This window comes from Diabrotica virgifera, chromosome 5 (genome assembly GCF_917563875.1).
Source record: "Diabrotica virgifera virgifera chromosome 5, PGI_DIABVI_V3a".
NCBI classification, from domain to species: domain Eukaryota; kingdom Metazoa; phylum Arthropoda; class Insecta; order Coleoptera; family Chrysomelidae; genus Diabrotica; species Diabrotica virgifera.
The window spans coordinates 82,608,343-82,752,521 of NC_065447.1; the positions used below are offsets into that span (position 1 = coordinate 82,608,343).

Genomic DNA, 144,179 nt, shown 5'->3' on the forward strand with positions numbered 1-144,179 from the left:
ATTAATTTGTACTTATTTACATGAAAAAACATTTAGGATAGATATAAACATCTAATATACTGTATATGCGTAGTATATTTTTCAGTCACCCTGTTTTGTAAAAACAATAGTGGGGTGATTATAAAATTTTCAATATGGATATATAACGATTCGTATAAAATATTTTCCATTTGAAACATTTTAACATCACTGGATTCTTTTAGATATTTTAATTTTGGAAGGAATACTCACACTAGTGATGAAATAAATAAGATCGATTGATGGATGGATTGATGAGTACATGAAAGTCTGAATGGTATATTGTTGGGTTAACACGCTGTCAAATTATGTCTTGATTAGTTCAGTTATAACATCTACATACTTTTGCTGAAGTGCAAAGCGTTGGTTTGGTTATAAGGCGCTTTTCTCAAGCGATTATCTATTATCGAGTGTATACGTTTTGTAACGATGTGCTGTCCGCCCGGCGTTCAATAGAAGACCGAACACGTTTCCATACCAGCGCAACTGCCACTACGTGCCACTTCTCTGACGGAACCAAGGAATGATGGTTACCAAGAGTGTACTTAAAAGAGAATTGAGGATCATGAAATCAGTTCCAATCAATGTATTGAATTGAAAGGAACTCAACGGCTGCCAGGAGTCAGCGACCAGCGGCAGTTATGCGATGGAATTCATCGGAACCTGCCGAGGTGAAAATGCTCTGTAGTGAAGAGGTGTTTCGCCGGAACTGTAACCGCAGTGAGCAATAGCTCTATCTCCGACCCGGAGCTGACGGATGGGTAACGTTGTGTCGATGTTTGATTGTGATTACACTGGACTGAAGTGTGATGGACTACGAGTCTGAGTGTGTAATTATGTAGATAGATTGATTTCGTGATAGAATTATATTTGATTTTGTTATTTTTAATTTTGAACTGTATATAAATATCCTGAATACATTTATTTTATTTTAACCTGTGTTTTACTGAGTCTGTTGTCCTGGATCCTCTTCTTTTTCCTTAAAAATTTCACTTTAGGGCAATCTTTGCAATACACAAGGTATTTTTACGAAGTATGTGGCCAATCCAACACCACTTTCTGGGCTTTATTAACTTATGGAATGGTCTTTTGTTTGTCTATTCATTTTTTATTTTGTATTTTTTGTGATCGTTCATAACAATATAATTTCTCCTTCAATTATTTGAAGTCTTAACATTTATATCCATTCTCTTCCTTGCACTAAAAAATTATCTTGATAAATTGAATTAAAAGGTTGTAAATTTTGATCGAAATGCAAATAGTCCCAGTACACCGTCCTTTTTGAAAATGATTACAAAAGTCTTAAAAATGGTTTTAACTGCTTCGTTTGAAAGAGTCTACCACTTTCTGAACATTTTCAGAGTGCAGGTTCGACGCGTTTGGACGTAAAAACAACTAGATAACTGAAAAATGTCAACTTTGTTGACATATACCATAGGCGGACGTTTGAATCTTAATCTTAATTAGTTGAAATTAATTTATGGGACTGGCTATTTGATACCCAATTTTTATCCGACATTGCTATATTTGGATAAAGGACCCTCCAATCTATCACTTGTGATTCGTGTCCGAAATTTTGTAATCGCAAAACATAACCTGTCATAATTAACATATTTACGTTGTCGGACTAAAGAAACGAGGCTGTAACTTTGTCGGACAAGAGATCGACAATCTTTTGTAATTAATTATAATTACTTTCAATTGAAAATTAAGTGTTTTGTAATAACAAAACTGTACTGCACTAGAGTGACATCTTGCGGATGTCAAACTCGACGATCGCTCCCTCTTTTTGTCCGACAAAAATAATTTATTTTATTTAAACGTATAATCTTTTGATTAAAATTAAAAAGCATAGTTTTTCGATAACAAAACATAACCGCGCCAGAGCTACAGGTTTAGGTGTTGTGTGTGCGGAAACGCGTCCAACCTGCACTCTGAAAATTTTCAGAAAGTGTAGGCTCGCTCAACAGTGGCGTAACAAAATCCGTCGGGTCCCCCCGGCAGAATTGAAAATGGGGCCCCCTTTAAAAAATTACTAAATGCGACATGTGTAACAAAAACTTATGTGTTACAGCCCAGTAAATGAACGTGAAATACGGCGATACCGTGTAATTTTCAGTGTCACCACCGAACTGGTCAACTCAAGACTTTTCGAGTTATTTATGAGTAAAAATGCTTATTGTTCAACAAAAAAACCGATTTTTCGCCAATACATAGTTAAAAGAGTATTGATCGAACAGAATATTGTTAGCAAAAATGTATCTAGCTTATAAAAAAAATGAAACAAAAATTAAATCTATCGACGCAGTAAAAGAAAAGTTGTAGCTCATGAAGAGTTTTTCTTATTCGTCAAATTCCAAATCGCATATTTCAACGTGAAATAACCAAAAAATGAAATACTTTTCTGGAACACTCATTAGAACTTTTTTAAAGTGCTTAAAAGAAGCTTTACTTTTTACAAAAGTTTCTACCATCAAAACTAATGCTCAAAAGACAGTTAATCGTATTTTTTGGTAAAAAAATTGTAAAAATCTCCCCCTATTTGGCACCCCAAATGAAACTAATCATTATCGCCTTACAAATTACTTAACTTTTTTATATGACCTGTAAGTTTCACCGGTTCAAAGTGCTTATTTTTAAAAGGGTTCTAGTTGAAAGGGCTTGAACGAGTCACTTATCACGAGTATATGTAAATTTTGTGTTTTTCCCGAAAAGTCCTTCATTTTTTGGTTATTTCAGGTTAAAATATTCGATTTGGAATTGGACGAATAAGAATAATTTTTCATGAGCTTCAACTGTGCTTTTACTGTGTCGATAGCCTTCATGAATAAGTACACCATTTTTTTGTATCTTATAAGCTACATTTTTGAAACAAATATTTTTTCGATATCAATATTTAATTCGACAAATACTTATTTTTGAGTTATTTGCGAAAACCCCGTCTGAAAACGTTGTTTTTTGTTGAAAAATAAACATTTTCACTCGCACATGACTTGAAAAGTATTTAAAAAACTCGTAACATGAAGTAAAACCACTTCTATGTAATTGGTATATTTATTAAAATTTAAAAATCCCAATGGATTGAATAAAATTTGTCCAATTCAGAACCTTTTCGGACCTATCAGTCCATCATCAGTGAATCTACAATAAAATAAGTAATCCCACTATAAAAATTGAAAGATGGTTGAAATTTTGAAAGTTAAAAAAAATGTGGTTATGATTACTTACTTGAATACTTGCTAAATAGCCCCAGAACCAAACAATGGTTGAATTTATAATTCGATTTACATTATGTCAAAGTAATATTGAACAGGCTTTCAATATTACTTTGACATAATGTAGATCGAATTATAAATTCAACCATGGTTTGGTTCTGGGGCATTTAGCAAGTATTCAAGTAAGTAATCATAACCACATTTTTTAACTTTCAACATTTCAACCATCTTTCAATTTTTATAGTGGGATTACTTATTTTATTGTCCACTGATGATGGACTGATAGGTCCGAAAACGTTCTGAATTGGACACATTTTATTCAATCCATTGGGATTTTTAAATTTTAATAAATATACCAACTACATAGAAGTGGTTTTTACTTCATGTTAGAGTTTTTTAACTATATGGTATACAGCCAACCTAGGGAACTTCCCTTTTTAGTGAAAAGTATTTAATAAATCTAAACATAGATAATCTCAACATAGACAAAGAAACTCTATAGAACAAAAGTTGCTTATAATTAGTCAATTTATACATTTCCGGACTTATTTTAAACGTATGTTTTTCACCCCAAGGAGGGGTGTCAACCTTCGAAGTTAAAGCAACCAACGGCATAAGTCCAACTTTGAAGTGGAGTGTAACTAGAACCTAAATCCAAATTGTCAAGCAAATACGTCCATCGTGACGCTGATAATTTCACTCCAAAACTGTCATTTATAGAGCTATACATTTTTTATCTATATTGGTATAGAATAGAATAGAACAAAAATTACTAAATGATTACATTAGTACATAGTATTATTCTATGCGATGAACAACTTTCTTCGTGCACTATCTACTATCAGCGAATATAATCTACAATTTTATTAATTCGGATAGACAACTTCATTTTCAATACTGCACTGTTTAAAAAACGTATGTATGCAAATAACAATACATTTTTACATATGTTAGACGACAAGATGGTGCCCTTGACATATTGGGGCTCTCCGTAAGCTTCATGCTGCGGGGGCCTCTGTTACGCCTCTGCATAATTGTATCGAAATACTAAACGTAGGCAAAGATTAAAGAGAAAACCCATTTCTAGATTTAGAAATATTGTTCTAAAATTCGGCAAATTGCAATTCTCAAATCTTTCAATAGTCACGTACAAAGCATTACAGTTTATTGTTGTCACCATAAAAGTTCGTGAGACCGGAATGGATTAAGTTTTTAGATATGCGATGATTCACTTGCGGAATACGCCTATTTAGAAATTTACGTTTTTAAATTTAAACACACAAAGTAAAATCATATAACAGATTTTTACATAATATCAGACGACAAGATTGGGCCCCCGAAAGTTTCACGCTGCCGGGCCTCTGTTACGCTCCTGTCGCTCAAAGGATGTAATTGAAACCATTTTTAAAACTTTTGTAATCATTTTCAAAAAAGGACGGTGTACCTATTGGGGACTAACAGCATCGTTAAATAATCAAAGTATTTTGGTCAGTGAGTTAACCCAACAAATAAAATGACATATATGATATATTTTTAAATACATTTCGATAAACTTTGAAATTCTTTGAGGTAACTCAAATATATCTACTTAAGTAATACATTAATTTGTATTTCTTGAAACATTCTTCATTAAACACTTATTTGATTTGATCAATGTCGTAAATCTATAACGATTTCCTTGGAAGCTTTCTCAAATGGCGTGCTAACTAATGGTAAAACATAAAAACAAAAAAATAAGATGGAGTATAACGTTTTGATACAGAATAAATTTTAAAAAAGTGCCAGTCCTTGTCGTTTTCTGATTCTATGATAGCTTCTTGTTTTCTGTTTGACACTAGTAAGATTCTTAAAAAGAATACTTCTTAGTTTTGATCTTACTTGATGATATATATTGCTTGTTTCTGTCATAGGCGTAATATATCACCATAGACTGAGCAATCTATAGAGGAAAGTGAAGACATCATCTTTTTTTTTTTCGTTGTTCGTATTCTGTATTATTCTTCTTTCAAGTGTCGTCTCCCAACCGGAGGTTGGATATCATCATCACTACATATCTTTACTCTATCTTATCTGCTGATGTTCTGAAGAGTTCTATGGAACTGCATTTAAACCAGTCCCTTAAATTCTTCAACCATGACACTCTCCCTCTAATACACCTTCATCCTCTTATCTTTCCCTGTATTATCAGTCTTAGCATCTCATATCACTGTCCCCTCATTACGTGTTCCAGATATTGTAACTCTCTTATTTTTATTGTTGAAGTTATACTTCTTTAGGTACCAGGGTGAATTTTTATTTTTCTGGGTGCATGCGCACACCGACAGTATGGTATTAGTCGCTACATCTTTTAAGTTATGTAGCGCAAATAAGGTGTGCGTGAAAAGAATATATTATTAGTGTTTTTAGTAAATATATTTATTATAATTTTTGTATCTGTGGATTTGTCTTCCTCGTAATAAGTATTACTGAAAATATTTATTTTCAATTAATCTATCTGTCACCGTGATTGTAATTATGTCCTAGAAATTATCGTGTGTATACAGAACGGTGGTAGCTCATCGGTAGAGCATTCGCCTACGAATCGAGAGGTCCCTCGTTCAAATCCAGACAAAGTCATATTTTTTTTGTATCCTTTTAGTTCTTTCTAAAATTAGTTTAATATTTAAATACAATACAAAAAAAAGTGTTTAAAGTAGATATATCGATCTCGTTGAAATCATAATATGGAGTTAGATTATATTATAATAGAAGTATAACTTGTTACGTGCGTACAAAGTACACACACATTCTTTTTTTATTATTTCGTATAATTTATTAATTTCTCGCAATATGTACTTCCTTCCGTGTTCGTTTTCTTCTGTGTCCATGCTATTCTAAGCATTCTTCTGTATTTCAAATGACTGTAGCTTATTTATGTCTTTTTGCTTTAATGTCCAGCTTTCAAGTCCATACTTGCAGTATCGAAAACACGTAGCATCTCAGAGCTCTTAGTCTCAGTTCTAATCTACGGTCTTTATTGCAAAGAATTGTTTTCATTTTTACAAACGCATTTCTTGCTGTTTCTATCCTGGCCCAGATTTCTGTTGTTTGATCATTATTTTCTGAAATACTGGTTCCCAGGTATTTGTATTTATCAACCCTTCAGCCTTCAGTCAAACTAGTTTGTCCTGAACGCGTTAGGATATATTAGTTTGGCCTAGGCCGAACTAGTTTGTCCTAATAGTCCAAGAGGTAGCGCTGAAAATCTCTTTGAATTTACTAAAGCTAGATTTTTCACAGTTGATTACTGTGACTGTGTAGAGAAACATACTGCGGTCGGTCAAGCGAAACGTAGAACAGGGGTTACTGAGAGGGTATCAAAGTTGCTTTCCTACGAAGGTAATTAAATCCATTTATTAAGGCTGAAAATCAGTACACACATTCTAAATTAAATATAAATAAAAGTTATTATAGTCGGTCAGCCGTATGACGGGACAGAGCCGGTCGGTCGGCCCCAGTGAATGTACAGTCTTATTCACTATGTTTTGACCCCCTTGTAAACTGCTTTATTTACAGAATTAGAAAAAAATGTAAAATACAAAAGTTATTCGATTCTTAAATTATGATTTTGACATATATATCGTACTAGTGACTATAATCAACTATTTTTTTAAATGGGAATAGGGGTCGAGTGCTAGCTCATTTGAAAGGTTATTCAATTCCCTATTCAGTAATATAAACATTAACATGATTAATTATACAGGGTGTCCAAAAATAATTTTTAATTAAATTAAATGTTTAATTAATAATTCAAAAACATTTTTTGGACACCCTGTATAAATAATGATCTTAATGTTTATAGTACTGTATAGAGAATTGAATAACCTTTTAAATGAGCTAGCACACGATCTCTATTCTCATTTAAAAAATAGTCGATTACGTCATCACGTCCAGATGGATGACGTCACTAGTACGATAATATGTCAAAAATCATAATTAAAAAATCGAATAACTTTTGTATTTTACATTTTTTTCTAATTCTGTAAATAAAGCAGTGTGCAATGGGGTCAAAATATAGTGAATAACCCTGTACATTCATTGGGGCCGACCGACCGGCTCTGTCCCGTCATACAGCTGACTGACTATAATAACTTTTATTTATATTCAATTTAGAATGTGTGTACTGATTTTCAGCTTTAGTAAATGGATTTAATTACCTTCGTAGGAAAGCAACTTTGATACCCTCTCAGTAATCCCTGTTCTACGTTTCGCTTGACCGACCGCAGTATGTTTCTCTACACACTCACAGTAATCAACTGTGAAAAATTTAGCTTTAGTAAATTCGAAGAGATTTTTCAGAGCTGCCTCTCCGTCTATAAACGCACTATGATAAACTAGTTTGGCCTAGGCCAAACTAGTTTATCCCGATATTAATTCGGATACTGCAGGACCCACTAATAGTACGGCCTAGTATAAACATTATAGTATACCTACAAAGCCAAAATAAATAAATAGCTGAATAAAATACTCTGCATCTGGAAAATAATCATTTTTATTAAAACGACGATCGTTAAAACTAATGGACAATTGGTAATACAACAAACAATCATATTATAAAAAATAATAAGTGTTTTTTATAGAAGCAATAAGTATACCGCAGTTATAAAAGTTATTATTTATTTTTCCATTGCGTGTTGTGTTGACAAAGAACCGCGGAGTATAATTGCCTTTTTGCATTTGCATCTGTTTGTGCAATAGTTTTTGTTCCACCTGAATTTGACAAAACTTTGTCCGATCCAACTGAATCTCTCGTAGCTGCAATCCTTAGCGATATTTTAGAGATTATTTATCTAACTTTTTGGGTTATTAATGTCTCTAAAAGATTTTTAATTGTTTTTAGATCAGAATTCGACATTTGCCATCAAACTTTTTTTAGAGGTAGTAGATATAAACTAAGGCACTGAAATATCGTTAAGGGTTGCAGCTACGAGAGGTTCAGTTGGATCAGGACAAGATTTTGTCAAATGTAGCTGCAACAAAAACTGTTCCACAAACAGATGCAACAACAAGAAGGCCATGATAATCCGAAATTCTAAGTGTCACCAAATCACTCCATAGAAAAATAAATGTTTATAATTCAGGTATAATTATTATTGCTTTTATAAAAAACATTGATTTTTTATAATATGCTTCTTTGCCAATAATTGTCCATTAATTTTAACGACAAGTCATTATCTTTACTAAGAATGACTATTTTCCTATTACAGAGTATTTTATTCAGTTTATCTATTTATTTTGCTATCATAGGTATATTATAAAATGCTTACTAGTTTATCCTGCAGTGCCCGTATTAATATCAAGATAAACTAGTTTGGCCTAGGCCAAACTAGTTTGTCCTGAAATCGGGTTTGGCCGGTAACATATACATTTAATAGTAATGGAGAAATGATACATTCCTATCTAACTCCTCTCCCGATTTCAATTTCTGGACTGAATTCGGTGTCTATTACAATTTGTTTTCTTTGATTCCAGTAAAGGATTATTATTTGTAACTCGTTTGCCTATGTTTTGTGTCTTTAGAATTTATTTGTATTTGTGCTACATTAACTAAGTAGAGCAAAGTCTCTTTTTAGTGGGAGACAGAGAGAGTGGGGAGGTTCAATGCGCTAGAGAGAGAGAGAGACAGATCGAACAATAGCAAAAGATGTTGTCGTCACTGCTCGTTGCTTGCATGCTCAGTCTATGTTAATATGATACGATACATCTATGATTAATGCTAGTACGGAATTCTAAATCAGACACTGACAGGTGTCATATATCACACGGAGTGACATAATGACAGCTATTAAATACTACATATTCCTATTTGAAATTGTCACTGCTTGATGTTGTTGCTGGAGTTGGCCAATTAAATTGTCACTGTTTGGATGACAGCAACCACACCTTTTTTCTTTTCTAAAAGCCACAAATATTTATTTTTGTTTTATCTATGACAACCTGCTTTGGGAGTACAGCAGTGGCGATCTTAGCAGAAAATAACATTCATTGACGGCACAGAGTAAAACAAAAATAGAAATTAAAATTATATTCATTATTCACATTAAAAAACGTTAACACGCCAAAGTTCCTTTTGGATAGTAAAAAGAACCGTATTTCCAAGGAAGTAATGGGAGTACCTTGGTTTGCTATATATTCTACAATGACTGTCTTTATACAATTGAACTAAAATATAAAAATAAAAGATTCTAAATAACTAAAAATCAACATATTATACAAGGATCGTGGAAATGTTTTCAGGGAGTGTCAATGTATGTATATGTAATCAAAAATCAAATATGATATTATCATTTTTGCTTTTTTAATAATCGAAGTACTAATAAGAGACATAATCCATCGAAGATTATTGAGCATACAGGAAAATAATAAATATATATGCTGCAAATAATTCCTTTAATAACAAAGAGGAGTCTCACTTATGTTCCAACTATAAAATAAACTAAAAATTGATGTTTGTGACTTACTAAATCTAAGTATTGTATGAGATTCGCCCTTTTTATTACTTTTATATACTTAGAAGACTCCAAAAAGTTTTGTATATATATCTAAATTACTCATACTTGATAATTACTCACATATGCCTTTGATTACATACAAAGATTTATTGACAGACCAGATTGATTATTGAATTAAAAAAACTGGATTAAAACACCTGTCAACTTTTCGTGATGTTAAAAATCTTTTCACAAAGTTTCTCTTGGATAAAAGCATTCTATTTTGAAAATATGTCTATACTGTTCCATAGAATATAGAAAATACAAACTATCGATATATCCCAGTTGGCAAAATGAACAATATTAGTACAAAACAAACTACTCCTAGTACTAACTCGCTGAGTATTCTTAATGTAAATCCTAGATCTGAATTAAAACGACGATAACTTGAGCGTTTATTCAAGTGCATCAGCAAATGACATTTGAATGTTTAAGTATACCACCAAAAATAGATGCACATAATTAGTTTGCAATAAAGGATCTATCAGTGGTACTCAAGCTTGTTTGAGATCATGAAATACATATATTTCTGCAAAACTCCACTATAACGACGCAAAATAAAATATCACAAAACGTCGTTGGTGTTGGAAGTTGAATGAACAAAGTTATTAAGAAAGGTTCAAACTATATCTATATTTCGCTACTAAGCATAGCATTAACTCCAAGGATTCTATCATATCAGGAATTATTTTTCCTTTTCTGTAGTTAGGTTAGTTAGGTACTCATAAAGTATCAAAACAAAATATAATATAAACAACAAACGTAATTCTTTGACCTCTCTAGGACTTTCACAAAGTAATGTTGGTTACCTATCATGTTTTAATAAACAATAGAGGAAAGAAAATATTAAAAGAGCATAACTGACATGTATGTGATATATTATGCCTGCTGTGAGTGCATTATTGAAAGCACTTATAGTCCGGTCAACTTAGACATCAAAATAGTTGGCAAATAACAAAAATTGCCGGAGAGCAAAATTTTGGTGGAGAACTAGAGTTTACCATAACAAATAAAGTTTTAAAAGTCCCCATCGATCCCATGTGTGCAACAAAAGTTATTCGGGGTCAAAGGTCAAAATTTGAGATTTTTTGGATTTTTCTCGAAAACGGTAAGTTTTATCAAAATAAAACATCAAACCAAAGTTGTAGATCTTAACATTCTCTACAAAAATAGTCCTTACAATTTTTTTCCTAAGAGTTACCATTCCTGAGATATCGCGATTTTAAAAGTTACTTTATACATTATATGCACATATAAGCCACGTATATGCATAATGTGGCCTTAAGACAAGTATAAATGCCTATTTGTGTCTCTTTTATATAATATATTATACTATTCTGAAAATATTTCTTCAAAAGATAATCAGTCCCAAACTGAATTTCCTCTATCCACGTGGCCTTAAAAACATCTGGCTATACCATTGTTTAAAAAAGAACAGACTGTCTATTGTAAACAATGGCTACAGTATTGTCCGTAGGTCCTGTTCATATTATCTGTTTCTTTTAGTGCTAAAGGTTCAGTTCAAGTGAATATAAGTGCTTATTACAAGCGTCTACCATTTAGCAGACATTACGGGCTTACAGTGACAGTGGTATTTGACGGCTACAGTGACTCAACAAAGAATATTAAAGCTGCAGAACAACGTCGTCGAACTACAAAAACATCATCGGGTTCCGAGATTATCTTTGATGAAAATATAACAGTTCCAGCGAATCAACAACAATTTTTCGCTAACATTAATAATAAATCTCGTTTCATTTCCATGTTAACTGAAACTTGCTATTTCCATGAAACAAGCTAAAAATGACGTAGATGTCCTTATAATTGAGACAGCAATTGAAAAATTTAAGGCAACAAACACAACAATTGTAGTTGGTGAAGATGTTGATTTGTTAGCACTGCTTACTGCAAGGACTCCAGTAGATAAAGTTATTTATTTTCTGAAACCTGGAAGGGCTCAACAGCGAACAGAGATATATTCTTCGAAAAGTTTATCGGCTTATCCCAAATGCCAAAAGTACATTTTATTTTTACATGCGATAACCGGCTGCGACACTACGTTAGCAATGTACAGAAGGGGCAAAACGTCAGTACTTAAATTATTCGAAAAAAAAAAAAAGATTTGACTGACTGCTGTAACTGTAAAGATTTTACAGAACTTGATTCCACACCGAAACAATAATTACGGAAGGAATTCGCTTTCTTCTTGCGGTTTATGGAGCTCAAAAAAAATTAGTTGTCTTGATAAATACCGATACTTAACTTTTGTAAAAAATACGCGAAACAAGAAACAAGTACAACTATCATGTCTTCCTCCAACATCAGCATCTGCTTTTCAACATTTGTATCGAGTATATTATCAAGTTCAAACATGGCTAGGCAATGAATTGAATCCAGAAGACTGGGGTTGGAAATTAATAGATAATACTCTGGAACCGATTAAAACCTTACTCCCACCTGCTCCAGAAAAACTCCTTAACACTATTTTTTGCAATCGCAAAAAAGGTTGTAGTGCCAAATGTGGATGTAAATAAGTCGGGTTGCTGTGTTCTCTAGCGTGTACCAACTGCCAAGGTCAGTCTTGTTCAAATGTCCAGTTTAGTACAACAGAGGAAGACTCCTGTGATTTTAATGAAGAGACCAATGACTCAGTCACATTTGAACAATTTTTGAACATCCAGCAAGAGGAAGAGGAAGATGAAATCGAAGAAGACTTGACTCTTGAAGTAGACTTTCAAGAATATGAATCTGATTAAAATATCTAAAGAAATCAAAACAATAGTTAACCTAATAATCAATAGCAATATCAATAATCAATATCAATAATAAGGTAATATCTAGAATTTGACCGGTATTGTTTCCTTAAATTATCCTAAAATTGTCAAAATAGTTAGTGGAGTAGGCCTACAGGGAAAACCAAGGTAAAAAAACGCGCCGAGTACATTACCTCACAGGTGCAGGTGGTGTGGAAACGTGTGCGTGCATATCATGTATAATGTGACTCTTAGAATCGCGATATCTCAGGAATGGCAACTCTTAGGAAAAAAATAGTAAACACTATTTTTGTAGAGAATTTTAAGATCTGCAACTTTGGTTTAAGGTTCTTTTTTGATAAAACTTACCGTTTTGACCTTTGACCCCGAATAACTTTTGTTGCACACATGGGATCGATGGGGACTTTTAATACTTTATTTGTTATGGTATACCCTAGCTCTCCACCAAAATTTGGCTCTCCGGCAATTTTTGTTATTTCAAATGTCTATATAGACCGGGGTAAACAATCAATGCTCGGCATAGATCAGTAGCTGCGTAGCCGGTATTGAATGGATTGAATTAAAAAAAAAGGATCCTAGAAATAGTTTGTTCTAGATCCTAGAGTCTGTTCATTTCATAAAATGTAAATTAAGCATATTATTACCCACAGCAAAAATCATAAGAACATTTCTTGACAAAATGTTTATTATTTTAAAATAGAATCATAAAGGAAGAATGTTCCTGATGTATTTAGAACAATAGATAAGTTTTCTTTCTGAACAAAATACTAAAAATGTAGGTTTAAAAACTGTTTAAAGAAATACAATAAATTTCATATAATACTAACAAGCTGTTCAATGAAGACAGTATTACAGACGTGTCTTTTATTCTACGGAACAGCACAATTTTGTGTAAAGCTAGCACATTTATTTATATTATCCATATTTTTTCGACATTTGGAAGCCTCTTAGTAAAAACGGATTTCATTCTAGGCAATCGTTAATTACCAGCATTAAACAAAAACTAAAGAATGTATTTCGATTTACTGAAAAAAAAAGAAGTGCATTAATAATAAAAATATTACAAGGAAAATTCTTGTAACTGGCTGTATACCATAAATCACAAAAAATAAAAACCTTATCTTGTAAAAGGTATATTTAAAATCCCTAAAAAGGGTGATATCACAACAAAACGTTTTCGGAATCAATAGTCCATCATCAGTGTTATCACAGGTTTATATGCTTTAAGCCACCAAAATACATTTTAAAACAACTCAAGACTCAAAACAACTTAAGCCTTGGTGGCTTAAAACATGTAAACCTGTGATAACACTGATGCTGGAATATTGATTCCGAAAACGTTTTGTTGTGATATAACCCCTTTTAGGAATTTTTTACAAGATAAGGTTTTTATTTTTTTTTTCATTAATAAATAAAATCTATACTAAAATCACAATAAAGATTCACTAGAAATAAACAAACCAAGACACGTAGAATGTTACGAGGAGCACTCCAGAATCATGATTTACAATGTATAAACTTTGTAAATCATGATTAGGGATTTACAATGTATATACATTTACAATGTATATACATTGTAAATTATGATTTGGGAGTGCTCCTCATAACATTCAACGTGTCTTGGTTTGTTTATTTCTAGTGCATCTTTATTGTGATTGTACAATAGATGTATAAAGAAAATGGCGACAGAAATTTGATAAACGTGCGCACTGCGTCGAACAAAAAATTTTACATGTGCCTATACAAATCATTCCTAGTGATTGTATTTTCAAGGATTATCTGGTTTGGTTATACAAAAACAAATCAAAGTTCTGGTCTACAAACATGTGGATTTTGGCAAATAGTTGGAAAGTAATAAAAACATGATATCCAATTCACCTAGTCCGAAAATGCTTCCTAAGGGAGCTGTAGCTCTTTGAAGATGGCACTTTGTAATAAGTTTTTTAAATACCTCCAGGACGCTTTTATTTAGAAAAACGAAAACTAGCACGCTTAATTATCTTCCAGAGATGAATCGATTCCATTAATTGCGAATTTCTAGTAACGGTCATAGGCGTCCTTGGTAGGTCAACGGTTATTCGATTATTGTATCGAAAACTTTTTATCTTTTAACTTTTAACCATTTTTTACACTAGATTATTACATTGTAAGGTATTCTAGTACTAAAAGTTACTCTTGCTTTAAGTCGGTAAAACACACCGTTTATTTTTGAATTTTTTTTTCAATTTCAAAAAAACGAAAAATTTTCAAATCGATTTTTCTAGAAAATGGTGTATCATACCGACTTAAAGCAAGAATACCTTTTAGTATCAAAATGTCTTACAGGTTAATATTCTAGTGCCAAAAATTCCAAAAAGTTAAAGACAAAAAAATTATAACGATAAAATAACCGTTGACCTACCCAAAACGGACGCCTATGACTGGTACTAGAAATTCGCAATTGATGGAAACGATTTATCTCTGGAAGATAAATAAGCGTACCAGTTTTCGTTTTCTAAATACAATCGTTCTGGAGGTATTAAAAAAACTAATTACAAGACGCCATCTTTAAGGAGCTCTAGCTGCCATAGGAAGCATTTTTGGACTAGGTGAATTGGGTTAAATTGTCTTAAAATTATCTGAGGAATCTCCGGATTCGTTTGTCAGGAAAGTTTCTGGACAACCTGTATATTAAAAAAAATTATTTTATTTTAAATTTTATTTAAAAAAAAAATAAAAATTTAAAATTATTTTTTCAGTAAACTTTTTACTAAGAATTCCAAATGTTCGAGGTAGTACTTTTTTACATAGATAATATCATTTAATTTTCCTTAGTAGTGACAGATGAATATGGGAACATTTACAGGATGATGGGGACGAACAATATGACAGAAAACAATAAAATTATTACAATCCTAAAATATAAAACAATATACAACTATTTATAATTACACAGAAACATACCCGGATGATCGCTTTAGACAAAAATACTCAGTGCCATTCATCGTATAGTTCCGCAAGCAAACTAAGAGAGCCATTAATATTCAGCTCAGCGCAGCGGAGTACTATTGATGGAAATGTGTTCTTAAAGAAACAAGGGATTATTCCATAAAACAGGTAGTTCCCTTGATGATAGAAATTCACGCTTTGAAGGATAGCACCCCGCTGAGCTGAATATTAAATTAATCACTCTCTTAGTCTGCTTGCAGAACTTTAACTAATAATGTATTAAAAAATATCTATCATTTTTATCTATCAAAAAAAGGGTTTTTTGAGCAAGTAAAGTTAAAAAAACTATGTTGATATTATATTTATTTATTGCTGACATATATAGTACAAGGGGAATAATTCATTAATAAATATATTTTAAATAATAACAAAAGTTTTATGTGCCAAAATAATGATCAGTATTCCAAGATTATGGAGGCAATATCAAAAACAACACGAGATTTTTAGATTTTTATGAAGGCTTTGATATTTTTATGCCCTTAAGGCCTAAAAAACGGAGTCGTTGACAATACTGTAGCACTTTGGATTGAAGATAAGGAAGGATACAGGAGATCGACTCTGGATAGAGGAGATCGAGTTCTGTCAAGAAATAGACAGTGTGATAATGAACACTTTTTTGCAGTTGCCACCTCGAAAACTGAGAATCTCCAGCTGATTGTCCCTAAAAATATCTCAGAAACCAGATTGACTAGGTATATCATCATAAACAAAAAATACTTCAAAATTCCGAAAAATCTGCAAAAACATCCAAGAGCTGATGTTTCCCTCAGACCATAATCTTATGTTGGGTTGGTTTAAGCTACACCTGAAAAAAGTCTGCAAAAGAAATATTAGAATCATGGAAGATCGAAGAAAATACATATAAACAAAGATGAAAGACGGTACAAAGAAATAAATAGAATTATTTACAAGAGATCAAAGAAGCAAAATAGTTCGGAATCATTGCATTGAAATAGAGTCCCTGGAAAAGAAATATGACATTTTTAATCTACATAAGAAAATCAAAACCGTAATATGAGGAAACAAGTCGCGAAGAAATATTTCAATATTCGACAAACACAATAAGCTGCTTTGCGAAAATGGGAGAATACTTGAGACATGAAGGGACATGGAATACATGGAAGAATTATTCTAAGAATATCAATAGCCAGAAATCTATGTTCTTGGCTAATAAAACGATTAAATAACAATAAAGCACCGTAGCCAGATAACATACAATAAAGAGAAAACTCTTTGAAGATGATCAACTTAAACTTAATAAGATTTAATAAAACCAGTGAATTGCCTAGAGTCCTAGAGACTGGCTAGTTTCCATCTGCATTATTTTTCCTATAAAAAACTTGCCACCAAATGCTCCGAACACAGGATATAAGCCTAATGAACCATGCAATTAAAATTCTTCCTGTTGTGATTCATTCTCGCATACACAGAAAACTTGAGGAAAACATTAGTAATGTTCAGTTTAGCTTTTGAAACGGAGTTGGAGCACAAAAAGCAGTATTTTTACAAGTTTTTAGCAATGAGCTCGAGATGTAAATTGCGGTGTTTACGCATGCTTTATTGATTTCGAGAAAGCATTTGACAAACTCAAGAAAAATACAAAAACTGATTCAAATATTAAAGGCATCTGGTATAGACGACAGCTATTTCCGCCTAATCAGTAACTTGTGCCTACAACAAATGGCTTTTGTACGAGTAGAAAATGAAACCTCTTAAGAATTTCCAATAAAGCGAGGAGTTCGTCAAGGCTGCATTTTACATGCACCGTCAAAGCTGCGCCGACATTATTCGATGAGTCATCAAAATTATTGTAAAAATAAATAAAAACCCTGTTGATTTTGTTATATATTATTCAAATACGAATTTTTGGTTTCTCCATTACTGTCCTTCAGTGTTACAAAAGTTATCAATAAGAAATATAATTGGATCTGATTTGAATTAAAAGTATATTGTGATGGGTACCTACTACTTGCAGGAAAATCTGCAGTAAAAGTTTTGATAAAAACCGGTAGAACTTAGAAGTAGTATATATGGTGACAAATATTAAATGAAAATTAAGGTGAAGAAGTGTAGAAAGACATAAACGTAGTGAGGGATGTGATAATTCTGTGACGCACATTGGAATTTATATAGGTAATCCAAGACATAAACATGTAAAGAAACTAACTAGGAAAAATCTGGATAAACTTAAAGATAATGATATTAATGAGGATAAACTAATCTGTTGTTACTTTCTGACATGTTAATAATGTACACAGAAAAATTTAAAAGCAACATTAGTGGCGGATTTTTTTATTGCAGAGGTATGATCCAACACTACGTTTTGCATTTCCACATAATGACACTGGGCAGTCTTGTTTTAAAATTATCATCCTGTACGAAATATACTATTGCAGTGTTCGTTTTGATCACACACTTATAGTCTGGCACATTGAGTATCGATTTTTTATATTTTATACACGTATATCACAACTTTACTTAATTTTTTTTAGGCTAAGTCCTCTTAACCGCATCTGGAGTTAAAAATTTCACTCTAATTCTTACTTAGTTTCATATGGTTACCGCTTCTTTTTTTGTATCTAGTCTCTTCTGGGATAAAATTTTGTTCGGTGTTCGTACTACGGTTTACAAGATGCAGCAAGATGTTGAACAGCAACTACTGTTACCACCTTTGCTCTTTTGTCGTTGATCTAAAAACAAAACAAAAATTAAGTTATTACAACTACAACAACAACTACCTACACAATACACGTCGTAAGACCCGCCATACAAGGGCAGCTTGAAGCAGTCATTGTCGACTGCTTAAAGATGCAAAGTTGCGGTCACCTTCAACTTTGCAGCTTCAAGCTGTCAGCACCGATTGCTTCAAGCTTCCCCTGTATGGCGGGTCTCAACTGCAACAAGATGCCATTGACGAACGGTACGACAGTGCGACATAAACAACCAAAATAAGAATGAGGTGCCGTCTGCAGTCGAGAGAGGTACACGAAGAGAGAAAGCGCAGGCAACCGCTTGATGCTGTCCCTGTATGGTGGGTTCGTCAGCTTCAAGCTGCCGACAGCTCGCCAAAACTCGACCGCACATCGACTGCATTTTTTTTGTCGAATAGCTCGAATGCTACGTGTATGGAAAACATACAATTTTGTTTAAAAACTCGCCCAGTGGCGACCGCTTCAAGCGGTCGATACCGACTACTTCAAGCTGCCATTGTATGGAGGCACTAAAGCACAGCAAAATGCTAAAGAATCAGTAGGGCCACTCCGCGAAAATCCTTTGTTCTCTATGTTCCACTTTGGTGACGGCGCACAGTGGTTCCAAATGATGAAAACGTGCTCATGAGGCGAAAAAAAGTCCCTATCTAGGGATTTTGATGTTTACAGTTGTTTTCTCATACTATCGTAGAGTCGTAATACGCAGATATAAGGATCAGACTGGATGTATTCTGGTTTGTAGCTCAGGAACAAGCCATGTCCGAGGTTATTTTGGCCGACAGAGAAAGTGAAAAAGAACGCGTATATTGAAAACGCTGTAAAAGGTTTTGTAGTTTATCCAGTGGCGGATCTAGAAATTTTTTTTGGGGGGTCATGTGTCTTGAGGGTGATTTAATTACTTTTCTCTGATGCAAGGTCACTTAGTCTTACCAACCCTAGAATAAGTGGGTTTACAATTATGGAGGGGGTCATGACCCCCATGACACCCCCCCCTGGATCCGCCAGTGAGTTTATCAATTTTATCGCTGTAAAGCAGATTCTTCTTTTCTAAGAATGTAGTAATGTAAGATGTAAATTAACTTAAGATTTAGTAACAATAAATGCCTTAAATTTGTTAATGCATAAATAGTGAAAATATACTTGAAATAATCAAAATTTTGTAAAGATACATTCAAAAAAAGTACGAAATTCTGCATAATTCTGCGACTAATACTTATTAATCTTAGAATATATAGTAAGAAGATACACAATCACTTTGGTTTAGCTACCTATAACTGCCTATGCATTGCTGGCAGTGTGGTGTGTATTATTCTCAAGAAAAGCTTTATAGTCCAGGGTGCATCTGTTTTGAGATGGACGTTGAGAGGTAACTTAAATTTTTTTGCAGAAATTGCTTGAAAATAACTCAAATAATAATATTTGAGTTATCCTCCCACTCAAAATGGTCCGGAACATTGTTTAAATAATCCAAATGTCAAAATATGAAGGAAAAATTCCATTTTTTTATTGGTTTTCTGATTATAACTTTAAAACTATTCATTTATGAGAAAAGTTGTACTGACATAAAAGTTGCGTAATTAAATTTTCTACAATATAGAATTTGTTAAAAATTTAAAAAATAGTCACCCTTGTTGCAAAATAGCAATAATTGCGAAAAAAAACATACAAAAACAAGTATTCGCATTTTACGTTTTTCAACCATTTATGCTACACTTAAGACCTTCATATTGTACCCAGAAAAACTTTATGATATAGTAGTAAATTTCATTAAGATCGGTTTAATAGATTTTGCAAAATAAATTTTGAAATCCCGCTATCGCAAAAAAAATTCATTTTTTTTAAATGTTGCAGGACTGAAAATAAAGCAGATAGCAAGTTGAATTTTTTTTTGCTTATAGAAGTGTACTGTACCTTTCATTTGCAATTTTCAAAATTAAAATCGATTAATTACCACGGCGTCAGGAAATTTTTTAAATAAACATTAATTTTTGGTGCTACGCGCAGGGCAGCGATGTTCGATTCACACAAGTTGATTTCCACCAAAATTTATTCCAATCTTTATCTAATATATTATTTTCTTACTCTATATTTTGTTGTATTTTAATATTTTAATTCCACAAAAATCAAACTAATTTTATTATTGTTTGTGAAATATTGTTTAAACAATTGCATATGTTTAAAAATAATAAACTTTTATTCTCTGAGTTAAAATATATTAACAAAGAAAGTTTATGCTAAAAAAGTGTTATTTCAAAGGATAGAGAAGGTGTTTTTATTTTGGAATGAACAAATTTATTTATTTATATCGAAATGTAATAAAAATTAAAATGTATCAATCATTATCAAAGGTCATTGGAATGCCCAATCAAAGCAAACTATCCGCTGTCCTGAGCGTAGCACCAATAATTAATGTTTATTTAAAAAAATTCCTGACGCCGTGATAGTTAATCGATTTTAATTTTGCAAGTTTCAAATGAAAGGTACAGTACACTTCTATACGCAATAAAAATGTAAACTTGCTATCTGCTTTATTTTCAGTCCTGTAACATTTTGAAAAAATAAATTCTTTTTGCGAAAGCTGGATTGCAAAATTTATTTTGCAAAATCTATTAAACCGATCTTAATGAAATTTACAGCATTGTATTACTGTATCATAAAGTTTTTCTGGGTGAAATATGAAGGTCCTAAGTGTAGCATAAATGGTTGAAAAACGTAAAATGCAAAAAATACTGTTGCTTGTTTTTTATGTTTTTTTCGCAATTATTGCTATTTTGCAACAAGGGTGACAATTTTTAAAATTTGTAACCAATCCTATATTGTAGGAAATTTAATTACGCAACTTTTATGTTAATACAACTTTTCTCGGAAATGAATACTTTTAAAGTTATAATCAAAAAACGAAGAAAAAATCGAATTTTTCCTTCATTTTTTGACATTTTGATTATTTAAACAATGTTCCGGACCTTTTTGAGAGGGAGGATAACTCAAATATTATTATTTGAGATATTTTCAAGCAATTTCTGCAAAAAAAATTTGAGTCACCTATCAACGTGAAAATGTACTAATATTTTTACAGTTGCGCCCTGGTCTATTAAAATATTGCTTGCTATTAATAAACTTTTTTGGGTACGCGGGATCCAGGACTATAATCGGTTAGAAATAATAAATAAAAATGAATTATTAAAACATATCTAATGGTAGGGAAGGTCAAGGGGGGATTTTTGCAGTTACTCGAGCGCGCTAGAAAATCACATGGGGAGAAACCTTGTACCCTGTAAATATACCCCTACCATATACAGTCGGAAAAATAAAAGAATACCCATGAACGAACATATAATACACGCTGTATTTTCCTGTCACCGTGTCACACAAAAAATTTGCCAGCCAAAGTACATGTAATAATTATTGTTACATGTACTTGCACTGGACAATTTCCTTTGTGATACGGTGACAGGAAAATACAGCGTGTTTTATATGTTCGTTCATGGGTATTGTTTCATTTTTCCGACTGTACATTGGATCTTAATACAGCGGATTTCGTTAAGGAGGGTCCAAAAAAAATATATCCTTAGAAAAACTCGAAATCGTCAAATTAAGATAATGTACATATAGTCCTGTCGCCAGGGGGGGTACAACGGCCTCGTTAATTCAGATGGACTTACCCAAGTTTTTTTTATGTATTTTGACCCGTAGAACACGAATTTTTTGGGTAACAGTTGATCCGGATGTCGATAAGATTGTTATAGACCAAGAACTTGAGGAATCAAATAACAGCGATTTTTGGCAAAACAAAACAATATTTTGTATTTTTTGGGTCATTTTAAGCAAAAAATATTTCTACAAGTTTTTTAGTAGGATGCACAGTTTTCGAGATAAACGCGGTTGAACTTTCAAAAAATCGAAAAACTGCAATTTTTAAACCCGAATAACTTTTGATTAAAAAATAAAATAGCAATTCTGCTTAGCGCCTTTGAAAGTTCAAGTCAAATTATGTCGGTTTTGATTATTTGCATTGCTAAAAATTTATTGTGTTATTGTTAAACAAAGCTACAAACAACTAGTGCGTGAGTGATGTTTCTATGATTTCTCATTTAAAATCGAACGAGTAGGTAGAATAGGTACTAGTGCAATCAAGACTATTTCTACGTTACATGCGTTAAAACGCATGTAAAAGCACGGGAAACCCTACGTGTTTATAGCTTTGTTAAACAATAAAAAAATAAATTTTTACCAATGCAAATAATCAAAGCCGATATAATTTGACTTAAACTTTCAAATGCGGTAAGCAGACTTGCTATTTTATTTTTTAATCAAAAGTTATTCGGGTTCAAAAATTGCAATTTTTCGATTTTTTTAAAGTTCAACCGCGTTTATCTCGAAAACTGTGCATCCTACGAAAAAACTTGTAGAAATATTTTTTACTTAAAATGGCCCAAAAAATACAAAATATTGTTTTGTTTTGCCAAAAATCGCTGTTATTTGATTCCTCAAGTTCTTGGTCTATAACAATCTTATCGACATCCGGATCAACTGTTACCCAAAAAATTCGTGTTCTACGGGTCAAAATACATAAAAAAAACTTGAGTAAGTCCATCTGAATTAACGAGGCCGTTGTACCCCCCCTGGCGACAGGACTAATATGTTAAGTACATACTACATACAGAACAGTGTAAATTTCAAAAATCTGACGGTTTGAGCAGGGCGTAAGGAAATGCGTGAGTCACAAAGTTTCACAAGAAAAAAGCTAATATTTCGAGAAATAAACGTCATATCGAAAAACTAAAAAATACATGTTCAATATTTTTCAAAATCTATCGAATGATACCAAACACGACACCCACGGAGAGAGGTGGGGGTAAATTTAAAATTTTAAATAGAAACCCCGCAATGTTTCGCGAAATGAACATCATATCGAAAATCTGCAAAATAATACACGTATTCAATATTTTTGAAAAATCCAATATTTTGGGGGGGGGGGGAGGGGGGTTATTTTACAACCTTAAATAGGAACCCCCATTTTTATTGCAAATTTAGATTCCTTACGTAAAAATAAGTAACTTTTATTCGAGACATTTTTTCGCATTATGGATAGATGGCGCTATAATCGGAAAAAACGATTGTTGGAAATGGAAAATTAAATTAAAAATGGAAAGTCCCCATTCCCCATAACGCTTGAGTAACTGCAATTTCCTCCCCTACTATAATAACTAAAAAAAAATGATATTTTTAAAGTTGTGACACATACCTTGCGAATTAGGCTCTGGAAGTGTTTCCCTCGGAACCAAATGCATCACTGTAGTCTTTCCGAATGGTAATCCTAGTGCACCTAAAGTTACGTTACTATGAAGAAAGCGACCTTGATAGATAAGTCTGAGTATTTCAGCCTTTGAGACAGCTTCTTGGCACCAATCTGAAACGAAAAACATATTGTGAGAACAACGCGAGGTAATATATTTGGCATCAACACCTAAGAGAACATAAAGTTTTGATTAATGGTAGTATTAAATGCAGAGAAAACGTATATAATGTATTGTCATCGATAAATATACAATTAGGGAAGTCAATAGAGATTTTGACTTCGGAAAAAATCAAACAAGATAGAACTTTTTGTAATTTGATTAGGAAATGTTAAATATACAACAGAAATAAAGTAGAAATAAACAACATATCAAATAGTTCTATTCCAGAAGTGGGTGCAAAAATATAAATCTTAGAAAAAACTGACTTGACCATTGAAAAATTCAGAAAATTTTACAAAAAGAACCTTATACAGTATGTCCCTGTAAGTTGTATCCATATGGAAAACTTTTTTATTATTCATTTTACGAAAAAAAGTTATTCTTTATAAAAAGCTCTGCATGGTCCAGAACCTAAGATTTAACCATCAAATAACAAATTTTTTGAATATTATACGAGGTATGTCAAAAAGTTTGAATTTCACTGAAGAGTAAAGTAGCTTTATTTTTCTTAATATTGCAAATTGCTATTATAAAAAGTTGTTTGGAATTAAAAACTATATTCTAATATGCAATTACATCCTTCTAATTGAAAATTTTTTTTTTGAAAAATTATGGATAACTATCATTATTTTTTCAGTTATTTCAATTCTAATAACTCTTTTATTATTAATTTTACGAAAAAAAGTGATACTTAATAAAAAGTTCTGGATGGTCTAAAACTTAAAATACAACCATCTTAAATCAAATTTTATCAGTTTTATACGAGGTATGTCAAAAAAGATACATTTAGATCAAAAGTAAAGTACATACCTTTATAGTTCAGAATATTTCAATTAGAAGGATGTATATACATACTGAAACATAGTTTTTAATTCTAAATAACTTTTCATAATAACAATTTTCGATATTGTGAAAAATAAACGTATTTTACTGTTGAGCGAAATTCATATTTTTTGACATACCTCGTATAAAATTGATAAAATTTGACAAAAGATAGAGGTATTTTAGATTTTAGACCATGCAGAACTTTTTATTAAGAATCACTTTTTTTCGTAAAATTAATAATAAAAGAGTTACCTGAATAAAAATAACTAAAAATAATGTTAGTTATCCATAATTTTGCAAAAAAAAATGTTTCAATTAGAAGCATGTAATTGCATACTAGAATACAGTTTTTAATTCCAAACAACTTTTCATAATAGCAATTTTCAATATTGTGAAAAATAAAGCTACTTTACTCTTGAGTGAAATTCAAACTTTTTGACATACCTCATATACTATTCAAAAAATTTGATATTTGATGGTTAAATCTTAGGTTTTAGACCATGCAGAGCTTTTTATAAAGAATAACTTTTTTCGTAAAATTAATAATAAAAAAGTTTTCCATATGGATACAACTTACAGGGACATACTGTATAAAGATTTTTCTAACATTAAATCTACAGCTTCTATAAATTTTATTTATAACGCTAAAGTCACCCTTCTCACAAACATTGGCGCACTGTAAACAAGCGTTCGGCGAAGTGTACGTTTGAGTTAGTTTAATGTAATTCTTTAACTAATTGATCAAATGAAATTTTACAAATTGGACATGAAAGAAAAACAACTAAGCTATCTTATGGTTATAATAAAAAGAAATAAAATGTATAGACGTAAGTACGGTCTGGGTGGAAAGTGAGACTTACATGAATTTTGTTTAAAATTGATTTAAAAATGTGCAACGAATACAATTTTACCTATAAAACTGTCTTTGCACAACTTACCTTTCAAACATCTTAATAAACGATGTATTCAAAAAAAATCTCAAAATTTATAATTTACTTCAAATGATACAAAGCCGACGTCTCAAAAAATGCAATTTTTGAAAACTTCGTAGTTTTATAGATTTACTACCACTTTAAGACGGTATACTCAGGTTTGAAGATTTATTACAATTTTATAGGTGTTTTTTATTAGTTTAGGATGTAATCTTTAAAATTCACTTAATTATTTTACTTTAGAAATAAAATAAATAATTTCTTTTTGGGAAAATTAAGAAAGATAAAAAAATTTAATACAAAAACCGAAAATTACCAGCAATTATTATATTTCACAATATGGAAAATTGTTATTAAGAAAAGTTGTTTGGAATTAGAAACTATGTTTCAATGTTCAATTACATCCTTCTAATTGAAATATTGTAAACTAGGCACTTAAATGTTCATATTTTTTATATACCTCGTATAAAATTGAAAAACTTTGATATCTGATGGTTGTTTCTTAGACTTTATACCAGGAAGAGCATTTTATGAAGAATAACATTTTTTCGTAAAATTGATAATAAAATAGTTATCATTGTAATAAAATGGTGATAGGTATTCGTAATTTGAGAAAAAATTGAATTTTTTTTTCAATTAGGAGATAATTGTATATTAAAAAAGAGTTTTTATTCCAAACAACTTTTCATAATAACAATTTTTGATATTCTGGAATATAAAGGTACTTTACTCTTTATCGAAATTCATATTTTTGACACACCTCGTATAAAATTGATCAAATTTGATATCTGATGATTGAGTTTTAGATTTTAGACTATTCAGAACATTTTATGAAGAATAACTTTTTTTGTAAAATTGATAATAAACAAGCTGAAAATGCGAGCATTATCGTAACGAAAACTTTGTTTATTTACGTATTTTAATTCATAATATGGAAAATTGCTACTATGAAAAGTAGTTTAGAATTAATAATTATGTTTTAATGTGCAATTATATCATTATAATTTAAATGTTATGAACTATAAAGGCAGTTTACTCTTGATCGAAATTCATATTTTTTATATACCTCGTTTTACATGATGGTTGCATCATAAATCTTGGAACATGAAGAGCTTTTTATGAAAAATAACTTTTCTTCGTCAAATTAAAAATAAAAGAGTTATAAATGAAAATGTTGCTGGTATCCATAATTTGAGAACAATCTTCAAATATTTTTTCCATTATTAGTAAGATGTAATTGCACATATCAGACCATAATTGTTTATACCAAACAATATTCTTTCATATACTGTCGGTTCGCTAAACTCAGACACAACTGGTTAGTGATTTTAGTCAATAATTTTGCCAATTTGGCAAAAAAAAATAATTACTAATTAGTTAATAATTACTAAATAATTAGTAATTTTGTCAATTTTTTCAAAATTCGCAAAAACAAAAAAAATACCTACTAAAATCACTAGCCAGTTGTGTCCAGTTTAGCGAACCGACTATATTTTAATTTCATTCATAGCAAATGGAACAGTCCATTTATCATAAAGGGGACGCCGAATACTCGTATAAACCTTTTTGAAGCTGTTAATAAATTATTGCTTTTAAAATATACTTAAATTGTATTTTTAAACATCTTATTTATTAATGTTGTTCTGAAGCTATTTTCTTGTGGCATTTTTACAATTTTAACTATTTATAATGGGAAATAAGCCACAATATTATTAAAAAATGATTTTTATTAACGTTTCGACGCCCAAATCGGGTGCCGTTGTCAAAATAAAAAATACTACTAACATAAACAAAAATGTTGTTGCTTAGTAAAAAAATTCTTCTAATAATTTATTTAATTTGACTCATTTATATCGGCAATTCAGATACATATGATACATTTTAAAGTAGAAGACTTTAAAATGATATTGCCAATATTTATGAGTTGCGTTAAAATAAAAATCATTTTTTAATAATATTGTGGCTTATTTCCCATTATAAATAGTTAAAATCTTATTTATTTTATATAATAATTAAATTCACTATCAAATGTCATTGATGTTTTATTAATACTTAATTTAAAATTTAGTTTGACATTCACGAAGTGTCAAACTCAAATGTGAATAACCTATTATGCTTTGCTTAACAAATCGAGATTAAAAAACTAGCCTACTTAATAGCAACGATTTCAGCTGGACGTGTATAAAATAACCCGATTGTGACGTCACATTTTAGACTTTGGGGTCGATTATCTCGAAGACAGTTAGAAGTATCAAAATGCCGTTTTCAGATTTGGATTCAGAAGAAAAAACTACATGAGAATCCATCGATAAATCTGATCTGAGCATTGCAGGAGCGGCAACGCAATAACACACAGACTTTTGCGAATTTATAAACGAAATGTTTTCGTTGAAAAAGTTTCCCATATTATGATTCCTAGCTACGCAGACATACTGTATAAGAGCTTCTGTATCTATAAGAATTTTCAAATTGTATGCCATATTCTGATTCAGTATAATCAAAAACAAAATAAAAACATATTGATTAAAGTAAAATGATGAATTCAACGATATTTTTAAAATTATTTATACAAAACAATTGTTACTGTTTAAACAATTAATAAACAATTAGCAGCAAAATATGTGAGTAGAACTTTTTACTTTAACATGTATATAAACTAACAAAAAAAGTTTTAGAAAAATATAATCTTGTTTGAATTTTTCCGAAACAATGCATGTTTTCGATCTATATTGACTCCCCTAAGCCTAAGGCTACGGCTCCACGGGCGAGAAATTGACGCTAGTAGTAGCAGTAAAATGAACTTAAGGTTCCGCGGAACGGAATAGGAGTAGCCGAACTGTACCGACTACAGGACTTGTGCGTAGTCGGTTCAGTTCGGCTATTCCCATTCCGTTCCGCGGAACCTTAAGTTCATTTTACTGCTACTGCTAGCGTCAATTTCTCGCCCGTGGAGCCGTAGCCTAAGGCCAGGCACGCGATAATTTACGGCGCCGTAAGAGCCGTAAAATGAAGCGCGAAAATGGGTCCCACAGTGAGAGTAGTAGATGGCCAGACTGAGCTGCAAAATATCGCGCAGCAACATCTTTGGCGTCGTCTCGAAAACGAATGGACATGGGTCCAAATTTGTAGTTCATCTAGCCACAACAACGTCGAAAACATTATATTTACATCTCGCGACACGCGCCGTATTTTACATCCCCGTCTGGCCATGCTCCTACAGCGCTTACTGCCGCTTCATTTTACAGCGCCGTAAATTATCGCGTGTCTATGCTCTTACGGGCGATAATTTTCGGCGCGTAAGAGCATTAAACCCATTGGTTGACTAACTCCTCCAGCAATTATTGTAGATGAAATAGGAGTTAGTCAATATAGTCAACCAATGCCTCGTCAGGTTTACTGCTCTTACGACGCCGTAAATTATCGCACATGTGGCCTTAGGCTAGGGCTCCACGGGCTGGAAATTGACGCTAGCAGTAGCCGCAAAACGAACTTAAGGTTCCGCAGAACGGAATAGGAATAGCCGAACTGTACCGACTACAGGACTTGTGCGTAGTCGGTTCAGTTCGGCTACTCCTATTCCGTTCCGTGGAACCTTAAGTTCGTTTTGCGGCTACTGCTAGCGTCAATTTCCAGCCCGTGGAGCCGTAGCCTTAGCACTATGAAAAACGGCCCAAAAAATTGTCGCTGAATATTAAAAGTAAATGTTTCAGTAATCAATTCTGATGAAAATCAAAATGGTTCTTGGCAACTTTCGAGAAAATCGAGATTTTATATAATTTATACAGGGTGTAACAAAAATACAGGTCACAAATTAAATCACATGTTCTGGAACTAAAAATAGTTCGATTGAACCTAACTTACCTTAGTACAAATATGCACACAAAAAAAGTTACAGCCCTTTGAAGTTACACGATAAAAATCGATTTTTTCCGGTATATCGAAAACTATTAAAGATTTTTTAATGAAAATGGACACGTGGTATTCTTATGGCGAGTACATTTTAAAAATAAATTATAGTTAAATTTGTGCGCCCCATAAAAATTTTATGGGGGTTTTGTTCCCTTAAACCCCCCAAACTTTTTTGTACGTTCCAATTAAATTATTATTGTGGCACCCTTAGTTAAACACAATGTTTTTAAAACTTTTTTGCCTCTTAATATTTTTTCGATAAACCAGTTTTAATCGAGATACGGCTTCTTTTTTAATATGTTTACATAAAAATTTTATGGGGGTTCTGTGCCTTTAAACCCCCCAAATGTTTGTGTACGTTCCAATTAAACTATTATTGCGGTACCATTAGTTAAACAGGATGTTTTTAAAACTTTTTTGCCTTTTAGTATTTTTCCGATGAGGCACCTTTTATCGGGATAAAATAGTCTTTTCTAATATGGTTCAAAATATACCTCAAACTGTAATTTATAAAAAAAATTCATATTATTACCACGTCTCTACAATCGTACGTAACAGTATACAAAATATGTGGTGGATTTAACAAATGTTCAAAATATCTCGATAAAAACTAGCTTTTACAAAAAGTACTAAGAGGCAAAAAAGTTTTAAAAACATTGTGTTTAACTAATGGTACCACAATAGTAATTTAATTGGAACGTACAAAAAAGTTTGGGGGGGGGGGGGGGTTTAAGAGAACAAAACCCCATAAAATTTTTATGGGGTGCACAAATTTAACTATAATTTATTTTTATAATGTTCCTGCCATAAGAATGCCACGTGTCCATTTTCATTAAAAAATCTCTAATAGTTTTCGATATATCGGAAAAAATCGATTTTTATCTTGTAACTTCAAAGGGCTGTAACTTTTTTTGTATGCTCATTTGGACTAAGGTAAGTTAGGTTCAATCGAACTATTTTTAATCCCAGAAAATGTGATTTAATTTATGACCTGTATTTTTGTTACACCCTGTATATACGTATTTATTAAGAATTCTTCTTTATAGTATCGGTGTGATTCCATGTCAAAGCGCTCAATTTTGGATCCAAAAAATTCTTGGGTCTTCGATTTGTCTGAAACTTGGTGTATAGCTTCTGCATAACATAAAAATCAGACAAGATTTACACCGAAACAGTCGTTTTCTTTTTTTCCTTGAGTGTTTTACATCTGACTGAAATGTGCATCGGGTCTTAGGTTCGATGCACACTTGCGTGTTTTCAAGCCAAGTTTCCCGTCAACACACATTTGAGCGGTTTCTCGGGGTCCATACATGCCAGAAATAAACAGCTCTGTATCTACGATGAAATCTATCGCGCGGTCAACGTGTACTCACTGATTGTTCATCACAGACTGCCAAACCGCATGACATGTTTTCAAGCGGCGTGCACGTGGCGGCGTAGCAGAAACTGGCGTGCTCTCGGTCTACGCGGCTCGCAAGTCAAATGCAAGCGGTGGCTCACCGCGGCTCGGCTCGAGTGTGCAGTGAATAAATTCAACTCACGTATATACTACTAAACAGCCAGAGATCGAACGCAGCTTGCTCTTAGCGTGCTCGCAGCTTGAAAATACGCAAATGTGCATCGAGCCTTAATGTTTTCCAGACCTTAGAAACTTGTGGTACTTTTACGAATATGAAAAATAAGTAAAAATAATTTACTTTCACGCACGCCGTGCGGGAAAGTGCAACTTTCGGAAACGAAATGCGTGCGTAAAAGTGACTCTTTTAGCACGGCCATAGAAAAAATAATTTTCACCCAGGCAAAAAGACTTCTTTGTCAGGAATTTTATTAGATTACCCTGTATTTAACAAATTCGCTTCACGCATGCAATAATGCTTACTAATTCGAATGTAGGTAGCGGATATTTAGGTGTAAAGGGTCGTTTAAACACAGCGATAAATCAAACAACTTATCAAGGTGAATCGAGTTGTTGCAACTTATCATTGTGTGTAAACGGTGCATCGCACAACTTATCAAAGTTGGAGTTGGGTTGAAGGTGGTATCGCATTGAATCGCAGCGTCTAAACAGCGTTTCAACTTGTCATCACAACTAGTTGCTGTGACTTATCGTTGTGTTTAAACGACGCTTAACATTTACATGCACATGCAGGTAGGTAGAAACGAGGTATCGTCGCAATGCTGAATAACTCATATCGAGTGAATCATCTCCGACACGCGGAAAACATTTATTTATACCTTCTCGGGTGTAAAATTCAATGCAATTCTCTTTTATACATATATTATTAAAAATCAGATAGGTACACATAGTTTATGAGCTTTAAAAATGAGAACGTATAGAAAGTTGACGACATTTGAATAGGAAGTATGTGGAAGACTACAAAGTCATGTATTTACACAAAGGAATCAACTGAATACACTGACATTGAAAATCAATACTTAACAGCCACAAGTATCACTGGTCAACTTATTTTGCAAAACTTGAGAGCAATAGAACAAAAATTAATGCAAAAATTAATTGTTAAAAATTTAATGTAAAAAATACTAGGGATGAAGTATATACCAAATATAAGTAATACCAAAATGTTAAGAATTTTAGAAAAGATTCAATATAAATAAAAGTTTATCATTTTTATAGTTATCAGAGTACGATTCCTAGGATCTTCTTCTTTATTTTTGTGTAAACAAGACTCTGTCTGTGCAGTAAGTTGTCATTCCATCAGCTTCGTGGTCTTCGCACTGATCGTCTTTATATTGGGGAACCGTCTCTCGCCGTCCTTACTACTCTAATTATTGTTGTTATTCGGCTTATGTGGTCGTTACATTCTACTCTTCTGTTTTATACCCAGTCATTAATGTTGTCCATCTTACATTTTTTCGAAGAGTTTCCTTCTCTGCTGTTTCTAGCATTATTATTGTCCTCTCTGTATCACGTCGTGTTTCTGATGCGAATGTCATTATTGGTCTGATGGCTGTTTTGTAAATTCTGCGTTTCATTTCTTTTCCGATATTTTTATTTCTCCACATTATTTCATTTAGGCAACCTACGGCTCCGTTGGCTTTATTCACCTGATCTTCCACTTCTGTTTCGAGCTTTCCGTAGCTAGATAGTGTGAAGCCTAAATATTTAAACTTCCTGACTTGTTCTATTATCTGACCCTCTAATTTACATCTTAGTAGACTTGCTGTTATAACCACGCATTTGGTCTTTTTGGGGAAATTAAGATGTTAAATTTTCTAGCGGTTATATTAAATTGGTGCAGCATACGTTCTAAATCATTTTTATTTTGAGAGATTAGTACATATTGCGTCGTCTGCATAGCAAATTATTGATTCTTATAAGTTGTTTTTCTCCCTTTAGTATCCATTTTTAGTCCTTACTTTTTTAATTATTTCACCCATGATCAGGTTGAACACTAGAGGACTCAGGGAATCTTATCTTAATAGACGCTGTCTTATCCCATTACCAGCTTCAAAATTGTGTCAGTTAGTGTTTCTTCTACTTTTATTTTTATTTTGTTGTTCTGGTAGATATTTTCCATCGTTTTAATTATTACTAGAGGTACCTCTCTTGCGTACATTAAATGGATAACGTCGTTTAACTTTGCCCTATCAAATACATTCTTAAGGTCCACGAAACATAAATATGCCGGTTCGTTTTATTCTAATAACTTCTCTTGAACCTTTCTTGATTCCTAGGAGCTAATTTAACTAATTAAACACTATGGACAATTGTGCTTTCTAACAGTTGATGCGGTCCTATCTAGTTCTTTCGTTAAATAAAAGTCAAGTTGTCAAAATTCTGCTATAACCTCTAAAGAAGGTCATTTTTAACATTATTTGTTGTAGCTCTGCACCTAGTTAAAATCTTATTAGTAATATTTTCTGTTATTGTTCCAGTTTAGTATTATTATATTGGATATTTCTTGATGTATTAAAAATATGAAAAATACGCGTCAAGATGTTTTATTTTTCTGCATAAAAACGGTGCACCATATGAAAAAAGGCAAGAAAGGTTTTTTATCATAAATTAGACGTGGAATTTAAAAATAATTTTTAATTCGAAATATCTCAGTGGCGTACATTTTTTTCTTTAAAAAAATTCAGACCATTACACGTAGGCGTGCCAATGATGAATACCAAATTCTTAATTGTATGTCAAAAAATGCATAATAACTACCTGTTAAAACTCACCAAATTTCATTTTCGTAGCTCAACTGGTCTTAGAGCAATAAATAAATTGGCAGTTTGAAATAAAAATTTCAACACCCCGTATCTCGGAAACTAAGCATTTGCGGACATATGTTTATCGAGCAAAATGTTTCATACTTATTTACTAACACCCTGTATAAAAACTTTCACTTGCGGCAAAATACAAAAATTGCACAAGAAAGCTGCTATACCTTTAAATCGCATTTTGATTTTAGTCATTAGGGCACGCTGATGAAAAGATATAGAATTTTTATCGTTGATTTAATATAGATTTTATTTAAAAAAAATGATTTTGAGCCCATAACTGACATTCAAAATCGCCGGTCGGTTCAAGCGTTGTTTCTGAGAGAAGGGTTTATTCTGAGAGAGAAGTTTGTGCAAAGGTATAAAATAAAATACCAAAAAAAGGTACAGCTTACTACCAATTATCAGATATAATGAATACAATTAAAACTTACCATCCGGCCAATTGTCAAAAACATGTTGTGCAATGTCCCCAGCGGAATCACTAGGGCTGAATAAAAACTCTTTTGTTTTGCCGCTGACGAGAATCAGGCGCAGATTTATCTGAAACAATAAATATTTGTTAAAATATTGTTTTTAGTGTACCGAATCTGAATTAAACAACATTTGGACTCATATAACAAAAAGTGTTTCTAAAGAGCCGCATAATTGTACATTGAGCTCAGTAAATAGCTGGAAAGCAGTCTTTCCCCTCGTTATTGCGTTAGTATTCGACACATAAGTAAATGTACCGTACTAGGAAATATAGAGATACGGAAAAAATGTATACATAATTGCTATTATAAAAATAGCGAGATACTAACAGAGATACTAAAATTAATAATGTAATCTTTCATTCTGCGTTTAAATTTTTCAAAAATATTTCTTAAATTGGTTTTTACTCAAGAAGACCCGTACAAAGAACACCAAGTTCAACAAACACCGTGGAAGATCGGTTTCTTAAACGTCAAGTGCTTTGAAAGCTGACAGTTACTGTTACAGCTTTGATTAGGAGACTGGCAAATGTTCGTGGTACCATAGTTTCACCTGATACATTAAGAGAATAAAATTTATCATCTTAGTACCTGTTATGGCGCGTCCGCATTGGTAAATTTTTCGTGCGTATTGAACTAATGGTTCGTCGCAAGAATTTGCGTCGCAAATTTTTACCAGTGAGGACGCGGTGCTCAGATCATTTGATCTTTGCTCGAAAACGATAACCGATGGAGCATGTGTGTTGTGTGCGTCCAAAATTCTTGCGTCCGATTATACGACGAACATGTCCACACTAGCACAATTTACTTCGAGCACGCAAATATTTGCGACAAACAGTTGATACGCACGAAAAATTTACTAATGCGGTCGCGCCATTACAGGTCATTTATTGAACGCAGCTCATCGGAGACAACGCTAAGGCCGATGCCACATTATGCGTTTTGACCGGATGCGTTTCCACCGCATCCGGTGAAAACGCATAGTGTGACAGATGGGTCCGGTTGCGTTGGAAACGGATGAGTTTTGAGTCATCGGTAAGCGCTTACAAACTGCACAAGACTAAACGCATAGTGTGACAGGTCGGTCCGGTTGCGTTGGAAACGGATGCGTTTTCACCGCATCCGTTCAAAACGCATAAGGCCGATGTCAGATTATGCGTTTTGACCGGATGCGTTTCCGCCGCATCCGGTGAAAACGCATAGTGTGACCGATCGGTCCGGTTGCGTTGGAAACGGATGCGTTTTGAGTCATCGGTACGCGCTTACAAACTGCACCAGACTAAACGCATAGTGTGACAGGTCGGTCCGGTTGCGTTGGAAACGGATGCGTTTTCACCGCATCCGGTCAAAACGCATAATGTGGCATCGGCCTAATGTGGCATCGGCCTAAGGGATGCGGTGGAAACGCTCCGGTTCGATGGGATGATGACAACTCACGTCTTTAAATGAGGCTTGTTACACTATGCGTTCTTGCCGCATCTACCGGACATCGCCGCAACTACCTGAGGCGACACCCAAAGACAAGAAGACCGAAATGCATCGACACGACAACACAAGCATTCTTATGAAAGCAGTCAGACAGTGCGGTACAAAGGCAGCGCAGCGGTAGTAATAATATAGTGAAAATGTTCGACACCGATAAATTTATTACTTTCATTCAGGAGAAGCCAGCACTTTGGGATAAAAGTGCAAAATAATGCAAAGCGTGGATAGAAGTTGGCTTAACCTATTAACGGCCGAGACAACAAACAGAGGGAAATTTGACAATTTATTTATTAGATTGGATTAAAAACACATAAATTAAGACTAATTTACCACCAAAAAGTATTCTTTTCTCATGAAAGGAAAAAACAATTATCTTAAAACTTGTGTATTAATAATACCGAGAGGTCAAAAATATATATTCTCAGAAAACTTTCTATGAAAACAGGTATAATAAGTATTGAACTTTCAATGAAAACTAAATCACAAATTGTATTAAATCTTTACATAACCATCCGGGGCCATTGTCTTATCATATTGTCCCTCATAATTCCCAGCTATTACTAAGATAGTGAATTCCAAAATTCCAACCCTTTTATGAATCACGGTATTCAAGGTAGCCTGATTTGGATATTTTGATTATAGTCCTTTTGTTTTGAAAAATCCTTTATGAAATGAAATACCTACAGAAATTTACCAATCAAGATTATTAACAGAACTACATACATAGACACATTAGTAGAATTATTCACCAAAATTTACTATAGATACTGGGAAAATTCCGAAAGAATTGCTAATACTTTGGATCTGAGCTATGGAATGGCTTTGAACACAAAAAAATCATGATTGTCAGTAAGAACAAAATTGAAGACGAAACAATCTAATTTAATTAAAAAACCATAGGAGAAAGTACCCACAATTATTTAGGATGTGAGCTAAATGAACAACGGCACCGCAGCCTTGAAATACAACGATGCATTGAGATGACCAGAAGCCAAAAGCGCTTTCAATAAAATTAATTCAGTGCATATGATGCAATGGAAAACTGTGTGTCGAAATTAGAACTAGAATATTGAGAGGTTACGATGTGGTGTTATCAAAGAATTTGGAAAATATCATGGACACAACACGTAACAAACAGGGAAACACTAACAAAAATGAAAAAAGAAAAAGAAATATTCAACACTATGAAGGAAATAAAAATGAGTTACTTTGGTCACATACTAAGACATGAAATTTCAAACAACTTTTCATAATATGTAATAGTTTTCAATTTTTTCAAACTTTTTTTCGTAAAATTAATAATGTCTAACTTAAGTAGACACGATGTATATCGACTGATTTCTACGTACGTGAAGTGTGACTGTCAATCTTTCCTCTGCACTTATGGAGTTTCTAAATTTAGTACACATTTTCTTTCGATATGTAAGGTTGTAAGATTTCCACCAACTCCCTAATTCCCTCCGTAAGATTTCCTCCGCTTCCAATACAGAAATTGTTACAATTTACTTTTCAAAATGTTTCGAGACATCGTTATGCGCTTACAAACTGCAAGAGACTAAACTCATAGTGTGACAGGTCAGTCCGGTTGCGTTGGATACGGATGCGGTTCCACCGCATCCGGTCAAAACGCATAATGTGACAGATCGGTCCGGTTGCGTTGGAAACGCATGCGTTTCCACCGCATCCGGTCAAAACGCATAATGTGACATCGGCCTAAGGAAGATTCATATCCGTTCGGGCACGTAGCGTTTCGTTTCCGAAAAATATAAAAACCTGATTTTACAAAGAGTTGTCTGATACTATACGCTCCGGACAGTATGAATTGTTCATATTTAAAACCATAAAATCAATATTTTTCGGAAACGAAACGCTACGTGCCCGAACGGATAAATATGAATCTCCCTTTAGAAATCTGTCGTTACATGCTGATTGGGATATGGAAGATTGGAGAAACGTGCTGTTTACAGACAAATCTCGTTTTACGAGATATTTACCTGATAGTCACCAAAGAGTGTGGAGAAGACGTCGAGAATGCTATACCCAATGTTGCTAACTCCTAGCTTGAGTACAGTTTAATGGTGGAAATATAATGGTATGGAGCAGCATTTCTTTAGAGGCACATACAGATCTGGTTATGCTAGGGGCAGGTGGTCCTAATGCTGATACGTACATTAAGAAATGTCTGGAAGAACATGTGTTATCGTATATGTATTTTGTGGGTGAAAATCTCCTAATGCAGGATAATGCTCCATCGCACATAGTTAGGATAATAATGCAATACTATCCGTTGCAAGACAATTCGGATGGAATTCCGACAAAATATGTACAAAAAGTTAGTACAAAAGTACTAACGGATAATATGTACTTTACAGATGTTGATATTCTGTTACTAGCCTGGCCTCCTGCCATTCCAGACCTTAACCATGTAGAGCATTTCTTAGACGACTTGGGAAGAGTGGTTTTACAAAATTATGGTGAGTTTGAAGCCGTTGTGGCGTTAGAACAGGCGTTAATAAACGAGTCGGAATAAATACCGCAAAACGAGATTGCTGCCTTGATTCATAATTCCAGAAAGGATGGGAGCTGTTATTCGAGCTCGAGGAAATAATTGATTTTATTATCCACATTTTAGAAATATTTTATGATTTTAATTTGAAAAATGTCTTGGTCCGGATTAAAAAAAATTGTAAATTTTTATTTTTTGTTACATTAGTCAATATTTTGGAATTTGTTTCCCATTTTATGGTTTGTTGTTGAACATACAATAAAAATAATTTATTGTAATTAAAGCTTTTCTACTACTTTTTATTTTACTTAAAATAAACTCAGTGTCCGGTTACTTTTGCGGGTCAGCGTAGGGAAAGCGACTATTACTACGGTTTGATTCGGTACTGTAGTTTAATGATTTTCTTAAAAAGTGTTTCTGTTGCATAATATATTCGATTTAACCCGAATTTAGTTTATTTGTTTGGGTAAAAACACAGAAAGGGCTGTTTTCATAAAGATAATACCTTGAAATCGAATTATTAAAACATATCTATGAATATCGAACCCATCTTTATACCATATCACAGAAGATAATACAAAAAAATACATGGATTTAGCAAGAAACCTTGAAAAAAACGACAAGTTTTCGTAAAACAATGTCAAACCTTGAACCAATTTTTGTTAATAGATTCGGCATTGCGAATTCATTGCTGTATAATCGATAAGATTAACGGAAATAGCTTTATTTATATATTTAATTTTAACTGTAATTATCTCCAGATGCAAATAGGTGCTCGAAGGTTTAATAATACCGGATTGTTCTAAAAATAAACAATTTTGTGTTTTGCTAAAATCAAAACAAACAGATCGAAATATCTACTGAGAGAAAAAATGTAGAAACGCGTGTCTTTTGAAAAAAATATTTTTAAAACTAAGAATAATTTACGTACCGGGTGTCCCAATAAGAATGGCTCTCGGCCATATCTCAGGAACCGTTTATAGTAGAGCTTTGAAATAAAAAATTTTATAACAAAAGTTGCCTCAGGAAAAGCCTGGAAATTATTTTCATAATTGTGGAACCACCGCTAGAGGGCGTAATTGAATATCAAAAATTAAAAAATCTAAATTTTTAAATTTTACAAAATTTTCCTAATGAAGGGGCACTGGAAATCCGATCGTCGTATTCTTCATAAAATTCTACGCATATTTGATTTGACAAGTTTAGGTCTACCTTTGGAAATAAGAGGTGGGGGTGAGTGGGAACCTTGTTATGAAAAACTGGCTGTGAGTCCGGTTCTGCTTAATCAAATTTTGCAAACTTGGTCTTGTTGAAGACAGATCTTTTTCGTCAATGTAAAAGTTATGATTTCGAACCAACTTACTGAGTAATATGCCAGCTAGAAGGCGTTATTTAATTTTTTTCAGAAATCTAGTGTTCCTTGGAAAATATTAAATACAAACATGCATTTTTAATACCATATTACAAAATTAGACAAAATTAGCAACATAATAGCGAAAACCGCATGTTAATACCTTTTTTCTATCTCGAGATATCTTACAAAACGTGTAAATTTAAAAACATAACTGTTACTGTCACCGGTAAACGAAATAATTCATTAAAAGTAGTGTGCTATGGAAACAACAAAGAAACATTTTCCAGCTGTCAACGTATATTAGGTCTTTTCAACGCTTCTCATTTGTTTCGAGCCTCGTTCATATCTCGTATATTAATATTATACACGGATTATACGGCATATGACAGAGGCTCGAAACAAATGAGAAGCGTTGAAAAGCCCTATTACAAAGAAATAAAAACAACTATTTAGTGATGACATAAACGTTCAAATTTTTGCCCATCATTTTCGTTGCAAACCTTTACTCTTTCAAGAGTAGATTGAACAGCAGTCTCAATTTCTGCTCTCGATATGCTTTGAATGGCGTTTAGTATTCTCTGGATAATGTATTCTAGAGTAGTGTATGATGGGCAACAATTTGAATATTTAGGTCGTCACTAAGTAGTTCTTTTTGTTCTGTGTTATATTTAATTTTAATAGTATTTTTTCTCTTTATATTGTTGTTTTAATTAATTATATTTTTATACGTTGACATCTGGAAAATGTTATTTTGTTTTTTCCACAGCACACTACTTTTCATTAACTTAGTTTACCGGTGATAGTAACAGTTATGTATAAAATTTACACGTTTCTCGAGATATCTTAAGATAGACAAAAGGTATCGACATGCGGTTTTCGCTATTCTATTGCTAATTTAATCTAATTTTATAAAGCATGATTAAAAATGCATACTTGTATTTAATATTTTCCAAATAAAACTAGATTTCGGAAAAAAAATTAAATAACGCCTCCCAGCTGGCTTATTACTTATTAGGATGGTTCAAAATTATCACGCTTACATTGAAGAAAAAGATCTGTCTTCAACAAGACCCAGTTTTCAAAATTTGATTTAGCAAAACCGGACTCACAGCCAGTTTTTCATAACAAGGTTCCCACTCACCCCCACATCTTATTTCCAAAGGTAGACCTAAACTTGTCAAATCAAATATGCGTAGAATTTTATGAAGAATACGACGATCGGATTTCCAGTGCCCCTTCATTAGGAAAATTTTGTAAAATTTAAATTTTTTTATTTTTGATATTCAATTACGCCCTCTAGCGGTGGACCCACAATTATGAAAAACATTTCCAGGCTTTTCCTGAGGCAACTTTTGTTATAAAATTTTTTATTTCAAAGCTCTACTATAAACCGTTCCTGAGATATGGCCGAGAGCCATTCTTATTGGGACACCCGGTACAACTTTCCACCTACATATACAATTAACACATTTCTAACAAAAGCTTCTTTTTAAATAAATCATTGTAAAATATCGTTTTTTTTTTAAGTTTACCAAGTTTTCAAGTTTTTTTAATGGGACTCTTACTTTTTAACTTGGAAAAAACATTGGAATACAAATCCTAAAGAAAAAACTATTATATTTATGGTTAGATAAAATTTTTTTCTTCTTCTTCTTCTTCCTCTTTATAAGCAATTCTGCTTGTTCATTGGCGGATTGATACCTCTATGGAAGGTTGTCGCTCCATCTTTTGCGCGGTCGGCCGATACTTCTTCTGCCGATTGGTGATTTATCTCGTGCTATTTTGACCACACGTGTCTCCCCCATTCTGGTTATATGGTTGTTCCATTCTTTTTTTCTATTTAGTGTCCATTCGTTTATACACTGTACGTTACATTGTCTTCTAATATCTTCGTTCCTCTTTCGATCTCTCAGTGTATTTCCTGTAATTCTTCTCAGTACTCTCATCTCTGCCGTTTCCAGTAGTCTTTGTGTTGTGGCTGTATCGGGTCTTGTTTCTGATGCATATGTCATTATTGGTCTTACACTGGCTTTATAAATTCTTGACTTCATCTCAGTGTTAATATGTCGGTTTCGCCATATAGTGTTATTAAGGCATCCTGCCAATCTATTTGCTTTTTGTACTTGATTTCTCACTTCTTTGTCTAGGTCTCCGTAACTTGACAATGTAATTCCAAGGTATTTTACTTCCATTACTTGTTCAATACTGATACCATCAATTTCTATTTTGCATCTGATTGGTTCTTTACTGATTACTAAAGTTTTAGTTTTTTGAGATGAAATTGTCATATTGAATTCTTTTGCTCTTATGTTAAATCTGTGGACTAATCTTTGCAGACTATCTTCATCTTGGGCTATCAATATTGCGTCGTCTGCGTAGCAGAGTATTTTTACTTCTTTGTTTCCCATTCTATATCCTCTTCCTTTGTTGACGTTTTTGATGATTTCATCCATGATTAAATTGAAAAGCAGAGGACTCAATGAGTCTCCCTGTCTTATTCCGCTGCCTATATCTACAGGTTCTGTAAGTTGTCCATCTATTCTGACTTCCATCTTGTTATTTTGGTAGATGTTCTCAATAGTTTTTATGATATCTAGAGGGATTTCTCTATTATACAGAAGGTGGATTACATCCCTGAGTCTTACTCTGTCAAATGCTTTCTTTAAGTCAATCAGACATAGAAATGCTGGTCTATTATACTCTAGTGATTTCTCAGTAATTTGCTTTATGACGAATATTGCATCTGTACACGATCTTCCAGTACGAAAACCATGTTGTTCATCTGCTAAACTTATCCTCTGATTCATTACGTCTTGTAAGATTTTAGTTGTAAGTTTTAGGGTAGTATTTAACAAGTTGATACCTCTGTAGTTCTCTGGCTGCTTTTTATCTCCTTTTTTGAATAGTAGGATTAGTTCGCTCGTTCTCCATTCTTCCGGTATTTTACCGTGTTTTATGATTTTGTTAATTAATGTTGTTAATTGTTCTGTCATTGCTGCTCCACAATATTTCAGTAGTTCGTTTGGTATTCCATCCTTACCTGCAGCTTTTCTGTTCTTCAGCTTTTCGAGTGTTTTTCGTACTTCCTGTGCACTTATATTAACATCTTCATCTGTGGTAATTTCTGGTGTTTCCGGTTCTAGCATTATTTGTTCTTCCTCTGCATAAAGCTTTTTTAGATAGTCAATCCATGTATCCTTTTCTATGTGTTTTGGTTCTATTAGTTCCTTTACCTCCATTCTTTGACCTCTTATAAAGCGCCATATTTTTTTATATAATGTTAAGAAGGTTTCGAGGTGTTAAAATTTTTTTTCTACGGCCGTGCTAAAACAACCACTTTCACGCACGCATTTCGTTTCCGAAAGTTGCACTTTTCCGCACGGCGTGCGGGAACGTAAAATACCTTGTAATATGGCATTATAATATATTATAATACGTGCAATGAACTAATAGTTAAGATATTATTTACTAATTTATTTCAAATTTATCTTATTTTGTTCATGTTTTAATGAAATTAACGCGATAATTCGTTGAAATAGAATTATTTTGACATAATATTAAAAAGTCAATATTACAATAATACAAATCAGTAGACAATAACGATGGTTTTGAATCATCGTCATTGGAACCAATCAAAGTCAAAGAATTAATTTGTTTATTTCACTCCTAAATAAAAATTGATATAACTCTATTTGTTGTAGTTTTTTTCCAAACGTACGGCCCTAGAAAAAATATTGTTCCTAACTCATGCGGAAAGTGTCTTCCCCGCACTCGACTACTTGCCCGAACTCCGCTATCGCGTCGTTCGGGTCAACGGCAGTCTCGTGCGTGAAAGTATCACTTTCCGAACTAGTTAGGAAAGTAACTATTTTGGCACTTCTAGTTTTGGCACTTTATTTTCAAAAAAATTAGGTCTGGATCTCGCGTATGAAAAAAAGTTGATTAATAGCAAGCTGAAAATGTGTTAATAGTTTAAGAGTGTCTAGTCGGACAAACTTTGATGTATGGGAACATGGAACAGGGGAAGTTTTAATTGTGGAACAGGTTAAAAATTTGGAACGTCAGACCACTAAAACGTCTTATGTATTTTGTAGGACAGAACTTTCAATTGATTTGTTACCCTTTCATTAAACTCTCATGCAAAAATCAGACTGCTATTTGTCACCTGTCTTAATTCCCGTCATTTGACATGTTCTACGTATTCCACTCATTAAAATGCCCAGTTGGTGATAAATAGCAGTCTGATTTTTGCAGGACAGTTTAATGAAAGGGTAACGAATTAATTGGAAGTTCTGTCCGACAAAATACATGGGACGTTTTCGTAATCTGACGTTCCAAATGTTTAACCTGTTGCACCATTAAAATTTCTCCTGTTCCAGTGTTCCCATACATCAAAGTTTGTCCGACTAGACACCCTTAAGCTACTAAAAAAATTTCAGCTGGCTATTAATCAACTTTTTTTTCATACGCGGGATCCAGACCTAAATATATTGGTTTTTAACCGTAACTTATTTATTTTTTATCTTAGAAATTAGGTAAAAAAGAGCTTTGTAGACTGTTACAGGATCTATAAAGCTATGAATACCAAATCCTTTTAAAACCTGAGTCGCAAAAAGAGGCGACTTTGAAAGAGTTGGTAAATGTGGTTTTTGCATGTTAGTACAAGTTTTAATTGCCAATAGCTCACTCAATTTTTGCCATAGAGAAAATTTTTGCATGGGAATTATAACCTACAATTTCACATGTAAACATTTTTTCGTATCTCTGATAATAATCGTTCTATTCTAAAGAAAAGGGCATTTTTTACCAAACTATAAAAATTCGTTATTTGCTTTTAACTTCAGTTTTTTTTTTAAAACTAATCATTCTAAGCCAGCAAAACTTCTAGAATCTATTAGTAATACATAAATAAAGAAGACTAAATAGGCCCAATGACTTAAAGCACCGCTAACGTACATTATTACGCTTCCAATTGGATTTCTCCATTTTTCTTTTCAAAAAAAATATTGGTTTTTGACCCATAACTTTTTTATTTTTTTATAGAAAGTTTGGTAAAAAAGTTTTTTTTTGGTTTTTATAAGATCTATAAGACTATTAATATTAAATCCTTTTAAAATCCTCGGTCGCAAAATGAGGTGACTTTGAAAGGGGTTGGTAAAGGTGGTGTTTGCATATTATTACAAGTTTTAATTGTCAATAGCCATTCAATAGCTCACTCAATTTTTGCCATAGAAAAAATTATCGCATACCATGTTCTTGAGAATTAAATAGGCTCCAATTTAATATTGAAACATTTTTTTCGTATCTCTGATGCTAATCTTTCTATTCTGAAGAAAAATGCATTTTTTACCAAACTACAAAATTTCGTTATTTGCTTTTAACTTCAGTTTTTTTAAAACTAATCGTTCTATGCGGATCAAACTTCTGGAATCTATTATTAATACATAAATAAAGAAGACCGAATAAGGTCAATGACTAATTTTAATTATTGTGGTAATTAGGTGGTTGTTTCCTATCACTTTTTCGCTGAAAAAATAGGGACTGACATTCTTTTTATTATAAGTTACTTAATTTTTGAGCTAGAGACTTTTTTTATTTTTGAAGATAGACTTTTTAAGTACTTTAAATTAGTTTCTATAAGTTATCCTCGAAAAATGCATAGTTTTCCCGTATTTTGACTTTGAATTTTTAGCATTTGACGAAGAAGAGCTAACATAAATAAAGTATAGCCCGATTACTATTGGTCTTAAAGAATATTAAAAAAAACCTTTTTGATTATTTTTTCAAAAGGTACATTTTTGTTAAGTAAAGCTGTTTTGATCAAACGAAAACTTTGAGGTATTAGCAGAAAACTGATTAAAAACCTTGATATTTTCGATATAAAACTAACACATTCGATAGCGAATAAATCGATAAATATTAATTGTATCAAAAAAATGTAGCTTAGAAATTTGCTTAGAATTAACGTTTTTGCCAACTTTTGCGGTCAAAATATAATAAAAAATTTCCACCCTATAGATGGGGTGACGGTGACAACCACCCCCCATGGTAAAGGCGCCTTTCGGCATCATATAGATTTTTATCCTTGGACTATCCACTACTTATTCTCAAATTTTCAAGCAAATCGATCGAAGCAAATCTGTAAAAATTGCGAGGTGAAAAGCTTCGGTTCCTAGACTATATCCAGCTCTTAGTCTTATAGTAGAAGCTGAAGCTATTCACATACAACACAAATGACCTATTAACAACATTAACTTAATGTTTAATTAACACTATTACCATTTTTTAGAATAATAAGACCATTCAACTGCTTCAATGACGCGACGTGTGCGCCTTTCAAATAACTATTTAACATGTCTAATTTACCCTCTACACAATAGGGATGTGGCACCAATTACTCTGCCGACTGAAGCACACAATCTCAAAATTTCGAACATCCCTCAAGTAATTCAATCAACGACACGTGATACGCAAACACATTATAGTCTATTTCGCACAGTTGACAGTACACGAAAACATCAAGCTAAAAACATGTTTGCTGAACAATAAACAACAAAAAGGCACGAAAGGTATTGGTAAAACAAACAATATTGTTACAAAATAATTGAATTCATACTGTGAAATCCTACATAGTATATAGGGTGTACGGAAAAACTGAAAAATACGTGTTCAATAATCTTCAAAAATCTATCGAATGACAAAAAACACGACCTCCCACTCCACCCCCTAGAAGTGGGGCGGGGGGTAACTTTGAAATCTTAAATAGCAACCCCCATTTTTTATTGCAGATTTGGATTCGTCATGAAAAATTAAGCAACATTTGTTCGAAACAATTTTTAAAATTGTTGATAGATGGCGCTAATAAATAGTCTTTTCCAATTATAGCTCCATCTATCAACAATTCTAAAAAATTTTTTAAATAAATGTTGCTCAGTTTTCGTGATTCATCCAAATCTGCAATAAAAATATAGGTTGCCATTTAACATTTTAAAGTTAACCCCCACCCCACCTGTAGGGGGTGGGGTAGAGGGTAATGTTTAGTGTTATTCGATAGGTTTTTGAAAAATATTAAAAACATATTTTTTGGTTTTTCATTTGAAAGTCTATTTCACGAGATATTAGAGCGTTTTTATATTTTACGTATGGTATTACAATAAATTGTTTTTTCCGATTATAGCGCCATCTATCCACAAGTCGAAAAAATGTCTCAAATAAATGTTGCTTACTTTTACATAAGGAATCAAAATCTGCAATAAAAACTGGCGGTTTCTATTTAAGATTTTAAAGTTCCCCCCCACCTCACCTACGGGGGGTGGAGTGGGGGATTGCGTTTGATGTCATTGGATAGATTTTTAAAAATTATTGAAAACGTGTTTTTCAGTTTTTCGCTCCGATGTTTAGTTCGCGAAATATTCGACCGTTCCGCTCCTTTTGGGACACGCTGAATATTGAGTTATTAAAAGCTGTGTACAAATAATCTAAAGAATTATATTTTTTAAATAAAAAATATTTTGAAATTGTGTTGATATTCTGAAATTGTCTTAATGGTAGGGGAGCGCAAGCGGGTATTTTTGCAGTTACTCGAGCGCGTCAGATTATTACATGGGGAGAAACCTTGTACCCTGAAAATGTACCTCTATCACATATTGGCTCTTAATGCAGGGGAGTTCGTTAAGGGGGGGGGGCCAAAAAAAATATATCCCTAGAAAAACTTGAAATCGTCAGATTAAGATAAGGTAAGTTAAGTACATGTAAAACAGCGTATATTTCAAAAATCTGACGATTTTAGCGGGGCGTAAGGAAATGGGTGAGTCCCAAAGTTTCACAAGAAAAAAGAGAATATTTCGCGAAATGAATGACAGATCGAAAAACTAAAAAATATGTGCTCAATATGTTTCAAAAATCTATCGAATGGTACCAAACACGACTTCCGACGGAGAGGGGTGGGGGTAAATTTAAAATTTTAAATACGAATCCCGCGATATTTTGCGAAATCGATCAGATCGAAAAACTGAAAAATACATTTAATCAATATTTTTGAAAAATCTATCGAATGGCAACGCACACGAGTACCCACGGAGGTGGGGTGGGGGGTTACTTTAAAATCTTAAATGGGATCCTGCATTTTTTATTGCAGATTTGGATTCCTTACGTAAAAATAAGTAACTTTTATTCGAGACATGTTTTCGACTATGGATAGATGGCGCTGTAATCTAAAAAAACGGTTGTTGGAAATGGAAAATTAAATTAAAAATGGAAAGTCCTCACTAAAATGGAAAACTTTACTAACTTTTTTTGGTTTTAGGAACTACTCTTCACAACCCAATAGGTCCCCATAACGCTCGAGTGACTGCACATCTAGCATACTTTACTCCCCTACCATAATTATTTCTAATATTTTTTCACCACACTATCACAATAAGTGCTTATTGTGATTAATTATTTGAGGGGTAATTATTTGAGTAATTATTTTGTAATTGTGTGTAAGCGGTTTTGGGTGCTCATAAGGTAGACAGATGGATGACGTCACTAGTATGATATATTATAAGCCATAAAATAAATAATAATTTAAAAATAAAAATCTACCTGTTTCGGGACTTATTTCCAGAATCGCACATTCGCGAAAAATTTAATTTATTCCAACCTTTACGTGCTTACTGTATATTGTAAGGTATTTTAATGGTAGATTGGTCGTATGTAAAAAATAACTATTTAAATGTTCTCACTATTAAAGTGATATAGCAACTTTATTAGATAGGTACTCTCTTGTACTACGTCAACCGTTATTCTAGCGCGGACGGATACACAATTTGTTCCAACATTGATACACAAAACAGTAAATTTCTTTAACGACAATGTGTTTTCTTTGTTCTCATTTTGTTGCATAAAATTCCGTATTGACGGTTTTTTTTATTCTTTAATTCTTTAAGCTTCGAAACGATTAAACCGTAGTATCACATTAAATAACTTTCTGAGTCATTTCCCGTCATTTTTAAAACAGCAATGTAATTGGTTTTTGTTTTACAGATTTACTTGATTGACGTTTCCTTGTCATAAGACATGGCGTAATTGAAGGACTCTCTTAGTACAAAAATTAATAGATAAAATCCACTATAGTATAGGGACCAAAATATAGACCAGGAGCCGGTATAGGTGAAATTTGCTAATCATTTTAGGCACGATAAGAGTCTATAACTTAAACAGTAGAACCTAAAATAAAACGTATGAACACTGTGCCGTCACTTTTTAGTGGGACATGCGTCGACAGTGGCGCATCAAACTTTCCATTTATGGACGCGATAAATAAATTAAAAGCTACCCTCCCTCACTCCCAGAATTCAATTTTTTCATTTTTTTTTTAAGTTTTATGTGATTAAAAAATCAGAATCGACGTAATTTTAACCCACCACTCCCTTCCCCCACCATCAAAAATTTTATTTTTCGTTTTTATTTTTTATGTAGGATGCAATAAATTTTAATATTTAAAAAAATTCCCAAGGATAGTTGAGGCTTTTACAAAACATGTCTATTTTTTTATATATCCGTAGGTTAAGTGTACATAACCTCAAAAACAATTTTTTTTTGTAAAAAAGCGTGTAACTTTTTTTTGGAGATGGCTGAAGGTTTTGGTTTTTTTTAGTACATATTGTGTATTTTATCAAACACTATACTTTAAATTTTTTTTCAGATTTTTCCTTAAAATTTGCCACCTTCAAAAATCCAAAAAAATGTTTTTTTGGGGGGTTTTGGGGGGTTTGAACATGTTTCTCCCATTTTAAATGTTCTAAAGGACTCGAGTTACTTCAACTTACATATGATCTATTAAAAACCATTGATTTGATCTATTTTGAAGTCTATAAACTAGGAAAAATCCCCAAAACCCCCTAAAAACATAGTTTTTTGAAACACATACAATTACATAGCGTAAAATTATGCCGAGTCTTATTTTTTAATCACATAGAGCTTAAAAAATGAAAAATATTGAATTTTGGGAGTGAGGGAAGGTAGCTTTTAATTTATTTATGCCGTCCATAAGTGGAAAGCATGATGCGCCACTGTCGACGCATGCCCCACTAAAAAGTGATGGCACAGTGTTCATACGTTTTCTTTTAGGTTCTAATATTTAAGTTATAGGCTCTTATCGTACCTAAAATGATTAGCAAAGGACCCCGCAACACTCTTTATGGAAAAGTGGTCCCGGTCAAATTTAACGAAAGTTTGGTCAATGATACTTCTCGATGTGTAGATTAAAAAAGTCCATGGGACCTGGGTCTGAATAACTACTATTCTCGAGCTACAGCCTTCTGAAGTTATTGGATTCGAATGCTCGGTTTGCGAAGTCCACTAATTCACCGGTCAAGTGAACGAAAATATTTATTATTGGAAGCAGAAAGACTTATTTCCTTCATGCAGACTTGCGTGTTGTATATAAATTCTGGTCAAAAATATATGTATCGTATTTTAGTCTTCAGAAAACCTCCGAAAAGTCCTCAGAAAACTAAAGAAGTGCGATTTAAAATGTGCTACTAGAGCGATATAAGAATTATCATGTTTTCATGAATGCTTCATAGTTATGCAATACCAACAAAGCTGCAGTTACGCCTTATCTTTAGAATACTACTGAACAGTGGCGGATCTAGGGGGAATGGGGTAATTCTCCCGTAATATGCTCCAGAATTAAAGAAAAAATTGTTCTTCGTTTAAGGAGAATGAACAAGATGGAGCCGTTAGTTAACACGACATAGGATCCATCTAACCGAAATCAGCAAAATCTTAACGTACAGATAGTCGAAGATGACTTAAACCCGATTTTTCCATAGACAATTTTAATTAATATTTAGCGTTTACTGACTATCAGGATCAGGTACTTTGTTTTTTTCGTATTAAGATCAAGTCCATGTTCTCTACTTGTCTTATATTTGATATGCGGGACAAGTTTCATGTCAGCTAATGTATTTTTTATGTTTCGGCCACTTTTTCTTTAGTTCTGGACCGTGTTACGGGCAGAATTCCCCTGTTCCCCCCTAGATCAGCCACTGTTCAGTAGTATTCTAAAGATAAGGCGGAACAGCAGCTTTGCTGGTATTGCATAACTGTGAAGCATTCATGAAAACATGATAATTCTAATATCGCTCTAGTAGCACATTTTATATCGCACTTCTTTAGTTTTCTGAGAACTTTTCGGAAATTTCCTGTAGACTAAAATACGATATATCTATTTTTGACCACGAATTCATATACAAGACGCAAGTATGCATGAAGAAAATGAGTCTCTCTTCTTCCAATAATATTTTCGTTCACTTGAGCGTGAATTAGTGCACTTAACGTAAACCTAGCACTCGAATCCAACAACTTCAGAAGGCTGTAGCTCGAGAATAGTAGTTATTCAGACCCAGGTCCCATGGACTTTTTTAATCTACACATCTAGAAGTATCATTGACCAAACTTTCGTTAAATTTTACCGGGACCACTTTTCCATAAGTAGTGTTGCGGGGTCCTCTTACCTATACCGGCCCTAGTCTAACATAGCAAAAAAAATTATAAAATCTTTGGATAAATATAAAGTTACAAAAATATTAATTTCCAAACTATATCGTATTTTCACTGTAATCTGGATCTATACTTACTCCATAATGTTAATTAAATTATCTATTGACAAGTTTTTTTTCTTAACGTTCCTTGTCCACTATTTAAGTATTATACGTGTTATATAAACATAGTTTCAAAAGTTATGCATCACCTAAAATGATGCTCATTTTCATAGTTGATTTTTTCATGAACAGATTAACGGATTCCGTTTATTTTTTTTTTATTATTTTATAGGTTCCTTTGGTATTTACACAGTTGGCAAAGGTTTACTCAAACTTATTTTTTGTACTTATACCGGGTAGAAGAAAAGAAATGTTTTTCTTATGTTAAGTTTGAGACACCCTGTAGGGAGGACTAGGTACAAGTGTGAGTTAACATCGAAATCGTAATGTAGTCTTATGTTTTGTGAACATTTTGTTTTTGAAATGACCCTGATATCTTTAGAAACAAAGAAAATATACGGTTTAATTCTGGAACATGTGTTTTAACTGAAACAAAAGTTTGAGACACCCTGTAGAGAGTAAAAGGTAGAATGGTGGGTATACATTGAAACTATGTTATAGTCTCATATTTTGTTAGTCCAGAAAGCCACTGCGCATCCGCTAGGAAAAATATTCTGATTCGGATTTTTAGCATAATCTTACTCAAAAAGGACTCCTTTTAACAAATTTGCATGTTGCCAGGACCAAAGGTGGTCAAAAATTTTTTAAACGTTTTTTTTTGTTTTTTTTTCTAAAATTATTTTTTTTGCATGGAAAAAAGTTTTTTTAGGTTTTTTGGATAATTCCAAACAGAAAAGGTCTTTAGTGACTTTTCTCTAAAAATGATAGTTTTTGACATATAAGCGATTAAAAATTGAAAAATTGCGAAATCGGCCATTTTTAACCCTCAAAAACTATGTGAAAGACTGAAAATTTGAATGTTGCCAAGGTAGGTAGATATTCTTTAAACATCGATTGATGAAATCCCGAAGAGTTTTTTGCAATACAATATTCAAAACTCCTTTGTTTTTTAATTGCTAATCAAGCGTGCGCGACACTATTTTCCACCGACGACAGTATGGTGCAAATGAAAGGAATAAATTCCTTTAAATATTAGAGATTTGACTTAATCTATTGGTAAAATTGTTAATTTTATAAAATAACAGCTTTCGAACTCTGAACCTGACAAATGAGACTTCTCCTTGGTTTGTTTTCATCTAACTTCTTCCACACTTGGTCAAACCCTAACGGTTTGTTTTTTAAAAGAATTTTGATAACTTATATACACGTTAACATTTCACTTCAATATTAATAATTGTAATTTTGAAAATTTAACTTTAAAATTTAGTATCTTCACTTAGAATGCATTTAACCAACACATGGCTTTTTAGCCATTTTCAATTTAATTAATTTTTAATTATTATTTACGTATGTATGTACGTATTATTTACATAAGATAGTGGTTCCTTCTTTATCATTTTAATGAATGACAGTGCTCAGCTGTTCACGTGAACTCACAATGGTTTGACGCAGCCATGTTGTAATTTTAAAACTAAAAGAGAATTTAGATGTGAAAAACTTTTAATTTTAAGGGTTTTATACCCGATATCTGTGGCTTTTGCCCAGTATCCATGATTTTTCATGTGATTTTTAACAATTGCTCTTCTATGAAGGATTTATAAGAGAACGTAAGTTTTTTCAATCTTTTGTGTATAAAAAATCTCTCATCTTAAATGTCCTTTTAGGAAGCTCTGATGATGGCACGTTATGTGTTAAAGTACTTAGCTGATTATTAAAAATTTTTTACACACTTTCAATTTCTTTGAGAACATACACCTGTTTGCCGGTTTGACCCAATTATGTAAATGTTTATATTACTGAATAGAGAAATGAAGAACCTTTCAAATGAGGTAGCACACGACCCCTATTCTCATTTAAAAAAATCATCGATAAAAAATTTTTTACCACCTTTTGGTCCTGGCAACATGCAAATTTGTTAAAAGGAGTCCTTTTTGAGTAAGATTGTGCAAAAAATCCGAATTAGAATATTTTTCCTAGCGGATGCGCAGTGGCTTTCTGGACTATGTGAACATTTTATTTTTTTAGTTTCTCTGATATCTTTAAGAACAAAGAAACTAGACGGTTTTAATCTTTAATATGTGTTTTAAGTGACGATATGCGATAAGTAATATTAAATTACCTACCACTAAAACAATACCAAAAATAAAAAAAATATGAATCGTCCGGATTCGAACCCGGGACCTCTCGATCTGTGGTCGAATGCTCTACCAACGAAGCTATCATCGCTCTGTTTACGTGACATCTCGGACATATTACAAATCAAAGTGACAAATAGATCAAGTGAAGTATAAAGATGTCAAGATCTCGAAGGTAACATCACCTGAATTGGCTGAGCATAGAAGGAAAAGTAGGTACTCACAATAAGTTCGACAAGCAGCCTATTTTTGATTCAGGGTACTTCGATTTTGATATAAATTTCCAAAATTCAGTAATTGGGGTCGATTTATATTTTAATTAGAAAGCTTTATCTATATTCTTGCTTCTACTCTAGTAAGTCTAATTCAGATATTTTTTGCGTATTAGAAATGAGAAATTCACCTTGAATTATGTTAATTTCAAATGAATTCAGAAAAAAATCAAGAGACGATTTAAAATATTTCAAGGCTTGAAATCTATTTTGGAATTGGATCAATATTCCTTCTGGCTTTTTTATATACTCGTTGAGTTTTTCTTCTTTAATATTATATTAATTTTTTTAATGTGAGAAAAACGACAAACTGTTTTATTTTTAACCACTTAATGCGAGGGTTTTTATGAAATGTGGTCACAAAAAAGCAGGTTTTTTTGTGTTTATTTATAATATTGATAGCGTAGAAATAATAATACAAACTTAAAAAAATAATAAAAAATTCAAAAACGTTAATTAAAAAAAATTAAAAATTTATGTGATAAATCTTATATATTTTTTATATTTTTATCTGGAGCGATACCTTCTCGCCCGTTTGTATTTAATAGAGCAACGAAGATACGATATAGTGCTCTTTTGGCAATGTTGGCATGTTTGTTTTTTTCCCTGTGATACCCTCGGTGGACCAATTGGACCAATAGCAAGGAAGATACGATATATTGCACTTTTGGTAATGTCGATGTATTTGTTTTTTATCACAATATATTCGCTACCCCCTCTTTCATTTAACGTCTCGAACGTTAAAATCGTATCAATAACAACGAAGATATGATATAGTGCTCTTTTGACAATACCATTGTGTTTGGATTTTTCTCTGTTAGCCTCGATATCCCCTCCTCTCTCATGTAACGCCTCAAACGTAACAATTGGAGCAATAACAGCGAAGGTATGATTTAATGCCGTTTTGAAAATGCCGCCATGTTTAATTTTTCTATGTCTTTGTATTCAGCATCCGCTTCTCTTTGCAACGACCCCTCTTACGTCACGATCCGACGAGCCTACACCACAAAAAGCGTCAAAAATGAACAGAATGGACCTTAGATTTTGGTGGAGGCGCCCATGTTATATCTTATGGGCGCATTCATCAAATCGTAGTTTTTAGTGTATATTTGTTGTACGCTCGTTCGAATTTAGAGCGTGCGCCAGTGGCATGCGCCCGCATGCGTATATAACACAACAAACATAAACAAACACGATCAGACGTGCTTTTTCTTTGCATTCATGGTTTTATGCAGTGTTTTTCAGTTGCATATTTTAAGTGTATTATTTTGCTAATATTTTTTATCTACTGTATCTCATATTATGTATAAGTTTTTAGTTTGTGAAAATTGTCATTATAGACAGCAGTACATGAAGGGTTTAAAGTGTGCGTGAAGTAACAATGTATTTTAAATGGGATTTACTTTTTCGCATTGTTTTTTGACACACTTTCATATAATCAAATATCCTTAATTTTCGCGTTGTCATGGTGATATTGTGAGCAATGAATTACAACAAAAGTTTTGACGGTTTTGTGGTTTGAAAGAAGTTTGAATTTTTAAATATCAAACTTCAAAAATTTGTAGAATAGAAATGAATTCCAGTGACGAAGAGTTGCAGTTTTTTTATTTGTTTAACCTAGATGAAATATTATGGCAGGGGAGCAAAGTATGCTAAATTTGCAGTCACTCGAGCGTTATGGAAACGTTATGGGTTGTGATTATTAGGTCATAAAACCAAAAAAAAGTTAGTAAAATTTTCCATTTTAGTGGGAACTTTCCACTTTTTAATTAAATTTTCCATTTCCAACAATCGTTTTTTCCGATTATAGCGGCATCTATCCATAATTCGAAAACATGTCTCGAATAAAAGTTGCTTATTTTTACGTAAAGAATCCAAATCTGCAATAAGAATTTGGAGGTCCCATTTAAGATTTTAAAGTAACCCCCCACCCTACCTCCGTGGAGTGTCTTGTTTGGTAGCATTCGATAGATTGATAGATCGATAGATCTGATGTTATTTTGCGAAATATCGCGGGGTTTGTATTTAAAATTTTAAATTTACCCCCCACCCCTCTCCGCAGGGGGTCATGTTTAGTACCATTCAATAGATTTTTGAAAAATATTGAAGACGTATTTTTTAGTTTTTCGATCTGACGTTCATTTCGCGAAATATTCGCTTTTCTTTGGGAAACTTTTTGACTCATCCATCTCCTTACGCCTCGCTCAAATCGTCAGATTTTTTAAATATACACTCTTTTGCATGTACTTAACTTACCTTATCTTAATCTGACAATTTCGAGTACTTTTAACGATAGATTTTTTTTCGGTCCTCCCTTAACGAACTTGGCCACCTGTGTTAAGAGCCAATATATGGTAGAGCTACATCTGCAGGGCACCAGACCAGGTTTCTCCCCATATGATAATCTGACGCGCTCGAGTAACTGCAAAAATCCCCGCTTGGGCTCCCCTACTATTATATGAAACTGTGCGTGAAGTACTTTTTGCGCACTAACGCGATGTATAGCACTGGCCCCGCTCGTGCTCTAAACATCGCGTACGTGTGAAAAACGCATACTTCACGAACTGTTTCATAAATAACTATTATTTTTTATTGTTTTTGATCGTAAAGTAAGTAATTTTTACTTTATATATATTTATACATCAATTTCTATATTCAACAATTTTCATTTATTTTATCTGACTTTTTTTTTCAATTCTTTTGCATAATGGAAAGCGATAGCGGTAGCGGAAAGGAGTTCAATATTGAACATTTTGAAACCGATTCAACATGTTCAACTCTGAGTTCTAGTTCCGACTAGAAGTACTAGCACTATATAGTATCTTTGTTGCTCTATGAAATAAAAACGGGCGAGAAGGTATCAGATAAAAATAAATAAACTTAATATAGTTCGTATCTTGAACGGACGATGGCAACTGTGACCGTTCAAGATATGAGGTAGCTGAACCTCTGAACGTGTTCAACTCAAGTGAGGGTCAAATGGTGCCCGGGACCTAATCATGTAATATATAACAATTTTAGTCAATGTTTCCATGACTGTATAATTTTAAATGGTTTTTACACAAATATTTTCAATTTTGGTGGCTTAGCATGTGAGCATCCTGTTCAGCACTGATGATGATCTGTAATCAGATCGAAAACGTTCTGCATATGAGATGTAGCCCTTTTTAGGGAATTTAAATAAATTATACACCTTTTATTAAGGCTTTTACTTAATGTTTTTTAATATTTACAGTGTCACCACGCCCTGACAACAGCTTAGGCTTAGAGGAATGAGGAGGAGATGAATTACCAAAAGAGCGTGATGTTACGTTGTTGTAATTGCAATTGCTTAACCCGATTGAACTAGTCTGAGCTCAAATGAAGGGAGAAACAATATCACATTTACACTTAAAGCTTTTAGTCAACTACTAAATGACTCAATATTAAAAATTATATCTGGCATTTGCCAAAAAGCTGCGACATATCATAAGTAGAGGAATAAAAATTCTAGGGAATTTTAGGGAATTCTAGGGAATTCTAGGGAATTTTAGGGAATTCTAGGGAATTTTAGGGAATTTAAATAAATTATAATCCCTTTATAAAGGATTTTACTTAATTTTTTTTAATGTTTAGGCTTAGAGGAATGAGAAGGAGATGAAGTACCAAAAGAACGTGAAGTTACGGTGTTGCGATTACTTAACCCAATTGAACTACTCTGAGCTCAAATGAAGGAAGAAACGATATCACATTTACACTTAAAGCTTTTAGTCAACTACTAAATGACTCGATATTAAAAATTATATCTGGCATTTGCCAAAAATCTACGACATATCATAGGGAATGTTAGGGAATTCTAGGGAATTTTAGGGAATTCTAGTAAATTTTAGGGAATTTAAATAAATTATAATCATAAAAATAAAAATGTATACCATTTTTATTCAGTGGCAATGCGAAGACAAAACAATCTTATTTTTCACTTAGAATACGGAGCGCAGTCCAGCACGCTGAATCGACGATTTTCGACTCTTATTGGAGTCTCATCGGAGAGACGTAGGCCTGTTGCTCCATACTCTAAGTGACCAACATCGAGAGTTCATCCCCCACACCGCAACTGACGTGAATGGATTAGGTGACTAGCGTCATCTGGCAATTGAAAGGCAAAGTTTTTCAATCCTAATAGCGACATTAATAATATTGAAAAATATTAAAAATGTTGCTAAAAGATTTTTAAATTGAAAACTTATTGGTCCATCTCCCTGGTGACACGTCCAAGGCTTCTACAATATGCAAGACAGATGGATGCTGCAGTGAAGACAAAAGGGAAGGAATTCTACACCATGCAATTCACAACCCCCGTCTGCAGCTTGGTAAAGTTCCAACGGAAAATGGACCTAGTTACTCTATAGGAGTAATACTATTATAAAAATATAAAAATGTATACCCTTTTTATTCAGTTGCAATGCGAAGGCAAAACAATCTTATTTTTCACTTAGAATACGGAGCGCAGTCCAGCACTCTGAATCGACGATTTTCGACTCTTATTGGAGTCTCATCGGAGAGACGTCGGCCTGTTGCTCCATACTCTAAGTCAGCGGTTCTCAATCTTTTTTGGTGACGGAACCCTTCTGGAAAGCAAAATACTTAACGGAACCCTACAATAAAACAATAATAGCAATAAGCATAATCAAATTCCAATGTAACAGTTACTTATTACTTACTTACATAACAAGTATGATAATAGAATATAATATTAAAATAAAAAGAATCTAACTAATGGGAGGTATGAAACTGTTTTTTTATTTTTCATCAATTGGTTGATATCAGGTTTGAGAGATGACATTAATTTGAAGTCTCATATCAGGTTCGGCGTCCAGTCTATAGTCTATTGCGGTATTTTGTTTTTGTGGCTGCATATGTTGAGAATCCTGTTTCGCATAAATATGTTGTTGGGAACGGGAGAAGAATATTCAGCCATTTTGGCAATCATTGGATATTCATCACGGATTCTGCACCAAAAATCTTTGAGAGGCGTCGTTTTAAACAATGACTCCATAAATGTGTCTGCTGACATTCGTATGAATGAAAAGAGATTCGTATATATCGTTTGACATATTTTCGGGCTTTTGTAAGTTGGGTTTATGAATCCATAAATTCAGTCTCATTTTTGTCTTCTGTTCTTCGGGAAAATACATTAAAAGATGCACGCATGGAAGTGAGATATTTGACTAATTCTTCAAATACATCATCTTGGAACATTTCTGAGTCCGTATCGCTAACAAACTGAGTAAAGCTTTCTATTTTTCTCTTTCTGACGCAAATAATTAAAAAATCTTATTTTCTTTTGAACGCAGTTATTTTGTTACAGGCCTGGAACACTGTTGTCTGTTTACCTTGCAATGATAAATTTAAATCGTTCAGTTTTTGAAAGATATCCGCCATAAAAGACAGTCGGAACAACCAAGTTTTATCATAAAAACGGTCTTTCAAATTTAAATAAGTATCTGAAAGAAACATTTGTAACTCAGCTCTAAGTTCAAATAGCCCTGTTAAAGTTTTACCCCGAGATAGCCATCGCACTTTTGTATGGAGCAGCAGTGCTTTACATTTGATGCCATGATCTTCACACAATAATGAGAACAATCGAGAATATGGTCGTGATTTGATAAAATTAATTCTTTTTACTGCTTCATCCATAACTAATTTTAGATTTGACGGCATTTGCTTCATCGCAAGTGCTTGTATATGCAGGATATAATGGCTGAAGCTCTAATTGGGAGCTTTATTTTTTATTCGTGACACTAATCCTGCTGTTTTACCTGTCATCGCATTGGCCCCATCTGTACAAATGTCAATGCAATCGTTCCAACTGAGATTATTTTCCTCAAAAAACATAATTATTTTATTAAAAATTTCCTCTCCGGTTGTGTTTGTGGGCAGCGGTGAACACATAAGCTTGTCTTCATCAAAAGAACTTTCATATGGATATCTCACGATAACCATCAAGATAGCCAGACCAGCGACATCAGTAGACTCATCTATTTGCAAGGCGAATGGTGTCTTTTGTAGACGTGTAACTAGGTAGTTCTTGTTTGACGTAGCTGGCCAGATCATGAATACGCCGTGAAACAGTATCGTTCGATAGCGGTACAGTAGAAAGATGCATTGCAGATTTTTTCATCGAGCATTCATTTTGTTATGTCTAACACACATGGTTTTATTAAATTTTCAGCCATATTGTGCACTTCACCTGTTTGTGCAATGCGATAGCTAACTAAATATGATGCCTCTGTAGCCTTTTCATTGAAAGTTTTGGTTACATGCATTATAGTTTTTTGACTTTCCAATAACTGTTCTTTTTTACGTATAAAAAATTCTTTATTCTTGTTTTTAGACTCGGGGTGTACAGTTTCTAAATGTCGGCGCAACTTAGCAGGTGCCATTGAAACTATTAGGAAACAGTTTACTACATAAAATGCAGATAGGTGAGCCGTTGGAATCAACAAAAACGAAACTGTGACGTCGTTGCATAATCGTCTTGACCGGTAATTGCTGTATATTCCGCGCGTACTGCTTTCGAACATTCGGCTTCGGTAGAAGATGTTGTTGCATCACGTTTAACGCCTTTAAGCCAACGTTCCATTCTTCTTTATTAAAAACCAGAAAATAACGTACGATCACAAACAACAAAAGTACAAAACTGATACAATCAGAATACACCAGTAGAAAAATAAACACTTTTTTCTAGCGGGACTACTGACAGTACTGACTAAGGACTAAGTCACCAAAGAATACCCCAAACCACTAAGTTGGTTGGGGTATTCTTTGGTCACACTTAGTCGTGTATCGGCTGTGACAGGCTAGTAAAATTGTATGAGGCAACAGGAGGCAACTAAGTTCGACCAGTGGTTCGACCACGCCTCGTGAATCGTGCTATACCGCGTCAGAAAAGTCGAACAGAGAGAGGTGTTTTGAATTTTTTTCTAAATTCTCGCGGAACCCTTACAGGGGTATCGCGGAACCCTAGGGTTCCGCGGAACACACTTTGAGTATCGCTGCTCTAAGTGAACAAACATCGAGCGTTCGTCCCCCACACTGCAACTGACGTGAATGGATTACGTGACTAATTGAAAGGCAAAGTTTTTTAATCCTAATAGCGACATTAATAATATTAAAAAATATTAAAAATGTTACTAAAAGATTTTTAAATTGAAAACTTATTGGTCCATTTCCCTGGTGACACCTCCAAGGCTTCTACAATATGCAAGCCAGATGGATGCTGCAATGAAGACAAAAGGGAAGGAATTCTACACCATGCAATTCAGAACCCCCGTCTGCAGCTTGGTAAAGTTCAAACGGAAAATGGACCTAGTTACTCTATAGGAGTAATACTAATATAAAATTAAAAATGTATACACTTTTTATTCAGTTGCAATGCGAAGGCAAAACAATCGTATTTTTCACTAGAATGGACCAATGGAATTTTTCACTTAGAAATGGACCAATAAGTTTTCAATTTAAAAATCTTTTAGTAACATTTTGAACATTTTTCAATATTATTAATGTCGCTATTAGGATTGAAAAACTTTGCCTTTCAATTGCCAGATGACGCTAGTCACCTAATCCATTCACGTCAGTTGCGGTGCGGGGGATGAACTCTCGATGTTGGTCACTTAGAGTATGGAGCAACAGGCCTACGTCTCTCCGATGAGACTCCAATCTTCTTCTTAAAGTGCCTATCCGTTCCGGATGTTGGCGATCATCATGGATATCTTGACTTTGTTTACCGCAGCGCGGAACAGTTCAGTGGTAGTCGTGTTATACCACTTACGTAAATTTTGAAGCCAGGAAATGCGTCTTCTTCCCGGTCCTCTTTTACCATTTACCTTCCCTTGGAGAATCAGTTGGAGAAGGCTGTAATGTTCTTGATTTCTCATTACATGTCCTAGATATTCTAATTTTTTTGTTTTTTATGGTTATGAGAATTTCACACTCTTTCCCCATTCTACGCAGCACTTCCACATTGGTAATTCGGTCAACCCAGGATATACGTAAGATGCGCCAATAACACCACATTTCGAAAGTCTCGAGCCGATTTATAGATGCAACAGTTAGTGTCCATGCTTCCATTCCGTAGAGCAGAACTGAGAATATGTAGCGTTTCAACAGACGGTATTTTGTTTTTAATGCTATGTCTCGACTGTTGAAAATGGGTCTCATTCTAATGTATGCTGCTTTCGCCCTTATTATTCGCTGTTTAATTTCTGTTGAGTGGTCTCATTGGCTATTTAAATTCGTACCCAGATATGTATATTGCTCAACTCTTTCGATATTCTGTTGGTTGATTGTAAGTTGAGCGTTTAGTATTGGTTTCTTACTAATTGTCATAAATTTGGTCTTCTTTATGTTAAGAGCTAGTCCGTATCTGTTGCTGACTTCTGTTATACGATTTGTTAATATCTGTAAATCATTGAGATTATCGGCAAAAACTATGGTGTCATCTGCACATCTAATGTTATTCAACCATTCGCCATTTATTAATACTCCTTTGGCACAACCGTCTAAAGCTTCCTTAAATACCCATTCAGAGTAAATATTGAATAGTAGTGGAGATAAAATACAGCCCTGTCGTACTCCTCGTTATATTGCAATTTTATCAGTTAACTGGTCTTCTATGTTGATTTTGGCCGTTTGATTGTAATAAATGTTTCTGATAATTCTTAGATCTTTGTTGTCAATTCCAATTTCTTGCATTAGAGTTATTAATTTGTCATGTTTTACTCTGTCAAATGCTTTCTGGTAATCTACATATAAAGCATACGTATCGAGACTCCAATAAGAGTCGAAAATCGTCGATTCATAGTGCTGGACTGCGCTCCGTCTAAGTGAAAAATAAGATTGTTTTGTCTTCGCATTGCAACTGAATAAAAATTGTATACATTTTTATTTTTATATTAGTATTATTCCTATAGAGTAACTAGGTCCATTTTCTGTTGGAACCTTACCAAGCTGCAGACGGGGGTTGTGAATTGCATAGTGTGGAATTCCTTCCCTTTTGTCTTCACTGAAGCATCCATCTGGCTTGCATATTGTAGAAGCCTTGGAGGTGTCACCAGGGAAATGGACCAATAAGTTTTCAATTTAAAAAACTTTTAGTAACATTTTTAATATTTTTCAATATTACTACTGTCGCTATTAGGATTGAAAAACTTTGCCTTTTAAATTATAATCCTTTTATAATCCTGTTATAAAGGATTTTACTTAAATTTTTTTATGTTTACAGTGTCACCACGTTCTGACAACAGCTTAGGCTTAGAGGAATGAGGAGGAGATGAAGTACCAAAAGAACGTGAAGTTAAAAATTATATCTGGCATTTGCCAAAAAGCTACGACATATCATAGAGGAATAAAAATTCTGGAAGTTTGAATAATAATACAAGAAACAATAGCCAATTATATTTTCTCGGGGAATGTACTCCGCCACTGTGGCGTGCAATTTAAAAAGGTATCGATATGTATATTTTGTATTATGAACAATTCTGTAGATAGACTGTTGTAAACTTTGCTATGACACATTTTCAAATCGAGTATACCTAGTTAATTTGTGAAAAACACTAAAATAAATAATAAATAAAATTTATGTATAGATTTAGATTACTTTGCTTATTATGTATAAGTTTTGTTATTGAATTAATTTGTTTTACTCACACTAATATTAATTGTAGATTTCCTTTACTCACATGTGTATTGGGGTTTTCTAGTTCGAATAAATTTGCTTACTTGGCATCTAAAACCGATAAAGTTAATTGTATGCCTCTTACTCCTGATTATTTTAATTCGATTCACGTTCGAGTGAACGTATAATCGCTTATCCGCCCGCGGATCTGTCATCCACCATCCCTGTGTAATATACCAATAGAATGGTCCATTAAAGGGAAGACGCGATCGATAAAACGAGCAGCGCCTGCCATACTTGTTCCGACTTTTCAGATGAACGAGACGCCGCTGGCAGTTGTAACAATTTTATTGTCCTCTCATGACTCACCGCTTGGTCTAGTTGATATAATTAAATTGAAACTGTTTAAGGTCTTCTTAACGATAATAGGAATGACAATTTCTCGAGAGGAAGAAGTTTTTAGGGACTGTTTTTAAAGAGACCCAAGTGACATAAGCAGACCTAAAAGTTGAATTTTTAAAACGCATCTTTTTGAATCCATTCAAATACTTAACTCATAGATCTTGTACAATAAAGCATGTACACTGTACACTATCACTAGGTAAACTTATTAGTATAACTTCGGAGTAAGTATGTGGACTGTATGAGATTATGTTGTTGGTTTAAGTGGGAATTTATAGTGCGATTATAATAAACTGACAATATTAAAAGCTTATAGAAAGTCTTACCAAAAATCCTGTGTCGATGATCACTGATCGGGTTTTGATTCTCGCGAACATATATCTGCCGTCTCACTTTACTGTTTCGTGCAAAAATTTTAATGTTCTTAACGGTTATTTTATATCGCATTATTGTCTTATTTTGCGGAAATATGCTGTTAAATGAAAGCTAACACATGAGAGAGTTATTTGCAATTTTTGATGCCTTTGCGAGTCAGCAGAGAAGAGTTTGAACCCAAAAGAAAGGTTCAAATATTTAGATTGATATGTCTTCAGCGAAGAGTGGCACTTAATTGAGTCTATAAGCACTTCCGTTCCCTTTCCGAGTCAATAGAGATTGCTGTATTGTACCCTCGGAGATCCGTGGAAAAAATTTACACACAAAATAACAAAATTCAGTATGGCAACACTGTGTGAATGTTGATAGTAACAAGATAAACAGAACTGTAATTCAGTCCAGACAAATTAATATATTTTTGTGCTAACAAAAATGAGATTTTTCAAACAAATAATGTTCTTCTGCTAATGAGCTTGCTTTTTTTGTCATTAAAGTAGAAAAAACTTTAAAATTTATTCTTTATAATCATTATCGTCCTGTTCTCGTCTTATTATTTTCACTGTACTAATATCCGTCGAGTAATTTACAATGATTAATGCGATGTTAAAACATTTTATCGTTAGCGGCTTGAGTGTCTGAGACATATCTTATTTCATTGATAAAATGCACAGTCCCACCGATTTCCACTTGAACCATACCCTTAGCCCGCGGTGAGTGGTACTCGATAGAAGAAGTTCACCATGTAACGGTCAGTACTAGAACAGGATGTGACCTCTCTCGCAATGTCCAAGCTGGGTAGGGATGAAATTAAGAAGTGATAACTCGGTACTATTCGGCAGGGTTGACTTTTAAGAATTATTTAAAAATAAGGATGTAATTATGGATTTAACGCAGTAAAAAATATAAGATTATTTTTACATATGAAAAATTGAACAGATCTCATTGATTACTAAACGTAGTAAACTGGGAAACTAGATCACAATGAATTTGTTCTGTAGGATTTGTTCGATTATTTAAATAGTGGTAGGGGAGCCCAAGCGGGAATTTTTGCAGTTACTCGAGCGCGTCAGATTATCATATGGGGCGAAACGTGGTACCCTGCAGATGTACCTCTACCATATATTGGCTCTTAACACAGGGGAGCTCGTTCAGGGGGGCCCGAAAAAAAAATCTATCCTTAAAAATACTCTAAATTGTCAGATTAACATAAAGTAAGTTAAGTACATGCAAAAGAGTGTATATTTCAAAATTCCGACGATTATTGACGATTGGAGCGGAAATTTGTACGGAAATGGGTGAGTCAAAAAGTTACACAAAAAAACGAATATTTCGCGAAAGGAACGTTAGATCGAAAAACCAAAAACTACGTGTTCAATATGTTTCAAAAATCTATCGAAAGATACCAAACATGACCCCCCACGGAGAGGGGTGGGGGGTAAATTAAAAATTTTAAATAAAAAATCCGGGATATTTCGCAAAAATAAACATCAGATCGAAAAACTGCAAAATACACTTATCCAATATTTCTGAAAAATCTATCGAATGGTACCAAACACGACCTCCCACCGAGGTGGGGTGGGGGGTTACTTTAAAACCTTAAATGGGAGCTCCCACTTTTTATTGCAGATTTGGATTCTTTACATAAAAATAAGCAACTTTTATTCGAAACATATTTTCGAATTATGGATAGATGGCGATATAATCGGAAAAAACGATTGTTAGAAATGGAAAATTAAATTAAAAAATGGGTAGTCCGGTAGTCCCCACTAAAATGGAAAATTTTACTTAATTACTTAATTTTACTTTTTTTGGTTTTAGGATCTAATAATCACAACCCAATTGGTCCCCAAAGCGCTCGAGTGACTGCACATTTAGCATACCTTGCTCCCCTACCGTAGATAACATCACAGAAATCTAAAAATTTTACAAATAAAAGTTAATCGATATAGACCGAGAAATATTAGAAGAACTTTAGCCACGATTGTTTGAGTCCTGCCCTTTGCAATACTGGAATGTTAGAGGAGGTACTAACAATTTGTGGAAAAATCCACGGTTTTCCTGTGACATTTTACTGTGAAAATTAAATTTTCCATGAAAAAAAGGGGTGTTCCAATTAATTTCAGAGTCCTGTCATATCCATACAATGACAGGAAACTATCGATTTTATTAAGAAAATTTTTTAAATTACATGAAAATTTTATTATTTTCATTACGTGTTTGTATTATACACTGCGCGTCATAGAAAACGGGCACCCTAAAAAATGGGTAATTTTTGATGTCGCGTATCTCCTTAATCTGTTGTCCGATTTAAGTGATTTTTTGAATATGTTATAGCCTTATTCTTTGTCAATATCACTGTAATAATATTTTTGCTAAGCAGGTAAATTTTCATTGTATACCGGGTGTACGAATCAAACTGTGTTTTTTCTCAAAGGTCGCAACACCCTGTGGAATATTCTAGCCTTTATAAAATACTGAAATTAAATCCCGACTATAGCCTCAGGTTTTCTGAACATTCTGTTTTTTGATTCATTCTCTTATGTTGGATAATACAAAAGTTATGTACTTTAACAACTAGTCATGTTCTTCATCAGTATAGGTTGTTTGTAAATAAGTGCGACACACTTTAAGGGGCAATTCTGCATAAAAAAATAATGACCGTTTGCTTTATAAACTTATGTCCGCAAATGCTTCGTTTACGAGATACGGGATGTTGAATTTTTTTTACAAACTGACGATTTATTTTAGTGCCCTAAAACCGGTTGAGTTATGCAAATGAAATTTGGTAGGTTCTAAGAGGTAGTTATTACGAATTTTTTGACTTGCAATCAAGAATTTTATAAAAATTTTATTTATAAAATTCTTAATTGTATATTAAAAAATGTGCAATAACTACGTCTTAAAACCCACCAAATTTCATTTGCATATCTCAACCGGTTTTAAAGCAATAAATAAATCGTCAGTTTGTAAGAAAAAAATTCAACATCCCGTATCTCGCATACGATTATAAAGCAAACTGTCATTATTTTTTAATGCAGAATTACCCCTTAAAGTTTGTCGCACTAGTTTAGAAACACCCTGTACTGAAAAAGAACGTGGCTAATTGTTAAAAAACCTAACTTTTGTATTATCCAACATAAGCGAATGAATCAAAAAACAAAATGTTGAGAAAACCTGAGGCTATAGTTGGGTTTTAATTTCAGTATTTTATAAATGCTAGGATATTCCACAGGGTGTTGTGAACTTTGAGAAAAAAACACAGTTTGATTCGTAAACCCGGTATACAATGAAAATTTACCTGTTTAGCAAAAATATTATTACAGAAATATTGACAAAGAATAAGGCTATAAGATAAAATCACTTAAATCGGACAACAAGTTTAGGAGATCCGCAATCTCAAAAATTACCCATTTTTTAGGGTGCCCGTTTTCTATGACGCGCAGTTTAGGTATATATGTTATAGTCAAAGCCCGAATTTCAGGCACTCCTAGGTTTGACTAGGCAATCCTCAGGTATGACTGACGGTCTTAGTCAAAGCCCGAAATAAATTACAGTTTCGGCCTTTGACTAGTCAAACCTAGGAGAGACTAAGTTTGTCAGGCAAAGGTCGAAATTTAATTTTATGAAATCGGGGTTTGACTAGTCAAACCCCGATCTGCTATTAAAATGTTGTAATTAGTTAGATTAGGTTTAATAAAACGCAATTTTTTAATTTTAATGTTTATTATTTTTATATTGTAATTAAAATAAAAAATTAGTGCTGATTCTCACATGTTGTGGCATTATGACATTTAGTTTTTCTTAAGTACCTCCAGAACACTTCTATTTAGAAAAACGAAAACTGGTACGCTTATTCTCCCAGAGATAAATCGATTCCATTAATTACGAATTTCTAGTACCGGTCATAGGCGTCTGTTTTGGGTAGGGCAACGGATATTTTATCGCATAACTTTTTTGTCATTGACTTCTAAGCACTTTTGACACTGGATTATTAAATTATGAACCATTCTAATACTAAAAGGTACTCTTATTTTAAGTCTATAAATGCACCGTTTTCTAGAAAAATCGATTTGAAAATTTTTCATTTTTTTTTTAATTTGAAAAAACATTAAAAAAACTATTTAGAAAAACGAAAACTGGTACGTTTTTTGCGAAATTCTAGTACAGGTCATATGCGTCAGTTTTGGGTAGGTCGACGTTATTTTATCGCATAACTTTTTGTCTCTAATTTTTAAGCATTTTTGATACCTGATGATTAAATTATGAGGTATTCTAGCACTAATAACTACTTTTGCTCTAAGTCGGTAAAATACACCGTGTTTTTCTGATTATTTCATTCATAGGAGATTCTGACCAATAGAAAGCTACTGAAATAAAAATTACAGTGATAATTTTTGATAATATCCCGTCGTCAAGCATTACGTCAGATGCCCTTCGTTACTATGCAAAAATGAACATTCAGTGACATTAATGACAATTAATGTTTTACAACTTGTCACAGAGAACACCAAGAAACACGTTTAGCAAATATTCGGGTGAAGATGTCAATAAAATATTAGTTAAAGTTATTTAAAATGACAGTTTTATTCATGAAATAATCTCAGCTAATTCCCCTCGATCTCTAAAATTAATATAGAATTTTTGCCCTCGTGACACTGACATAATTTCACTCCCCTTCGGGTCGTGAAATTAAAACTGTCAAAGTGTCACTCGGGAAACAAATTGATATTTTAGAGCTCTCGTGCAATTACTACTGAAATTTTTTTTCACATTCAAAAAACTAAAAATTTTCAAATCGATTTTACTAGAAAACGGTGCATTTATAGACTTAAAATAAGAGTACCTTTTAGTATTAGAATGGTTCATAATTTAATAATCCAGTGTCAAACATGCTTAGAAGTTAAAGACAAAAAAGTTATGCCATAAAATAAACGTTGCCCTACTCAAAACGGACGCCTATGAACGGTACTAGAAATTCGTAATTATTGATGGAATCGATTTATCTGTGGAAGATAAATAAGCGTACCAGTTTTCGTTTTTCTAAATAGAAGTGTTTTGGGGATATTTAAGAAAAACTAAATGCCATAATGCCTCAACATGTGAGAATAAACACTAGTTTAATTATTTTAATTACGACAATATAAAAGTAATAAGCAATAAAATTAAAAAATGACGTTTTATAAACCTAATCTAACAAATTACGACATTTTAATAGCTGATCGGGGTTTGACTAGTCAAACCCCGATTTCATAAAATTAAATTTCGACCTTTGCCTGAACAACTTAGTCTCTCCTAGGTTTGACTAGTCAAAGGCCAAAACTGTAATTTATTTCGGGCTTTGACTAAGACCGTCAGTCAGACCTGAGGATTGCCTAGTCAAACCTAGGAGTGCCTGAAATTCGGGCTTTGACTATAACATATATACCATACCTACTTCCTTACACCTTCTGCAATCCTCCTGCCCAAACAATTTTCTTCATAGAATCGATAGTATCCTGTCATTCTATGGATATGGCAGGACTCAGAAATTCATTGCACCCCATTTTTTTCATGAAAAATCTAATTTTCTCAGGAAAATGTCACAGAAGACCTGTGAATTTTTCCTCAAATTGTAAGTACCTCCTCTAACCTTTCAGTATTGCAAAGGGCAAGACTCAGAAAATCATGGCTAAAATTCTATCTAATGTCTCCCGGTCTAATAACTAATTTCTGAATTGAAACCGAGTGATTTTGATTGAAGTTGATACTAAAGAAAGATGTACTGATATTGAAACGGCAGTGTTGTGAGTGTTAACTTTTCAAAAGGTTGTTAGTTCACTTTTTGATCATCATCTGCTTCTTAATATTTTTTTAAATTTCCACAAAAACCTCACAATATCCAGTAGTCTAAATTCAGCTTATCTCGTTCATTCGGACAATAACCCACATTGCGGCTTTCCGCTCATCTACCCGATAATTGCAAGCTCGGCGTGGCATGATTCACGATTTTCAGTTTGATGCACATGCACTGAAATGTAGCCGATCTACGTAGGCCTGGATCCCGCGTACCAAAAAAAAGTTTATTAATAGCAAGCTGAAAATTGGTTAATAGCTTAACGGTGTCTAGTCGGACAAACTTTAATGTACGTTAACACTGGAACAGGGTAAGTTTTAATTGTGGAACAGGTTACCGGTTTCGAACGTCAGACTACGAAAACGTCCCATGTATTTTGTCGGACAGAACTTCCAATTGATTTGTTACCTTTTCATTAAACTCTCATGCAAAAATCAGATTGCTACTTACCACCAAGATAATGCCTGTCATTTGACATGTTCTACGTGTCAGACTTATTAAAATGCCCAACATATTTGTCGGACAAACAGTTTTCATATACAGGGTGAGTCATGAGGAACTGTACATACTCCTACCTCGTATAGAGGCCCCTATGAGGAATAACAAATGACCATTAAAACGTGTCTGCTCCCATTGTTTAATAATATACAGGGCGAGTTTCGCATTTTGACAGAAAGGACATCGCACACATCTTATGGAAAATATAATGTCACTCAAATTCAATAAAATTTATACGAATAGATTCGTTTTATATTAACGGTCAATTCTTATCATTGCTCCAACTCTTAATTATGATTAATTACAGCGCAAATTGCAATTAAAGTTTATCGAAATCACATTTTTGGAGTTCATAAACGTGTCAGTTATAATCACTATTGCTCTGGATGCTATTCAAAACAGCTTAAACCCCGCTGAGCCTAAGCGGATTAGTGAAACTATTATAATAAGATGCTTAATAGCCCGAGAAGATTTATGAAGTTACCGATAATCTGGGTATTTTAAAATATTTTTTCTCTCTCTGACTTATGTACCTACCCATTTGATTTCAGATTGATTTATATCAATTTCTGCTCTTATTATTGAAAATTAAGAGTTGGCGCAATGATAAGAATTGACCGTTAATTTGAAACGAATATATTCATATAATTTTATTGAATTTGAGTGACATTATATTTTCCATAAGATGTGTGCGATGTCCTTTATATTCGTCATAATTTTTGAACGGTCAGATCGATGTGTCTCTTATTTTGGTCAATCGTCACACTATTACCACCTAATCAACTGATTTATTCAAACTAGAAAAAAATCAGGTCCGGCTTTAAAAAATTAGTTCGTTTGGGTCTTAGAAAAAATTTCACCTGTATACGCTTTTTGAAAACTCCAATATTAATTTTACAAATTAGACAAATAGGCAATTAAAATGACATATTTATTTTTTCCCCACACGATTACTTAATTTTTTATAAAAAAATCAAATCTGACTATGACTTAAAAATTTGGTAAAGTGAACCATAGATTAAAAAAATTAACTTTTATTACAAAAATTAATTTTTTTAAACAAATATTTTATTTATGTTACCGCCCAATCAACTGATTTATTCAAACTAGAAAAAAATCAGGTCCGGCTTTAAAAAATTAGTTCGTTTGGGTCTTAGAAAAAATTTCACCCTGTATACGCTTTTTGAAAACTCTAATATTATGAATTTTACAAATTGGACAAATATACAATTAAAATGGCATATTTATTTTGTGTGGCACACGATTACTTAATTTTTCATTAAAAAAATCAAATTTGTCAATATCGCAATTTTACCATAAAAATAAAAAACATTAAACAACGTTTTTCTTAAAATTAAATGTTTCACCATTTTTTTTTTCTATAACACGTCTAGATCTAAAACTCCCCATAACATTTCTCTTTGGACTCTATAGTTTAACGTAGACGTGATCAAATAGATAAATTTTAAATTTTTTCACTTAATTTTTGCGATTTAACTTTGCAATTCACGAATCTGCACCTTTTATTTTTTAAAATTCATAACTTTTACGAGAAGAAGACTGAAAGTCTACAACAAGTGTCATAGTCTTCACAATGGTAAGAGAAATGTGCTGTAAAAATTTCAGAAAAAAAATGTTAAATGGAACGTTGTAGCGAGTTAAACCGTGATTTCATCTTTTTTTTTTTCATTTTTAGGTTAAAATTCCGATTTTGACAAATTTGATTTTTTAATAAAAAATTAAGTAATCGTGTGGGGAAAAAATAAATATGCCATTTTAATTGCCTATTTGTCTAATTTGTAAAATTCATATTAGAGTTTTCAAAAAACGTATACAAGGTGAAATTTTTTCTAAGACCCAAACGAACTAATTTTTTAAAGCCGGACCTGATTTTTTTCTAGTTTGAATAAATCAGTTGATTAGGTGGTAATAGTGTAACGATTGACCAAAATAAGAGACACATCGATCTGACCGTTCAAAAATTATGACGAATATAAATTTCTGTCAAAATACGAAACTCGCCCTGTATATTATTAAACAAGCGGAGCAGACACTTTTTAATGGCCATTTGTTATTCCCCGTAGGAGCCTCTATACGAGGTAGGAGTATGTACAGTTCCTCATGACTCACCCTGTATTACATAAAGTTTGCTATTGAATAAACTTAAAAACAACCTGCTAGTTTTCACAATCATAAACTTGTCCGAATGGCACGTTCCACAATTAAAACTTGCCCTTTTCCAGTGTTCCCATACATCAAAGTCAAAGTTTGTCTGGCTAGACACCGTTAACCCGGGAGTAGTCGCGCTCACTTCTGTAACGTGAATAGTCGTGTGTTAGATTTCATCTCACAATACGAATTTAAATAAGAATTTACAACAAATTTTTATTTTATAGTATTTTTATTTACTTGCTATGTTAGAAATATCATTTCTAACAATTATTAAAGCTAATGGGCTCTCCCCAAAGCCATAAATTCCACAAAAAGAAGAAGAAGAATAAGAAAAATACCTACGCATTACTACACCCTTCCTCGAGGCACTTACGAAATTTTTTCAAAATTGCAAAATTTTTCATCAAGTTATGGCGAAAAAGGATAAAATGTGAGATTCTATCAACGGCGCGACTACTCGCGGGTTAAGCTATTAACAAATTTTCACCTTGCTATTAATAAACTTTTTTTGGTACGCGGGATCCAGGCCTAACACCAACCAGCGACAATGTTACCATCCGAATTGCTCGATTCCTTGTTTTGACGGTATTCTGGGAACTACTAACACGAGCAGAAATTGTCTCTCAAACATGATTTTCGAATAAATCGATTTTTATTATCTAATATATATCGGAATTCTCTAGTAACAACACATTTTCGTGTCGCCACCATTCAAAATGAAGGGTACAGGTAGAGACCGACCGATTAATCGGCTTCGGCTTCGGCCACCTTCGGCCAATATTTAAACCTTCGGCCAAAATCCGGCTTCGGCCAAAACGAAGCCGAAGGTTTCGCCGAAGGTGGAATAATAAAATGCTCTGAGAACACTATACCAAAGAATACATATCTCCCAAGAACCGACACAAACGGATTATCTATGAACTAAATTTTTATGCGCATGTGCCAGATCGGCCATTTCTCAATTTGTATGAATGGCAAATAATTTTGGTGACATTTGTCTTATACAGGATCGGCGTTTGTTGTCACAGTTGTTTGTTTGGCTTGGCTTGGCTTGGTGTTAGTATTTTGTTTTTATATCAGTTTGTAGCTCATAATATTTTGTATAGACTTATTTTCTAGGTTTTAAGTTTAGTTTTTACTTTATCTGTTTTATTTAATAAAAAAATCAGGAGGATACTGTAATGCTACATGAATCATTTTTGTGGGGTTGTAAGTTTTATATATTAACAAAGAATTCATATCTAAAGATTCACACTGTGTCCGGTAATTTTGACAACTGTCACAGTTACTATTTACTATGCCCATTAAGTGATTTTTAAGATATCCACAAACATAAGTAAAAGCATTTTCTGTGGGAATATTTTCTCTCCTGTAGCTGGTGTCTGAAATGGGTTTTGGTTGATTTTGTCTATCAAATATTGTTATTTAACATCCAGTAAAACTTGATTTAAGTCATTCATGCAATTCATACTTCCTGAATGTAAATATGTTTACCAGTACAAAGCCCTTGAAAATTTAATGGTGTTGGGTTACACAATCACCAACCTGTTGCCTGATACTGCCAAAAAGTTTTCTAAACAGTATTTATTTATGCATCTAGTTTTTAAATAAATAAAGACCAGTTTTGCCAACATGTCCCACAACTATTAATTGTTAATAGCCTACAACTATTAATTGTTAATAGCCTACAACTATTAATTGTTATTTTCCAACATTTATGCAATTTAATTCTTTTTGAGATATCTTGATTATGTGCAAACCTAAATTAAATTTAATAAACTATGTTTCATTAAATTGTTTCTGTAGTTTGTATAAAACAATAACTAGGTCAAATATATAAAACAATTTATGACTGACTACTTGAAATTCAGGATTTTCAGGAGTAACATTATATTATAATTTAGCTAATTCAAAAAGTTTGATCCAATATCACTTGAAATTGTTTCAACATTCAAGTTAATGCTTGATAATTGACAATACACTCTTCATAATAGGTTTACATTCTCTTGATTATACTTGCGTTCCAACAAAAAAAAAGCTAAAGACTGCTTTCATATGGAATATAAGCTTCTGACCATAATGATCAAAACGTTTCCATATATTCATAAAATACGTTAAGACCGCGTCCCACCATCAAATAATTTGATCAAACTGGTTTGAGCAAACTGAAAGTGACAGTTAGTGACGTCACATCCTGAGTGTTCATTGTGGATAATAATGAAAAATTTTAATTTTAAATAAAGTACAAACAAGTTAGACAACTCAATACAAAAAATTTGATCAAACTAGACTGATAGTGAGAGCACAGATTTTTAGAATTTCAAAAAAACTGCAATTGTGACGTCACTTTGACGTACTTCCTCAAGTACGTCAAGTTTGCTCAAACTGTTTGATCAAATTATTTGATGGTGAGACGCGGCCTTTAGACTTTAGGGACATTTCATCGATACATAAAATGCAGGCTTGTCTTGTTCTAACATTGTCCGTGATGATATTTTCCAAATCGTACGTTCGCTATCTTTGTCATACAACGCACTCTGTCGAACAGAATGTAGTGACAAGAAGTGACAAACAACGCTATGAAATATTTGACACGGCTTCAGGAATATTTGCTTTGAATGGGGTTTGTATGTTGATTGTCTAGTCACAGATTGAGTTGTTTATTAAATAATATTGATTGTGTATTTGATACATAATTGATTTAAGGCGTGAAATTAATAAAAAGTTATTTATTGTTTATTATTTATGGAAGATCCAAGCAGAGAACGAATATAATGAATTAGGAAATACCTCGACAAACAAGTAATTGGTCCTAGGTTTTCACCCAAAGTAATCGAAAGTAGAACTGGAAGCGATATTGGAACTCTTCGTGTAACTTTGCGTCGATTGATCTACGATTTTACTAATTTTGTCATCTTGTTTTACATTTATATCATATTTTGAGTGACTTTAAAGCAGTACCCACGGTTGTAACTCTAAAACCGAAGTCCGATGTCAAATTTCTCATCTTTAATACCATCCATGGGTTATAAGCTTTCATTCGACACCTCATTTGTCATTCTATCTGTATAGTAACTGAGAAGTTGTATTCGCGGTCGGACGGATATCACTTGTGCTATTGCGGTGACTTTAAAAGAGTACTTCCGGTCGCATTTCTAAAACCGGAAGTCCTAGGTCAAATTTCCCACCTTTAGTACCATCCATGGATTATGAGCTTTCATTCGACACCTCATTTGTGATTCTACCTGGTATAGTGACGGAGGAGTTACATTTCCGGTCGGACGGACAGATAGTCTAGGTCAAATGTCTCACCTTGAGTACCATCCATGGATTATAAGCTTTCATTTGACACGTCATTTGTCATTCTACCTGGTATAGTGACTGAAGGAGTTATATTCGCGGTCGGACGGACAGACAGCCTATTAGGTCACACCAAGTCGTTCAAATTATCACCAACTTGTTCACACTTTTTCAAAATTGGTGAAAACAACAAATTATATTTTGTATCGTTGTATAAGCCAAAAAGAATAATTAGTGAATGTCACGCCACTATAATATATTTTATTATTGGTCTTTCAATGCTAAAATCAGGATAAAAAAGGTATTTTATCCATGGTTTTAATCAATATTATTCTCACCATTACTTTGTGTTGTATTTGCAACCTTTTGTAAATCAAAAATAATTCCACCTTATTAAGAATGTCAACAAAAGCCGGCCCTGCATGCAACCTTTTTCTCAGTGCAACTAAAATTTTATTGATACACGCCAGAAATGTGCGAGACTTTTCTCAGTGTACTCGCGTGTACACTTGCCAACTCGATACTAAAATTAAGTACATGCTAACAACAAAAGAATCGCCGTCCGTGTCGGTTCTTGTGAGAGATATGTATTCTTTGACTATACTATATAAATATTTACACCCTATTTTATACCCTAATAAACTAAAACGTTTTACAAACTTTCAGGTAGTAGGTAGGATACAAATTTTAACAATAGGCCAAGATGTCTCAAAGATCTTGATTTGAAGATTTCTCACGTAGTAAAATTCTGAAAAACTATAATAATTTTATTGTATTTGTTAAAACTCAAGTTTACTGATGTTTTGACTACCTAAATATTAATGGCAAAACATCGACCATCCACTATCCCTACTATGAATGCAAATATTTAGTCACCTTCGTCTTCGGCTTCGGCTTCGGCCGAAGGTATCCTACAGGCCGAACTTCGGCATCGGCTTCGGCTTCGGCCAAAAAAATCACATTCGGTCGGTCTCTAGGTACAGGCAAAGAAGGTGCTATGTCAAAATAATAAGTTTCGAGAAAAATGGCTTTAAAGATTAAGACTCTCTGGTGTTTGTTTATTATTTATGCACTGACGAAAACTCGTTCATTTACTAAATTTGCTGGAATTACAGCGATGGCATCAGCCTATGTGTACAATAGGACATAGCACTTTTTTCGCCGGGACCGCTTGCTTCCTTAGCCTGACTAGAGAAATTAAAATATATTGTTATTCCTGACTCAATACGTTCATAGCCGGTGATTGATTTATAGAATGGTAGTCGAGATCTCTGGCCAACAGAGGGGACCAGAAACTCATTTTCTGCAAAAATTGACATAGCACTTTCTTGGCCTTTACCCTTCAGTGTGTTAAAAAAACTTATTAAAAAAGCAAGCAAAAGATGAGGATTGATCAAGACCAATATACGGACCAATTTAAAATCCGGAAGGGTGTCTGCCAAGGCTGCAAGGATGCTTTTTAATTTATATGTGGAAAATATATTCGCTGAAGCATTAGAAGGCACGGAATTTTAGGCATAAGGTGAACGGCCTACCAATTAGCAACTTACGCTATGCGGACGACACAGTGATTATAACCGACAATTTGGAAGATCAGCAGTTACTATTAGTAGGTGAATAACATAGGTAGAAACTATGGCCTCAAGATCAACATTTTAAAAACGAAATATATTAGCAGAAATCCTCCAAAAGACTCGATAATATGCATAGGTGACGACCGTATAAAATGCGTGAAAACTTTTAAATACCTTGCTTGGCACTACAATCAATGACCAATGGGATCCACAACATGAAATAAAAACCCCAATACAAACGGCATGACAAGCTTTTATGAAATTCAGACCGCTCCTATGTAAACAAAATCTAAATTTCGAAATACGCTACAGAATGGTCAAGTCCTACATATGGTTCATCTTGCTTTATGGAAACGTGGAGTTTAAAAATAACATCAACCAACAAACTTGAAGCATTTGAAATGTGGTCATTTCAAATGGAAAGAGAACTTTTTGGATTAATTAAGAAACGCAAGGTTAGTTACCTTGGGCACATATTAATAGGAGCAAAATATGAAATACCACAGTTAATCCTACAAGGTAAGATCGAAGGTAGTAGAGGAGTCGGCCGCAAACAACTATCCTGGTTAAGGAATATTAAGGAATGGGCAGGAATACACAACGCAGGAGAGCTGTATCACGCAGCCTAGAACAGAGCCTAGAACCTTAGTAATGAGGTAGTCGCCTACGTACTTTGGTGTACGGCATCTTAAGAAGGATAAGTTAATTGTGCTTGTGAGTGTGTCGCCACAGCTGGCGACCGGGGCCGGTCGACCGTAGAAGATCAAAGGAGTATCCGTGTTAGCGCATCCCCTCTTCATACCCCACTAGACGAAACCGAAGGAGAAGTGTGACGGAGAGCGTATTTAACACGAAGAGGAGAACCATAGGATCAGTTATCGTATAGGGCTTTTCATTCACAGTCATTTGTTTCGAGCTTCTGTCGTATGTCGTATACTCCGTGTATATTAATATTATACACAGATTAAAACGGTTCAAAAGAACGCAATTATTTTGCCTTATGCAGAAACCAAAAATTGTAAATGTATCGTAACATATTATTGTCCCATCCTGTAGACATAAAAATATCGCTTCATATGCCAATCGAATGTAAGGAATTTATTTCTGTCCAAAAAAACTTGAGAATTTGAAGTTTATCCGTCTTGTTAAAAAAAGACGTTATTACATTTTACGGTCATAGGTATCTATATTCGATTTCCTGTGTTCAGTTTGTGATGTAAAAAAGAGATACAATGTAGCTAATGATCATTTTGGCTCCACGAATCCTGGGAGTTACATAGATACACATACGTGCTAATATCAATATCAGAAAGCGCGGGTGTTAATTGTGGACTCAGCAATACCTTTCTTCGAAATGTTAGAGCTAAGTAAGGTTTACTGACATGCCTAAATGACCCTATTGGTTAAAGAGTATAATTCCCTACCAAAGAGGTTGGATTTAGAATGTGTTTTAATTTTCCCTATTGGTTAATAAATAAGTGTAGGAAGCTTAGAAATTCTTTTATCCCAGTGAAGTCCAGTTTTTGAAGTTATACTTGTTTACGATCGAGGGTGAAATTTTATAATTCCCTGGCGCATGCGCAGACAGACAGTATGTAGTTCGTTGCTAATCTTTCAAATTATGTATGTATCAGCGCAAATAAGTCATTAAAAGAATATATTAGTATTCTTAGTAAATGTATTATTTATTATAATTTTTGTGTCTTTGGATTTGTCTTCCTCGGGCGTAAGATAATAAAATATCTATTTTTATACTGCACTTAGATCTATTTGTCACCGTGGTGTGTAATTATATCCGACACGTCAATAGCACGGGGCTTGATAGCTCGGTTGGTATAGCATTGGATCAGAGATCGAGAGATCGCGGGTTCAAATCCCGGACGATTCATATTCATTTATTTTTTTTTATTTTTGGTATTGTTAAGTTTTGGTTAATTTTTGGTAAGTATTGTTAATTTTTGGTATTGTAACTGTTAATTATATTTATTTCGTTGAAATTATATAATAAAAGTATAACTTCTTGCGTGCGTACAAAGTACACACAAATTCTTTTTTTTTTGTCTGTGCCGAAGTTAGGCTCAGATGGAATCTTGAGTAGATTCTGTAGTGAAAGTAGCAAGAGCGATGTGTTTGTCGTAAATACGATACCGGTATATTCTTGTGTTGTTGTCCCGGTAATATAAATGGAACAGTGTCTCTAGTAATGGCGTAGAGTATGCCTTTTTCAAGAATAACTTAATTCAAGCTTCACGGGACATGTTTCCCGACCTTTTAACTAAAGATCAATTGTTTAATTTTTTAATCATTAAAATGATGAAATGCTTCATTGATAATCAAATTAAGCAGTTATTTTTTTAAAAATAAAAGAAGACTATGGAATTTTATCTTTCGTATAAAAACAATTTGTGTAATAGTATTTTCGATCAGAAACTGTAAAGTGTTAGTGAAGTGTCGCTCTACCAGAGTTCCAGCCGAGCTACACAAAGCTCCAGCCAACAGTACAACCACAGATCATCAGGTATTTGTAACGAACTGTTTAATTCCTTTTCTTCGAACTTTTGAAAACGTGAAGGACTTAATATGTTTATTCACTTCTTGCCAATTCAGTTTTGCTTTTTAACTACTTTTTTTTTTCTATAAATAAACAATGAATATGTTTTAAACTTATATGTCTTTTTATTTTGCACAATCTATCTCTGATCCTTATTGTCATAAAACATACAGCCTATCTCAGACATCAATGGTAAGTACCGATTTCTATTCAATGGAATGCTGTTGCAAGTAGTTTTTTCGTAATTTTTGTATAGGCATATGGCAGTATATTTTGAATTGTTGATGGTGCCCAATAATTAATACTTTTTTCTTAGTATTAAATATTATTTCAAAAACTCACTCCCTTAATTCTCTGAGACTGTAGCTTACCGGGATATTACGAAAAGTTATGTAGCACAAAGTTTATCATGCCTATGACATAACAATACTATCAGTATATTTTTATATTTGTCTAATTTGTCAAACAACACAAGAGAAATAACTCACATAATTCAAGAAAACAAAGGTTTAAAAGTTTTGAGGCGTAATACGAATAACATCGGTAACAAAAATATGTACAAAATCAGAAACAAAGATAGCAACATTGCCACGGATAAAGCCGAAATCCTTAAGGTTGTCGAATCGTTTTATCGCGAAATGTATGAGAGCACCAACGAGAGTCAAGATCAGCCCCTGCCCAAAATCACAAACCAGGGATCAGAATTAATGCCAGAAGTAACACCACATGAAGTTAAAAAGGCACTTTCAGAAATGAAAAATAATAAATCCCCTGGCGATGACGGAATAGTAATCGAGGCAATCAAACAAGGTGGAAATAAAATTATCCAGGCTTTGGCCAAACTTTTCACCCAATGCATTTACCAAGGAAAAACTCCTTCTCAATGGAACAATGCAGTCATTGTTTTATTACACAAAAAGGGTGACATAACAGATCTGAAAAACTACCGTCCTATCAGTTTGCTATCACACATATATAAACTTTTCACAAAAATTATCAAAAAAAGACTGGATATAGCACTAACGACCACTTAATGGTAATAAAAAACCTAATAGAGAAGTCTGCGGAATACAACAAACCATTGGCACTGATATTCGTGGACTACGAGAAAGCATTCGATACCATAAGCCAGCAGAAAATGTTAAAAGCATTGACAGAATGCCGAATAGACCATCGCTACATTAACATGATCAAATATATCTACCAAACGGCAACGGCTAGCGTAAGACTGTCTGAACAACAAACAAATACATTCTGTATACAGCGAGGAGTACGGCAGGGAGACACCATCTCACCAAAGCTGTTCACAACCCTTTTAGAACACACATTTAAGAAGGCAGATCTAAACGAATATGGTATCAATATAAATGGAGAGAAGCTCAGTCGTTTGAAATTCGCAGATGACATCGTCCTTATAGCCGATCGTATGGATGATGCAATAATAATGTTGAACAAATTATATTACGCTTCCTTAGAGGTCGGACTAAAGATTAACATCAACAAGACGCAAATAATGACTAATCTGGTGCTAAATCGTAATATTGTTGTTGATGGAATGAATATTGAGCAGACTGCATCTTATAAGTACTTGGGACATGAAATTCGGTTGGGACGAGATAACCAGACGTGCGAACTCCCACGTCGCATAGGATTAGCCTGGGCAGCGTTTGGTAAACTTAACTATGTATTTAAATCGGACTTGTCCATATGCCTCAAAAGGAAAATCTTTGACCAATGTGTGTTGCCTGTACTCACTTATGGAGCCGAAACATTAACACTAACAAAAAAGGTAGTGAACAAAATTCAGAGGGCTATGGAGCGCCAGATGTTGGGTGTCTCCCTGAGAGACCGAATCCCAAACGAAGAAATACGGCGTAGAACAAAAACAACAGACGCTGTCGAAAAAATTGCGTCGCTTAAGTGGAATTGGGCAGGACACGTCGCCAGATTGCCAGATAACCGATGGACAAAACGTATTGTCGAGTGGAGGCCGCGAGAAGAAGCACTACGGAGCAGAGGACGCCCACTAACCAGATGGGCCGATGATTTGAAACATGTTATCGGTAACTGGATGCAAGCCGCACAAAATAGAGATAAACGGAAAGAGCTGAGGGAGACCTATGTCCAGCAGTGGACGCGTACGGGTTGATGATGATGATGATGATGAATTTGTCATGCTACAAGATTATACAACATATGACAGAAGCTCGAAACAAATAACAATCGACGAAAAGCCCTATTGATAACGATCAGTTAACGTATTAAATTAGGAATAGCTCAATGGCAGAGATGCACCGTATTGAAGTGGTACTTTGCCTAGGTAGGCGTCGCAGTTTTAACGTGGCGTTCCACCGGAACCGTTACCGCAGTGAGCGGTAGTAAGGATGGACGGGTGACTGTGTGTCGCTGTTGAAATGCGATGTCTCCGAGTCTGAGATAGGTTGATACCATGTAGCGAGATTGTTGTTGTATTATATTGTGTTGTGTATTGTGTATCGTTTTAATATTACTACCCGTTACAAGTGTAGGTTTTGAACTGATGATTTTCATATAATTTAATTTTTAATTATCCGAATATTTCAGTTTGAATCCCCTTTTATTAGCCGTGTAAATCGAATTCGAATTACACACCAACTTTACATTTAATAGTACATCATCTCGTTTAATAATAACTACAGCTCTCGGTAATTGGACTAATTGGATTATTTTTAACCCGCTTAGCGAACAACGCGAACTACCACGTGCATGCGTTTGGGTAATTAGAGATATGTACGTTAGTGCGGTAATCATAATCATAATAATATCATTATTTCTCTTGTTAAAGAGATACAGAATTAAACAGGAATGTTATTTGATTAAGAGAAACAAACTAATAATCTTGCGAATTTATATATTAATACCATCAAGTGGTGAATGTTTGTGAGGTACAGTTGGAAGGTAATTTGGTTAGAATGTGGAATGTGTATTGTGTATTGCTATAAGCGTATACGTGTATACATATTATTTAGGTATTTATATACTATAATAATTCATTAAATAAGTGTGTAAATACTATAAAATATGTATCATCTTAATTTCTATTAGTTCTTAATAGTACATTATCTCGTTTGGCAATGAACGGGCTGACGCCCTGGCAAGACGGCGCTCATCCACTCTGCCTGTGGGACCGAAACCTGCTATTGGGGTGCCCTTAAGTTAGGGTGACCAAATCATAAACCTGAAAAAACGGGACACATACAAGGAACAGTAGCGCACCTAGAATTTTTCTCTGGGGGATGGTTGGCTTGGTCATCGAAATTTTTCGTATTTTTTGTGAAAGACACGTTACATTTTCCTACTGTTCTTTATATATGTTTCAAATGCCCTGGAGGAAAGGGGGTTTAAACCGCAAACCCTTCCTAAGTGAGCCTCTGCCAAGGAAGGTTTGAGGCGATACTCAAACAGGGAGGGGCAATTGAAACATGGTCTTTTAGCTAATTTGGGACCTATAAATCTTTTTCAAATTTACCTTTGAATATGTAATTTACGTACGATTAAGAATGCAAAACAGACAGATCACAAAAAAACTCTGCCAGAATGACATGGATCAACAACCCGTCAGAACAAAACACGGAAGAATACAAAATAGTGAGAAAAAAGCCAACTCAACAAATAAAAAGAAGCAAAATGACTGGTTTCGATGGAGGATATTTTACAAAAAAGTCAAAGCAGCAAAAAATACCTCCAGCATTAAAACAAAAAGACTAAAAAACCAAAAGGGAAAAACCGTATTTGAAGACAAACAGATCAGCAGAATATGGTAAGAATATTACGAAAAAATGCCATTCACTACTATGAAGAAAACACACTGCAATGAAGAAGTAAGACCGTACAAGATAACGACGAAGTAGAAAGAAGAAGTACAAAAACAAATATTAAAAACCTTGGAAACGGGAAAGCAGCAGGAAAAGATGAAATAGCAGTAGAATTAATAAAATACGAACGAAGAGAATTACATAAAGAAATAAACCAGCTAATACAACAAATATGGACAAAACAGACTACCAGACAATTGGAACTCAGGTATTATACTCGTAGTACTTATGTATAAAAAAGGAGATCGGGAGAAGTGAATGCATATTACCAGGGAGGTCGACGTCGAAGATTAATTGCATACATACGGTGGAGCAAATAATTCAAAAATCGAGAGAGTACAACAGAGAAATGCACTTAGCTAATTATTGTATTCGTAGATTTTAAAAGCGCTTTTGATACAATCAATGGGACCAAAATGATGCGAGGAGCTAGAACTAGAGAATGTTGGAATCCCAGAGAAATTAAGACATATGCTAACAGTGAGCCTAAAGAACACCAGAGCAAGGATCAGTTTCAACGGAACAACTTCTAAGAAGATCAATGTAAACAAAGGCGTAAAACAAGGTGATTATATCTCCCCAACACTATTTTATCTGATGGTAATCATAAGGAGGACAAACTTTGCAAACAAAAACATTATTACACATCAACTTCAACTAAAAAATGACACTTATGAAAGCAGTTGGAAAATTAGATAAGGAAACGAAGAGAATAGGACTAGAGATAAACCAGCAGAAAACAAAATACATGACGACAGAGAAGGATAACACAACAACTCAGAAATATCTTATAACACAGAACCATAAATTTGAAACTGTATCCACCTCTAAAAACCAGAAAAGAAAGAACAGAGAAAAGAATTCTGAAAGGCATAAAAACATTCAAATTATTAGAAATCTGCTGAGAAGCAAGACTCAGAATAATATGTCTATATAAAGGGTGTAACAAAAATACAGATCATAAATTTAATCACATATTCCGGGACCAAAAATAGTTTGATAGAAGAACCTAACTTACCTTAGTACAAATGTGCACATAAAAAAAGTTACAGCCCTTTGAAGTTACAAAATGAAAATCGATTTTTTCCAATATATCGAAAACTATTAGAGATTTTTTATTGAAAATGGACATGTGGCATTCTTATGGCAGTAGTATCTTAAGAAAAAATTATAGTGAAAGTTGGACACCCCTTAAAAAATTTATGGGGGTTTTGTTCCTTTAAACCCCCTAACTTTTGTATACGTTCCAATTTAATTATTATTGTAGTGCCATTAGTTAAGCACAATGTTTTAAAAACTTATTTGCCTCTTAGTTCTTTTTCGAAAAGTCAGTTTTTATCGAGATATGTTGAATATTTGTCAAATCCACCACATATTATATATGGTTAAGTACGATTATGGATTGATTATGGAGACTTTTTAATAATATGAAAATTTATCTATGATTTACATTTTTAGGTATATTTTGAACCATATTAAAAAAGAAGTCACATCTCGATAAAAGGTGCTTTATCGGAAAAATACAAACAGGCCAAAAGTTTTAAAAACACTGTGTGTAACTAATGGTACCGCAGTAATAGTTTAATTGGAACGTACACAAACATTTGGGGGGTTTAAAGGCACAAAACCCCCATAAATTTTGTATGTAAACATATTAAAAAAGAAGCCGCATCTCGATAAAAACTGCCTTATCGAAAAAATACTAAGAGGCAAAAAAGTTTTGAAAATAGATAGTGTAACTAATGGTAGCACAATAATAATTTAATTAGCACGTACACAAAAGTTTGGGAGGGTTTAAGGGAACAAAACCCAATAAAATTTTTAGGGGATGCACAAATTTCACTATAATTTTTCTTTAAGATGTCCCTGCCATAAGAATGCCACATGTCTATTTTCAATAAAAAATCTCTAATAGTTTTCGATATATTCGAGAAAATCGATTTTCATTTTGTAACTTCAAAGGGCTGTAACTTTTTTTATGCGCATATTTGTACTAAGGTAAGTTAGGTTCATTCGAACTATTTTTGGTCCCAGAATATGTACTTTAATTTATGACCTGTATTTTTGTTACACCCTGTATAAGACCTTAATAAGACCTATTGATATAGGATGGAAATAATGATGATGAACAAGAAAGAGGAAGATAGCTTTCTGAAATTTGAAAGGGCCAATTTGATGAAAAATAATGAGAACAATATTGGGCCACAATGTAACAAGATAGGGAGAAACAAAAATGAAAACAAATTCCGAAATTGAAGAACAATTAGAGAGAAAATAGTCAGATACATAAAATCAACCAAACGCAAATACGGGACATTTAGGCGTCCCGAGAGACTTTGTCGGGACCACGGGACAAATCGTTAAAAAACGGGACAATCCCGTTTTTACGGGACGTTTGGTCACCCTACCTTAAGTACTAGTCGGGGTAATCTCAAGGAGCTTCTTCTACGGAGGTTCCAGGATTCCTGGTCTAGTTGTGGAGGTATGAGACATGCTAAGCTCCACATACCGGGGCCCTAAAAAATTTTTACAGCCCGACTTTTTCTTTTAGACGTTAGAAGATGCTCCCTGTTGGTCATTATGTCAGCGGTCACTGTAGACTCCGGCGACACCTTCATCTGCTTGGATTGGCGGATGGCCCACGGTGCCGTCTATGTGATGAGAAGGAGGAAACCTCCTCACCTGTTCTCTAGAAGTATCCGGCATTGGACTATCAAAGGTGGCCTATCTGGGTTCGGCCTTTATGCAGCTGAGGGAGTAGCCCTTGAAGAGACTGTAGCTTTCTGTGAGGCCATAAGGTTGCTGAACGATTGGACGTTTAGGGCGACAGGAGGAGCTCATATTTGCAGCCCCTGCTGATTACAGTCGAAGACCAGGTTCCCATGGACCTAGTGCGTATGGTAGGGTCGATACAATGGACCCACCGTACGAGGTCTAAGTGCCTGAAGGACTCACAAGTGGGCCCTGCACTTAACTTCGAAATAAGTTGAGATATCAAAAACCAGCAAAAAAAACCCAATATCCTAAGTTCGCCTGGTTCTGGAAGATATCGACTGCACCAGAGACTGTTGATTAATCCAGTTCTGATAATTATTGAACCTTTATTCTGAACCTAACACTGAACGAATGAACCATTAATCAGTTTTAAAAAATAAATTTATTTACATTAATCCACGAGGAAAATAAACTTCTGTAGCTAACTCGATACCATAACCAAAAAAATAGTTAAATTCCTTTGTAAAAGGTATATTTATAAAAAAAATCCTAAAAAGACTACATCACAGAACGTTTCCGGATTAATAAATCCATCATCAGTGCTTATTACAGGTTAATTTAGATGCATGAGTCACCAAGATATTTGGGTGAAAACCATTTATATGTTTTTAAATCGTTTACTTATATTATGTTAGTAAAAAGACGTGATGTTTAAAATATTCCTGGACTTAATTTCAGGCGTCCCAAGACTCCTTTTACCTTTTACAACCTTTAAAAACCTGTATAAGATTTTTTCAGCTGTTTTTTTCTTTACTGGCCTATTATTAGTATATTAGTAAATACGCGGTACAAGATTTTCACAATTTTATTCCACAAGTCACAATGGCTACATTGTGATAATTTTAATAGATATTTTAAAAATACTAACTGTATTTTAAAACTAGAAACTTGTCCGAGTAATTTTTAGGACTTTCAAGGTTTTTACTACATTTTTTCGGAATATATCCGCTACGTTTAGATTCCACTATCCATTATATCTAGGCCATTGTCCTTTACGTCAACAATAGTCATGTAGCGTAAAATTGTCATAAACCTATCGGTAAAATTGAACGATAACTTCCGGATTAATAAGCCACATTTTACAGTGACTTGTTAAATGATAATAATTATTGTTTCTAACAATGCGGATATTACGTCAACGTGAGATATAACTGACCAACATTAACAACATTCCTAATAAAAAATATTATTCTCATAATGAGACAAATATGCTTGAGAACTATGAAGAGTCAGACACTACGTTTACTATGGGCGAAAAATAAATAAAAACAAATCCAGTTTTTATTGCAAGCAGCCAACTAACTTTAAAGCCGGCCGCTCACGATACTGACTGCGGCGTCGTTCAATTTTGTCGAATTCGAATAACTGACAAAAATTTTGATCGTGTGTGACCGTGCATCCAACAAAATCGTCAAGGTACGTATCCATACGTGGGTGCTCCGTGCTCGATGTAGCTGGTCTGTGTTCACTGAACTGGCAAGAACCACAAGTTCTTATCGAGCAGGGAACCATGTTGCCCTTTGAGCCCTCCTAACACATTCAATCTTTTAACATCGACTTGTCCTTTGATTCTTGAAAATCGAACTTAAATATTATCATGCACGTAGAGTTTTTAGCACGTAGCGTAGTGTCCGAAAAACCTGATTTTACTGAAAGGTGTCTAATACGATACGTTCCAGACACTGTGAATTGTTCATATTTAAAACCATTAAAATGAATATTTTTCGGAAACCAAACGCTACGTTTCTGGATTCTGGTAGGGGAGCAAAGTATGCTAAATGTGCAGTCACTCGAGCGCTTTGGGGACCTATTGGGTTGTGAAGAGTATGTCCTAAAATCAAAAAAAAAGTTAAGTAAAGTTTTTCATTTTAGTGGGGACTTTCCATTTTTAATTTCATTTTCCATTTCCAACAATCTTTTTTTTTTAGATTATAGCGCCATCTTTTCATAATTCGAAAAAATGTCTCGAATAAAAGTTACTTATTTCTACGTAAGGAATCCAAATCTGCAATAAAAAAATGGGGGCTCCCATTTAAGATTTTAAAGTAACCCCTTTCAGTTTTTCGATCTGATGTTCATTTCGAGAAATATCGCGGGATTAGTATTTACTCCATGTAATAATCTGACGCGCTCGATTAACTGCAAAAATCCCCGCTCATTCGCTACCTGCATGATAATATGCTGCGACCTTTAATCATTTTTAAAACTTTCTCGGCATTTTTCTTTTGGGTTTTTGTTTGAAAAGCTAATGATATTAAGTAAACGTATGTATTTATTATTCGTTTTGCATTTCACTAATTCTAAAAATACTTACATTTTTACGTTTTTACTATTTCACCTTTTTATTCAACTAACCTGGAACAGAAAGATAAATAATTAGTCTTCCAGTTGAAAGTAAAGTGCTAGTTTACAAAGTCATAACATAAAATATCTAAAAACGCCCATTATGTAAAAACAGACGCCATCTAGCGCCAACAAAAGGGAGAGAGAATGTCATTATATTAGGTATTAGGTTTGCTTCTATTTCATTTTTCATTCACAGTGCCACTGTGGCACTGTGCACTGGTGCACTAGTCTGTTACGGACTGTAGATAAAGCCAGCCAATCATGATTCTGCGGCGTCGTTCAATTTTGTCGAATTCGACTAATTGACAAAAATTTTGACCGTGTGTGACTTTGCATCCCACAAAATCGTTACAATTTTACTACAGCACAGAAAATATGGTTTCGATGCTGCAGTACTGCGTATCATCTACGATTTTGTCGAACGACGCCGCAATATCGTGAGTGGCCGGTAAAACATAATATGGTACAATAAAGTAGTACAATTCAGTAAAAAATATCGCTCCGAAGCTTTTTTGAAAAAAATTTCATAGCTGGAATTTTGTAAACTTAAATAAAGTATATCCGATGTTGGATATACAGTGCGCTGGAACACGTGTTACCCCCCCCCCCCTTATTAACTTATTTATTTTTAGCACATAAGCAAAACGCTCGGACAGGTCGATTTTTAAAATAATCATAGTATATTATAGCAACAATGTTTCGAACTTTACGCGATCCGTCTTCAGGTGACAGGCATAACTTTGATTTTTTTAAATGGGAAAGTACATCATGTGACACCTCATTTAAAAGCTTTTGAAATAATGATTACAAAAATGTATAATACTTTAATCCTATTTGAGAGCGTAGGCGCAAAATTTCAGTCGAATTATTTTTAAATGCATTCATTTTTTCGAATCCTGAGAAAACTAATAAGTATTTTTAAAAAATTTAAACGCAGAATGAAATATTACAGTATTATCGAGGGTCCAGAGTCCATAAGAACTTCTATAATGTTTATTGAAGTTATACTTCTTTAGGCGCATTGGGAGTAAATTTACATGTGAGCGAATTCATCAAAAGTCTTTGTCCTGGGCGCGGCTGAAACGTTATATGTGCTCTGATTGGGTAATTACAATGACCTGTCAACAATTGTTCAATATGTCGGTTATTTTATTAATACGTCAATGGTTATGGGTAAACAAATGTTGTGTAGGTAAGTGTTTCAGTATTATAATAAGTAAAAAATTACTTAGGTACTTACCTATTAGGAAAATGTACCTACCTAGCAGGTAATGCTTTGATTTGCATAATTTGATTACCAACAAAATTTCTACTAATCTTCATCTAATATATTGTTTTCTTACTCTACGTTTTGTTGTATTTTAATATTTTAATTCAACAAAAATCAAACTAATTTGATTAAATTCAGAACTGTCAAACAGTAAAACATTCAGTTGCCCTATCTTCCCACATGACAGCTAGCCCCAATGCATTTTTATTATTTTTTTTATACATTTTATGATTGTAAGTATATTTGTTATATAATTTGTTTTTTTCAGAAAATGCGTATTTAGTTAAAATTTTTGCCAACAATTATTATTGTTCAGAAAGTTTTACACTATATTTTGTAATTATTGTGAAATGAGTTCGCCTCTAAATAAATAAATAAATAATGCAACTAGGTTTTAAAAAGAACTGGAAAAGTTTTTAAAACATGTGTACGAAAATAGTTGAAATAATAGGCAAAGTGAACCAACGCTCCAGCACAAATAATTAGTAAACAAGTTCTATCAATTAAAAATGTCCTTTCTCCCCTAGAGCACAAAAGCGGAGTAAAAAAGCAAACAGTTTATTCAACCGAGAAAATATACATGTTAAAGCTTTAACAATACCCGTATTATGAGTCAAACAACCCTTTAGCTTTATGTCACATTCCTTTTATATGTATTTTTAAAACAAAAATTAATTTTTTTTTCTGTCTAGCACAAAGAAAACCGTGAATTGCTGCTTCTCACCTACATCCTTTACTGTGAAATATGAAAATTACGCCGTCGAATTGCGACATCTCGACTAGTAATTAAAGAAGATTGCCTCAAGTAATGTTTAGGAAGCCAATTTGATTCTTTATTTACCAAGCTCAACAGACCTTGAAGGCCTAGGGCTAAAAATATAATAATTAATTTAATGCAATAATATAATACCTATATATTACAAAACCTGTTTCAAGTGGGGTAGCTTCTTAGTCCAATCGTGCTCCTTGCCTACTAAAGTGACTTACCATTCGTTCTCCATTCATCCCTGTTTGTTGCTCTTTCAAACGCAGTACGCAGTCAAACCATCTCTTTCTCGGTCTTCCTTTTCTTCTTCTCGTGATCGGATCCCGTTTTAGTGATCCCGTGATCTTTGGCATCCGCTTTCTATTCTTATCACATGTCCCATCCATCTCACTCTCTGTGCCTTTATGAATCGACCGGTGCTTGGTTCGTTATACAATTCCCCTAGCTTCCTTTTTGATCATCACACCCAAACTTTTACCGTGTTTTTGCCTCCATACATAGCCCTGAGCGTTTTTCTTTCTCATCTTTCCAATTTCTCCGTATTTGATTTTTTCATTGTCCATACTTAGCTTGTAACGTTTAAGTTTTCTGAGTGTAGATTTTAATCCAGTCCCCATCACTTCACGGTTTTTGACTTAACTGTCTGTAGATTTCAGAGTCTCTATCGGCGTGTTTTTTTTTAAACACATGTGCCCTATCGATATAAGCGTTCTCATGCAAAATGCGAGGATTTAATAGCTTTTAGGTAGAATAAGTCGTTAATACTTAAGCCACTAATAGCCATAACTCATTTGAGAATTGGGGATCTGAGACATTTGACGTCTGTGCCGCGATGTTAATAAGGCCCTTTTTTGCATATTTATCAGGACCGTTGATGAAGTCGCCTACCCAAGCTAGCGTCTCTATTTAAGCAGAAATCCGTGCGATTTTGTCATCTTGTGAGTTGAGTTTTGATAGAGAGCAGTCATGTGATTCCTAGTGGACATAGGTTTGGTAGACCCGGCTTGTGTCGGTAAGTTCTAAAAAAACAATATTTTATAAATGCATTCAATACAATTGCCTTTTTCTATTTTTAAAGGGTCCACCTAAGTTCGCATTATACTCCATCTCGATCTACCACCTCCTCCTCTTATTCTATTACGCTGATCTACACCCCGTTTTGCTTCGGTGGGGCCCTATTGTCACGCTACCTTTGGTTACCTGTACCGGCTAAGCAGGTGCCGATTTATGTTTTGCAGTCACTTTTCTGCCATGTGTGGACATGGCCTAATGTTTCTGAGAGGCCAGCGACCTTGCCAGATGGTCGAACATTACCTGTTTCTGAAAGTGAGGGAGGTTAGTAAATATTTTAGTGTATATTTTGTGACAAGAGTTAATTCTTATCGGGACATTCAGTTTCATTTGATTACGTGAATATTGATTGACTATCCTTTTATTTCAAAGTAGATAAACATGTAAATAAAAGACATTTTGAGTTTGAGTTTAATATGCGTAACCTTTTCGGATTTTTTTTATATAAATTTATATTAGGAGTACTATTAAGTATTAGATTTATGATTTAAGCAAAGAGCTCTTTCCTTTTTATGTTGTAAGTGAACGTTAAGATTTTTAGATTTTAATTAGAGTATCGATTTTTTATTTTTTTGAGTAACTTCAGTTCATTTTTTGAGTTAATAAGAGTTATATTCGTTCACTTACATTTCGCATTTTTTTGGTTTTACTGTGTTAGTGAATACACCAATTTATATGCAGTGATAACAATTACATTCGGCAGTTATTGTTTCGTCAACCTTTTGTTTTACAGATTAACTGTTTAGGTATTTTTTTGGTTTCTTAATTTTGTTGTTGGCGATCTTACACTGCATATGTACGTATTGTGTAAATATTGAGATTTCGTTGAGAATTTTAATAAATGTTTTATTAAAGTGTACGATGTTGCATTTTATTTAATTATTATTTACAGCTCAAGACTAGAACATTGTTGTTTTGTCGTAGTAGTGTTGCTAATTTTTCTATTGCTGTGTTATGTTTCGTTAATTATTCCTTTGAGGATTTAGAGGTAAAAATCCCAGGCGCCCAATATTTTCGTTTGTGTATTCAGTAGGTATTTTCGTTTTCTTAGAGTCCATGAGTCAAACCATCAGTTAATGTTATCTATTTATCTTTTGTCTACCGTCGTTTCATTAGCTCTATTCGCATATCATTATTTATTCATTTAACATCTTTTATTGCAACAGAAGCCCAACCCAAAGAACCACGCATACATCTCTTCCGACTGAGCAACGTGGCCTTTGTGTCGTTAATGTAGGCGATTGGACCTTTCCATCTTCGGTTATTCCTTATTCCATCTAAGGATAATATCGTCCTGATCCTTCTGGTTCAGCTCCCATGACCTCTTGTCCATCCGATCGTTATAAGCTACCATACTTCACTGTGGTCCTCATTACCGTTACTACCGTTTTATATATCCTGATAGCTTTGTTTTTCTCGATACATATTTTAGTCCAAGTAATGAAGCTTAAAATAGGACAAAACCTCGCAATTTTTACAGAATGGATCGATTTGCTTGAAAATTTGCGAATAAGTAGTAGATAGTCCAAGGATAAAAATCTATATGATGCTCAAAGGCGCTTTTACCATGGGGGTGGTTGTCACCCCATCTCGGGGGTGGAAATTTTTTATTATATTTTGACCACAAAAGTTAGTAAAAACATTCATTCTAAGCAAAAAACGTTCCATTTATTTTTTTGATAAAATTAATAGTTTTCGATTTATTCGCTATCGAAAGTGTTAGTTTTATATCGAAAAAATCAATGTAGTTAGTAAGTTTTCGGCTAATAACTCCAAAAGTTTTCGTTTTATCAAAACAACTTTACTTAACAAAAATGTACCTTTTGAAACAATAAACAAAACCGTTGCTTTTAATTTTTTTAATACCAATAGTAATCGAGCTATACATCATTAAATGTTAGCTCTTCTTCGTCAAATGCTACATACTGTAGTTTCAAAGTCAATAGACGGGAAAACTATGCATTTTTCGAGGATAACTGGTTCGAACTAATTTAAAGCATTTTAAAATATCTATCTCTAGAAATAAAAACAAAGTCTTTAGCTCAAAAATTAAGTGACGTATGTTGAAAAAAATGTTAGTCCCCACTTTTTTCAGCGAAAAAGTGATCCGAAGCAACCTCCTAATCACCACCATAATTAAAATTAGTCATTAACCTTATTTGGGCTTCTTTATTTTTATATTATTAATAGGTTCTAGAAGTTTGACCGGCTTAGAATAATTAGTTTAAAAAAAAATGGAGTTAGAAGCGAATAACGAATTTTTGTAGTTTGGAAAAAATGGCTTTTTCTTCAGAATAGAAAGATTAGCATTAGAGATACGAAAAAATGTTTAAATATGAAATTGTAGACTATTTAATTCTCAGGAAACTGATTTGCAAAACTTTTTACTACAGCAAAAATTAAGTGAGTTATTGATAATTAAAACTTGTAATAACATGCAAAAACCACCTTTACCAACCCTTTCAAAGTCACCTCTTTTTGCGACTGAGGATTTTAAAACGAATTAATATTATTAGGCTTATAGACCTTATAAAAACCTACAAAATTCTTTTTTGTCAAACTTTCTAAGATAAAAAATAGAAAAGTTACGGTTAAATAATCAATATATTTTTTTGAAAAAAAAATGAGAAATCTAATTGGAAGCATAATAATGTAAGTCAGCGGTGTTTTTAGTCATTGACCTTATTCATTCTTCTTTATTTATGTATTATTAATAGATTTTAGAAGTTTGACTGGCTTAGAAAGATTAGTTATTAAAAAACTGGAGTTAAAAGCGAATAACGAATTTTTGTAGTTTGGTAAAAATGTCGATTTCTTCAGAATAGAAAGATTACCATCAGAGATACGAAAAAATGTTTAAATATGAAATTGTAGGTTATTTAATTCCCAAGAAATTGGTTTGAGAAAATTTTGTCTACGCCAAAATTTGAGTGAACCGTAAATTAGTATATTATTGAAAAACACTTATTTTTTCGATATAAAACTAACACTTTCGATAACCAATAAATCGAAAACTATTCATTTTATCAAAAAAATGTATAGAACATTTTTTGCTTAGAATGAATATTTTTATCAACTTTTGCGGTCAAAATATAATAAAAAATTTCCACCCCCGGGATGTGGTGGCAACCACTCCCATGGTAAAAGCGCCTTTCGGCATCATATAGATTTTAATCCTTGGACTATCCACTACTTGTTCTCAAATTTTCAAGCAAATCGATCCATTCTGTAAAAATTGCGAGGTGAAAAGCTTCAGTTCCTGGACTATTTGGATTTCATCAGTGGTCTTAGGCTGTCCATCTTTTTTTCCCTTTGCCAATCAGGATTTCAGTTCCCATTCTTCATGACCTTTTTCTTCGGTAATAACCCCCCAGATACGTAAAATGGACCACTCTCTCAAAATTATATTCCCTTGCATCATTAGATATTAACGTAAACTGTTCCTCTTCTTTTTGTTTTGCATTTCCGAGTATCATGAACTTTACCTTTTCCTGGTTTCTGTTCTTGTTTTCGTTAGAACAGTAAGATGATTAGTGAAGGCCAGAAATTGATTGTTGAAGATGGATCCGATCGTTTTAACTCAGCTATTTCTGATTATTGTTTCCAATACTAAGTTAAAAAAAAAACACCGTGGATACCGGATCTCCTTGTCTAAGACCTCTCTTCAAATTCATCCGATGAGAATCCTCTCCATACTGCATGATTTCGTATTATTATTGTGTTATTCAAAATCATTCTTACTAGCCTAAACAGTTTTGCGAGTATGCTCAAGGAGCTCAGTGCTTCATACATTTTATTCCCCCTTATCCTATCTTACGCTTGTTTAAAAACTACAAGCATATAAGGAACAAACAAACTTGTAGGAACAACGCATTAAGGGGCTATCCTAGTGTAAAAGTACGAAATTCATATACTTTTTTAGGAATTTCTAAAATAAAAAGTATTGTATTAATTGTTTTGAAAGTTTGCATGAGCATTTATTATAAAAAGAAGTAAATAGGGTAAGGAAAGGTATATTTTGTAAGGTAAGGTTTTGACCGTTGTGTTGTGCGACAGTCGACAGTGGAGCCATTTCTTATTGAATGTGAAAGACGGTTACATATTTATTGGAATAATTGCTGTTCTCTTTATAAAATTTTATAAAACCATTCAATAAACTAATTATCAATAAAAAAAAGCCACATTGAATTCGTGATTTAGCCAAGGTAAGTTAAATTCCTTAAATTGCGGTTGTTTCACCAAATTTTATAACTACTATCACCAATATACCTTACCGTGTCACCAAATTACCTAACATAAGTTTGTATGTCAATTTAACATTTACTATCATTATTATTCATTTTTTGTTAAATTAACTCTTCTAAACATTTACTTCAAATAACAAGTAACATAATAAAGCAAAACTTATTTCTTGCTTAGTTGTCAAAGTCCTATATGATTAGCATTTTTCATTTTTATCACCAATATACCTTTCCTTACCCTACATGTAAAACCATTTTCATAAAAAAATATTGAAAATTAAACGATTTATGCGCCATCTACTGGCACTGTGAAAACAAAAACATAGCTTCACTGCTGCAGTGATTGGGACTAATAGAGATCCTGGAACATAAAATTTCAAAGTTATTATTGAAATATAAGTTATTTTCTATACCATCAACTAGGAGTTTTTTGATCGGATAAAAAATGTCAATTTGGCGGTTTTTGAAACTGAAAATGTTTTAGCTAATTTAAAAGAAATTTTTCAACACTTCGTCATTTTTCCAAATTTTAATATTTTTCAAAAATCCTAGTTGATGGTATAGGAAATAACTTATATATCAATAATCACTTTAAACTTTTATGTTTCAAGATCTATTAGTCCCAATCACTGCAGAAGTGGAGGGAGGTTTTTATTTTCACGGTGCCAGTAGATGGCGAATAAATCGTTTAATTTTCAATATTTGTTTATGAAAATTGTTTTACATGTATGTACTTCTTTTTATAATAAATGCTCATGCAAATTTTCAAAACAATTGGTACAGTACTTTTTATTTTAGAAATTCCCAAAAATAGTAGGTATATGAATATCGTACTTTTACACTAGGATAGCCCCTTAAGAGATATTTTATGTTCATAGCAGATAGTTTGGATTTCTTTTCAGGGTTGAAAAAAACATATTTTTTTTAATTTTATACAAAACACATGTTTTTTTGTTTTAAACGTTTTTTTTTGTTTTAAACATGTTTTATTTTGTTTTTAAATTTTATGTTTTAAACAAATAAAACATGTTTAAAACACATGTTTGTTTTATTTTTAACATTTTTATTTGTTTTAAACATGCGTTTTTCATTTTAAATTGTATGTTTTGAACAAATAAAACTTTGAAAAAAACATTGTTTAAATCATATTTTCTTACAACATAATACACACACCGGCAAAATTAGCCGAACACGTTAAAAATGGGACATATTTGATGTCTCGTATTTCATAAACCAGTGGTCCGATTTGAGTGATTCTTTTAGTATGTTATAGCCTTATTATTTAAGAATATCGGTGTAATAATATTGTTGCTAGACAGGTAAATGTCATTTTATACCGGGTGTAACAAGCATACTGTGTTTTTTTCTTAAAGTTCGGAACACCCTGTGGAATATTCCAGCATATATAAAATATTAAAATTAAAACTCGATTGTAGAATTATGCTTTCTTAACATTTTCTTTTTTGATTCATTTGCTTATGTTGGAAAATAAAAAAGTTATGTGCTTTAACAACTAGCCATGTTTTTTATCAATAAATCCTCATAGTAGGGGAGAAAAGTATGCTAAATTTGCAATTACTCGAGCGTTCTTGTGACCTGGAGTGGATTGTGAAGAGTGGGTGCTACAACCAAAAAAAGTTAAGTTAGTTTTCCATAAAGTGTGGGACTCTCCATTTTGCAATTTAATTTTCCATTTCCACCAATCGTTTTTTCCGATTATAGCGCTATTTATCCATAATAGGAAAAATGTTGCAAATAAAAGTTGCTTATTTTTACGTCAAGGATCCAAATAAAAATTGGGGGCTCCTATTTAATATTTTAATGTAACCCCCACCCCACCTCCGTGGGGAAAATTGAATAGGTGTATTTTGCAGTTTTACGATCTGATGTTCATTTCGCAAAATATCGCAGGGTTCGTATTTATAATTTTTAATTTATCCCCACCCCTCTCCGTGGGGTGTCACGAGCCCCCCACAGAGGTGGGGTGGGGGATTTAATTTAAAATCTTAAACAGGAGCCCCCAATTTTTATTGCAGATTTGGATTCTTTACGTAAAAATAAGCAACTTTTATTCGACATATTTTTTCGAATTATGGATAGATCGGAGAAAAATGATTGTTTCAAATGGAAAATTAAATTAAAAAATGAAAAGTCCCCCACTTTATGGAAAACTTAACTTAACCTTTTTCTGATTTTGGCACATGCTCTTCACAATCCAATAGGTCCCCATAACGCTCGAGTAACTACAAATTTAGTATACTTTCCTCCCCTACTATGAGGATTTATTGATGAAAAACATGGATAGTTCTTAACGCACATAACTTTTTTATTATCTCACATAAGTAAATGAATCGAAAAGAAAAATGTTAAGCAAGCCTAAGTCTACAATCGAGTATTAATTCTAATATTTTACATATGCTAGAATATTCCACAGGGTGTTCCAAACTTTAAGAAAAAAACACAGTATGATTGGTACACCCAATATAAAATGGTATTTACCTGTCTAGCAACAATATTATTACACCGATATTCTTAAATAATAAGGCTATAGCTATAACATACTAAAACAGTGGTTCCCAACCTTTTATGTCTGGCGACCCACCTTCTGATATTTTTTCATATTCGCGACCCATCCCGCACCCATGATGATAGTTACACATATACGTTATTCAGCTGCTGTAAGAGCCTCGCCGCGACCCACCTGAAATTCGCCCGCGACCCACCGGTTGGGAAACGCTGTACTAAAAGAATTACTCAAATCGGACCACTGGTTTATGAAATACGAGACATTAAACATGTCCCATTTTTAACGTGTTCGGCTAATTTTGCCGGTGTGTGTATTAATAATTTTGATTTTACCTTTTCTTTAGCATAATAGATAAGAAAACCAATTGCAATTAGGAGCTATTTTATCGCCTGTGGGAACCCCAGACTTACTATTTATAAATTCGCATTGCAAGTTAGCTATTATTGCAAGAACGCCTACTGTAAGTTATTTTGTGGTGTTTAGTATTTTTTTGAAACATGCAAAGGCGAATTTTTATACATGATACGAAGGAGGCTTTAACCTCAGCTTATTTTTTGGCAAATTTGCTTTATAAGCGCTTTAGTGGAAATAAACTTACCATCCATCCATTATAAATTATCATCCAGGAGCATTGTCAATGATTATTAATTATCCAGGCAAAGTGTGTACCCTTTAAATCATATACGTTTTCTAAACATTTAATTGAGAATGTAATATGTACCAGAGACTTGGTGGCGTTCTACGAAAAATATAAATACTAAAGCATTGGAACTTGCTCAACAGACACAGCTAATGCATTGTCGGCCAACATAGAAAGACTCTTCTCCTCAACATACGGTTTGTCATTCCAAACTACGTAATCGGCTAGGCAATGTCAAAGCTGCTAAGTTGGTTTCAATTTTTAAAGAGCTTAATTATTGCATCAATGATGACGTGAGTGATCAGATATCAGATTGACAATTTTAGATTACAAGATTACTGTGAGACTGGAACAGTTTTGAGAAATTTATTAACTCTTGTATGCTTTAAGTTTTAATGTTTTAAGTTTTCCAATTTTTGTTAAGTTCCGGTTATTAATAAATAAATAATATGTATGTTGAAAAGTTTTTATAACGTATTTGATATTTTTTTTTCCTATTTATTTATTATTTTAATCAAGACAATGAAAAAAAAACGCTTGTTTAATTTAAGTGTTTTAAACATGTTTAAAACAGTTGTTTAAAACAAAATGTTTAAAACGAAACAACCCTGTTTCTTTTAGTGTAAAAATCTGACTTTTCACTGATCTATTAACTCTAAAACCGGCCTGATGTTCACCTAGTTTATCTTCATGAGATCTGTTGAGTCTCTCTTACAGCTTGTCCACATAAGGACGGTTTGTCAACGTCGACGTCGCGGTTTACCTGAAAAACCCAACTGCCGCGGTTCAAGTTGCCAAGGAACAAATGAAATCGTACATATGCAACCGCTCCGTCGGCGTCGTCAAACCGCGTCGGTTGCAAGTTTATTAGGGGAGGAATGGGACCGCCAGTCAACCGCTGTCACAGCATAATAAACGAAACCAGCAAGGACACTCCCTGATGCCGCCTTTGAAGTTGAAAAGTACAGGGTCGCCATTTTTCGCGTAGTACATCTCAGTGGTGATGTGATGTGTTGGTTCATCAGTGTTGCCGATGTCACCAACTTTATTACCCGTAAGAGATTATTTTTGAATAATTTCTGGAATTTATGCAAAAGATTAACAATACAATCGCCATTCATCGTCAATATTTTGTGTTATGTCCCAATTATTGACATAATTCCCACAGGCATACGTATAAAATTATGTTAAAAAATATGAATGTCATAAAAGTTGAGTAAATCTGATAATTATGTACAAATCGGCAACACTGTCGATTTTCTACATTGTCTGGTACTACGCACAAAATGGCCGACGATCTGCGCAATAATAGTGCGCGAACTTTTCCCGCCTACTAGTGTGTCACTGCTGTTGCGTTTTCTATGCTGTGCCGCTGTCATGTGTACGATACAAACGTCGGCTAACCGCGGCGTCAACAGCTGGCAAACCGCCCTCATATGGACAAGCGCTTAGCATCTTGGCTAATATCTTGTAACAAGTATCACAGAGCAACACTGTAATTTTCACATCTCTCGTTTTGTATATACCCGTATTATAACCCAACGTTATCGTATTGTTACAACAAAAATTAAAAAAACCTTTTCTGTCTAGCACAAAGAAAACCAACCGTGAATTACTGCTTCTCGCCTACATCCTTTACGGTGAAATATGAAAATTACGCCCGTCGAATTGCGACATCTCGACTAGTAATTAAAGAAGATTGCCTCAAGTAATGTTTTAGGAAACCAATTTGGTATAAAAGAGAAAGCGTTGTCGATGATTTTCACGTTTCCATAGTCGCAGACGCATAAAAACAACAAAACTGTCAAGCAGCGAAAGGCGTACAATTCAATTTCATATATTTTCCAACAAGTCATGAATTGAGAAAATTCGCAGACACGAGTTGAGAAAATTCGAGGTAAATTTTTATCATCAGTGTCTATACTATTTCCTTTTTCTTATATTATCAAATTTATGCATCCAATCGCAAATTTCTATTCATTTACAGCGTTATAGAGTGAAATTGTCGCAATTGTTTATATCCCTATTCTGTTTATACAGGGTGTTTCATTGGGAAACGGAAAGTGGACTCTCTCTATAACGAACACGGATATTATGAGGTTTCGCTTATAACGAAGTACGCCAGATGTTCCATGAAATTCCTATTGAACTATAACACCTCTATAACGAGGCATAATTGATTATAACGAGGAAAAATGAAATCAAGAATATGTTTTTTACCTGTTTTTAGCGAAGTAATGGCTATAAATAAATACCCCAACTGCTTGTATATAGAAATTCCCAACGTCTGTGTTTCGAGTCCAGTAGTGTAATAAACACCGCCTGCACTAAACTTCTTTCTGTTTATCTATCGACCGATATTGAATACATATTCTAGGAAAGTTACAATTTACGATGATACGAAGTTTCATTGTTCAGTTCGACCATCGACACCTAATAAACTACGTAAGAGGCATCAAAACAGTACAATATTATTGTTGTCTGGTATAACGGGATCCGCTTATAACGAGGTAATTAGTCCGAGGTAATTTCAGTTCTCGTTATAGAGGGAGTCTACTGTACTTGAATGATGAATAGAGGTCACTGGTTATAGGTTATAGGGTGTTTTATCGATTCTGCCCATTTTTTTTCTTTACCCATAACTTTAGAACCATCATACATGTATGTCTCATTTAAAACCCAAATCACCCGACTATTAATCACATGAAAAATCCAGGTCCGGACTAAAAAAATTATAAATTCATTCTAACCTTGAAACAACACCCTATATTAAAGTTTTCAAAATCAGTTTGCATATTTGAAAAGAGTACAAAAATCTAAGTTTAATGGTTTGGTTCAATTTTTTGTCCAGACAATTTAATGACCTTAATTTTGAAATAATATTTAAATTTTTAAGAACTCTGAGATTAAAAAGCAGGTATTATTAACTTTTAACAATAAATTATTAAAGTTAATGAACAAATACTCATTTTAAAAATAATCATTACCTATTTACTACATTGGAACGACCCATTTATTAATCACAAGGAAAATCAAGGTCCGGATTAACAAAAAAAAAAACAAAAAGTAATTGTGATTTTGAAATAACACCCTGTCAATTGAAATTTTCAAAATCCGTTTGCACGTTTAAAAAAGCACAAAAAACCAAGTTTAATAATGAATTGAATTTTCAGCGCAAATCATTTAATGACCCGTGTTGAGCTGGCCCCCCCACTTGCAAAAATTAAAAAACAAATAGCCCTGATTTATGAGCTATTTATGAGCTCTCATATTCCGCAAACTAAAAATTTTGAGCTCGTTCCACTGAGCAGGAATTTAATACCCTAGTGGGGGGGGGGGCTGAGTCAGCCCCCCCCCACTACTTAAAAATAGGAATATTGAATCGGTTTTTGCGGCAGAATTACGAGCTATTTATGAGCTCTTGAAATTATATACTTTCGATTTTTGAGCTCATCCCCTTCACCCCCCAAACAACCCTTTAATTGATTTAACTTAAGAGAAAGATGCTGAGAAAACTTAAAATATATCGTATTGCGGATATAATTCATATAGCTTATATACTCTAAGAATAAGCTATTAAATCAAGAGCATTTCGATTATTGAGCTACAACCCCTTCGCAAGAAAACCACCCTATCTTCCCGGCTTAAGAGAAAGTTGTACTTAAAATGCATTAAACTAATTATTTGGCGACTACATATCATTTAATAATTTATAGCCTTCCAAATTACGCGCATTTAGATCAGGAAATTGCAATTTATTTTGTATAGTGCAGTCACTGAAGGTAAAAATCAACGATTACCTTCAATTTCGGTGAACCTTCATCGATTTTCACGAAAATTGGTCAGTAGTTAGAGGATACGTCAAGAAACAAAGGTGACATGGTACCACCTTGCACCTTTACCCTGAAGGTGGATACCGCCCCTTCTCGGGGGTGAAAATTATTTTATAAAAAATAAATGCACAAATCAATAAAAGAACAAATTAAAAGCAAAATTTATTATATAAAGTTAATAAAATAAGTCAATACTTTTTAAGTTATTAAAGATAAAAAATTTTAATTATTTGTGAAAAAAAATGCATGTTTTGAAGAGGTTTTTTGTAAATCACTGAAAAACTTTAAGTTTTTACAAAAAAGTTAATAGTAGTTTAATTCGTATAGCTTATATTCTAAGAATAAACTCTTAAATCACGCGTCTTTCGATTATAGAGCTACAACCCCTTCGCAAGAAAACGACCCCATATTCCCGGCTTAAGAGAGAGTTGTTCTTAAAATAATTTAAATTAATTATTTGGCGACTACATATCGACTTTACATATCGACTAAATATACGCATCTCAATTATTGAATTGCCATTTTCTTTCTATAGTGCAGTCACTGAAGGTAAAAATTAACTATTACCTTCGATTTCGGTAAATCGCCATTTATTTTCACGAATTGACAATAACAACTTGGGGTTTTAGCCTGGGGTATATGTCACCCCTTCTCGGGAGTGAAAATTACTTTATTAAAAATAACCCCACAAATCGAGAGAGGGACAAATTGTAAGCAAAATTTGTTATATAATGTGATTAAAATAAATCAATACTTTTTGAGTTATTAAAGATCAAATATTTTAATTTTTGAAAATAAAATGCATGCTTTAGAGCGATTTTGCATAAATGACTCAAAAACTGTAAGTTTTTACAAAAAAGTTTGCATCACTAAAATTGAAGCTAATAAAAAATATAATAAATTGCTTACTTGAAAAACCCTTTAATGTTAATTTAAAGTAAGTTATTGGTAAATAAATGTATATTTTTTTCCGCGACTGTTCAAATCTAAGGGTTCAAGCTTAAATAACGGGAAAGAGATGCATTTTATAACACTTAGGTACTAAATACTTGTCAAAGTACTTAGAAATACCTATGAAAAATAAGATCCAGAGAAAGTTGATAGTATCAAAATCCGCTCACCAATTTTCGTGAAAATGAATGGAGATTTACCGAAATTGAAGGTCATAGTTGATTTTTACCTTCAGTGACTGCACTATAGAAAGAAAATGGCAATTCAATAATTGAGATGCGTATATTTTGCGAGCTCATAAATTATTAAACAATATATAGTCGACAAATAATTAATTTAAATTATTTTAAGTACAACCCTCTCTTAAGCCGGGAATATGGGATGGTTTTCTTGCGAAGGGGTTGTAGTTCAATAATCGAAAGGCGCGTGATTTTAGAGTTTATTCTTAGAATATAAGCTATACGAATTAAACTACTATTAACTTTTTTGTAAAAACTTACAGTTTTTCAGTGATTTACAAAAAACTTCTTCAAAACATGCATTTTTTTCACAAATAATTAAAATCTTTGATCTTTAATAACTTAAAAAGTATTTACTTATTTTATTAACTTTATATAATAAATTTTGCTTTTAATTTGTTCTTTTATTGATTTGTGCAGTTATTTTTTATAAAATAATTTTCACCCCCGAGAAGGGGCGGTATCCACCCTCAGGGTAAAGGCGCAAAGTGGTACCATGTCACCTTTGTTTCTTGACGTATCCTCTAACCACTGACCAATTTTCGTGAAAATCGATGAAGGTTCACCGAAATTGAAGGTAATCGTTTATTTTTACCTTCAGTGACTGCACTATACAAAATAAATTGCAATTTACTGATCTAAATGCGCGTAATTTGGAAGCTTATAAATTATTAAATGATATGTAGTCGCCAAATAATTAGTTTAACGCATTTTAAGTACAACTTTCTCTTAAGCCGGGAAGATAGGGTGGTTTTCTGGCGAAGGGGTTGTAGCTCAATAATCGAAATGCTCTTGATTTAATAGTTTATTCTTAGAGTATATAAGCTATATGAATTATATTCGCAATACGATATATTTTAAGTTTTCTCAGCATCTTTCTCTTAAGTTAAATCAATTAAAGGGTTGTTTGGGGGTGAAGGGGATGAGCTCAAAAATCGAAACTATATAATTTCAAGAGCTCATAAATAGCTCGTAATTCTGCCGCAAAAACCGATTCAATATTCCTATTTTTAAGTAGTGGGGGGGGGGGGCTGACTCAGCCCCCCCCCCACTACTTAATTGCACGAAAATAGTAATTCCACCAGTGGCGTAGAATGTGGGAAGGGTCAACCATTCACTTTCCCTGTCGTACGCCTCTGGTAGTAGCCAGAAACGTCTATTTAACATAAATTAGTAGGGTGTACATTATCTACATTTTCTATCAAGTACGATAACGATATGTCAAATACTTTTAAAGTAATGGATAAAAATAGTTAATATTAATGTAATATGGATGTTTGATTTAAAAATTTAAAAATTATTTGTATCCAGTACTTTAGCAGTATTTGCCTTAATATACTGCTAAAGTATGCTATATAAGTGCTATATAAGTATAGCAAATATCCTTAATATACTTGCCAAAAAGTGCAGGTACTACATACCCTACCAATTTATGTTAAACGTTTCTGGCCACTACCAGAGGCGTCCAGAGGAAAGTGAATCGTTGACCCTTCCCAAATTATATATCCATTGATGGAATTGCTATTTTAGCATAATTTTTAGATTCTCAAATACTTTCTATGTAAATAATATACTCTTCATTCGTAACGATAAAGTCATTAGTTTTCGAGATATTTGAAGTTAAAAATGAAAGAGAAAAATACAATAATAAAAATGGCTGTGCCGTTTCATTTTCAACTTCTAATAGCTCGAAAACTAATGACTTTATTGTTACGAATAAAGAATGTATTATTTACCTAGAAAGTATTGGAGAATCGAAATATTGTTCTAAAATAGCAATTCCGCCTGGTAGTAGCCAGACACGTTTATTTATCATAATGTAGTACTGTGTACGGTATCTACACTCTCTGCAAAGTATGACAAGGATATGTCAAATAGTTTTAAAGTACTGGGTAAAAATAGCTATTAAATTTTTAAATAAAACACCCTGTAACTCAGTAACAAGGCACATTTTACTTAAGTGATTTGGATTAAATCTTAATATTTTGAGGTCTGGAATCTACAACTCAGAGATTGGATATTCTTAATGAATCACCCTGTATACTAAATGGGTCGTTCCAATGTAGTAAATAAGTATTGATTATTTTTAAAATGAGTACATATTTGTTTATTAACTTTAATACTTCTTATTAAAAGTTAATAATACCTGCTTTTTAATCTGAGAGTTTTTAAAAATTTCAGGATAATTTCAAAATTAAAGTCATTAAATTGTCTGGCCAAAAAATTGAAATACCATTTAACATACATACTTAAGGGCGAATCAGTTACGGAAGGTAATCAAATTAGAGACCTCGGAAGTACATTTGATGAGAGACTAATGTTTGATAGGCATATTAATAATATTACGTCGCGGGCTTATAATAGAATGTTCGGCTTTGTTCACCCAGGAATTTTCAGTATTTACTTTCAAAATTTTGTATTGTTCCCTAGTTCGGTCCATTTTGGAATATTGGAATATTATTTGGTATCCTTATTTTATAACATGTACAATGATCAGTTAGAACGAGTTCAGAATAAATTCTTAAGAATTTGCAGGTATAAAATGGGTTTTAATAGAACTAACCTCATTCTTCATTATGACTATATTCTTTGTCAACTTAGTATGAAAACTTTAGAAAATAGAGAAACGGAGTGTGAATTGCGTTTTTTGCATAAAATTCTTAATTTTATGCAAAATGATTGTCCGGAACTGTTAGAATTAATTGTATTTAATGTAAATTGCTCTTCTGACCTGTTTAGACTAAAGTTTCATCACACTAATTACGGTAAAAATGAGACAATCACAAGGATGATGAGAATTGCCAATCATTTGCAAGATAGTGTTGAACCGCGTAATTTATCTGTGTCCTTATTCAATAATAGTTTTAAGAAATTGAGAAACCAATGTTATTAATACCTACTTTTAAAATGTAATGTATGCCTACATTTTATAATATATTGTTATGATCTGCTTTCTATTACTTTTATATTAATTATTATTTATTTGATCAATTATTTAATTAACGCAAATCATACATAAAAATATTATGAAAAAATCTCAGGGTGCCTTTTGTCAAAAAAAATTTAATTAAATTCTCTTAGGTTATACTTATCCTTTCTCGTGGTTTCAGTATCTCTTAGTTGATCCTTATCGGGATAAAATAGGAAAAGGAAATAAATAGAAAAATCATAAATAAACACATACAAATACCTTTATTATCAAAAGCAATGCTCATATTAATTAAATCCTGTGGACATAACTGTCCAAAAGACACTTTTACCATATAAATTAATCTAATTCAAACAAATATTTATCGCTTTGTTCTTGATACTATTAATAAAACAAGTTAAACAAAAAAATTTGGTATTCGCAAATTACTTATACTTCCTATTAAATTTGAAATGTTGGAATCTTAAATGCATATGCTTTTACGTAAAAAAAATTTAACTTCTGATTATAAAACAAAATCTATCACATAGGTTATTGACTGACCTTTTTGATTCACACACGATGATGTCTCCTCTTGACCCAAACAGTTCCTCCTTGTTGATTATGTTAGGCTACCAATCAAAGCCCTCTCCGTTCTCAGCAAACAATCCAGCAGGATACCAGCAACTATTTCTCCAAAACACAAGCCAGGCCTCTTTTTTGCCAGTACTCGTTCAATAAACTCCAAAACTCTTTCCTCTCTTTCTCTCAACAATAATCTCCTGAGACCCAAGTATCTTTTTTACTTGGTGTCACAAATAATTTTATAATGATAATTCTTGTAACTTACTCTCTTGGACTGTACATAATCAAAGAGATATTTCTTCTCGATTTGATTTGTCTCTCGTACCACTTTTCGGCTACTCCCACTATCAAAACAAAACACTAGTACTTTCTGCTGAACTACTCACGAAAACTTTTGACTGCCCCTTTTGGATGCCGGTAACACAATGAATTCCTCTTTCCAAAATTATCTCAACATTCAAACAAAACTTTCCCCATTCCAAATTGCCAAGCCAATCAGAAACATTTCTCTCTCCACCTCCCTCTGTTTCAATCGAAAAACCCAGTCATTCCTTCAAACAATACTTCTACTCAAAACTAATGACTTTTCGGAAATTATATAAATATTCCTGTCATTAAACAAACATATTTAAAATTTCAATTCTCTTTACCTCTATTTTTCTAAAAACTAATAATTACATCTACCTGTGGATTTCCCTTTTCCGTAATAAACAATCGGTTTAAAATTATAATCCTAAATAACTTTCACTCCACTTTTATTTACAAAAATGTTTTTAATTATTCATGGAAAATTTCATTAAGGAGAAACCACCTTGCGTGACAGCTAACTTCTAATAAATATTTACAAATCAATATACAGGGTGTATCAAATTTATGTGCCCGCGTTATATTAAAAAAATAAAAATTTTATTCTATCTTTGATTGATAAATTGATACACAATAATATGTTAAATATACTATTATAGGTATATATATTAAAGTAAATGTATTAAAGGTATATATTATAGGTAACCCGAAATGTTGCTTATAGAAATCATTATCTAGAAAAAACGGGAGGTTCAAACATGATGGAAAATTCGAAATATGGACTACTACATGTAAGTATTTAGGGAAAAATAGAGAAGAGAAACGTGGTCCTGGACGACGAAAAACATCCTGGCTCAAGAACTTTCGCCAGTGTTTTGGAGTCAGCACCAGCTGGAGGGCTTCTTGGAGGGTGAGTTACTTAAAGAAGCAGTCGCCTTTTTTCAGATCTATCCTCTATTAAGTCCATTAATTTTTCATGCTTTTCCAAAAAAAAATTTATAATGTGTTTTATCAGGCTAGCCTTTGCAGTGTCTACTGTCTGAATTCCATATTTTAATGATTTTGCTCCCTTTGTTCTTGTTTCTTTCTATATTTCTATATTGCTGGTAATTATGTTTTGTAGTTATCAATTATTTATCCATATGATAACTCAGATATTTTACTTCATTTTCTTAAAGAACCTAATTGCATTTCATCATGCAATTAATCATATTTTTATACGTACATATATATTTTTACTTTGTATACACAATGTATAACGTCCTTCAGCTGAATGCTCCTATTTCCTATAAAAGTAAATATAAACATTTTTCATTTTCTGTTTTATCCCATCTGCAGATTAATCTAAACAAACAACTCAGATAGAATAGACAGTCATCGAAACACATTCTGTGCGATATAAAAGCGGCTCCAAAAAATAAAAAAAATCCAATCTTCCTTTTCTGTTACATCAATATATAAACCTTTTTTGATTGTTTATTCTCCCTTTTTTGCTCCCTCTTACCCGAACCTACTTCAGCTTATTTTATATTTGATCTCCGGCAAGTATTCCGAACTCTAATCCGGTCTGAATTCAACACTTTTGTGTTCTCATCGGGAGCCTAGCGATAAAAATAATGCGGATCAACTCAATCTTGTTCTGAAATTGCCCAAATTGTTCTGACATGTGTATGTTCCTTGTCTAGACATCCATGAAAACGAGAAATAAGTTTTTTGCTGTAATAAACGAGGAGATAACAGATAACATCGTCCAGGACTTTATGTTCCTCTTTGACTTGTAAATGTTTGTGAAAAACTGGAAAATTCCACATTCAACTAGATTAAAAAACATCAAGGAATTTGCTAATACCTACTTAAATATCTTTATTGTAGTTTAATATGCATATCTCCCGTAATTTGAAATTACGTTAGAATATTTTTGGTTTTAATAGTTTACATGTGTAAACAGTTTTTTTACTGATTGCTTGAAAAAATATGTTATTTTGATATACTTGTAACAAAAGAAGATCCCTCAACCCAAATTCCTTATCCAATTACCAATTATCCAAAATCATTATCACCATAGTTTTTTTCTGTAATTATGTATCTGTCAAATACAAATTGTTTGTGTAGTGTTGTCATTGTTATACTAGAGGATCCACTATAAGGTCGAACTGCACCGATCTGTTTTTAATGGATAAAATTGATTTAATATAACAAGTAATTTAGTATGTTAACAAATATAAAAAACAAGGGGTGCCCGATACAGTGCGTCCACGGATGGGGTGCCCAAGAGGATAACCTTTTTTATTTTCAATTTTAGCGAAAAATGTCATTATTGATAAAAAGTTTTGCTTGTTCTAAAACCCCATAAAACGAAATAAAATTCAAGTTTTTCAAAACCTGTTTAATTTTGTAGCCAATTGTATGTAAATCACTATAAATCTTTGCACTAACTTTGAAATCGTAACAATAACCTAGTGTTGCTAAGCTACAATGTAGCTTATACTAAATCAATCAAGATGCAGTAGAAATAATCAAACCAAGACAAGTTACATCCTACTAGGAGCACTCCCAAATCATAATTTACAATGTATATACATTGTAAATCCCAAATCATGATTTCCAAAGTTTATTCATTATAAATTATGATTCGGGAGTGCTCATAGTAGCATTTACCGTGTCTTGGTTTGTTTATTTCTACTGCATCTTCATTTTAAATTTAGTTTTAGTAACTGTCTACTTCAATAAATAATATAATTTGCGAATTTTCATTCTTTTTCTACAAGACAATGTTTCCAACAAAGAATTTATCTTGTAAAGTGTTATTGAATTGGAGCTGTTTCGTACCGACATGTGATTGAAATGTTCAATGAAAAATATCCAGATGTACTCGTTACGCAGAATTGATTGAAGAAACTGATAAAGAAATTCAATGAGATAGGATCTGTTGAAAACAGAAAATGATCGAAAATGACGAATAACGAGGATGATCATGCAGTTACTGCCCCAGCTGTGCAGTCAGTAAGGGAAAATCCAAAGTTAAGTTTACGAAAAACAGCAGCGGAAGTTGGCTTTAGCAAAAGTCACTTACAGAAAATATTCAAGCAAAATACCATTCATCTCTTCAAACCAAAATTTATTCACACCTTACAATACTGTGATTATGACAAGAGGCTTGATTTTTGTGCAAACATTGGTGCAAACAACTTATGAATGGCCGCTTATTTCACTACAATATTGTATTTTCTAATGAGTCCACGTTCACAACAAGTGGAATCGTTTCATTCCAAAACTGTCGGTATTGGGAGAGTGAAAGTCCTTATTACAAGATTCAACGTAATAGTATAATAGTCAATTTGATAAGAAGGTAAATGTTTGGTGTGCTGTTTTACCAGATCAAATAATCGGACCGTATTTTCTGGAGGAGACGTTAACTCAGGAAGTATATTTGGATTTGTTAGACAACTTTTTAATACCGGAATTATATGACCTTCCCTTGGAGCAAATACGTAGAATGCATTTTCAATATGATGGCTGTTGGTCACATTCGACTTTGCTGATAATAGGAGGCTAATGAGCATTTTCCTAAAAGATGGATTGGATGGTATGGACCGATATTTTTTCTATTTTGTAAAATTTTATTAGACTTTTCAAAAACCGTTTAGTGAAATTTTTTCTATGAAAAAATAACAAATTATTTTTTTAAAATGGGATCTGATTTTTTTTTTCAGTTTGCATAGATCAGTTGATTAGGTGGTAGTAGTGTACCGTTTGACTAAAATATGAGACACATCGAACTTACCGTTCAAAAGTCATGACGAATAAAAATTTCAACAAAATGCAACCAAAACAACGGGAGCAGACACTCTTCAATGGTTATTTGTTATTATCCATAGGGCATCCTCATATGGCAACCACGTGGGGTGTGAGTATTTACAATTCCTTATGACTCGCCCTGTATACAGCAGCACATATAGACAACTGATTTCTACAAATAATCCACAAGGAAGAAATTCCTGTAGCTGGCTGTATACCATTAATTACAAGTAAATTTAATGAAAAAATTCCCCATAGTAAAAACTATATTTATTTAAAAACCCCTAAAAGGGACACAAATATCACAAAACGTTTTCGCTCTCTAAAAAGAGCATAATCAGTTATTAAGAGCATCATCAGCGTGTCAAGCCTGTAACAATGATGATGCTATTTTTAGAGAGCGAAAACGTTCTGTGATATTTGTGACCCTTTTAAGGGTTTTTAAATAAATATACCTTTTACTAAGAGGAATTTTCTCATTAAATTTACTTGATTTCTACACTCAGCGGTGACAGTAGTGATTTCTGAATAATAACAACTTTATTAGGTTATCAGACTTTAATTCAAATAACTCTAGAACGTATAAAACTTTTAATAAAGTAGAACGTTGGTTGTCTTTGTGTACTCTTTATCGTTGATCTATATCAGATATAAAAAAAATTTATGTGGAAAGACTTTTCGAGAAATATTAAATTAGCAACGTAATTGAAAAGTCGACCAATTTCGTAGAGAAGAATCTCAAAATACCGAAACATTTCTGGAACAAATCCATTAAAGTTAAGAAACTTCCAAGACCATGAAACTTAATATCCACTAGACTAAATTCAATCATTTACAATATCGATACCGGGAGATAAGGGAACCCTGCCTCGTGGAGTTAAAAATGTCGGGAATTTACGACTTATATTAGAAATATCTGCCATATTTTCCAAACGAGAATTTCCGCGAAATTTTAATATAGGTTTTTAATCCCAATACTTTGAGAAAAACGGTTTGTTGGAAGACTCAAAAACAATGCGCTCCAGTTTATACATTCAATATACAATGCGCTCCAAAATTTACAAATTTAGTTTATACATTCGTTTGAGAAAGATGTGAGTAAATGCAACTTTATTTTTAATTATTGTTTTGTATGGGATTAAACCACAATAGGGAACTTGCATAAAATTTTAAATTCGAAAAAAAGTCATAAATCACAACAGAACATAATTTAAAACATGTATCAACGATAAACAAGTTTTTTTGTCTTTCGTTTGACCCCTAAAGACGATTAAAAATTCAAATTATACCAACCACCCCAAAACGCGTCGTGACGTCATCCGGTTATATTTTTACATTCTGCACCAACAAAGTAAACAAAATTGTATATAATTTTAAATTAGACATTATAAACGTCAGTAGAAAATACAGTTTTGTGACGTCACAAATGTTTTTGATCATTTGAACTATTCATAGAAAACTTGTACTTTTACAAAATGGTTTTATTTTCCATAGTAAACCTTCTTTCCTTTCCTTCAAAAACTGTATCAAACCCCAATCTCAACAAACTGATATATATTATTACAATGACATAAGATAAATGTCATTAGAATATAAATATTTTTCCCTTATTCCGCGACGATGAGCTGGCCAAATACCCAAGTAGGTAGAGGCAATAAACTAAAGAAGGAGAAGAAGAATATACCTTAATATAACCATAATCATAACTATATAATAAAACTATGTGACGTCACGGGTCGTTTGTGTACCAGTTGGCAGTGTAGGGAACATGAAAAAAAAACATGCAGTGTAGGGAACACCTAAAACAGTTAAAAGAAGAAGGGGAGGTAAACGGAGGAAAATGGTAGTACAGAACAGCAAGCAACTCAAAATATAATGAAAACAATTTTAAAAATTAAAAGCGAAGCAATGAGGAAATATTTAAGAACGCTGTTATATTATGATAAAGATAAATCAAGAAAAAAGACATACATATTTTATGTATGTCTCAAATCATGTACAGTAGACTCTCTCTATAACGAACACGGATATTACGAGGTTTCCCTTATAACGAGGTTCACTAGATGTCCCATGAAATTCCTCTTGAACTATAACACCTCTATAACGAGGCATATTTGGTTATAACGAGGAAAAATGAGATCAAAGAACATGTTTCTTTACCTGTTCTTGGCTCGGTGAAATGCCTTTTTTTGCTTATTAAAATGCCTTTATTTTTCTTTATTATTTGTTTGCTTTCTTCTTATTTGCAGTTCCTTATGGTTTTCCCTATTGTCTTAACGATTGTCTTATTTATTTCTTCCTTGCTTTCTTGCTCTTGATTGATATTGATGTCCTTTTTCATTTTCATCTGCCGTCTTTCTTTAATAAGGGATTTTAAGAAAGAGTTCCGAATCAACAGTTTTCTTACTGGACATGCGCTAGCCAAAAAACACAATGAGGTTGTTTCATGGAGTCCTAAGCTCGAGGCTCTGTGGTCAGACCTTGAAACAGTCAACGTTATTTTGTACTGTGAGGCACTATAATGGCACTATAATATAGAGAACGGGATGGAAATGCCATGGGCACTCAATATTTGAAGAATTTGGGAGATACTATGAGAAACCAAAGACAACCAGCAGAAAAAATAGAAGATTTTACGAATGGATCATATTTGATGTATTATGTAAATTGATATTTGCATGTTTTACATAATGACTTTGGACATTTTTTCAATACAAATTATTTCCATTAAAATTATCTAATTAAAATAATAAGTGTCTCTAAGCAATTACTGAATTGCAAAACAAGTCAAGCGATGGCATGATTTTCTTCGATAGACGTTACATTCTCATAAAAAGGGATCTTCCAAATTCATTACTCTTTTCAACTAATTTGAATATATTCATCTAATAAATAGGTTGAATACCCTCTGAGTTAAATCTAGCCACGCCTGTTACCATTGTTTGGAGAACATAATACATATGTGAAAGGCTCGCATAATGACGTCTATGATCATCCGACATCAATCATACAAACGCGAGCGAGAAAATATTTCTAAGAGCATCGACCAAGCAAGCCAGCAAGCAGAACCAGCTTGCTTGACCGTCTAGCTATATGTATAATTAACACAAATTAACCATTTATCAAGACCGTAGCGGCTGTTACAATATGGAATAATTTTAGAAAATAAAAGATACCATATAATCTTCTCGCGTGAGTTTAAATGCGTGGGAGACTGCCTTCGTCAATGAATAATACTTTTCCACGTGGAACGGGAGCATGGATTAAAAATCAAATTGGTGTACATATTGTAATAATTAACATGCACAAAAGCAAAGTGGTAAACGCAGTTTTAACACTTTGAAAATAGAGCTATTTTAAAGTAAAATAAAAAATGTTGCGTTAAGTGTCCGTAATTAGAAAGAAAATTAATATCGAAAATAAAATACGAGGGTCATTCGTAAAGAAAGGCTCCCTTTCCCATGATACTACGACAACCCTGGTTGTCGTAGTATCATGCCCTTTCCCACGCGTCGGCAGACGCGTCTGCGGATGCATCTGCCGATGTATCATCACGAGCTGACCACACATCTGTAGGTACACATCTGTAAATCTTTCAGTCTGTGTTAATTCTCGGGTGACGCAATATCTACTTTGAATTCTATGCGAAAACTAATGCGTCGTAGAGGTCAGAGGTCAGATGTGTGGAGAGGGATCGGGCGTTCGCAGTTCGCACCGAAACCCTTTGATCTGTGCTAGGAAAACCGACAACAATCGGATATTTCACAGACTGTAACAAAAAAGAAGAACTTCTGTTGGAGTGAAAGTAAAGACAAAGATATACTCCAACAGAAGTAAGGAAAAGAAAAGAAATTAATGTGTCTAATGGGACATAAATAAATGGCTTCAACGTTGAGAAACCGAAGTAATAAAAAATATTGAGAAAAAGCTGAAGTAATAAAAATACTACTTGTGCAGTAGTATTGTGTAGGGGGAAATAATGATAATGACGATGAAGTTGAGTAAAGGGGAATTAAAAGGGATAGAAGTAGAAGTATGAAGAGACAGAGGCAAACTAAATGGAGTTGGCTAGCAAGAGATGCAAGAGAACAACTTGACACTCAAGGATGGATACGGCTCGTTTGCATGCCTGTCGAAGAACAGTAGCTCAAAGTAGATAATAATGACTAGAAAAGGTATATACTAAGATCAGAATAATGTTCTGAAAATAAATAAAGGAGAATAATTGATAAGAAGAACAAATTAAATAACACTAACAAATCATGGGCGCCAAGAAAATGATCTTCGATCATTCTCCCAGTTATCTTACACTGCTGTCAAATATTAAATATATTAAATATATAAATAAATGTAAATATAAAGGAATAAGAAGAAATGATATGCAAAATAAATAAACATTTATTAAAGATAACTACTAGATTTTTGACAATATCTGAGTTAAACAAAGCATATAATGTGACTCTTAACATGACAAAAGTTATCGTTAAACATGATATATCATATAATAACAGTCCTGTTATATGTATGTACAAAAAGATATACCTCTTACTTATACATAGGGTAAATACAACTCACATGAGTCCTTTTACCAAATGGTTATAGTACGATCGCTACGTACAACTAAATTAAAAACCGACGAATATGAAAACTATAAATAAGCAGGCACAAGCCTGACATGAAAATACTATAATGAATTAAGTAAACTTAAGGAATGAAATTGAAGCGAAAAAGCTAACGAACACAAAGTATTTGGGAAACAAGCAACTAATACAACTTAAATTTATATAATGACATGAAATCTACCTAAATAAACAATAAAATATAAAAAGTAATACCTTTTGGGCAAATACGCAGAGCTCAACGTACAATACCGCAAAATCCTACATGTTTGGGAACTTAATAAACTTATGTGTACCTTTATTAAAAACCAAATAAATGCAAGCTAGATCTTAAACAAAGTAATTAATAAACATAGTGCATTAAACCAAAACGTCTGAGATATAATATAAATCATAATAGTTACTTATTGCACAACACTACATGTTCCCAAACCAAACTCGGAAATGAGCACCAGGATGGTGCAAAACCATGACTCCTGTAGATCCAGGGGCGAAGACGAAAAGGAGCTGGAATGCCCCAAAAAAAACTTGTTCCCCCAAGTGACTAATGGTTGGCTCTCGGTGTTGTGAGATGTTTAAAGATTTCACGTGAGTGGCTACAAAAAAACATAATTCCCGTTTATTTCAATTTCCCACTGTACGACAAATTAAATAAAGAAAAGAAGAAAAACTCAGAAAGTATTTTTAGGATAGAGAGTAATGTAAAAAAGCCATTAGTTAAACACAAAAAATTTACTGAATACATGACAAAATATGACCTTGACAAAAATTTATGTGTTTTTTCTAATTACAGACGGGGATTTGGGATTTAAATACAGAATAACTGTGATTTCTTTAAACTAATTATAAGATTACTATTAATAGGTTGGAATACAATGATAAAATTAAGATAAAGATACAGATAAATAGCTAAAAATTAAGGTTATAATTTTCTCTGAAGGAATATTACTTAAAGATTTTGAAATAATTAAAAGATATCTACTAAATTCACGGAATGAATTTACACATAACATTTAATTGGAAAAATTATATATGTCACCATGAAACAGAGTGACAACAGGTTGTTATAAAAAATTAATATAAAAATTGTAGTTACCATGACACTTAATGATTTTAAGCAGAAATCCCCATTGGAAGAATTACTTATTTCTCCCAAATAATCCTCAATAGGTTTGGTGATCCATATTTAGAAATTCACATTTTTAACTGACACGAGGTATCGTTAACCTCCAAACTGGACTTAAATTTGCCCCATGCCACTCACTCAGAAGTTCCAACCGAAAGTGAAAGCCGAGGTTCTTTTCGTCTGTCACAAGGACGACCTCAGAACACGAAAGAATATTTCTCGATAGGTGGCGTATATAGTACGTTCCATCGCCGAAGTATGACGTCACGTAAGTAGTCCTTTACGAGAAAATTAGAGAATTTGAAAGAAATCAACAGAAAATAAATTATACAATAATTAAAGAGTTCAAAAATGATTCCGTAACGTCGAACTGTTACAAGACGCGTCCGCCGACGTGATATATAAGCAACAAACGATCAAATTACCCCATCTACACATCTGCGGATGCATACGCAGATGCCGTCCGCGGACGCGTCTGCCGATGTGTAGAGGAGGCATTAGAAAGAATGCGACGTGTTGGGAGAAATCTGGTAACACTCTTTTATGCATCAACTCTCCCCCTCTCTCTTAACTCAGGCTCAGAACTGACTGCATTGCTCAGTGCCACAGTGTCGGCTTAGCAGCCTTCGAAGATATGGCTCCCGATCGATTTTACCGCCAGATGCAAAATTCAGGGCTGTGGTACATTCTTTTAAAGTGCAACACTGTCAACACAACAAGGAATCGACTTTTTGCCTTGTCCCAAAAGAAGACTGCCGTGACTTTCCCAGCAGACTGCGTTTGTTTACTTCATCAGCTTCGACGAGGTTGAGTGAGGTCATTCACTTGATTACTTTTGGTTTCGGGGGTAAAATGAAACACCCATGTGTCGTCGCCTATAACAATGGATTCCAAAAATTTTTTTGTTGTCTTCACATTGTTGCATTTAAAAAACGTACCACAGCACGAATTTGGCATCTGGCGGTAACATCGAAAGGGAGCTTAAAAATAATATATTTTACAGTCCACAAAGTTGCGTAGGCAGCCCAACAGTGAGGGTATTTTGCCTATCTTAGGCATACTGCTTAGACTATACAAGGGGGTACCCTTTAATTTAATTAGTACCCTTTAATTAATTTATATATCCATAAGTGGAAACTTTTATGCGCCACTGTCGATGTATGCGCCACTGAAAATTGACGGCATAGTCAGAGAAGCATAGTGCCCATACGTTTTCTTTTAGATTCTACTATTTAAGTTATAAACTCGTACGCTCCTTTTATATACTAAGAAATTGAAACGTGCGAGGTTTAGAACGCATGATGACATTCCAATAGTGTCTCTAGCAATTATATGAAACCTTTCTCATTACACGGCTGTTGGAACGTTCGGTGTAATGTGAAAGTTACCATGAGATTGCTTGAGCCACCATTGGAATGTCGTCGTGCGTTCTAGTGATCGCACGTTCAAATTCTTAGTGTGTGAAAGGAGCGTTAGTGTGTGAAAGGAGCGTTGCGGTGCCTAAAATGTTTAGCAACTTTTCTTTTTAATAGTGTAGTTTATTTAATGCGTGCCATAATAGATATGATTCGTGAAGGACTTGTCAGTTCGAAATTATTATTGACTTTAGAATTTAATTACAATCTTTACTGAGGATATTTTATGTAGTTTCCTTGTATCAATTAGGTAGATAATTACAAACTATGTATATGTAGATAATTACAAACAATTAAATTGGGTAACGCAACCACTTTAATATTGTAAATATAGTGTATGTTAATTTTAAAAATATCTATCGTTACCAGCACAATGTAATGAAATAAAATACAAGGTTCATTTTCCAACTACAGATCTACCAGATATCTGAAAAATGATGAATGATACTGATCCATTCTGTTCTCTAAATTACCATGCCAAAATTTTCACATTCTTGCTTAATCAGTCCAAAATATTCTGTAAACCGATATATAGGGTGTCAATTTAAAAAGTTGCCATCCCCATAATTTGGTCCCTATAGAAAATCTAAAAATATACAAAAACACATCAAATTCATTTGTGAGGGGGACATTTTATAGACCAGTTTCAACTAAATTACACTAACCCTCTAGCGGGGGGACACAACCCCCAAAATCTTTAATGGAAAGGGGGGTTGAGTGATACCTCATTTTAAAGGTCATTCGATTACCTTTTTAAAAATACCACATACATTATATTTCTTTTCATTAATTTTAATTTTTTTATAATTAATTTTATTAATTAAATATCGAGTTCAGAACTCCAAAATTTTTTTGAAGTATTGAACTCCAATTTGAATTTTTTTTGGGTGTTGAAGTATTTAGAGTATTTTTTTGAAGTATTTTTGGAAAAATCAAGTAAAACCGTAAAGATATTAAGTATAGAGTTCAGAACTCCAAAATTTTTTAGAATGTTGAGTCCAAGATTTTTCCAAAAGTACTGAAAAGAAATATAAGGCATGTGGTATTTTTGAAAAGGTAATTTAATGACCTTCAAAATGAGGTATCACTCAACCTCCCTTTCCATTAAAGATTTTGGGGGTTGTGTCCGCCCCCGATATAGGGTTGATGTAATTTAGTTGAAAACTGGTCTACAAAATGTCCCCCTCACAAATAAATTTGACGTGTTTTTGCATATTTTTGGATTTTCTCTAGGGACCAAATTATAGGGGGTGGCAACTTTTCAAATTGACACACTGTATTATGTTTTTCTACATGATAGTATGATAACTTACCCATTATGCACATAAATCTTTATTATTATGATTAGTTTATTTTAATTTTATAGTAGAAACAGTTCCAGAAAATATTGTCCAGGTAAATATCATTCAATCTGTAATGTGCATATACCAAAAGTTATATTTTCTGTTTGTTCAAAATGCACTTGATTTATTAAAAAAAAACTATTAAGTAGACAACAAACAGTAAATACTTACATTAACTGAAGTATCTTTAATATCCTTTCAACATGCATATAATCACTTTATTACACGCCGTTTCTTATCGACTGGTAACCTAATAAATATTTTATTGGGGGTTTTAATGGTTGTACCTTATTAACACATTGGTACTAAACAACATTTGAAGTATTTACTTTTATTTTACATAGTAAACACACACATACACAATTCAATATTATCCCTTTAAAAACTGTATTAAACTCCAAAGTAAACAAAATGGTATATAATTTTGTATGAGACAGGAGAATTGTCATTACAAAATATTATGATATGACGTCACAAGGGCCCGCGCGCTTTTTCGATCGTTTGAAAGGATTAAATACACAGAAGATTTTAAATTTGTACTTCTGTTAAGGTTTTTAGTGCAGTTACTGAAGGTTTTCACCTCCGATTTCGTTGAACCTCAATCGATTTTCATGAAAATTGGTGAGTACTTAGAGGCTACCTCAAGGAACAAAGGTGACATGATGCCAACTTGCGCTTTTACCCTGGGGGTGGATGCCACCCCTTGTCGAGGGTGAAAACTATTTTATTAAAAGTAATACCACAAATCGATAGAGGGACAAATTCTAAAGAAAATTTGTTATATAAAGTTATTATTATAAATCAATACCTTTTGAGTTATTAAAGATCAAAGATTTTATTTCTTCGTAAAAAATGCATGTTTTAAAGCTGTTTTCCACGTGTAACTCAAAAACTATAAGCTTTTACAAAAAAGTTATTAATATCAAAATTAAAGATAATAAAAAATTGAATACACTCCTAACTTAAAAAACTAAACCAATGTTAATTCAAAGTGAGTTAGGGGTAATTGAATGTATATTTTTTTCGACGAGTACTCAAATCTAAGTATTCAAGCCTATATAACGGGACAACGATGCATTTTATAAAATATATCTGCTAAACACTTGTTAAAGTACTTTGGAATACCTATCAAATGAGCTCCAGAAGAATTTAATAACATCAACATTAAGTAAGTTATGATGAAAATAAGAGAACCCTCTCGAATTTTTTAGGAAAAAGTGAAAAATTAAACATACGCCATTTCTACTAAAAATTAAAATTTATAGTAATTATTTAGAATAATTTCTTTATATTATCATAAGTAATGATTTTAACAATTTTGATCGGTTTAAAACGCATATTTTTGAAAAAAGGTGTAATTTAAAAAAATCAGAATTTTTAATACCTATTATCCTAATTTTCATTTTCTTTTGATAATAACTTAAAAAATACTCAATATACGTAAAAAATACATAAGCAAATTTTAGGTTTTTCTGTACTATTTGGATCTGTCTTACTATTTCTATAGGACAAAAAATAACCGAGATATAATAATCGTTTAAATCTTAAATTTTGCTGCGAGAACCATGTAACCTGGGCCATTTAGCCTTTTATTTTTAAAAAAGTTAGGGATCTAAAAGACTAATAACGTAATCTAATAGCACTTGGAATTATCTTTCAACTGGTTTTTAAGAGAACCTGATGTTGTAAAAATTAACCGAGTTATTAAAAAAAAACAATAATATTTTTTGGAAAAAATTTTTAAAAATCAATTTTGAAAAATTTTTGAAGCATAAATTTGAATGCTACATATTAACTTGTTCGGGTGCTCGTTTGATAGATATTTCTAAGTACTTTGACAAATGTTTTATAAGTTTATGATATAAAATGCATCATTTTCCCGTTATTTAAGCTTGAATATTTAGATTTGGGTACTCGTCGAAAAAAATATACATTCAATTACCTATAACTCACTTCCACTAGTTAACAATAAAAGGTTTGTATAGTAAGAAGTTTAATTTGTTTTTTATTTGCTTCAATTTTGGTAAGAATAACTTTTTTGTAAAAACCTATAGTTTTTGAGTTATTTATGAAAAATCGGTTAAAAACATGAATTTTTCTAACGAAAAATTAAAATCTTTGATCTTTAATAACTCAAAAAGTTTTGATTTATTTTATAACTTTATATAACAAATTTTGCTTAGAATTTGTCCCTCTATCGAATTATGGGGTTATTATAAAAAAAAATTATTTTTACCCCCCAGAAGGGGTGGCATCCACCCCCAGGGTAAAAGCGCAAGTCACCTTTGTTCGCTGAGATATCCTCTAGTAACCACTCACCAATTTTCGTACAAATCGAAGGAGGTTCAACGAAATTGGAGGTAATAGCTCATATCCACCAGTAGTGCAGTAACTGCAATATTTGAGGCGTGAAATTTTGGACATCCTATTTTTAAACGAAAGTGAACATTATTATGCAATAAAACAAAAATGTGCAAGACACTATCATGAGATTACTCCGTATAAGTTTGCAGTAAATATAGGATACGCAGTAAAGTATAAAATTTTTAAGGTTAAGTACATAAAACACTGCCGTGTTAAGACTTCCTCATTTATAATATTTCTTAAGCGATCTATTTTAAACTTTGATGCATTTTATACATCGCTAAGAAGTTACACAAAGTAATAACTTCTGACAAGTACTAAACTTCAACTCCGTAAATAAATGTTCTCTCTACTTCTCATCTCCTCACGTTTCTAACTCTGCCTGTAAATATTTAATAATGGTCTAAGAGTCTTCTATTTTTGTCCTAGTTATTGTGTCTATAAAAGTATTCCTTTATAAATATTTTAATGCATCGTGATCAGGACCGTCTGTAAGATAATTACTTAAATTATAGCTTTAAGAGGTTCGGTACGTATTTTCGGCTGCAATGCTATTCAAATGGGGATTCATTTTTTTCGAATCCTGAGAAAACTAATAAGTATTTTTGAAAAATTTAAACGCAGAATGAAAGATTACGTTATTAGCGAGGGCCGAAAGTCCCTGAGAACTTCTATAATGTTTATTTTAATAAGTTACAGGGGTGAAAAACTAAGAGAAAATGTAGTGTGATTTTTAATTTCAAATATCTCATTCGAAAGAAACTTCTTATATATTCTAAGGGACTTTCGGCCCTCGATAATAATTTAGTCTTTCATTTTGTGTTTAAATTTTTTAAAAATATTTATTAGTTTTTTTAGGATTCGAAAAAAATGGACACCATGTCCGTGGAAATCGAACATTCGCTATCTTTGTCATACAACCCACTCATTCGAATATAATGTTATGACAAGACTCAAGACAGTGACAAGTAGAGATGTGTTCGACCCGCTATTTTGATATAGCAGTTCATTCTGCTACTGCTTTTTAACGCTTTTACGATGATAATAAAATCAATCAAAGAGTTGTTTATTAAATAGTATTGATAGTGTATTTGAAAAATAATAATTGATTTAAGGCGTACAATTAATAAAAAGTTATTTATTGTTTATATATTATTTATGGAAAATCCAAGTATTTCAAGTCATTAAAGTTCAAATAAAAGTATTATTTTATAAGAGTTTGTTCCGATAACCGTAAATAGGTACGAGTTTAGCTATACAGTAAAGTGCCCATGGTGGCATAAAATGTAGTAAATGCTAATACTTCAAGTACGTACTACATTTTTGAAGATTTCACTACACTTAAAAAGCATTTGCTTTTCTCCGTAGTATTTGCTACTATTTACCAGCCTACATAGAAGAATGTACTACGCTTTTGAAGTATATGCTTGTTTAGTAGTATTTTGCTTCAGTTTAAGTGAAGTTGGTGGGTGGACGTCTTCGGCGTAGGTATTTTTTTGTTACAATATGGAAGCATTTATGAATGTGTGTCATAGAAAAATTTACAAACTAAGAAGAAGATTCTTAATTTTTGGGGTCATTCTTTTATCAAATAAAATTTAATAATTGTGAAGATTAACAAATTATAACAATTGTTCATTTTTATCCTCGCGTAACTCTTTTGTCGCTTCGGATCTGAGTTACTCATTTTTACTCATGTACAATTCTAATAATTTGGTACGTAAAAAATGTGAATTCACAAATCACAAGCACATGGAAAACTAATTCCATCACGATTGGTGTAATGCAGACCCGGCTGGAGCTACGCTTTGTAGTAGATACCTCTGGTCAGTAGTAGGTACTTCTGTTGTGTAGTAAGTTCTTCTCAACAAAAGCACCTACTTTTATGTAAAAGAAAATGCTACAAAGTAGTGACTATTTGCTGAAGCAATAGCATCTACTACGTTTTATGCATTCCGCCCATTTTCTTGAGTGAATTATTAAATGTTGACTTTATATTTTAATAAAGATGATTTTAAGATTTTATAATTAAAGGCTTCGCTTTTTACGGAGAGTTTTAACGCTTTTTTTTCTCGAAGAAAAATAATAAAATGATATTTTCGGCTCCTTTTCCTAAGTGACTTCTATATTGAGGTTGGCGGTCAATATGGCAAATTTATCTCTATTCTGGGCTTGATGAAGTTTACTGATAGATTTTATAGATCATATTTTCACTATAAATTTAAAATAATTTGAAAAATATAAAAGTAATTAATTTGATTTATGTAAAAAAGTACTTACTTCAATTGAGCCAACCCTCTATTTCTTCGCTTTTCAGTAACACATTTCTTGAAACAACGTCCCATATTTTATTTTGCGCAAATAAAGAAATAAATTAAGTCTTTATAAATTAATTGAGTAATACTACATTTATACAACGCAGTTCTTCACATGTTCAAACCTTATCTAAGCTTTCCATGGTAACAGGACATTATTAAAATAACTTTACAACTTTTTTTTCTTTTTCGACTATTTGTAGGTATAGTATATAAATAATGGTAACCACTGAATACATAATAAGTGGAAAAATAATCCTATCATTTATACAAGTAAAGGTTATCCAAGAACATTCAAAAACTGAACGAAACCGAAATAGCCATCTCTACCTTTCTAATGACAATGTCACTGTCAATCTAATGTTTACATCTGCAGTTTCCATACCAGTGAGAATTTTACTACACGTAATTTGCCGTGTAAAGACAGAAAAAGTAGGGATAGCCGTAAAATATTTGCGAATTATGTACCCATAGCCTTAATTAAGGTCATCAAAAATAGGTTTATAGATATTAGGCCTGGATCCCGCGTACCAAAAATTTATTAATAGCAAGTTGAAAATTTGTTAATTAATAGCTTAACGGTGTCTAGTCGGACAAACTTTGATGTACGGGAACACTGAAACAGGGGAAGTTTTAATTGTGGAACAGTTTAAAAATTTGGAACGTCAGATTACGAAAACGTCCCATGTCTTTTGTCGGACAGAACATCCAATTGATTTGTTACCCTTTCATTAAACTCTCATGCAAAAATCAGTCTCCCATTACTAACCAACATGATTCCCTGTCATTTGACATGTTCTTCGTGTTCCACTCATTAAAATGCCCAGTTGGTGATAAACACCAGTCTGATTTTTGCATGAGAGTTTAATGAAATGGTAACAAATCAATTGGAAGTTCTGTCCGACAAAATAAATGGAACGTTTTCTTAGTCTGACGTTCCAAATTTTTAACCTGTTCCACAATTAACCCCTGTTCCAGTGTTCCCATACATCAAAGTTTGTCCAACCTGACACCGTTAAGCTATTAACAAATTTTCAGCTTGCTATTAATCAACTATTTTTTGGTACGCGAGAGCCAGATCTAATATTTCTAATTCTAATTCTAAACAAAATTACTCAATAAATTTAATATAATAAAGTTCAAAATGTTGTATAATATTTGCAAAAATATTAATCGTTACGTTGGACAGTTGGTCCTTTGTAATTCCTCAGAGAGAAAAGGTAAATATGGAAGACACAAAACTTTTGACTCTTTTGACATAAAGCAGCATTAATGAAGTGAAACAACCTCACAAGACACAACTTTGAACCGTTTTATATAAAACTGTCCAGAAAGTTTTATCTAGAAATTGAATCTACTTTCCTTCAAATGCATCCCAAAAAAATTTAAAATATTTTTAGACAGGGAGTAGATGTCTTCGATAGATGTAAGAAATTCGGAACAATGTCTGAAAGAAAAAAATGAATCGCTGACAATATTTGTATTTGTGTTGTTTTCAGTTCTCCATTTTACTTGTATCGCAAACTATGGTTTGTTTTTAAACCAGGAGGAGTAAACTAAAAAGATAGATTCACACCCAAGAAAGTCACCAGAAAAATCAACAAATATATCTTCTTTTTTGGTTGATGAACACTTTTTTAACCTATGAAATGCCAGTTGTGTCAAAATTTCATAAATGTCATTAGTGTCAAAATTTTATAACAGTGGAGTAAACTTGCCTGAGGTTGGACCAATTACAAACAAGCATTACGGCGTGGTAAATTTGAATTATTCCTCTTGGTTTAAAAATAGACCATAGTCATATAATAATAGTACATTGTTTACCGGGTAGGAAAAGCTTAACATTCCTGGACGACTGTGAAGATTGCTAAGTCGAGGCGCAAGCCGAGACTTAGCAACACAGAGTCCAGGAATGTGGCTTTTCCTACGAGGTAAACATACTATTTTTCCGCAAATCGTTTAAAATTCGACAGATATTGATTGATTTAAAAAAAACGCGATAATTTTATTCCCAAATAAATGGTGCTTTGAAATTCCTAATAAAATTACTTGGGTTACTATGGAAACGTATTGAGGTTGAATTATCATTTATGTAGAACACTAACAACTGTACGGAAATATCATTTCCTTACAGTAAGGAAATGACATTTCCTTACAGTAAGGAAGTCCTGACTTTTTCTTCAAGAAATTTTGACAGGAATGTCAAAATTTCCTGGCGATTTGCGGAAAACAATATTTTTAAACGAATTGGTAGTTTTGTGTTAATAGCTTAAGGGTGTCTAGTCGGATAAACTTTGATATATGGGAACACTGGAACAGGGGCAGTTTTATTAGTGGAACAGGTTAAAAATTTGGAACGGTCAGATCACGAAAACGGCACATTTATTTTGTTCGACAGAACAGACTTAAACTCTCCGAACAGAGATTAAACTCTCATGCAAAAATCAGACTGCTATTTATCACCTGTCATAATTCCTATCATTTGACATATTCTACATGTTCCGCTCATTAAAACGCCCATTTGGTGATAAATAGCAGTCTGATTTTTGCATGAGAGTTTAAGCTCTGTTCGGAGAGTTTAAGTCTGTTCTGTCGGACAAAATAAATGTGCCGTTTTCGTGGTCTGACCGTTCCAAATTTTTAACCTGTTCCACAATTAAAACTGCCCCTGTTCCAGTGTTCCCATATATCAAAGTTTGTTCGACGAGACACCCTTAAACTATTAACGAATTTCCAGCTTGCTATTAATCAACTTTTTTTTCATACGCGGGATCCAGACTTATAACTTATAGTCTGGAAGATAGTGTCAAATTTTTACGGTGATTTTGGCACGGATTCTATGAATTTATTTTGGTAGATAGTATGTACTTGTTTTTTGGAGATGGACTCCAGGGCTTTTAGGCAAGAAAAATAATATGAAAGTAGATGGAAGAAACTTATATGTTAAATATTTATCTCCGTGGGTTTAACACAGGCGGGTCGGGTTCGATTCTCGGCGTCGGAAATCCTTTTTGTTTTTAAACTTGACATTATGATTTGAAAAATAATTGTTTTATCATACTTTTTTATATTGTGTCGTATAAATAATAAAAACGTGGTATTATAAAAAGTTCTTTTTTTATAAAAGTGTAATTATTTTTATATTTAATTTTCCTGGTCTTTTTTCATTTTATGCCCCGGTTTTAGACCAGCTGACACATCATTGCCATGCCAAAATGCTCCGGTCAAATTTGACGCTATAGTATTTTTACTACAAAAACGTTATTACGTAGGTCAAAATTTTTGACGTAAGAGAACTGTCAAAACATTAGAATGTGACTTTTCATTATTGCCGTGTTTATAATAAACATAGCAATAATGAAAAGTCACATTCTAATGTTTTGACAGTTCTCTTACGTCAAAAATTTTGACCTACGTAATAACGTTTTTGTAGTAAAAATACTATACCTTCCGGACTATCAGACAAATCAAAATATATTATATTAATAATTGATTATTAATTAATAATATACAGGGCTCTTCAGCTAAAACTATCCACCTTAAATACCTTTTGAATAACTGATTTTTAGAAAAAACGCAAAAACACGTCAAATAATACTTGAAGCGGGAGACATTATCCCATATTTAAGCTTGCCGGGAAAGGCACCCTCTCACCCCTCGTATCATCCCTTAATTTTTTTTTAATTACTTCACCTTTTTTATTTGATATTGGAATTCTCCTCTTTGTACTGATTTCAAAAATGTATAACACTACTTGATGGTTAAGCTGATTAGCTTATGAGAAAAATAAATACAAAAGGTAAGAAAACGGGATTGAATAAAATTATTTTTTTAACGATTTTGTTTAGAATAAACATTTCATTACCAAAAATTTTAACAATAATTATTCAAAATTTCAAAAGTCATTTTAAATAATAATTATTGTTAAAATTTTTGGTAGCGAAATTTTTATTCTAAATGTTTGTACATACATAATATGTAATAAAATTGTTAAAAAAATAATTTTTTTCAATCCAGTTTTCTTGCTTTTGTACTAATCACTTTAAGCATCACGTGTTATACATTTTTGAAATGAGTAAAAGTAGAGAATCCAAATACATATAAAATAAAAAAAGGTGGAAGTAATTTAAAAAAAAAAATAAGGGATTCAAAAGTTTAAGGTGGATAGTTTTTTCTGAAGAGCATTGTATTATACATAGTGGGCTCCAAAATTAACGTATAATTTTAAAAATCCTGGTAATTCAAATAATTTTAATGTTTCGATTTTTGTGATAATATATTATTGTTACCTCCGGCATGTTGTAAAATTTATCGAAAGAACGGTAAAAAACGCTGATATTTCTATCAGTTGTTGCAAAAAAAATTAAAAATATGCTAGTTATTCTTCATTTTAGTTCGAATTTAGTTGGGTTGGAATACGTTGTGCTCAATGTTTAAAGGTGTCTTTCAAATTATTAAGTGTTTTTCCTTTGAAATGAACCACCAGCAGCAAGAAAATTGAAATTTGTCAGAAAGTGACGGTATTAGAATCGCTACTCTTCGCGAATAATGATATAGTCAAGTTGAACTCGCTGAACGTTTTAACGTCACTCAGAAAACCATTTCAAGAGTGTTAACACGTTTTTCTCTTACTGGAAGTAACTCAAGAAGACCCAATCAGGGCCGTAGGTAGAAGGGTCACCACTCCTAATCAAGGCCGGTTTTTAACACTTCTTATTCTGAGACAAAGGTTTGTTACCAGTACTTCTCTACACAATGAATTTTTGAATCGTTATAACTTTAGAATCAGCCAAAATACGATAAGGAGAAGACTTGTCTAAAACGACCTACGCCCTGGAAGGGCACCCACTGGCCCATTACTCACCAGAGACCATAGAAGGTAAAGATTGCATTTTGCTCGTGAACATATTGTTTGGAATAATGACGATTGGGGAAGAATATTGTTCACCGATGAATCCAGGTACTGTCTTTTTTCTGATGACAGGTGGAACAGAGTGTACAGAAGGCCTGGAGAACGCTACGCACAGTGTAACACCCTAGGGACTGTACAGATATATTACAGATATTTTAAAAGAGCAAGTCGTGCCATTTGCACCATTTGTTGGAGGTAATTTCATGCTTACGCAAGATAATGGCATGCCACACATGGCAAGAATTGTGTAGCAATCTCGTCAAGAGGTGGGAATTCCTGACATGGATTAGCCTGCGAGAAGTACTGACTTCAACACAATAGAACATGTTTGGTACATCGTAGGGAGACGATTACGACAACTACCTAATACATCAAATACATTAGATTAACTGTTCTTGCGATTAGTTGAAATTTGGGATCAAATTGATAAAGAAGAAATAAACACGACAATTTTCAGTATGAGAGATCGTTGTCAAACTACATAACTGGAAGAGGAGGCAATACTCGACACCACTTTAATTTTCTTGAACTTTAAAAATTTCAATTCTGTCTCATCTATTAATTTATGATGTTAGTTTGTTTAGATTGGATGTTCGTTTAGATGTTTAGATTTATGATGTTAGTTTGTTTATTTTAATACATTTTTCGGAAAAAAGAGAAGTTTTTATTTCAGATGTTCTAAAAGCAAGCTTATAGCACAAAAGAACAAACAATTTTTTTTTCGTTGCCGCTGAAATTATAATTTTAAAATTCTGCGTTAATTTTGGCGAGCAGTTTATTATTATTGAAAGTAATTTAATTTATAAGCCTGAATCCCGCGTACCAAAAAAAAGTTGATTAATAGCAAGCTAAAAATTTGTTAATAGCTTAACGGTATCTAGTCGGACAAACTTTGATGTATGGGGAACACTGGAACAGGGGAAGTTTTAATTGAGGAACGTGTCATCCTTACAAGTTTATGATTGTGAAAAATAGCAGGTTGTTTTTAAGATTATTCAATAGCAAACTTTATATAATATATGAAAAACTGTTTATCCGACAAATATGTTGAGCATTTAATAAGTCCGACACGTAGAACATGTCAAATGACGGGTATTATCATCATCATCATCATCATCTTGGTGCTACAGCCCTTAGAGGGCCTCGACCTTCTCAAGCTTTCTACGCCATTCTGTTCTGTCCCTTGCTTGCATTTTCCAGTTGCCGACTCCGATCTTCTCGGCATCTTGTGTTACCCCGTCCATCCCACTTCAGCTTTGCTCTACCCGGGTATTATATTGGTGGTAAATAGCAGTTTGATTATTGCATGAGCGTTTAATGAAAGGGTAACAAATCAATTGGAAGTCCTGTCCGACAAAATACATGGGATGTCTTCGTAGTCTGACGTTCGAAACCTGTTAACCTGTTCCACAATTAAAACTTCCCCTGTTCCAGTGTTCCCGTACATCAAAGTTTGTCCGACTAGACACCGTTAAGTTATTAACAAATTTTCAGCTTACTATTAATTAACTTCTTTTGGTACACGGGATCCAGGTCTATTACTACTTTTTATTAATTTTGTTAGCGTTTAGCTTTATACTGCTTTATATCCCATTCACGCAGCTTCAACTCTGTCTACCCCTTATATTGTGTAACGTTTATTTGATCCCGCTCAGTTTATACACTGAATAAAATTCTTAGTCTGTACACAGAGAACTTCTATTTATTATTAAACGAACAGAAATAAAAGTCTTTGTGAAAGACTCAAATATAAACTCCATTACATCTTATAAAAAGAAACAGTAAAACCAGTGTCCAATTGACGCAACGGCTCTGTCTTTTTCGATCAATACTTCCGAGGATGTTGAATATTTTATTAACCGAACATCTTGTGTCTCTGGGGTGCAAGATCGAATAAACAAGTTAATGTAAATTAAAACAAGAAAAATAGTGATTATGGGGAGAACTGTACAAGGTGTTTCACGTCGACTGCACATTGTACTTATCTCATCTGGAGTTAATATTGTCTTCATAAATAGGTATAAATGAAAATAATCGGATATAAAATTTTTTTTTTTTTTTATTTATTTATTGTTTATACATATGACCTGGCCTCTAGTGACTAATCCAGGTCGTTTTTTCCTGATGGGATTACAGATATTTTTTTTTATATTTTTACATTTTTTACTAAACTACTAAATCTATTTTTACAATTAATAATTTGCCATAATCTATTAATTACATTTAACAAATTTAAAGAAACAATATATATTTGTTAAAATATTTTTGGTACTATCAACTCCCTTCTAAGTTATAAAGACAGTCCCTCTATTTTCAGAAGAGAGTTGGTAGTTTTTTTTAATTTAATGAATTATTTATTGAATTATTATTTTTATTTATTTATTTTATATTGAATTATTATTATTATAATTGTGAATATCTATTTTTGAATTTATATTTTATTTTATTTATTTTAACTTTATCTTACTCAACTTCATCTGGGTTGGATTATTTGTTGTCTTCTTCTATTATTATAAATTTCTTGTTGTTTTTTAGATATTATTTCTGTTAGATTGTTTAATATTCCAAAATATTCTTCATTTTGTAATATATCTCTTATTTCAATTCTTTCTAATCTTCTTCTCATTTCTCTATGTTCTTCATTTTCTATAGTATTTTCACAATGTAACACTATATGTTCTGGTGTACCTAGTTCTCCACATTCACAATACGCATCATCTTTTAAGTTAAATCTTTCCAAATATGTTGGGCACGGTCCATGTACTGTTAAAAAGTGTACTAAACCTTGTTTTGGATTAAAATAATTTGGAATGTTTTCTAATATTGGTATAAAATTGTATAAACGTCTAGATTTTGTTGAATTTTCCCATTCATTTTGTCTTTTTCTATTTATTATTTCTTTTAATTCTCTTTTATTTCTTATATCTAATCCTATTATTTGTATTATTTTTTCATATTTTTCTTTTTTTAGCCAATAATTACATGATCTTTTTGTGTTTCTAAATGCATTGGCATTACTTCAGTTAAAACTGTGAGTGCCTGTGTTGCAGTTGTTCCAAATGCTCCCGTCATTCTTACAAGAAATCCTCTCTGAGCTCTATTTAATTTTTCTGCATTTTTTTTTATTTATTAATCTATGTGCCCATACACTTGAACCGTACCCTACAATTGATGCAAGTATTGTACTTAGGTATATTCTCATTTGTCGGAACGAAATTCTATATTCCTTCTGTGCTAGACTAGCAATGCTATGCATGATCTTTGTTGCCTTTTCACAGACACAGCTCATGTGTTTTGTACATAATTTTTGTTCGTCTATTATAATACCTAAATATTTTGTTTCCTTTTTTCTTTTTATTGTTTTCCCTCTAATTTTTATAATCGGATCTCTTTCTAAATTTCCTTTTATTAAACTATATGTTGTTTTTGAATCTGATATTGTTAATTTTACTTTATTCATCCAATCATTTACTCTCATTAATACTTCATTTGATGTATTTTCTAATTCTCTTCTTGAGTTTGCATCTATGATCAACAACAAATCATCTGCATATGCTATGCTTCCAAGCACTTCAGGATCTATAGTCAATTGTTCCAACAGTTCCTCTAGCATTACATCCCAGAACATAGGTCCACATACTGATCCTTGTGGACATCCTTTTGTGATATGTTTTGTCTTTTTTCCTGTTGGACAGCTTAGGCTTGCATATCGGTCTTGACAGTAGTTTCTAAGACTTCCGTACAGCTTCTTTGGACATCTCATTCTTCGAAGTCTTTCAAAGAATGACGGCCACCAAAGATTGTCAAAAGCCCCAGACACGTCTATAAAGATCATTAAAACATACTTTTTTATGCTTTCATTTACTATTTCAAATACTTTATTTATTGCATCTTCTGTTGATCTACCTTTCCTAAAACCATACTGACCAGGATGTAATCCAATTTCTGTTCTTATTTGATTTAATTTTTTACATAGTAATTTTTCTTGTAATTTTCCCATTGTATTCAATAAACATACCGGTCTATATGATTTCGGTAAGGCAGGATCTTTATCTTCATGAAATCTTTAATCTTTATGAAATTTAAGAAATTTGGATTTAAGTTCCTCTTACTACACTTAAGCTCCTCTACTTCACTTTGGGACTTGAGCCCAGGTTTGCTTTCACTTGGAGGTGAAAGCCACCTCTTCTCGGGGGTGAAAAAACATACTTACGTTCAAAATAAATCCGGAAATGGATAAATTGACTAATTCTAAGCAACTTTTGTTCTATAAAGTTTTTTAGAAGTCAATATTTTTTGAGTTATTTGCGAGTGAAAATTTTAACAAAAAACCAACGTTTTTAGACGGGTTTTTAGTCCTGTCGCCAGGGGGTACAACTGCCTCCTTTATTCAGATGGACTTACCCAAGTTTTTTTTTATGTATTATGGCCCGTAGAACACGAATTTTTTGGGTAACAGTTGATCCGGATGTCGATAAGATTATTATAAACAAAGAACTTGAGGAATTACATAACAGCGATTTCTCGCAAAACAAAAGATTTTTTTGTATTTTTTGGGTCATTATAAGTAAACAAGTTTTTTCGTAGGATGCATAGTTTTCAAGATAAACGCGGTTGAACTTTAAAAAAATCGAAAAATTGCAATTTTTGAACCCGAATAACATTTGATTAAAAAAGAAAATAAATAGCAAGTCTGCTTACCGTATTTGAAAGTTCAAGTCAAATTATATCGGGTTTGATTTATTTTAATTTTAAAATATTTATTTTAATTTTAAAAATTTATTTTTTTATTGTTAAACTAACCTATAAACACATAGTACTCTACCTACTCGTTAGATTTTAAATGGGAGATCATTGAAAACATCACTCAAACACTATGTGTTTATAGCTTTGCTTAACAATAAAAAAATAAATTTTTAGCAATGCAAATAATCAAAACCGATATAATTTGACTTGAACTTTCAAATACGATAAGCAGTATTGCTATTTTCTTTTTTAATCAAAAGTTATTCGGGTTCAAAAATTACAATTTTTCGATTTTTTTAAGGTTCAACCGCGTTTATCTCGAAAACTATGCATCCTACGAAAAAACTTGTAAGAACATTTTCTGCTTACAATGACCCAAAAAAATACAAAAACATGTTTTGTTTTGCGAGAAATCGCTGTTATGTAATTCCTAAAGTTCTTTGTTTATAACAAACTTATCGACATCCGGATCAACTGTTACCCAAAAAATTCGTGTTCTACCGGTCAAAATACATAAAAAAAACTTAAGAAGTCCATCTGAATAAAGGAGGCCGTTGTACCCCCCTGGCGACTGGCGACAGGACTATTTTGCAAATAACTAAAAAAGTAAATATCATCGAAAAAATATTCTTAGCAAAAAAAACAGTGTATGTATGTATGAAGTCTTTAGACCAGGGGTTCCCAAACTTTTTTGTACCACGCCCCCTTTTGTTGAAATGAAAGTTTCTCGCGCCCCCCCTCCTTTACAATAAATTGTATGCTCCTAAATAGGAACCAAACAAAAACAAATAAGAATTAGCTTGAAAACAAAACATTTAATTATTCTGCCATGAGATACAACAATATAAGTTTCCATAAAATCCAAAAATTATTAATAAAAGAAAAATAGATTAGGTTGGTTAGTGAGAGGGATGTGCTTGCATTTTATTTACTTGTATGCCTATTCGTGGCCGAGTTTTAGTAAGTGCACAACACAAGTCACTAGCAACATCAAGTTTATTCCGATACTTTGTTTTAATTGCCACAAGTGTTGAAAATCGGACAAATAGTTACTTGAAAATGGCAAATATAAATGAAGAGCTTCCCGTGATACACTAAGATACACTTTGAAACATTTTAACCAAAATGAAGGTTTGTCCATTATAGCCAAGTATTTGGCAGAGGAATCATGCAAAAAATCATTTGGATTTATTTGCAAAGCATCTTCTTGAAGTGACTCAGGCAGGGAGTCTATGTTGACATGGAATGGATCAGTTGACATTCTGTAAATAAAATTGTCACAAGTGTTTGGGAAGAATTTCTGGAACTCTTCAATTAGGCTCTCCAAATGATTTGATATTTCGATTTTCAAACTTGATCCTTCATAAATATCCTTGAAGCGTGTTTCTTCTGAGATTGGCTCTACTTTAGAGAAATTTGAATAATTTCAGGGGTTTGCTGATATTTTACGCCTCCAAAGTTGAGTAATTAAGCCTCCACCACAATGAGTAACTACTATATTTGAGTCTCCACCCTGCAGTTTTAGGTTAAGGCTGTTCAACGAGTCAAACATGTCTGACAAATAAGCCAATATTATTTGGGTACAATGTTTTTTAAAGGCCATGTTTAGCTCATTTTGCTTTTGATGTTCCCAGGTGATTACTTCATCTCAAAGGTCAAATAATCTTACCAAAATGTTTCCTTTTGAGAGCCATCGTACTTCTATATGAAGTAGTAGTGTTTTGTAATCACTTTCTAAATCTTCACAGAGTTTTAAACAGTCGAGTATTCAAAGCACTGTTTTTTTATGTACTTCACTACTTTAATACACAACTTTAAGACAGCCATAAGTTCATTTGGAAGGGTTTTTGCCGCCAAGGCTTGTCGATGTATAAAACAATGTATCCCAATCACATCAGCATTTTTCTCTATTACTAATTGCAAATAGCCTGAGCGAAAACCAAGCATTGAAGGTGCGCCATCTGTACATAAACTGATCAGTTTTTGTCAAGAGAGTTTGTGTCATATTTGTCAAAAAACTCTCACACTGCTTTCATAACATTAATAGCTTTTGTCGTGGTCTTCAGTCTCCAACTCTGTAGAAAAAAGTAGCTCGTCTTTCATTCTTTCGTTTTGAATATACCGAACATAAACAATTAACTGATAACATTGTACTATGTCAGTACTCTATGTAGTCTAGCTGAATAGCAAACAATGGCGATTATTTTACTGCATCAACTACCTGGTTTTGTATGTCTTCGGTCCTATCATCAATGCGGCGTTTCACAGTGTTGTCAAAAAGAGGTATTTGAGATAACTTTTGTTTACTCTGCATTACCAGACACAGTTTAACAACCGGTTAATTTTGAGTTTTAGAAAAATAACTAAATTTAATTTAATGTTCAACTTGTCTCGCGCCCCCCCTGATATGACCTCACGCCCCCCAAGGGGGGCGCGCCCCCCAGTTTGGGAACCCCTGCTTTAGACCCAGTAGAAGTAGAGTTGTAGCTAATGAAAAGTAGGTTTTTATTCGTCAAATTCCAAATTGAATATTTTAACTTGAAATAAACAAAAAATTAAACACTTTTTGGAGAAAACTCACCAAACCTATTTTATGTTTAAAATAAGATTTATTTTTGTTTTATATAAAAGTTTCTAGCATCAAACCTGAGCAAGTTACGCTCAAAATAAAGTTGTTTTTTTTTGTTAAAAAAATCGTAAATATCACCCCCTAATTAGCACTTCAAATGAAATTAATCATTCCTCCTTTACAATTTACTTAACTTATGTATTGTTTATATGATCTGTAAGTTTCACCGTTAACCCTCCGTTAGTCGCTAGGATAAACGGAGCATCAAGAGTTGCTACAGTGTCAGAGACCGACAATTAAAAAAAATAGTTATTGCTATAAAATTCATACAAATATTTTATATTGTGTATAGGAATGACTGAAAAATATTTTTGAAAATGTTTTATTGAAAAACAACAGATATAAAATGAAAAACCCTAGTATTACAATATACATATTGTTATTTTTAATATAAAAATATTCGCTACGAACCATTTCCCATAATTCCAACAAACGTTTTTGTTCGGCTTCAAAGGACATCTATAAATAAGATTTGACCAAAACTTACCGATAAAATGCAATAATAAGATGCTAGATCTTTACCTGAACTGCAAGTTATGCCAATAAAGTAATAACCACACCGTTAGTCGCTAGGAGTCTTGCACCGAAAATAGCTAAAAAACTCGCACAACTGTACCCAAGTAGGTAAGAATATATATTAACACGAGGTTAGTTGATAGGAAGAGGTACAGAAAGTGGCGATAGAAAAAACCATTTATTTTGTAAATCCCGAATGAATAATTCTGTCGTCGGTGTGTGACACCGATAGCGACTAACGGGGGGAGTGCTTATTTTTGAAAAAAAAAATTGGTTTTAAAGTATGTAAACGTTTTTTTTATTTTGAAAAAAAAATAATATAAAAAGTATTAGTGATACGAAAAATCTCAACGAGTAAGAAAATGTAGGTTTTGCTTTTCTGAATATTTTGAACTTAGTTTCTATACACTCGTGATTACTGACTCAACTCGTTCAACTACAACCCTTTCAAAAATAAGCATTTTGGACCGGTGAAACTTAAAGATCATAATATAAACAATACATAAGTAATAGTTATTTTCCTAACTAGTACGGAAAGTGATACTTTCACGCACGAAGCGGAGTTCGGGCAAGCAGTCGAGTGCAGGGAAGACACTTTCCGCATGAGTTAGGAACAATATTTTTTCTACGGTCGTACGTTTGGAAAAAAGCCAAAAAAAGAGTTATATCAATTTTTATTTAGAAGTGAAAATACACAAATTAATTCTTTGACAAGGTTGTCAAAACCAAACTTTCAATATAATGGGTTACCACGACGACGATATTGGTTTCCATGACGACGATTTAAAACCATTGTAATTGTCTACTGATCTGACTTTTAAATATTATGTCAAAATAATTTTATTTCATCGAATTATCAGTAGTAATTGCACAAGAGCTCTAAAATTCTATATTAATTTTAGAGATCGAGTGCAATTTGTTGCGATTATTTCATGAATAAAACTGTTCAAAACCAAAATTTTATTATAATTTATTTATGAAAGTACAAATTAGTACAATTAAACACAAAGTTGTTATAAATATTTGACGATTGAAAGTCATCACTTTTATAATTTTTAAAACATTAATTGTCATTAATGTCACTGAATGTATTTTTTCGTAGCAACGAAGGGCATCTGACGTAATATACTTGACGACGGGAAATTATCAAAAATTATCGGGTATAATATCACAAGAGAGTGAGAATAAATTGAAAATAATGCGACAGTTTTTCGAAAATTTGTTGTCTGGCAATAACACGAGAGCCCGCAGGGCTCGAGTGGCTATGGCCCAATGACAACAAATTTGAGTAAAAATGAAGCATTATTTTCTTATTTATTCTTACTGTGTGTGATATTCGTAAGATTATTTTTTAATACGTATATTATGGATATTTTCTTAAATGTGACAGTTGTCAAAACTAGGAAACTGGTTGCCATTAAACAGAAACAATCTACTTAAAAAATTCTATCGGTAATTTTCTACAGTAGATAATTCTCAGTATAATTTTAATCTGATTGGACATAATTAAACACGTGATCAAATATCTTACTATACGATTGGAAGTTAAAATCATTAAAAAATAATCGGGTATAATATCACAAGAGAGTGAGAATCAATTGAAAATAATGCGACAGTTTTTCGAAAATTTGTTGTCTGGCAATAGACACGAGAGCCCGCAGGGCTCTAGTGGCTATGGCCCAATGACAACAAATTTGAGTAAAAATGAAGCATTATTTTCTTATTTATTCTTACTGTGTGTGATATTCGTAAGATTATTTTTTAATACGTATATTATGGATATTTTCTTAAATGTGACAGTTGTCAAAACTAGGAAACTGGTTGCCATTAAACAGAAACAATCTACTTAAAAAAATTATATCGGTAGTTTTCTACAGTAGATAATTCTCAGTATAATTTTAATCTGATTGGACAGAATTAAACACGTGATCAAATATCTTACTATACGATTGGAAGTTAAAATCATTAAAAAATAATCAGTTTAATTTAGATTTCTGTAGCTTTCTATTGGTCAGAATCTCTTATAAATGAAATAATCGCGCTAATTTCATTAAAACATGAACACAATAAGATAAATTTGAAATAAATTAGTACATAATATCTAAATATTAGTTTATTGCATGTATTATAATATATTATAATGCCATATTACAAGGTATTTTACTTTCCCACACGCAGTGCGGGATCATTTACTTTCACGCACACCGTGCGGGAAAGTGCAACTTTCGGAAACGAAATGCGTGCGTGAAAGTGGCTCTTTTAGCACGGCCGTAGAAAAAGTAAATTATTGTAAAGCAGTAACGATTAATTTCATTCGGAATGCTAAAAAAGGGACCAACTTTATTGTGAGCTTCCTTAGTTTTTATGCTTTTATCAAAAAACAAAAAGATGTAAAATGTTCAGAAAATCAAAATCTACATTTTCTTACTCTGAGATTTTTCGGGATCACTAATATTTTTAAGTTATTTTGAAAAAACATTTAGAAAAAAAGTTAACCTTAAAACCATTTTTTTTTTCAAAAATAAGCACTTCGAGTGGGTGAAACTTACAGATCATATAAACAATGCATAAGTAACTTGTAAAGCGGTAATGCTAGAAACTTTTATAAAAAAATAAAGCTCTTTTAAACACTTTAAAAAACTTTAAATAAGTTTGCCCCGAAAAGGGCTTCATTGTTTGATTATTTCACGTTGAAATATTTGATTTGAAATTTGACGAATAACAACGTATTTTTCATCAGCTACAACTTCGATTTTACTGTGCCTATAGACTTCATGAATACACCATTTTTTCGCTTTTTTTAATCTACATTTTTGCTAAGAATATTTTTGATAAGAATATAAAATAATTATTTTTTGAGTTATTTGCGTAAGACCGCCTGAAAACGTGTTTTTTTTTTGTTGAAAATATACATTTTCACTCGCAAATAACTCAAAAAGTATTGACCTAATTAAAACATACTATCAAACAAAAGTTGCTGAAAATTAGACAATTTATTAATTTTCGGACCTATTTTACACGTATTTTTTTTGTCACTTTCGGGACTTTCAGCCCCCAAGTAAAAGCAACCAACGGCACAAGTCCAACTTTGAAGTGAAGGGTAATAGTCCAGGGCGCATCTGTTTTGAGATGGACGTTGAGAGGTGACTCAAATTTTTTTGCAGAAATTGTTTGAAAATAACTTAAATAATAATATTTGAGTTACCCTTCCACTCAAAATGGTCCGGAACATTGTTTAAATAATCAAAATGTCAAAATATGAAGGAACAATTCGATTTTTTTATTGCTTTTTTGATTATAACTTTAAAACTATTCATTTTTGAGAAAAGTCGTACTGATATAAAAGTTGCGTAATTAAATTTCCTACAATATAGAATTGATTATAAATTTAAAAAATAGTCACCCTTGTTGCAAAATAGCAATAATTGCGAAAAAAACCCTACAAAAACAAGTATTCGTATTTTACGTTTTTCAATCATTTATGCTATACTTAAGACCTTCATATTTTACCCAGAAAAACTTTATGATATGTTAAAACAACAGTGTAAATTTCATTAAGATCGGTTTAATAGATTTTGCAAAATAAATTTTGCAATCCAGCTTTCGCAAAAAAAATTCATTTTTTTTTAATGTCGCCGGACTGAAAATAAAGCAGATAGCAAGTTGAATTTTGTTTTGCTTATAGAAGTGTACTGTACCTTTCATTTGCGATTTGCAAAATTAAAATCGTATAATTACCACGGCGTCAGGAAATTCTTTAAATAAACATTAATTTTTGGTGTTACGCGCAGGACAGCGGTGTTCGATTCACACAAGTTGATTTCAACCAAAATTTCTTCCAATCTTTATCTAATATATTATTTTCTTACTCTATATTTTGTTGTATTTTAATATTTTAATTCCACAAAAATCAAACTAATTTTATAATTGTTTGTAAAATATTGTTTAAACAATTGCATATGTTTAAAAATAATAAACTTTTATTCTCTAAGTTAAAATATATGAACAGAAAATTTTTGCTAAAAAAAGTGTTATTTCAAAGGATCGAGTATGTGTTTTTATTTTGCAATAAACAAATTTATTTATTTATATCGAAATGTAATAAAAATTAAAATGTATCAGTCATTATCAAAGGTCATTGGAATGTCCAATCAGAGCAAACGTATCAGCTGTCCTGCGCGTAGCACCAATAATTAATGTTTATTTAAAAAAAATCCTGACGCCGTGGTAGTTAATTGATTTTAATTTTACAAATTGCAAATGAAAGGTACAGTACACTGCTATAAGCAAAAAAAATTTCAACTTGCTACCTGATTTATTTTTAGTCCTGTAACATTTTGAAAAAATGAATTTTTTTTGCGAAAGCTGGATTGCAAAATTTATTTTGCAAAATCTATTGAACCGATCTTAATGAAATTTACAGTATTGTTTTACTGTATCATAAAGTTTTTCTGGGTTAAATATGAAGGTCCTAAGTGTAGCATAAATGGTTGAAAAACGTAAAATGCGAATACTTGTTTTTGTATGGTTTTTTTCGCAATTATTGCTATTTTGCAACAAGGGTGACTATTTTTTTAAATTGTTAACCAATTCCATATTGTAGGAAATTTAATTACGCAACTTTTACGTCAGTACAACTTTTCTCGGAAATGAATATGTACTTTTAAAGTTATAATCAAAAAACCAATAAAAAAATCGAATTTTTCCTTCATTTTTTGAAATTTTGGTTATTTAAACAATGTTCCGGACCTTTTTGAGAGGGAGGATAACTCAAATATGATTATTTCAGTTATTTTCAAGCAATTTCTGCAAAAAAATTTGAGTCACCTCTCAACGTCCAAATGTACTAATATTTTTACAGATACGGCCCTGGTCTATAAGAGGAACCTAACAGATTTTCATGCAATTTGGTGGTGACACTGAAAATTACACGGTATCGCCGTATTTTACGTTCATTTACTGGGCTATTTGGGGCTTACAGAAATTTTATTTCTGTTCAAAATTTATATTTTTCATCTGACTGTTTACTGAAACCGTAAACAAAAGAATAGTCATTGATTAAATACAGAATTTTTCAGTGATTTCTTATAAAGTTAATTAACAAGTCCGGCTAATAACCAGCTTTGGCTAAATTCCAGTTTTATTAGTGCTATGTAATTTCTATTCCATTTTTATTTGCTTCGAAGCTCGTAAGAATGTTTATAGTCCTACCTTTTTACATCTTTTGTGATGGTGTTTTAAGTACTCATAAAATTGATGGAATTATTTCCTGAAGGACAAACCCACCCCATCTGATGTTTATTCTATTTATTTTACCATATAGAAATAATATGATCGAATTGAAAATTCGGTCTCTATCGAAAAATAATAGAAGTGTAAAAACCAAACTTATGATAAGATAATTAAGGGAGAGGGGGGTTTAGTTTGGAAATTTTGAAATTTTGAAATTTTCGATTTTTTTTTATTTTAAGTAAAAGTATGTACATGGTGTCCCAAATTGGTATGTTTTGCAGTATATACCGAAAACTAGAGGAGATAGAAAAAAAGTAGTTAAGATGTCATGACTTCTTTTTTCGTTAAAGTAACGATTGCCCAATCAAATCATCAATAGATCCTCACATTATCGAGATACTGGGCGATTATTGAAAAATGTCGAAAACGACAGGGTTACAGATCTTCTTTATTAAGAAAAATTTTAAAAAACTTTATAGGAACTTTTGATAGATATATTATGGACGGATTCAGTGGCGTACAAAAAACTTTTTTAGAGGGTCTCGCTAAGGAAATATAAACCATACTTATGTTTTTTTAAATGGGACACCCTGTATATTTTGACATTTTTCGTTTACCTTTTTAATTCTCTTTCATCTGATATGACATATCGTATATCTATTTTCAGTTGTTGGAGCTAATGTGCAAATAAGTTGTTTATAGTTGACGTCAGGTTAAAGGCACTTAAAAATAAAACACTCGGTAACGTATTTTAACATTTTAATATTAGGGTACCAATCCTTGACATTTTTATTTACCAAAAATAAAATCAATCAACTTAAAAAATAGGAATAACAAATTTACCAACAACAAAAAACTACTTAACTACAATAATTAATTTTACAAAAATAATAACATTAACATAAACCAACAAACAACAATAATAAACAACGTAACAACTATAATTAATTTTACAAAAATATGAAAATTATAATAAATGTTCAAAATACTCCCCGTTTTGTTGTAATAATAATTGACACCTT

General features: G+C 32.8%; 1 protein-coding gene across 1 annotated transcript; it reads right to left on the reverse strand.

Moving 5' to 3' along the window:
* Window positions 1-9,282: 9,282 nt before the first annotated feature.
* Window positions 9,283-88,785, reverse strand: LOC114332980 (ubiquitin-like protein 3; the record flags this gene model as incomplete). The annotated part of the gene is made up of 4 exons (XM_050651953.1): window positions 9,283-18,215; window positions 23,482-23,646; window positions 34,029-34,137; window positions 88,774-88,785. Coding segments are annotated over 4 exons (351 nt in total), but the record flags the coding sequence as incomplete, so codon positions are not given.
* Window positions 88,786-144,179: the final 55,394 nt, after the last annotated feature.